Raw genomic sequence first — 101,579 nt, forward strand, 5'->3', positions numbered from 1 at the left:
CAACAGAAACTTGAACTGTGCATCTGGGTGGGTTTTGCTGGCAGGCTGATTTCACCTCAGGAGCCAGACTTTACACGGATCCCTCAACTTCCTGAATGCAAAGGGAGACACTGGGGAAGCCTAATGCCCACACTGGCTGCACGTGGTTTTCTTTTAGGCAAGAATCCTCCATATTGCGGCTAATGGTAAGATTGCCAGATTTAACAAAAACAAAAAATAGTTTGACCTGGATGGCTTAGCTGGGTAGTTGCGTGTTTCTCACTTGAATTCTCTTATGCAGTTGCAGTCGGATTGTATCTAGGGCTGCAGCTGGGGCTGGATGTCTGGTGGCTTGATGATTTTCCATGTGTCATCTGATCCCCATGGCCTACTCTCTTTAGCAGGGTATCCTAGACCTCTTACCTGAGGGCTCAGAGCTCCAAGAGGGAGGACGCAGAAGCTGCTGAGCCTTCCTAATGCCTGAGTTCAGAAGCCCCAGAACATCACTTCCTCTGCATTCTATTGATGAAAGCAGTCTAGGCCCAGCCAGATTCAAGGGGAGAGATCAGAAGCTTTATTTGTTTGTGGGATCACAAACAAATAAAATATCTCTCTTGTCTGTCCTTCCTTTTCTTTTTTCAAGGCCACCCTCATGTTCTTGCCTTTTTGACTTGGACCAGTGCCCTGGCCTTTTAACTAATCTCTGTGTCTTCCCTTCCCTCATTCAACTAATGCATCCATTCCTTGCCACTAGACTAATCTCCCAGAAGAATTTCTTTGATTTCTATCACCTCCCAATTCAAACCTTTACTGCCTTCCTTTTGCCTAGAACACCAAGTTAAAAATCCTTACTCTGATGTTCAAGCCTCTTAAAACTTACTTTTCTAGCTTTATATTCTAAATTCTCCTTCCTGGGACTTCTAGTCCAGTCACTATTCTGTGAACACATTGTTCCTGCTTCCGCACATTTGTCCACATTGTTTTCCCTGTCTCTGAGTATCCAATCCTTTACTTTCTCCAAATCCTTTAAGATTCAGCCAGAAGATTTTTTTATTCACTGATGTACTCAGTCAGCCTTTCAAAAACCATTTCTTTTTGGCCTTTTATTTACCAAGCATCATGGCAGCTAGTGGAGATGTGATGGTGAATGAAATAAAGTTTCTACCTTTAAGGACATTGTTGCCTAGTGGCAGAAAAAGAGAAGAAAAGGCAGTTTAAAAGCCTCCATACTATGAGAGTGATACCATAAGAGGAACATATAACCCAGTCTTAGGTCATCAGGCCAGGGTTCCTGGAGAAGGTGAATCTAAGCTAAGACCTCACCTACTCTAGTCTAGGTCACAGTGATCTTGCGGTCTCCTCCAAGTTTACTGTCCTTATCATTCATTTGACTTTTACTTATGTGGAGCTTTGTACTATTGTACTGAACACAAGGCCTTTTTAAACTTTTAATCATAGCTCCCTAAAATAAGGTCAATCTTCTTAATGACAGAAGGCTAATCTTATCATACCCTTCCTCCCAATTAAGAACAATGTCTTACCCATTGTCCAGTTAGCACCTGTGTGTTTAGAAGAACTACTTTTCAGCAGACTATTTATTTACCCTTGCCTGAAAGCTTTTCTTTCTCCAAGTCTTTTCTTCAAGAAATATTTACTGAACATTCATTATATATCCATAATCAGTGCAGATGCTCGGAATGTTGCAAATGCTGCGGTAAAATGTGAACAGGATACAACGGTGTAAATGAGGGAATGTTTTCTTCTTCGTATGCTTTCTTCTTGTTCCATTTATTTTTCATTTTTAAGGGATAGTTACGTGAATTAATTACAGGTAATTTAATTGCTATACACAGTAGCCATACCCATGGCTATACACATGGCTGTTTTCTTCATTTTAGTCACCTTTTTAACCTCGTCTTTCCTTATATGTAAAATATGAATAAACTGAAAGTCTATACAGTACCAGTTTGTAGTGGGGTGATGTTGACGCTGATGACGGTGATGACGATGCTAGCTAGGGTCAAGACCCAGTGTTACCGTAGGAAGCCATCGTTAACATACTTCTTGGTTCTATTTTGCCAAAGTCTGTTATTCCTCACAACCTCTCAGAGTTCTATTGATGCGTTTTTTGATTTTATGTTTTTCCTAGTCAACCTTCCTATTATGAAGCTTCAAGCCCCTTAAAACTTTAATAACTTCTGTTTCTCAGTGCTATGAATTTTAAGATTGGGCTCACAAGAGGCAAGAAGCAATATGAAATTCTGTTTTTTACCACTATTTATATAGTCAGTTCCTCAAAAAAATGTCAACATAAAATATTTGGTGGAGAAGGCAAAAGCCCATGTAAGTTGACCCAGGTCTCACTTCTTTAATAGAACAAAATGAGAGTTTAAATTTATGGGACCACAAGGCCAGTCCATAATTTATTAACTAGCGGGGTCTCTGACTTTTATAGTCAATTTTCATTCATTTACCTTGAAAAAAAGCAAAAGTTTTACTTAGAGTGACCAATGGTTCTGCTTTGCCTAATATCGAGGGAGTTCCTTGGACACAAGATTTTCACTGCTGGAACCAAGAAAGTCCCTGGCAAACTGGGATGAGTTGGTTATCATATTTATATAGATATAAATAAAGGGCGTTAGGTCTATGTGATAAACATTGTTTTCCATTAATTTTATATCCCATATAGGCATCTAAATATATATATACATTTATATGTATATGTATGTATATATGCACCCATCTATCTATCGCCTTTTAATTTTTCTTTAGTTGAATCAGCTTTGAAGTGAGGAGAATAATATGCAGTGTGCTCACAGGAGTGTTTGATTGTTTAAGTAATACCTGTAAATTGCTTTGGGATCCTTTGATGAAAGCACTAAGTAACTGTAAAGCTTTGTAACAACATTAATCTTATTTTATTCAGAGGGACTCAGCAGGATTCAAAGCACCTTACTGATTGAGCTTAGAGGGATTCTTTTACCATTATTTACATACTATAATTCCCATGGAGGTTCACTAACAATATTTACATAATATGGAACTAGTTCACAACAAATTGTTCTTTTAAAAACTATCAAAGAAGGAAGGTAAATGATACAGGGCCTTTGGACCTAAGGAACATAGGCAGGAAGGAGGTAGTTGCACCAATCTAAAATAAATAAAGCCACCTGGCTTTTGTAAAAAAAACTATAAGAAAGGGCCCTTTTAGAAAATAGGATCTATTCTTCTCATATGCATTCTAGGTAAATGTATTTCTGTGAGATGTAATTAGTCCTAGTTACTGAAAATGTCATGTTCTCCATTGACAGATACAGTAGTTTTTCCCAGGGCAAAATTGGGACTATTTGAGATAAAAATAAATGGTATTGTTCAAATGGAACATTTTACCATTTTATGCTTAAATATTCCTGTGTGTATTTCTTAGGAGAAAGAGATTCTATTATATAACCACAGAATGATTATCAAAATCAGAAATTTACATTGACTTTATCTAATTTACCGACCTTAATATATTTTCGTCAGCTGTCCCAATAATGGCCTTTACGGTAAATAATGCAATTCTGGTCAAGGATCTAATTGGGGATTAAATGTTGCATTTAGCCGTCTTATTTCTTTAGTTTTTAAAAATCTGGAACAATTTCTCAGTCCGCCTTTTTTTATGACATTTATATTTTGAAGAGCATAGGCCATTTATTTTGTATAATATCTCTGACTTTTTGTTTGATGTTCTTCATGATTAATTTGAGGGTAAGCAGGGTAAGACAGACGTGATGTGACCTCAGTAAATCATATCAGAAGGCAAAGTAGAACATTTTTAAAGAGCAGTATTTTACTGGTACATGCAATAAACAGGCCTAGGACCAAGGATCAAGGCCAGGACTCCAGGGGGGCTGGTAGTGGATGCTGTGGGGTACCATCAAACCCACAGCTGCTGGGAGCCCTGGCTTCTGACAGCCCAGAGACACGTCCCTCTTCAGTTATTCCCTCAGCCAAGAGGCTGCCTCTCCCACATTCAACAGCTGGCTGCAGTTGGGGTACAAAGGCCTGGCTACTTGTCTCAACTGGGACAACTCGGAAAAGTCATCACCACTCCAGAGCTCCCTGCAGGTTAGGCTGAGGCCTCCTTTTCACCTGCATCTGAGTTCAACTTCTTCCTCTGCCTCATCCTACTGTCTTCTCTCACTCACCTGAGTTGTTCCAGAGACCACTCCCCAGTAAATCTCTTGCATGTTAATCTGAGAGTTTTAGGGTCTTTTCCCCAGGAAACCTGACCTATGACTGGGCCATTTTACATATGTGAGTGAGTCTTTTCATAATCATTTCAAACATTAAAACAGGCTCATTTTAAACATATTAAAACCATTAAAATAGTCTGCATATTAATCCTCTTAACAAGAATTTTACTCCAGTGATATTCTACCATAGACTGTTGTAGTCAGAGAACATGCGTGCTAAGAAGTCAACGAGAGACTGTCTCTGTTGCTCAGGATAGAGCTTGATCCTTAGCTTTTTATGGCCAGAAATTTAACTTTGTCAGAGGTGATAAAACTCAGAGAAACTAATACGGAGTAATGGTAATCTAACTCAGAAAAGAACATGTAGCAGTTTATAATGAGAAATGTAATTGCCTAGCAAACCAAAAACTTCTATTGGTTAATTGGCACACCCTTAATTTATAAGAAAATCTAAATGAGAAGCCAAGTCAGAAATTTACATGATGACTAAGATGATTTCTCTGATGTTCATTTATCTGATTTATCATATCTGATCATATTTGCACTCTTCAGCCCTGGTAGGACACACCTACAAGTAGACCAGACATTTATTTCTGCTTACCGTGGCATTCTTGCCCCAAACTGTTTACAATATACAATTTAATATTGATACTTATGAGACCAGTTCTCTATACGAGCATCAGAGTACTTTTCAAATGCCTATTTGACACATCACCCCTCTGCCTAAAACCCTTTAATAGCTTCCAGTTGCTATTAAGTGAAGATAAATCTCCTTAACCTTGTCCACAAGGCCCCGTGTGGCCGAATGAGAAAAAAGATCAATTTTTTGAAAGTCCTATTTGGGTTACTTACTCCGGGAAACCAAGTCAGCATAAAATGCATGAGGCCAACCCTCTGAAAACAACCTGACTCACAGAAGGGTTGGAAAGCATAGCAGAAAGAGAGGCAGGTCCAGTAACTTCTCCCCTACAATCCCTGTCTTCAGATTTATAAAATTATCTGGCAAAGAGAAATTATCAACACAGCAACAACCAACACTACCCCAGACCGTACTTGAATCCTCTTTGTTTAAACAAGCCACAGGTTTTGTCACTTACTTCCTTACACTGTCTTGTTCCCAACCTTAGCTCCAGAGCTGAAAGGAAGAAGAGGTATTCTGATGGAGTTCCTATGCGGTGGTGGTCAGTTCATGTACCTTATCTAATTTAGTTCTCACAACTCTATTAGATGGAGGGAGGGGGTCCTCCTTATTCATTCTCTGAGTCTCCACTGTTATAAAATTGTTTGAGGGAATCATCAAAACATGAAAATAATTACTAACCAACTGACCAATTACAAAATGAGTCTCCATACAAATTCCCCTTCTGCTGAACATTAGGGTTTATCTCTAATATCATGCCAAGGTCTTACTCTCTCTCTTTTTTTTTTTAACCATTAAAAAAAATTGAAGTATAGTTAATTTACATGTGTTAGATTCAGGTGTACAGTGAAGTGATTCAGATATATATATATATATATATATATATATATATATAATATATTTGTATATATTCATATATATGTATATATTCTTTTTCAGATTATTTTCCATAATAGGTTATTACAAGATATTGAATATAGTTCCCTGTGCTATACAGTAGGTCCTTGTTGGTTATCTATTTTATGTATAGTAGTGTGTATCTGCTAATCCTAAACTCCTAATTTACCTCTCCCCTCCCCCCGCTATCCCCTTTGGTAGCCATAAGTTTATTTTCTATGACTGTAAGTCTCTCTTTCTCTGTTAACATTAAAAGTCTGGACAAAGCCTACTGTGAACAGCATGTGGGGAAATGGGGATTTTCTTGTACTGCTTGCTGGTAACAGCGGAAATTAGTGCAACCTCTGGATGGTAGTTTGGCAATCGGTGTGGGAAAAATAAAATGTGCATTCTCTTTGACCCACTTCTAGGAATTCACCCTAAAGTCGACACTCTCTAGTAGGAAGAGATAACTGAGAAGGAAGTTCAATTGTTTTAACTGTTTTCACAAAGTGGAAACTGTTACAAACAATGGTTTAAAATAGAAAAATGTGAACATCAAAAGATCTCAGAAAACATTTTTTTTAAGAGCAGTCCTCTATATGATTGTGATGTGATTCAGCCTTTGTTCAGTCTAAGTACTGCATGGCTACAACTGCAACCTGAAATTTCTTTCCAATTACTTTTATTTTGGTAAAATACATATAACATAAATCTTCTTCCATAGTTTCTATAAAATACTGGCCCTCGGACTTCCCTGGTGGCACAGTGGTTGGGAATCCGCCTGCCAATGCAGGGGACACCTGTTCGATCCCTGGTCCGGGAAGATCCCACATGCCATGGAGCAACTAAGCCTGTGTGCCACAACTACTGAGCCTGCGCTCTACAGCCCGCCAACCACAACTGCTGAGCCCGCGTGCCTAGAGCCCGTGCTCCACAACAAGACAAGCCACCACAGTGAGAAGCCTGCGCACCGCAACGAAGAGTAGCTCCCCACTCGACGCAACTAGAGAAAGCCTGCGTGCAGCAACGAAGACCCAATGCAACCAAAAAAAAAAAAAAATACTGGCCCTCCCTCTGATATTTACTTTTTTTTTTTTTTCCGGTAACAATTATCCTCTGATAATGAGAACATCCTACATTTTCCATATTATGGATGAGTAGATTGAGGTTTAGAGAGTTTAAATGCCCAAGGCCACAACACTAAGGACTCAGCCCTTAGTCCAAATGTGGACCTCAGATGTGGTCCTCCCTCCATTGCACAGTGTGACACATTTGGGACCCTCTGTCGTGCCTGACTGTTTGATTAGTCCTGTCCTCCATCTCTGAGCACAGGCCGTTTACTTCAAACCGTGGAAAAGAGATCTGATTGTTGCCCCTATGTCCGACTGTCCCTCCAGGCTCAGACTATAGAACTATAGAAACATCTACTAGCACTCGGGCAACTACAGGGGTATGAGTTACAGATATGCTCCATCTGGCCTGTTCCTCCATTCCCAGGAATTTCAACATCTAGAAAATAAAAATAAAAAATAAAGAAAGTAGATTGAAAGTAGAATGTAGTAGTTGAGGAGTAGCAGCTGTACTTAGAGTCACTGAATAACATGGCTGTAAGAAAAGGAAAGAGTCCCCACCCCAGCAGATGGGAGTTGTAAAAAAGAAACCCCCTCTAAACCCTCTTAGTTTATAGATTTTCTGAGACCTGACATCATCTCTAAAGAGTTCATTATAAAAACTTAAATAGATTTTGAAGCAGAGTCATAATCACTTATAAAGAGATCAACTTAAAAAAATATATTCTATATAAATGGGCTAATAAGTTATAGAAGAAGAACCAAATAAAGTATAGGACCTCTGGTGCAGATCCCAAAACCAAATAGGTTATTTATTTATTTATAATAAATAATGATAATTAAAATAAATAATAATAATTAAAATAAATAAATAATATTTAAAATAAATGAATAAAAAACTGGAGAGTAGCTGCATTTTAAAGGTATAATAATTTTAAGTACTAGAATCACAGAATATGAATAGACACTCTACAACAAAGTGACTATAATAACGTCCTAGAATGTATTCAAATTATTTTAGCTTTCTTCAGCTGCCTACATTAAACATGAATGGGTTTTTTAATAAGTTGAATTCTACTATTGTGATGAAAAACAGTCTTTGGGGCGGGGTATTCTTTTTCTTACTTGAGGAAATAAAATTTTTAGGACTCAATCCTAAAATTAGGAATGAGAAAGGCAGTGAGATTTAAAGGAAAAAAACCCCCACCTTTTAGTTTTAAAAAGAAGGCCTTTTAAAAACTTAATATTACGCAATGTTAGTGAATTTCTAATGTCAATGAACGTCACTTTTAGGAGACTAAAAACACCAAGAAGAAATTTACTTTCTTCTGTTTTAATTTGCTATTCTAAAATTTTAAACCATTCAAATATAGCATATATTATCACAAAATATTATATAGTGTCTTGCATTTTTCTTTTGTAAAGAGCTTAACTATCAGTTTTTCTTTAAGAAGTAGAGAAAGGGAATAATGTACCATCTAGCATTCGGACAGTGTTTTTCACATATACAATATGTGGTGGTCATTAGTACTATTGCCAAATATTCCTGGTTTTTGCTCCTTCCTGGAATATTAAAAGATTGTACCTCCTGGCTTTCTTTTATTTGTATGGGGCCATCCAACCACTTCTGGCCAATGAATGGGTTGTGAGCAAAAGTCTCTACTTGAGACTCTCTAATCTTTTTTTTTTTTGCGATACGTGGGCCTCTCACTGCTGTGGCCTCTCCCGTTGCGGGGCGCAGGCTCAGCGGCCATGGCTCACGGGTCCAGCCGCCCCGCGGCACGCGGGATCCTCCCAGACCGGGGCACGAACCTGCACCTGCGCCCCCCGCATCGGCAGGCGGACTCCCAACCACTGCGCCACCAGGGAAGCCCGAGACTCTCCAATCTTGTCTTTGCCTTCTGGCATGAAGATCAGCAATGTGCAAGATGATATCTGCTCCATTGGTCTGGAACCCTGAGTGACCCTGATGAGCAAGCACTATTGCTGACCTGCAAAGGACATAAAACACTAGCAATAAATAAGTCCTCAACATTTTAAGCCACTAAAATTCTGTGATTGTTATCACAGCATCACTTATCCTTATCTTACTTATGCACTGTATTTCCTATTTCACAGATAGAAAATCCACTGTATCTCTGTTAGTATCAGGAATCTGTAAAAATTTATAGAGTAGACAAGAATCAAAGCAAGAAAGGTCTGACAGGGACTTTCTCTCTTCATGGATGTAAACAGCACCAAAAATCTTCTGCAGATGCAGAGAATCCATTTAATTTGCAGCTGACAAAAGTAAAAGGGTTTCATTCTGAAACATGCGTTTTTGTTATATCACTAATTATTAGTATTAGTGATGATAATAATAATAATAGCTACCTTGAATTGAGTGTGAATATATTCTGAGTCCTATACTAGGTGTTTATTTATATTATCTCATTTAATTTCATTTAATCCTAAGAGGTAGCTATTTTTCAAACTGAGATCTTTCTATCTTCAGTGTTCTTTCCATTATGACAATGATGTTGTATGGTTCACAGAGTCCTTTCATCAAAAAAGATTTCATCTTTGCAGGACCTATCATGTTGATATTCTCCCATCTTACAAATGAGGAAATAAGACTTCACAGAACTTTTTTGATCTGTGCAAGGTCGTACAGTAGTAAAAGAACCAGGTCTTTGGAATACAAATCCTGTGTGGTTATTTGTTACACTTTGCAGAGCAATAAATATAATGCAAAGAGATAGTTAGACATAATATATTTTCACCTTTCCTTAATGCTTTTCTTCAGGTTTCTGGTTTACAAAGGTGCTTTTAACTTTGGAGGATTTATAGCCTAAACCTGGAATGCTTTACACCCTAGGTGATAAATAGTTTGCACTTTAGTCAAGCCAGTTAAAAATTAAAACATGAATCAATTAGAAGTCATTGTTTCCAGGTTTATAAAGTGTTCTGCAGAAGGCAGTCTGGTGAGAGTTCTGAATGGATTGTCATGTGTTTGATTAAATGGTCCAATGAAAGTCCCCTGAAGCTTGTAGAGAAGAACCTTTATTTTCAAACAAACAAACTCAGTTGCATTTAGCCTGTCTGGGCAAGAGCCCCTTTGAAAGTCTTGGCTATGAGAAAAGGAGCCAGGGGTCAAGCACTCTTCATGTCAAACTGGAAAGGTCCATTCAACTTTCTTTGTATCCCATCAACTTTCTATTTGTCCACAATAAAAAAATTAATGGTTTTCCATCGGACAGTCTTCCAAGAGAACTGAAAAGCACCTATTCTCTCTCTCCTCAAAAATTAATTGGCATAACATTATAGATCATTAACTTTTTTCCATAATCACAACATTGAACGTTTTTATTTTACTGTTTTTCTTTTTAGTCTTTAAATATAGATGTGGAATGTGTATATTATGAATACATAGATATATTATTTTTCAAATAATTTGTATACCAAAGCTATTACACTGTTGGTAACGTGCTTTAGAAGAACTCGCAAACCTAACAGTATATTCTGAACATCTTTCTATGTCATTAACCATTTATCTACATACGATTTTTAACACACATATGCTATTACACTGTATGGATCCACCATAATTTATTACACCAATCCCTATCTTTAGATATTTAGATTAGTTTCAACTTTTTACAGTTATGGATAAATAATGCTGAGATAAACATCTTTGTATGTGACTTTCTGTCCATATCTCTGCATGTTTGCAGTTGTAGTATTCTTAATCCCATTTAAAGGATGGGGATTATCATAATAATAGTACTCGAGGCTAACATTCATCGAGCATATTGTAAACAGGTAAGTACTTCAAACTAGTTTCCCTGTCTCCAAATTCCGTTTTGTACTTTTGCTCAGTAGTACTTCTTTTATCTACTGTTAGGAATCTGGGTTGCCGGCTTTGCCACTTGCTATTGGGTGATCTTAGGTAAGTCACTACAGCTCTTTGAGCCTCAGTTTCATCACCTATAAACTGGTGACAATAATACCTAACTCACTGGCTTATTGTAAAGATTAAATGAGACAGTACAAGCAAAGAGCACAATGCTTGGCACACAGAAAGAACTCAGTAAATATTAGCTACTCTTCTTGGTCTATCCATGGAGCTAATCAGGAATTAGCATTGCTCATACTCACACAGCTTGTCTTGATAGCCTCTCTCTTTTTAATTATAATTTTGTAATGCTTAAAAAAACTCCATATCTGCAGTTACATCTCTATTAACAGTCTTGCTAGTTGTGTCTCCCCCCACCCCCTTCCCCCCGGCCACTGCTCACCTCCAATTAGTCTTGCCAAAGTTTTTCCTATTTCTTTCAGTTTTCAAAGAATCATCTTATTTGTCAATTTCAGACTTGTTTATAACTCCCTGTTACATTAATTTCTGCCTTTATATTTCAGAACTGTATTTGAACTTGTTAATCATAACAGAATTTATGTCCATTTGAAAAATAGAGTTATATATGGGAGTGATTATGTATTTGATCTATAATGCTTGGTACACATAAGGGCCAGGACATCTGGAAGGGATCCTGCTCTAATCTTTATATCCTTCTATTTTCTTTGGATTTATTTTGTTTCCTTTTTCAGGTTTCCTGAATTGAGAGCTTGGTTCATTTGTTTTTACATTTTTGTGTTTTCTGTTAAATGCATTTAAAGCAGTAAGTTGTTCTCTAAAAGCTGCTTTGACCATATCCCACAGTTGCAAAGCTGCATATATACGAAAGCAACTTTTCTATGTTTCTGTGTTTTCTATATGGAAGAGTTTTATTGATAGTTTCCTTCTGTTATCGTTTATTACCATCATTTGGCATTCTTTGGTTATTTACTATGTGGTAGGCCTAGAGGAGTAAAAGTAATACTAAATTGCACACACTGAAAACAAAAATCAGATGAATTCTGGGTGCTGAAGAGATTTTCATCATGATTTTTCTCTCTCTCTGGCCTACAATTTTAGCTTGTCTACCTACACTTAGCATAGATTTGGAGAAGAGGGAACAAGGGAAAGGGGATAAAAATTCATATTCAACTGTAGGTTAATACAGTTTGCAATGGCCATGGTTACCTGGGTTTATTTAATTCCAATTGATAATAAGACAGTTGATAATAAGAGTTTTGGAAAGCCCTAGCAAAAAATCTATTATCTAGACTAAGTGTTCTTAATCTGGGTCTGTAATAATATATATGCATAAATGTATTTTTCACTAAGCCCTACCTAGTTGAAAATTAGCATTTCTTTCATTATGAAGGTAGTCAGCAAACCACAGTAATATTAGCAACCAGTGACTTTGCCCCTGATAGAACTCATACATATTTTCTACCACATTAAAGTTGGTGCAGATATCTCAAAATATTGTTTATGTGCATCATTACTGCAAAATTACTGTAGGTATTGATCTTGTAATTTAATGCATTAATAAAGAAGCAAGTATATAACTATTAGTTATCTATGGCTGTATAATAAATTAACTGTCACCCCAAATTCGTGGCTTAAAAAACAAATACATATTATTTCACAGTGTCTGTGGGCCAGGAATCTGGCAAGGCTTAGCTGGGTCTGTTGGCTCAGGGTCCTTCACCAGGCTCAGTCAAGGTGTCAGCTGGGGCTGCAGTCATCTCGAGGTTCCACTGGGACAGAGTCTGCTTCCAGGCTCACTCATGTGGTTGTGGGCAGGATTCAGTTCCTCATGGGTTGTTGGACTGGGTGCCTCAATTCCTCAGTGGCGGTTGACTGGAGACCTTGCTCTGTTCTGTAACACGTGGGCCTCTCCATAAGACAGGGCACAGCCTGACAGCAGGCTTTCATCAGAGTGAGTAAGAAGTGGAGCAAGAGAAGATGAACTAGATGGAAGCCAGAGTCTTTTGTAACCTAATCATGGAAGTAACACCCCATCACTTTTGCCAGATTCTCTTTTTCAAAACCAAGTCACAGGGACTTCCCTGGTGGTCCAGTGGTGAACACTTCGTCTTCCAATGCAGGGGATGCAGGTTAGATCCCTGGTCGGGCAGCTAAGATCCCACTTGCCTCGCAGCCAAAAAGCCAAAACATAAAACAGAAGCAATATTGTAACAAATTCAATAAAGACAAATGGTCCACGTCAGAAAAACTTAAAAACAAACAAAAAAACCCAAACCAAGTCACTAGGTTCAGCCCACACTCAAGAGGAGGGGATTGCGCAAGACAGAAATACCAGAAGGTGAGGATTATTGGGAATCATCTTAGAAGCTGCCTACTACAGAACTATATCAAAACCTCATTTTTTACTATTTTAATAATTGTGTATTAATATAATCAATTTCCTTTATAGCCCTAGGTAGTTTATTTTATGCCTTTAAAAACACTGTTCTGAAAAAGGGTCCATAGATTTCACCAAACTTCCAAAAGAGCAGTTGGATCTAATTTGATTCAGTTCAGGTACCTTCAACAACCAGGGGGAATTTATTTGGAATGGCCTCAATTAAGAAACTAAAAGTCGAAGCTTTAGCCTGCCTCATGTTATCCTAGTCTGACACCCTAGACAAGTCCCTATTACTCTAGCTCCATGAAAATAGCACGGCGCATTTGAAAACATAAATTTGCTATATAATACTCCATAAACTGTTCTTAATCCTACCCACTTGAAGTAGTATGTGCATGGTGGAGGGAGAGAGGTGTACAGGCCTCTGTCGAGCATGTTTGATCACAATTAAACCTCATGCTCGCATATGGCAATTGTCATTTGAGCCTCAAAATGACCATATGATATAGAATGAACTGATTTCCCCAAGAATACACTAATTACCAGACTACATAGTGCTTTTTCTGCTATCAAGCTATGCATGAAAAAGCACAGAGTGAAAAAAAAAAATAGAAGTGATGTTAAGATTCTTCCCTAAGTCTTTCATACATGTCACCTGCTCTTGGTGAAACTTAAAGATAATGATTGGCATCTCTGAATTATATTTTCTGCAAGCACAGTACTAGCTTTGTATACTGTCTTAACAGACTACAAGTAAATGGTATTTAATAAAATCTCCACTATTCAGATAGAAGATAATTTGTCAACAATAATTGGGAACTATTCTCTTGTTTGGCTTGCCCAATAAAAACTCAAACGCATCATTTTCCCAAAGCCATCCTTTCTGAGTCATGCTACAGGCAGGTGATTTTCCTCTTAGTTCTCTGATCCTAAATAAGCAGCCCAGTATTGTCAGTTATTTTAGATTTTCCAAGATAACCCAAGCAAGTTTTTCATGAATACCGCGGAGTTACTTTGGTAGCTCGTCCAAATGTGAATCCCTCTCTAGTCTCTACAGTTGAGTCATGATGAAAAGGAAAAGGATCAAGGAAGCTGGGTGGCTTCTAGACTCCACAGCTACTACCTAGGCAACTAGGTCAGTCAATCCATTTTTGTTGATCACATTTTCCTACTCTGCTCTACAGTTATGTTCCAAAAAAATAATTGAAATGATCTCTAAACCCCTTTCCTCCTCTAACATTCACATTGCATTGTGAAGCATCAAGAAAAACTCTGGCGACATTTAGGACACGTGACTAATGTGGCAACACACTGGGCCACTCTCAAGAGTGGCCTGAACTAGCTTTGAGCAGAGAAGAGGGAAGTGAGGTGAGGCTGATGAGGGAGGGAAACGGTGACTCTTCAAACAGCCCCTCCAGTGTCAGTCACGAATTCACTAGGTGCAGGTGGGAGGGGCGGTAGGGGTGCTGGCTGCGTTGACGACAGAAGGCTACTTCCGCCTATGGTGCGTATGACGTCAGGACCGAGCCAGACCGGCCCAGCCACCTAGAAGCGGAGCAGGGAGGCCTCGCGAGAGTTCAGGGAGGCCGCTCCGAGATTCCGGCGCGGCGGCGGGTCCCACCTCTCGGGGGCGGGACGAGGGCGGAGCGGGCAGAAGGGAGCGGACTGGCGGCGGGTCGGTTGCGGCCCGTGCGGAGGCTGAGCCGGCCGCTGGAGCGACCGGAGGCAGGTGAGTGCGCGGATGCGGCGCTCCGCGGCGGAGGGGGCTGGGGCGCTCGGCTCGCCGCGCCGGCCCCAACTCTGAGAGCGGGAGCGGTAGACGATCTTAGGTGTCTTTGGCTGTCCAGGGAAAGCCGGGCTAATTTCGGGGCTGGAAATGTCTCCGGTGAAGCTCCGGCGACGGCCTTGGCCCTCTTGTTTCCCGGGGTGGTACTGGCACCGGGTGCCCGGAGAGGTGGCCTCGAGCCCCGGGAGGCATCTTTGTCCTTCCCTGCTCCTTTCGCCTTCCACTCCTCGGCCCCCGAGCACCATGCTCCCGGTCCCTGCCTGGGCTTCATAAACAATAACAAATGTCGCGGATCCTGTCCTGTATCCCCCGCTCTCCCTTCCCTTGCCCTCAGCCGATGCCACCGAGGGGAAGGATTCTGGGCATGGCTCTTAGATTGTGGGGGCTGTTTGTGTACCATTCCTAAAAACTGATGCGTCAGATTGCTAAACATTTCTCAGATAGACACAGTAAAGCTGCCCAGCTCCCAGAAGACACGGAGTGTTCAAAACCGGTCTCAAAATCCGTCCCTACCACTGGAACCCTAGACCCTTCTTTTCAACATCATTTTCTCCCACTCCCTTTTTTCACATTTACTATCGGGGGCAAATGAGTGGTTGTTTGGTATGGGAATAGGGAAGGTTGTGCCCGATTGAGGAGGAGACGTTTCACCTTTAAAAAGTTGTCAGGTTGATAGCAAAAGAACAAACTTTATTTTCAAAACCAGTGGACTCCCGTTTACTGATACTTTTGTTTCGTGGGACCACTTTTCAGACTGTAAATTTGGAGGAAAGACATAAAAAAAAAAAAATGGGGAGGGGGGCTGGGAGAGCTGGTGGTGCTGGGAGTAGTGGCTTCTCCAAAAAGTGTGATGCTGTTGTTATTCACTTGATAAAATGCAAAACCAGCGCTCCTGTCTATTTCATGCAACTTGTGATAAGTTTTGATAGAAGCCGATTGCTCGGAGAAGGTGGCCTGAGTATTAGCTTTATTACTACTAAAGTCTGAGGAAACAACTTACAAGTGTTTTAATTATGCCTCCTAGCTATAAGAAGGGAGTGAGACTTAGTCTTTTGGGGGGTGTGAGTGGGTTGGGGGCTTAAACTTGTCAGGTCTCCCTACTTAAAGGCAGGGTTTATTGTGGTTTAAGCCCAGTTTTGCTTACTGAGGGCAGGTTTTTGAAAGTTCTTTGTCTCAATCATAAATGTATATAAGATACTGGAAACCTCTTTGTGTTTGTGTAGCCTTTCTTTGTATGCCTCAGGATATATAAAACAATTAAGTTTATTATACTCTCTACCCAGTAGCTGAGAGGTATTGTATGTGAATTGGCCATTCTTGTGACTATTTGAGGGGAGAGAAATTAGTCCAAAATAGGATGTTAAATTATGATGACATTTGTTCATTGCACAGGTACGTCAAAGTACCTTTATGTAAAAAAGTCCTAATCTCAAAGGAGGTACAATGGATAAAAATTTTTTTTTTTGGTTTGATCTTTGGTTTGGTTTTAGCTTTGTGGTGTTCTCCTTGTTAAGATGGCTGATAACATTCCCCATTTGGTTGGGTTATGTTTAGAATGAGAAACAAATTGGGTGTAGTTTGTGTAATCCTTTGAAAGGCCGTGCCACTGGGGAATGAAAAAATTAGACTTAGAAAACCCACATTAAATGAGTGCAATTCTTCTTTAGCCTTTTGTTTTTGAGTTTGTTTTAAAATAAATCAAAGAGTAGAGGCCAGGAATATTTGTGCAACTGAGAAGGTGTCCTCAGCAGTTTTTATGCCAGAAAAAAATTAATTTCAATAGGTAAGACGCTATAAAAACAAAGGAAGAATTGTACTTTGTAGAAAGCGGTAACAAAGCAAGAGACTCAATTCAGCCATTTGTTTTCAGAAAAGTTCTGTCCTCTCAAAGTAAGGGCAACATCATTATGTTAGCGAAGTAGGATAACACTTTAGAAAGTGTTTTCCCAGTGATCTGGGATAAGTTGGAAGCTTTTTTGTATGTGTGTGGCACTTTTTTGTGAGAGAAAAGAGGGCACAAATCAAAGCCAGAAAGATTGGCATCTCAAAGTAATGTTAAAATCAGCAGATGGTCAAGTTATGATTAAGTAGACTTGACATATGCAGAAATTATGCTACTGTATTTTTATATTAAAAGCACCATAGACTTTTTGAATGAAAAAATGAGAATAAGCTTTTAAAGCATAAGAAATTTTTAAAAATTAATTTAAAAACATAACCTTGGTCATTAGTTATAAAAATATTAAGTGAATCCTTCTTCCCCCCCACTCCAACCTCTCAAATGTTTGTTTAAGTCTTAAGAGAACATTTAGCAAGGTATGCCCAGTACTTAAGTGTGCTGATTATGTAAAGCTCCTTTCTCCACGTAAAGGTCTGCTAATTGACAGGATATTGTTGTTCAGAACGTTTAGAGAGAGGAAACTGAAGGGCAGCAATGAACAGTATTTGCTGTCCTGTACACTCAGATGAACTGTGGTCTCTGTCTCCAACCTCATGGGAGGGAAATATACCCAATAACTATAGTACACAATGCATTTTGTGGAGAAGCCAAGGAGGGAGGGGTTAAATTCTACTAGACCAATTAAGGAAGGCTTTCAGTAGAGAAAGGCATTTGTGTAGATGATTTGGATGAGCTCGTCATATAAGTCATCATAAGCAAACACTTCATATAGTGCTGCTTGCCTCTAAACCCTTACAGTACTAACCTACCTGGGTTTAATCCTTACAGCAACTATATGGAGTAGGTGTTTTTATTCCCATTTTGCAGACAGGGTAACTGAGGTACCTAGAAAATGGTAAAACAAGGATTCCAACCCAGGCATTCTGGCTTATACTTGCATCCCTGTGCTTAACCACTCTACTTATTTTATCTCCCGCTTTTGTTTTTTTTTGTTTGTTCGTTTTTTTGTTTTTTTTGCGGTACGCGGGCCTCTCACTGTTGTGGCCTCTCCCGTTGCGGAGCACAGGCTCCGGACGCGCAGGCTCAGCGGCCATGGCTCACGGGCCCAGCTGCTCCGCGGCACGTGGGATCCTCCTGGAGCGGGGCACGAACCCTTGTCCCCTGCATCGGCAGGCGGACTCCCAACCACTGCGCCACCAGGGAAGCCCTATCTCCCGCTTTTGATGGCTTTTCTCAGGTCTGTAGTTTCAAAGACTTGATTTGGAAAAATACATTATTCTGGCACCTAAATTTAGGGATCTGTTTTCTAGAAGGAGCTCCAAGATAGCAAAAACCCAGGTAAATAACTTATTTTTGGCATGTTAGATATTTAATCTCTTTTTGGAAGTTGCTCTTGGTGCAGATTGAATGTAATCATTGAGTGGGACTTTTGATAAATTTGACTTATTACCTAGAAGCAATACCCATAAGGATTTATAAGTGAGAAGTTATAACTATATTAGCTCCTTTGCCTAGTGGAATGTTTGAATCATTGTATATTTGGCTTGTGATTTTTTTAAACCACTTGGCACTGGGTATTTTTTGGATTGAATTGTGAAGTTGGAATTTAGTTAATGATTGACTGTCATTCTCAGCCCTTTCAGTTTTTATTTCCAGAAACAGCTAAATTTATAATGCCTGAATCGGTGTTTTGAATAGAGTGTTGTACATGCTTAAAATGAGAGAAGTTCAGTCACCGATACTTTATGTTAGGGCAACTTTGAAAGCTCTCTGGGATTGTGAAATAAAAGGTGCTATAGAATTGCACTGGGCCCAGTATAGGCCTACACAGTAAATGCTTCTTTTTTGAATGAATGGTCCAACTGATCTTATTTATGAAGTTTCAGGAATGGTTCGCATTTGTTATTGGTTATCTAGGTATTGAAATCACAGTAAACTCAATTGGATTTAAATGTTAGGGAAAAAAAGTATGTCTAGGCAGTGGTAGGGGTACTTGCCTGTCCTTACCCGTCTAGCAAGATGGAGACCTTTGTCAGTGCACTGATCGACCATACTCATAGTTTTAAGTAGAGCTCCAGAGGCACAGTCTCTGAATGAATATAAGTGTTCTCTCCTTATGTGAGTGTGGTAGATTCTAGAAAACCCTGATGACTGTAAAACCTAATGGGAAAAGTGGCAGAACAATAACCAGGATTTAAAGCCCATGTATTTATATTATTACAATAAGACAAAAATGGCAAAACAAATTTAAGAAATTTTTTCCACACAGCTTGAATTAGCAGTGCTGGCATATTATTTCCATTTACCACCCCCTGATTAATAAAATTTTCAGCATCTTCAGCCCATAATTTCAGGGAGATGCTTTTAAGTCCACTATGCTTTGTTGTAAAAAGTTCCACATTCCTTTAAGTACGGGTTTTGTTTTGAAAGGTTATTCTCAGTATAAAGGAGTGTGAGTTGGGCAAACTCAAAGAGAAATCAGACACATACTCTCACCTCCTTGCTGATAGAAATTTTGGGGGCATCTTTTCCCATCATAGGCTAGTTTTTTGGTTTTTTTGTTTGTTTGTTTGTTTTTCGTACGCGGACCTCTCACTGTTGTGGCCTCTCCCGTTGCGGAGCACAGGCTCCGGACGCGCAGGCTCAGTGGCCATGGCTCACGGGCCCAGCCGCTCCGCGGCATGTGGGATCTTCCCGGACCGGGGCACGAACCCGTGTCCCCTGCATCGGCAGGCGGACTCTCAACCACTGCGCCACCAGGGAAGCCCCATAGGCTAGTTTTGTCTCCATTGAAAGTCCACTGAGACAGGTAGCCTCCCTGAGACCTTAGCAGGTACAGGTCAGATAGTGAGCCGACCATTCAGGTTGATGTTGTGTAAATTCAGAAAGGCCTCGAACTTTGGCAATTTGTCTGTGGCTTACGATAGTAGTACTTGTACTGTGCTCAACTTTTAAATTCTTAAACAAGCTCCTTGTCTTCCCCTGAAGTAACACCAGACCAGCTGACAACCCAAATTGGTGCTGATTCTCTGGGCACACATATGGAAGATTTCCTGTCTTCCTTGTCTTTTGCTGATTCTTATTGATTCCACGGGTGTGTAAGTCACTGAGCCCATGTGCAAAAGCAGCATCCATTCCTCTTTCACCTTTTACAGTTATTTGCTACCTCTACATCAGCCTCAGGAGGGGATTCTATTCCTCTTCTTCCTAATTTTGGGGCACTTTTACTGCTTTTGCAATTACCAAATATGATGGAGTTAATAATGGTTAACACCTGAAAATCAACCGCAGATACAACCACTTCCCCAGAATAAAGAACAAGATGGCAGAAACTTAAATGACTCTGCATGATGCTAATACCATCTATTTTGGGCAAGCAGAGTTGCTGTGTCTTTGCTATGGAGCTTCGCTTTCATTCTGTCTATGAATATTTAGAAAGTCGAAAGTTCGGAATCAGAGACGCCTCTGTACACATCAATAAGCACCTTTGATTTTTCTTGGTCTTGTTCTTCTGTACAGTCAACGCTCTTCAGCTTTTATGACTCGGAGATTTTGGCTATGCTTCTCTAGATCCTTCTGCCGTCCTGGAGGCACAGGAAGTAATTTGTGCATTTAATATGAAAAACGCTCTGTGTAATCTGTATTTCTCACACACTGTCTCCTAACAGTGGTATGTAGACTTAGCTCTCTGTATATCATCTTCCCCACTGACATGTTCTTGGCTCCTTTTTCTTTCTGAATGTCACCAGTTAGGGTGCAGGTCTAGTAATAATTTTTTTTTTTTTCGGTATGCGGGCCTCTCACTGTTGTGGCCTCTCCCGTTGCAGAGCACAGGCTCCGGATGCGCAGGCTCAGCAGCCATGGCTCACGGGCCCAGCTGCTCCTCAGCATGTGGGATCTTCCTGGACCAGGGCACGAACCCGTGTCCCCTGCATTGGCAGGCGGACTCTCAACCACTGCGCCACCAGGGAAGCCCCTAGTAATAATTTTATCAACAACAGTAATCATTTACTTAACACTTACCATGCACCAGATATAGTGCTAAATACTCTATATAAATATTATCCCATTTAATCCCCACAGCAGCCCTCTGAGTTATTATCTCTACTACTTACAAACAAGGAAACTGAAGCCTAGTGGGGTGAAGGGACCAGGGCCTCATGAGTAGATAGTTAAGTGGCAGAGTTAGAAACTGATTCCTAAGAGCCAGGTTTGCTTTCTCTTATATTGCTTTATTTTATTACAAAAACTTCTCCTTTGCTATTTAATTTACCTCCTTCTTCTAGTCCCACCTGAATTTTCTTTCTTCCCTGTCCTCCCTCCTTTTTTAGGAGTTATTTACATTTTTGATGTAGAGCATAAATTCTCTTGCGAAAAGTATACAGAAATATTTCAGCTCTCTTCTGATTTCCTATAGAGGGGGATTTACTCTTGGAGAGAGCTTATTGTAAGAATAATACTAACACCTTACATTCGTATTGTTCTTTAGAGTTTTATAAAGCATTTTTACACATTTTCTCGCTTAATCCTCAAAGCAAACTTAAATTCGGGTCTTTAGATTAAAAGCTGCTACAGGTAGTTTGCTAAGGCTTCTATAAAGTTAGTTGATGAGACAGTTCTTGCCATAAGCAGTTTTAATGTTGAAATAAATGATATGATCAAATGTTCTGACTTCATTCAAGCCAAATGGGAGCAGATATATATCATTGTAGCCCAGCGTTTTCTTAAAAGGTCTTATAGTTTTGAGCTCTGAACTTCTTTTTTGGTCAAAATTGAGAAGTTGGAGCTTTAGTTCTGCATTTTAAATCATAAAATGTTTTAAATTCTCAATTCTTGTGATTCAGGTGAATGATAGTTAAATTGCTGTCTACCTCATCCTGCACACAACTGTTGGATTTAACTAGAACAATTATGATGAAGGAATGGGGTGGAGGGAGGACAGATATTTTTTCAAAAGTGAAATTAGGACTTCCCTGGTGGCACAGTGGTGGTTAAGAATCCGCCTGCCAATGCAGGGCGCAGGGGTTCGAGCCCTGGTCCAGGAAGATCCCACATGCTGTGGAGCAACTAAGCCCGTGTGCCACAACTACTGAGCCTGCGCTCTAGAGCCCGCAAACCACAGCTCCTGGAGCCCACAAGCTGCAGCTACTGAGGCCCGTGTGCCTAGAGCCTGTGCTCCGCAACAAGAGAAGCCACTGCAAAGAGAAGCCACCGCAATGAGGCCGCGCACCGCAACGAAGAGTAGACCCCGCTCACCGCAACTAGAGAAAGCCCACGTGCAGCAACGAAACCCAAGGCAGCCAAAAAATACAATACAATACAATACAATACAATACAGTACAATACAATACAATAAAATGTTAGCTTAAAAAGAAAAGTGAAATTAAAGAATTGGGGATCCTAACAAGGGCTTGATGGGGTATCTTACAGTAGCACTGTTGTAGGAAATTGGTTATAAATTTTAAAGAATGGATAAGCTGCAAGTATTCACCTCTGGAAAGTTGTGTTATTTGAGAGATCAGAGAGCTTATTTAATGAACCATTTTTGAAATATTATCTTGTGCCAGTATCTTATTTTATTAAATTTAGTTTTTATTCAGTTGTGGACATTTTTACTTAGCTGAGCATTTGTCCATTGACTTGCCCCCATTATGGAAATACCACACCATGTTTGTCCTTCTTAATTTTTCTGTATTTGCCAGCAGGGGCTAATTGTCTGGTTTTGAAGACTAGGGAGTTGCCTTTTGTTGTCTTTTTACAATAGAGATCCATTTCATTTGGACACATCTTTCAAATCTGGTTGAGAATATTCTCCATATGTCCACTATTACCTCGCCAAACAGAATAGACTCTCTATTTTTGTGGCTAGAGTGGAAAAATTTCAGTCTTGAATTGTATGTATTTGACCCACTGATAGTCTTAATACTGGCAAATCCTAAATTAATCACAGACTCAATATTTTAGTGAGGTTAATCATCACACTTCAACATTTATCAACTATTTTCTGGGCACTGTATTAGGTACCATGGCAAAATAGAGACAAGTAAAATGTATTGCCCTTCTATTTAGAAAGTTTCAATCCAGTAAGAGACAAAATGTATGGGTACAGATAACTGTAATTCAAGCAGAAAGTGATAAGCAAGTAACAGGGCCCTGTGGGAGCAGAGGAAGGAGAGATTGCTTCTGGCTGGAGAGATTAGGAAGGCTTCTTATATAAAGTGAAATAGGAATTGACCATTTATGAGTGAAGGACATGCTAGGCAGAGGGATTAGCATGAGTTGGTAACATCCGTACAACACCTGATAAATTATATGTTAATTATTTACTTCTCTGCCCTATTGGACTTGAGCCCATTCAGTTTAGGGAACAGGTGTTTTTTCAGCTTTTCATTCTCTGCATCATCAACTGCTCAACCTGGTATATTTAATTAAAGTATTATCAATACTTGAGTAATGTTACAGAGGCAAGAGTATACAGAACGGATTCAAGGGAAGAGGGGCCGGAAATGGGAAGACCAATGAAGAGACTAATTTAAATAATCTAGGAGATAGATAATGAAGTTCTAAACCATGTGGGATTGGAAAGGAGAGACTTGGATGGATGGGTGATGCCCCTTCATGTTGAGACCTAGGGAGTTCTTGGACTCTGTGAATTACCTATGAGGTACGTGTCGAGTACCAGGAAATGCAGTGATGAAAAGACATGGTGCGCACTCAGAAAGCAGGCAGGCACCTGCAGGGCTGCTTAGAGGTTTAGAAATAATTGCAGTGTCGTGTAGCTGCTGTAATGAAGGAGCACTCAGGGGAGCACCTAAGGAAAGGGAGCACCTATCTGGGAGAATCAAAGAAGGTTTCCAGGGAGGTGGTAGTGTTTGAGCTTAGACTTGAAGGGTGAGTAGGAGTTTTTCAGGCCAAAAAGCAGCAGGAAAACATTATAGCATAGAATGTAAGAGGCTGTTGAGGGATTATTTTAGTGTTGGGGCAAGAGGCTGGATAAGATAAACGAACTTGTCCTAATAAAATAACTTTATTTTTGCTGTGTTTTTCTATATTTATTTTATTCAGCTTTAGCACTCTGAGCTTTTGTAAGGAAGTGTTTCTGTTGCCTCTTACAGCCTCGTGGAAGCACCTCTGCTGTGTTTCGCACTCAGCCTGCTGCCAGGGATAAATGTCTCTTGCTTCCATTTTGTGAAATTAAATAGAAAAGGTAATGACACCATTAGCCAGAGAGATAGAGGAGAAGAAATCCACTAAAACCTTTTTCTTTGATGAGTGCCCGTGGCAAGTAGGGTTGACGTATAAGGAGAATGCAGCATCAGAGCATGGCTTCAGGAGCACGTGACTTGAGGGAGAGGGGATTGTGGTAGGAACATAATTATTTACCTTTCCCATCAAGTTTTATGGCGCCCTAAAAGTTTCCCAGAATTGTAATATCTAGTGCTAAAGTCCTTTTATTCTGGATATAGCCTTTTTTTTTTTTAATCTTCTCTATGCTAGCGCTTATTATATTGTAATTACTTAGCATGACTCTAAACTTCAAATGGTATCAGCCATTGTCTCTAGTTTGCCCTGCTTCCACCTTTTTTGGTCATTTAGAAACCTGCATCTGCAAGTCATGATTCTGAGTCTCGACGTTAGACTGCCAGAGCTAAAAAGCACTCAAGGTTTCTTTTCACAAAGGTTTACTTTCTGCAGCCATTTGTTTTTTCTGTCCTGTGAGTTGGGCCACTGACACAGAATATAGTTAAATTGTTTTCTAAGGACAACTGAAAAGTTCATTGTAGACCTCAGTTAGGTGTATATCAGTTGCATTTCTGGCGGGGGGGGGTGGCGGTGTTGACAGCTGTGTTAGCTTTAGTGCCATTAGTGGTAATAAAATCTATGGCCACTACCAGGAGGAAAGCGAAAGGCAGGACAGGGGAAGAAAACGAAGGCTTGCCAAGGGGCGGGAGAGGCATCTTCGGGGGGCGGGAGAAAAGGGGCATATGGTTGACGGAGGTCAAGCACCTCTAACACCCATTCCAGGTGCCACTTGGTGGGGCCAGTGCCATATTTTAAGGTTAAGTTGAGCCGCAAGTAGTGTTGTCTAAAAATACCCTGGGTGTATTGTGCCAAAAATGACAGTTTGTTTTCATCAAACATTTCTGGATTTAAGTTTAAAAACTTGTTTATGTACCTGTGTCTCTCTGTTTTTAGAATTGAGCAGAAATGGAAAGAGAAACCAACACACTTTAAATATTAGTGAAAGTTATAGCTACCTGTCTGAAATGTTAAGACTTAAAACCATAGATTATGTATAGTCCCAGTCAGGTACAAGGTGACAGAAAGGGAAAGGAAGAATAAGTAGGCACATGTGTTTGGATAAAACTGCATCCTGATACCAGCCATATAACTGGACGCATAGAGCGGAAAGTAGGATAAGAAATTAGCTCTAGAGCCTGTGTTTTCCTTTCTAGGTCAACACAGGTCCTCCTTCCCTTTATGAAAACATTATCAAATAAGAAACTTGTTCTTCAAAATGTTTTTTCATCATTGGACAAACAAAGCCAAAGAATAAAAATAGGTATGATTTTAGTTTTTCTGTTAACAGTGATAAAAAGTTTTCTCAGATTGTAAGAAATACTGGATTGAATTAAAGTCTTTGACTCAGAGTTGAAAGATGCTGTAGAGTTGAAAGATGCTGTAGAGGTCAAATAGTCCAGTTCTCTACTGTGAATTCCCTCTAATCCCTGGTAAGTGGGTGTTTAGTCTTTGCCTAAAGATTTCAGTTCCTCGCCTAAAGATAAGAAACTTAACAGATCACAGCATTGCTGACTTTCATTCTCTTCAGTGGTTGGTGTTCTCCAGCCTTCTGTCTCCAATCCTCTTCTCACTCCACACACTCTGGGGTCTGGATGATCTCATAAGCTCCGATATCTTCTTCATTGACAACCCTGTGATGATGACTTCCAAATCAGACCCTTTTCTGAGCTTGAGACTCCATGGTCCATCTCTTTCCTAGATATCACCACCTGGGTGTTTTCCGCAAGAGTCAATGTTATCTTCTCCTTTCCCAGAGTCTTTCTCATGCTTCTTACCTCCTCCAATGCATGATGTTATTCTCTCTTTGGTTGCCCCAGCCATAAACCTGGAAATCATCCTTGATTCCTCTTCTTGTTTATCCCTCACATCCAGTTATTTATTAAGTCCTCCTTACTACCTCTTGAATTCTATCCATCTCGGCCCTTTTTCAGTGTCAGTATCTTCACGTGGACTCCAAATTACTAAAATAGCCATCTCTCTGCTACCAGTCTTGCTGTCTTCCGTTTTCTATGTGGCTGCCAAAAGGATTCTCCTAAAATGTAAATCTGATTATGTAACTCCTACAGTTAAAATTTCCAATGATTCCCCATCGCCACCTCCAGATTCCTTAACATGGCATGCGAGCCTGAATCCCTTTAAGAAGTGGTGCCCTTTTGCTTTTCTAGCCTTATCTTTCATTACTCCCTCTACACACCTCTGCAGCTGTACTGAACCTCTAGCATTCTCTGACCTTGGGTCTTACATGCTACTTTCTGGAATGCCCTCTCCCATACTCTTCTGGGTAACTCCTGTGCTTTCTTTAGTACTCTGCTTAGGCATCTCCACTTTCAGGGATGCCTGCCTTGACCTCTCACCTCTTGTTCAGGGTTAGGTGCTCCTCCTTTGCTTTCCCACAGCATCTTGTGCATATCTCTCTCATGACACTTTTTATATCTTAAAACCCAATCATAGCTAACATTGTGAACATTTATCGTGTGCCAAAACTTACTGAGCTTTTTCTATGTGCCAGGCATGGAACAGTGTAAATTGCAAAGTTCTTCCTTATGCAGCTTTCAACTGGTTGTCATCACAGAATTAGAGATAATTTTGTATCACTGTAAGAGTGATGTTTGAGGACAGCTGTCTTATGCCTTCTCTGTTTCAGGCTAAGCGTGCTCATTTAATTTGTTCAAATATCATGGATTCCAGACTTCTTACCATCCTGGCCACTCTCCTCCATATGTGTTACATTTCATTAGTTTTCTCTCTTAAAATGTGTGGTTCAGTTTTAGATAAATTACAGTTGTCATAAAGAGAAGCAGAACTTCACAGGTGTGTAGTATCTGGATATATAGATTGTCATATTTAAGATATAGATCTCACTTTTCCACGTACATAGATGTGAATTTGTGTGTTTGTGTGTGTGTGTGTGTGTGTCCAGAAATACTCAGGATTCTAGAATTTACTTACATTTAGCAAGTGACCAGGAGACTGACATAGAAACAAAAATGTCAACTAATGAATTTGTTAATATCACCGTGAGTAGAACGGAAGCTTGCATCATTTGGCAGCGCACTGTCACCTCAGTAGAACAATCTACGTAGGAAGTGGTCATTCTAATCAAAATGGGTCATCCTCATGAGGAGTGTCACTAAGCCAGAATAGCTGATGGAGCCTCTCTTTTATAAGGATGCACCTGCCCAGCACTGCTCTGGATATGGTCAGCCATCTCCACCTCAGACAATGTTAGGGGAATGCAGGCAAAACCTTGCTTGTTAAACTCCTGCTTCCCCCCCACTAGATTAATGTAACTCTTAATGTAACTCTTAATTAATGTAACTCTTCTATTAACACAGTCTTTCCTTTAGCCAGAAGAAAAGCAATTGACAAGGTTTCAGCTTTCTTAATTCACATTCTAATCCTGCCTCCCAGAAAGTACACCCGGCTCACTTTTGATTGCATTGGGATATTCTCAAATATTTTCAATTACACATTTTCTTGGAATTACTATCTAATTGATTTGTTTCATGCTGTTATTACTCCCAGAGAGGACTTAATTTTCAAATTACGAGAACATTTTACTTTGTCCCTTCATACTGTCTATAGGGCATTGCCGACTATCGAAAACTTCTCCAGGTATGAGCCCAACATTACAGCAAAGAGTATGGTATTCACCTTGCTTCTTCCTAACCTATGTCTATTACTCAGCCTAAGATTAAGGTCATGTAAGTTTTGGGGGCAGTCATTCCACACTTTTAATTTATGGCAAGCTTTATTCAACAAAAACTTTAGTTGTTCTTTATGTATATAACAGTTTATCACAATTTATACTTAGCCTTTGATTGCTTTTGAATCCAAATATAATTTTTCCCTTCTCTCTATTCAATTTCACTTGTTAAAGTTAACCTTCTGTAAAAATTAGTTTGGATTCTGACTCTGCTGCTCCACTTTTGATTATTCTCTAGGATCTATTCATCCTCATGTTTTGATAAGGATGTCGTCAAAAGCTTTATCTGGTTCATTGGTAATATAACTGTCTAAGCCCAGTGAATCTTGCAGAACTTTCATATGAGCATTCTGGGTTTTGTTGCTTAATCAGTTATCAACACATCTATTACTCAGCCCATTTTTCTTCATCTTTCTCCCTTATCCCCCTAGAAAGAATTGGAGAGTGGAGCTTGTTAAGTACCTTTCAGAGAGTCACATAGATTGTTTGCCTTGTAGATTTGCCAAGAAAAGAAATAAAGTTACTGGGCAAGACTTGTTCCTCCTGAATCCTTGCTGATTTTTAGCGATCACCCACCTTTGTCTGTGCTGTGTGACCACCTAGAGGGGTGGGATAGGGCGAGTGGGAGGGAGGCTCCAGAGGGAGGGGATATATGTATACATATGGCTGATTCACTTTGTTATACAGCAGAAACTAACACAACATTGTAAAGAAATTATACTCCAATAAAGATGTTTAAAAAAATTAATCAAGGCTAGTTTAACTAGAGTTCTGTTCTTGAGAACTTGCTGAAACATATGACATATCTTACCTTTTATAGTCTCAAGCAGGATTTACTTTTCTCTGAACTTTTTGTAATTTTTGTTCCCTAGTTATGTCCCACATTCCCATCCCCAGCCATTGTAACCAACTTCAGAATTACTCTGAGGTTTCCCAATTAATCGTTGCCATTTAATCGGCTAATTCCTTCCTAGTGGTTACATTCATATCCAGAATGTTTCTTTCCCTATGTGAGAGATGGAAGGCTAAGCGAGGCATTTATCAGATGCCTTGATTTTTAGCTGTGGGAGAATTCTAGCAGATATCCCAAATGTCGAAGTCCCCATTACAGCTCAGTTTATCTCTATGTCAGCTTCAGTCTCTAACATATTCCAAACCAGCAGTTCTTTTTTTTTTTTTTAACATCTTTATTGGAGTATAATTGCTTTACAATGGTGTGTTAGTTTCTGCTTTATAACAAAGTGGATCAGCTATACATATACATATATTCCCATATCTCTTCCCTCCTGCATCTCCCTCCCTCCCACCCTCCCTATCCCACCCCTCTAGGTGGTCACAAAGCACTGAGCTGATCTCCCTGTGCGATGCGGCTGCTTCCCACTAGCTATCGATTTTACATTTGGTGGTGTATATATGTCCATGCCACTCTCTCACTTTGTCACAGCTTACCCTTCCCCCTCCCCGTGTCCTCAAGTCTTTTCTCTAGTAGGTCTGCATCTTTATTCCTGTCCTGCCCCTAGGTTCTTCAAAACCATTTTTTTTAAGATTTCATATATTATGTGTTAGCATATGGTATTTGTTTTTCCCTTTCTGACTTACTTCACTCTGTATGACAGACTCTGGGTCCATCCACCTCACTACAAATAACTCAATTTCGTTTCTTTTTATGGCTGAGTAGTATTCCATTGTATATATGTGCCACATCTTCTTTATCCATTCATCTGTCGATGGACACGTAGGTTGCTTCCATATCCCGGCTATTGTAAATAGAGCTGCAATGAACATTGTGGTACATGACTCTTTTTGAATTATGGTTTTCTCAGGGTATATGCCCAGTAGTGGGATTGCTGGGTCGTATGGTAATTCTATTTTTAGTTTTTTAAGGAACCTCCATACTGTTCTCCATAGTGGCTGTATCAGTTTACATTCCCACCAACAGTGCAAGAGCAAACCAGCAGTTCTTTATGCTTCTCCTTTTCCACCATCGCTCTATTCCAGTTCAGAGTCCCATACCATCAACTCTCAGCGACGCTTAGTGGTATTATATTAACTTGTTTTTAAAATGTCAGTTTTCTTTACTTAATACCATATTCTGGACATGGGTTTGCAGGGACCTAAGACCACATTGTTGCTCACACCCTTCCCATTTCTTTTTCTGCAGTAAATAATTTGTTAGACCCTACGCATTATTGTCATTTTTTTCTTTAAGAGCATCACCAGCTTCTTTCGTAGTTACGGTAATATCTGGACTCTTTCTACTGCTGCTTCCATTTTAAGCTTAAAGTCCACTTGATCAGTGAGTCAAAATTACATAGTAACTTCTGGGAATATATTCAAAGGAAACAAAAACACTAACTGGAAAAGATATCTGCACCTCCATGTTCAAGCAGCATTATATACACTAGCCAAGATGTGGATATGACCTAAGTGCCCGTCAGTGGATGAAAAGGTGAAGAACTTATACACACACACACACACACACACACACACACCACACACTAGACAAGTTCTGAAAAGTGAAATATAAATGAGGTTGGAGAAATCAAGAAAAGCTTTGTAGAAGAGGGAATATTCATTAGGTTCTTTAAATATAAGTAGAGGGGAAAGGAAGGGCCATTTTTATGTTTAGATATATCAGGGCTTGGTGGTAAGATTGATTATGGCATGTCTGTTGGTTGATGAGCGATGAGACTGGAAAATAATGGAAAATAAAGTTAAGTAGTAAGGGTGGAGCCAAATTATGGGGTTTAATAAAAGCCAGGCAAAGAAGTTTAGATTGGAATGGAAAAAAGGGGGTGGCTTTAAAAGTTTTTGAGCCTAGGAATGACATCATCCAAATTCTGTATAAGGTGCTGTGATTTAGCAAAGGGAGAGAATGGCATCAGGAAAACCCACTTGAATACTGGTACAGTCATGTTACTGACTGAGTGCAGTCAGGGCCTGGACTGCATGGTGATGGAAGTAAGAATGACGAGTAAGATGGGATGGGAGAGAGATTTCAACAGGTTTTATTAATGAACCTGAAATGGGAAAGGGAGCGATGAATTAAGGCTGCTTTCTAAGCTATCTGATTGGGAGAAAGGTTAGTGCCATGGCTAGAAATGGGGCTGTTAGAAGATGGGCTGTGGGGGAAGAGTTATGTATTTACTTTCAGACATAATTAAATATGAGTTACCTGTAAGGTGTTTAAGTTGAAATGATAGCAAGAAATATGAGACTGCCAGTAGGATGAAGAGATAAGAGGGTGTGTTACTCAGGTGTATTGCTTATCCTTGTAGAGTATGGCTTAAAGGCATAGGGAAGGGTGACTCCTCTCCCTGAGAGTTCAAAGACAAAGTCAAGGACTGGCATTCATGGATAACTTCTTACAGATAAATCTGAAGAGAGTCTAGTATTTGTATTGATTGAAATTACTTTAAAAGTAATTTTTTTTCCCTTGGTGATGAAAGGCATGTAGTGATATTTCAGGAAATTAGAAAATTTGAAAAGTTATAAAGGAAAAAAATATAATTATTAACAGTACTTTGGTGACTTTCTTTCTGGTCTTTTTCTTATGCATACAAAGAAATAGGAAATATATACATCTATGTATATATGCATGTGATACATATATGTACATATGATCATATACTACATATACTTTCTTTTTTTATTAAAAAAATTTTTTATACATTCTTTTTTTAATATTCTTTACCATTATGGATTATCATAGAATACTGAATATAGTTCCCTGTGCTATACAGTAGGACCTTGTGGTTTATCCATTCTATATACAAAAACTACATCTGCTAACCCCAACCTCCCACTCCATCCCTCCCCTAACCCCCTAGGCTCAGGTTTTTGTTTTTTTTTTAATACAGCAGGTTCTTATTAGTCATTAATTTTATACACATCAGTGCATACATGTCAACCCCAATCTCCCAATTCATCACACCATCACCACCCCCGCCCCCCCACGGCTTTCCCTCCCTGGTGTCCATGCGTTTGTTCTCTACATCCGTGTCTCAATTTCTGCCCTGAAAACTGGTTCATCTGTACCATTTTTCTAGATTCCCCATATATGCGTTAGTATACGTATTTGTTTAACTCTTCCTGACTTACTTCACTCTGAATGACAGTCTGTACATCCATCCACGTCTCAACAAATGACCCAGTTTAGTTCCTTTTTATGGCTGACTAATATTCCATTGTATATATGTACCACATCTTCTTTATCCATTCATCTGTCGATGGGCATTTAGGTTGCTTCCATGTCCTGCCTATTGTAAACAGTGCTGCAATGAATACTGGGGTGCATGTGTCTTTTTGAATTATGGTTTTCTCTGGGTATATGCCCAGTAGTGGGATTGCTGCATCATATGGTGATTCTACTTTTAGTTTTTTAACGAACCTCCATACTGCTCTCCATAGTGGCTGTATCAGTTTACATTCCCACCAACAGCACAAGAGGGTTCCCTTTCCTCCATACCCTCTCCAGCATTTGTTGTTCGTAGATTTTCTGATGAAGCCCATTCTAACTGGTGTGACGTGATACCTCATTGTAGTTTTGATTTGCATTTCTCTAATAATTAGTGATGTTGAGCAGCTTTTCATGTGCTTCTTGGCCATCAGTATGTCTTCTTTGGAGAAATGTCTATTTAGGTCTTCTGCCCATTTTTGGACTGGGTTGTTTGTTTTTTTAATATCGAGCTGTATGAGCTGTTTATATATTTTGGAGATTAATCCTTTGTCCATTGATTCGTTTACAAATATTTTCTCCCATTCTGAGGGTTGTCTTCTCGTCTTGTTTATGGTTTCCTTTGCTGTGCAAAAGCTTTTAAGGTTCATTAGGTCCCATTTGTTTATTTTTGTTTTTATTTCCATTACTCTAGGAGGTGGATCAAAAAAGATCTTGCTGTGATTTATGTCAAAGAGAGTTCTTCCTATGTTTTCCTCTAAGAGTTTTATAGTGTCCAGTCTTACATTTAGGTCTCTAATCCATTTTGAGTTTATTTTTGTGTATGGTGGTACGGAATGTTCTAATTTCATTCTTTTACGTGTAGCTGTCCAGTTTTCCCAGCACCACTTATTGAAGAGACTGTCTTTTCTCCATTGTATATCATTGCCTCCTTTGTCATAGATTAGTTGACCATAGGTGCGTGGGTTTATCTGTGGGCTTTCTACCTTGTTCCATTGATCTGTGTTTCTCTTTTTGTGCCAGTACCATATTGTCTCTACTACTGTAGCTTTGTAGTATAGTGTGAAGTCAGGGAGTCTGATTCCTCCAGCTCCGTTTTTTCCCTCAAGACTGCTTTGGCTATTCGGGGTCTTTTGTGTCTCCATACAAATTTTAAGATTTTTTGTTCTAGTTCCGTAAAAAATGCCATTGGTAATTTGATAGGTATTGCATTGAATCTGTAGATTGCTTTGGGTAGTATAATCATTTTCACAATATTGATTCTTCCAATCCAAGAACATGGTATATCTCTCCATCTCTTGGTATTATCTTTAATTTCTTTCATCAGTGTCTTATGGTTTTCTGCATACAGGTCTTTTGCCTGCCTAGGTAGGTTTATTCCTAGGTATTTTATTCTTTTTGTTGCAGTGGTAAATGGGAGTGTTTCCTTAATTTCTCTTTCAGATATTTCATCATCAGTATATAGGAATGCAAGAGATTTCTGTGCATTAATTTTGTATTCTGCAACTTTATCATATTCGTTGATTAGCTCTAGTAGTTTTCTGGTGGCATCTTTAGGATTCTCTATGTATAGTATCCTGTCATCTGCAAACAGTGACAGTTTTACCTCTTCTTTTCCAATTTGTATTCCTTTTATTTCTTTTTCTTCTTTGATTGCAAAGGCTAGGACTTCCAAAACTATGTTGAATAATAGTGGTGAGAGTGGACATCCTTGTCTTTTTCCTGATCTTACAGGAAATGCTTTCAGTTTTTCACCATTGAGAATGATGTTTGCTGTGGGTTTGTCATATATAGCCTTTATTATGTTGAGGTAGGTTCCCTCTATGCCCACTTTCTGGAGAGTTTTTATCATAAATGGGTGTTGAAGTTTGTCAAAAGCTTTTTCTGCATCTATTGAGATGATCATATGGTTTTTGTTCTTCAATTTGTTAATATGGTGTATCACATTGATTGATTTGCATATATTGAAGAATCCTTGCATCCGTGGGATAAATCCCACTTGATCATGGTGTATGATCCTTTTAATGTGTTGTTGGATTCTGCTTGCTAGTATTTTGTTGAGGATTTTTGCATCTATATTCATCAGTGGTATTGGTCTGTAATTTTCTTTTTTTGTAGTATCTTTGTCTGGTTTTGGTATCAGGGTGATGGTGGCCTCATAGAATGAATTTGGGAGTGTTCCTTCATCCGCAATTTTTTGGAAGAGTTTGAGAAGGATGGGTGTTAGCTGTTCTCTAAATGTTTCATAGAATTCACCTATGAAGGCATCTGGTCCTGGACTTATTTTTGTTGGAAGATTTTTAATGACAGTTGTAATTTCATTACTTGTGATTGGTCTCTTCATATTTTCTATTTCTTCCTGGTTCAGTCTTGGAAGGTTATACCTTTCTAAGAATTTGTCCATTTCTTCCAGTTTGTCCATTTTATTGCCATAGAGTTGCTTGTAGTAGTCTCTTAGGATGCTTTGTATTTCTGCGGTGTCTGTTGTAACTTCTCCTTTATCATTTCTAATTTTATTGATTTGAGTCCTCTCCCTCTTTTTCTTGATGAGTCTGGCTAATGTCTATCAATTTTGTTTATCTTCTCAAACAACCAGATTTTAGTTTTATTGTTTTGCTATTGTTTTGTTTGTTTCTGTTTCATTTATTTCTGCTCTGATCTTTATAATTTCTTTCCTTCTGATAACTTTGGGTTTTGTTTGCTCTTCTTTCTGTAATTCCTTTAGATGTAAGGTTAGATTATTTATTTTGAGATTTTTCTTGTTTCTTGAGGTAGGCTTGTATAGCTATAAACTTCCCTCTTAGAACTGCTTTTGCTGCATCCCATAGGTTTTGGATTGTCGTGTTTTCATTGTCATTTGTCTCTAGGTATTTTTTGATGTCCTCTTTCATTTCTTTAGTGATCTCTTGATTATTTGGTAACGTAGTGTTTAACCTCCATGTGTTTGTGTTTTTTACATTGTTTCCCCTGTAATTCACTTCTAATCTCATAGCGTTGTGGTCAGAAAAGATGCTTGTATGATTTCAGTTTTCTTAAATTTACTGAACCTTGATTTGTGACCCAAGATGCAATCTGTCCTGGAGAATGTTCCGTGCACACTTGAGAAGAAAGTGTAATGTGCTGTTTTTGGATGGAATGTCCTATAAATATCAATTAAATCTATCTGGTCTATTGTGTCATTTAAAGCTTCTGTTTCCTTATTTATTTTCATTTTGGGTGATTTGTCCATTGGTGTAAGTAAGGTGTTAAAGTCCCCCACTATTATTGTGTTACTGTCAATTTCCTCTTTTACAAATGTTAGCAGTTGCCTTATGTATTGAGGTGCTCCTATGTTGGGTGCATATATATTTATAATTGTTATATCTTCTTCTTGGATTAATCCCTTGATCATTATGTAGTGTCCTTCCTTGTCTCTTGTAACATTCTTTTTTTTAAAGTCTATTTTATCTGATAGGAGTATTGCTAATCCAGCTTTCTTTTGATTTCCATTTGCATGGAATATCTTTTTCCATCCCCTTGCTTTCAGTCTGTATGTGTCCCTAGGTCTGAAGTGGGTCTCTTGTAGACAGCATATATATGGGTCTTGTTTTTGTATCCATTCAGCAAGCATGTATCTTTTGGTTGGAGCATTTAATCCATTCACATTTGAGGTAATTAATGATATATATGTTCCTATGAGCATTTTCTTAATTGTTTTGAGTTTGTTTTTGTAGGTTCTTTTCCTCTCTTGTGTTTCCCACTTAGAGAAGTTCCTTTAGCATTTGTTGTAGTGCTGGTTTGGTGGTGCTGAATTCTCTTAGCTTTTGCTTGTCTGTAAAGCTTTTGATTTCTCCATCGAATCTGAATGAGATCCTTGCCGGCTAGAGTAATCTTGGTTGTAGGTTCTTCCCTTTCATCACTTTAAGTATATCATGCCACTCCCTTCTGCCTTGTAGAATTTCTGCTGAGAAATCAGCTGTTAACCTTATGGGATTTCCCTTGTATGTTATTTGTTGTTTTTCCCTTGCTGCTTTGAATAATTTTTCTTGGTCTTTAATTTTTGCCAGTTTGATTACTATGTGTCTTGGTGTGTTTCTTATCCTGCCTGGGACTCGCTGTGCTTCCTGGACTTGCTTGGCTATTTCCTTTCCCACGTTAGGGAAGTTTTCAACTATAATCTCTTCAGATATTTTCTCAGGTCCTTTTTCTCTCTCTTCTCCTTCTGGGACCCCTATAATGCAAATGTTGTTGCGTTTAATGTTGTACCAGAGGTCTCTTAGGCTGTCTTCATTTCTTTTCATTCTTTTTTCTTTATTCTGTTCCTCAGCAGTGAATTCCACCATTCTGTCTTCCAGGTCACTTATCCGTTCTTCTGCCTCAGTTATTCTGCTGTTGATTCCTTGTAGTGTAGTTTTCATTTCGGTTACTGTATTGTTCATCTCTGTTTCTTTGTTGTTTAATTCTTATACATCTTTATTAAACATTTGTTGCATCTTCTGGATCTTTGCCTCCATTGATTTTCCGAGGTCCTGGATCATCTTCACTATCATTATTCTGAATTCTTTTTCTGGAAGGTTGCCTATCTTCACTTCATTTAGTTGTTTTTCTGGGGTTTTATCTTGTTCCTTCATCTGGTACATAACCCTCTGCCTTTCATCTTGTCTCTCTTTCTGTAAATGTGGTTTTTGTTCCACAGGCTGCAGGATTGTAGTTCTTCTTGCTTCTGCTGTCTGTCCTCTGGTGGATGAGGGTATCTAAGAGGCTTGTGCAGGTTTCCTGTACATATACTTTCATAGCTTGCTTTTTTCATGTTATGTTGCACCATGATCATTTTTCCATGTCATGAATTACTGCTTAAAAGTACTTTTCTTTAAAAACTGCATTTTTTCATCATTTAGATTTATCATTATTTAATTGCAACTTTATTGTTGGACGTTTAGATTGCTTCCATTTTTTTTGCTCTTATTAATAATATTACAGCAAACGTCAGTGAAATATATACTCTTCAGCTGTTACTTAAATTTGAGCTCTCTGAAAGCAGAGACCTCTGTATCCCTAGGACCTGGAAGAATGCCTGGACATAGAAGTTGCTTAATTAAAAACAGAACAACCTCAACAATAAAAAACACAACAACAGTTATTGCCAGGGTGACAGAAGACCATTAAATACTCAATTCCTCTTATTTCCGTAATTCTGATTCCATGTGTACTCAGGAACCCTGTTATTGTGATTTGGCTGTCAGTATCAATCTGGCTGTAATGAAATAATTGGCCATGTACAGCCACAAACAGGCATTCTTCCTTCTGTCACAGTCATATTTGTCGTTCTATGTTAATAGGTTTGTATTCTGATTCCTGTTTAAGTTTGATTTATTTTTGTTTGCTCCTAAGAGAAGGAGATACCTGATGCTGGTAAAAACAAATTTCTGAATTTGTGAGGCTGTAGATTGGGCCTGGGTTGCAGTAAATCGTCAAGTAACAATGCCATCTGTCAAGAGCCCTCTGAAGAAGCCCGCCTGCCATCTTTACAGAAACCTGTGGCAGGACCACATTTTCCAGTTTGAATCCCTGTGCTACCCTGGAAAGACAGATGCTTGATTCTCTTCAAATAATATTTTAACACATTTGAGATACAAAGACATTGTGTCTGACAACTTTTTCCTTAAAAATACAGAAGTTAGTTTCCAAGGGAAATAAGTGTTTGCAAAAGTATATGTTAGTGGTCTAATCATAAAGAAGTTTTAAAAATAAATGTGCAGAGTTTATATTTTCTTTTGAAGAGCATTATCATCTTATTTTCCTATGGTAATAAAAGCACATTAGGAAGAATTGGCAGATCCAGTTCACAGATTCTTTGTACCTAGGGAAAACTTTAGTAGAAAACTAGAGAATTTCTAATTGTATTAGGAGAAGCCTAGTGGAAAAACCTTTCAACTGAGAGATATGATTTGAAACAGATTTTTGTGCTGGAGGCTTCTATTGAACTCTACCTAAGCCACATAAGACCCTCTGTCTGTTAGTCTACCATGACCCTAAAAGCCGTAGTAATGTTTCTTTATATACCACCCAGATCTTTTCTGTTGCACCTTCTGCTTATATCATGTTTTGCCCCCAAGGGAGGCACATAAAGCTGTCTCCATGTTCATGCAACACCTCAAATGACTGTTCCCTTAGTTACTAAAGTATTGTAATTGGTTATGGGTTTTGATCCCAACTGCCAGGGTTTGGCTTGGACTGATCAGCTACTGAAGACTTAGATATCTGAGTACCTTTTATCAGAGTATCTCCTGCTCTCTTTCTAGTATGGCCTCTGTGTCATAAAATGTTCCCCAATTTGTGTTATAGGAAACATGAATCCTAAAAGAATCACTATGTAATTCACCATGTTAAAAGATTCCAGAGTTAAGCAGTTTGGGAAATTCGGTTTCCTCCTTAGGAGATTTACTTGTTTAACCCATTAGTCCTCAAATTTATTTCACTCCTGGTACCCATTTTCCCTCAGACATCTAAGAAAAAAATATCTTGTAGAACATGCTTGGACAAATGATGCTTTGGGTCATTACTGCGTTGTTTTTCTGCTTGTGAATTAGTTTGGTTCAATTTTAAAGTTTTAGGATTTTGTTTCTATTGCAGATTTTAAGGTTTTCTTTATTTTAAAGTAGTTACTTTTCTACTCTGCAGTGTATACATTGTTTCAATGATGGATTTATTATTTAGACTTGCCTACAAAGGAATGAATACATGTTAAATTGTTTTTTAAGATTTTTGAAGTGTGTCACATATTAGCATATAAAATGTATCTGTACAGAGTAAGAAAAAATAATGAAACAGACAACAAAGAATCTTCCAGGGAGCTTAAGAAATATAACTTTACCAGTATCCCCAAAGCTCCTCATATGCCCTTCCTCCTCCTGGTGGTAACTGCTGTCTTTAATTTTATGGTAAGCACTTCCTTGCTTATACTTATAGTTTCATCACCTAGGAATACATCCCACTGAGTCAATATTATTTTTTAGGTTTGCTTCTTTTTGAACTTTATATAAATGGAAACATACAGTACATATTCTTCTATTACTCACTTCCTTTTTTTTAACTTCATGTGTCTGAGATTTGTCCATGTAGTGGTCCTTTGTTCATTTTAACTGCTGTGTAGTTTTCAGTTAGATGAATATACCAGACTGTTTTTTTTTAATTCCACTTCTGTTGATGGTCATTTGTTTCGTCCTTTTTTTTGTCTGTGGTAACAATGTCCAGTGAATGTTGTTAGGTACTGCCCATGTGCAGGAGTATCTTTACTGTGTATACCTAGGAATAGGATTGCTTGGTCATTGGCTGTTCGTTTTTACTGAGTAATATCCAACTCTTCTCCACAGCGGTTATACCAATTTAGACCTTTACCAGCAGTGGATAAGAGTTCTCATTGTTCTACTTCCTCAATAGGACTAGATGCTGACAGCCTTTTCAGTGTTTGCAAATCTAGGGTATGAACTGATACCTCATCAGGGCTTTTTCATTTCCCTGATTAGAATTGTAGTTGAGCATCTTTCATTATGTCTATGGGCCATTTGTGTTTTCTCTTCTGTGAAATTCCTATTTGGGATTTTTGATCATTTAAAAATTTTGTTGTTTGTGTTTTTCTTATTGATTCATAGGAATTCTTCATGTATTTAAGATACGTGTATATTGTTTAGAACAGTACCTGATACATAGTAAGAACTATATAAGAATAGCTATTAATACTGTATTACCATTGTATTTAGTTCTTTGTTTTTATGTGTTGCAAATATCTTATGCTAGTTTATGGCTTATTTTTCATTCTGTGATGCTAATGTGTTTTTTCTACCATAGTATTTTCATATGTATAAATTAAGTTTTATATAAAATCTTGAATTACATATTTATCACCATGGCAAATTCATGGTGCAAATGTTATAGTTCATAACCTATAACTTTTCAATCTGCAGTACCATTTTTTTTTTGCTGCTGCTGTTTTTTCCCTAACCCCAGGAAAATTTAACCTATTTAATTTCCTGTTCAAATTACTGTAGTTTAATTCTCTATATTGTACCCTACTTATAGGTACATCCTTCTCTCCAAATGTACTGTGATTGTTTTGAAGACGAAACATTTTTGGCTTCATGATTTCAAAAGTTGAATACTCATAACTTAGGGCCTTCCTGAAGTCTGTAACAGTTGCCCATAAGAGATTCAAATGAATCCTAAACTAGTATTATAGTTGAGTTGTTGAGTCCTTATGGTGTTAAATCACAGACTTAAGTTCTTTGGAATATGTAACTTGCTGACCAAGCTGTTAATGTATTATTTTCTTTAGCTTAGTGGTAATTCAGAGATCTAGTTATCTCTTGATAGATTCTTCCATATATTGGAAGGATGGTAAAAGGGACAAGTTAACAGATTGTCAAGTTAACAACAGTGATGATAGATAGCAATGATAATGGTAATGATAGTTTCTTCAGACAGACCACTTACCATGTGCTAGGTACTGTCCTAAAGGCATTACATGTAGTAACTGGCAAGAATTTCCTTGATCAGTGAGAAAACCAAGGCTCAGACAGGTGAATTAACTTCTGTAAAATCACAAAGCTAGCAAGAGTGGAATCAGGGATTCAAATCCAGGGAGTCTAGTTGCAGTCTTAGAAGTAGATTCCTAAGATAGTTATCAGCTTGGTATCTGAAGAAGTATTACTTCATTTAGTGTTTTTTTTTTTTTTTTTTTTTTTTTTTGGCGGTACGCAGGCCTTTCACTGTTGTTGCCTTTCCCGTTGTGGAGCACAGGCTTCGGACGCGCACGCTCAGCGGCCATGGCTCACGCACCTAGCCGCTCCGTGGCATGTGGGATCTTCCCGGACCAGGGCACGAACCCGTGTCCCCTGCATTGGCAGGTGGACTCTCAACCATTGCGCCACCAGGAAGCCCTTCATTTAGTTTTAAAAGAATTTGCCTAAAACTCTGTATTGTTTTTTTAATGTGATGGTGAAAGAGTGGAAAACACATTTTCAGCGTGGTAGATGGGATCAGGTACTTTTAAGGTAGGAGCAAAGCTTGGAGCTGGAGTTGCCTGATGTGTCAGGCTTCCATTATGAACACTTTGGATCTATGTGAGTGGACGATGGCCTGTGAAAGATGTCAGGAAATCCATAACCTTTAATTCAGTCCCCCGTATGCCATTTTCAACTATATGGAAAGGGAAAAGTGGGAAAATGGCTTTAGAAATACCACAGAGGTCTCCCACTGATTTTAGAGCTTGGTTGGAACCCTCCCAAAAGATTTAGTAGGGGAATCTTATACAACTATTTGGGAGTAAACATATTTGAAAAGGGTCCGCTCATTAACCTTAGGTAAAGAGAATTCCCCCCCTCATAGTCTTTGTTTTGGATTTAAAACATTCTCATTGGTTCATGAGGCAATTTTTTTTTTTTTTTTTTTTTTTTGCGGTACGCGGGCCTCTCACTGTTGTGGCCTCTCCCGTTGCGGAGCACAGGCTCCGGATGCTCAGGCCCAGCGGCCATGGCTTACGGGCCCAGCCGCTCCGCGGCATGTGGGATCCTCCCAGACCAGGGCATGAACCCGTGTCCCCTGCATCGGCAGGCGGACTCCCAACCACTGCGCCACCAGGGAAGCCCGAGGCAGTTTTTTTATGTTGCTGTTACTGCTTTGGCTATTGGCTATTTTCAGATATAATTTTCACTGAGTTGTGGTTTCTTTATTCATTTAGCTATAGATTAAGTACTTAAGTGGATTAAGGTCAGTGCATTTACTCTAAAAATTATAGGGTTAAATGACTAAGTGAAAAGAATGAAACAAGTTATAGCTTCTTACCCATTCTGTTTTGAGTCAGTTAGCAGAGTTGGAAGACCATGTATAGGAAAGGTAGTTAGTACTGAGGTGAGCCACTGTAGGGTATTATGCTGATGACTCAGCTAGGGTGTGTATCTTAATGGAAAACTTCTAAAACTTGGCTGTGGGATTTAAATATTATGCTTTTTCCTCTATTGCTTCCCCCTCAAGGAAGGACTAGGAAGGTAGCTCTTTTCCCTTCCTTGTATGGTCATAATGAAGGATTGCAAATTAATTAGCTGTGTTCAAAGCATCACACAGATTGAATTCCATATTTGTCTTGGAGGGAAGTCCAGACTTCTGTTTGGGGTGATTGAATCTGTGCTTTGTGAGACTGGGTGCAACTTCCTTGTATTCAAGGGCGGGATCATCTTGTCAACACCCAAATGCCTTATGAGATGTAAGTCACTTAAAAGAAATGAACCCCACCACGTGTGGTTTGTTTTCAGTGTTTCTCTCTGCCCTCTTTCACCCCTCCTGTCCTTCTGCTCCCCCTGCCCCACACCCGCCCAGTGCATTGGAGAAATATTGCACCTGCTTGTTACTTGGCAGTAGGTTCTATGAGCATTAATTGTATACATTGTTTTCTCTGTGGGTTGGGGACAGAAAATTGCTCTTTAACCTTTTCCCAAGTCCTTGATAAATACTGAAAACTTTGACAATTGAATGTGGACTGTAAAAGAAACACATAAATAAATATTGGGAAAGCAAAAATAAATGCACAGTTAGAAATCTGAAAAGCATTATTTTCGAAATTAGCTCCTTTTATGATCTGAGTTAAAAAGTGACTTTGATGCATCAAAAAGAAATCTTACTGGCTTTTTTTTTTTTTAAGAACCTCATGACCTTTATGCTATGTTGACAAAGCCATTTGTGTTTGATTTTATTTTTTTGAAACAGGGTGGGGTTTTATACTTTGCTGATTCCTGTGGGGTGGTTATGATTTTTTCATGGAACAGATCCAGTATTAGAGGTAGAGTGGTAGAGGCCCTGAACCAGGAGCCTAATGCTGGCTCTATTTCTAAATGTGTGACCTTCGACAAGTTTTGCCAACTTCCTGAGCCTCAGGTTTTTTATCCTTAAATAGGGATATTACCTGCCCCCCTACCTGACATGGTTTGGGAGAGACAGTACTGAAGAGTGATGAAGAGTTCTGGGCTACTGAGTCTGACAGGCTTGTTTTGGTTATTTAAAATCAGATATGATACACATCTCCGGGCCCCATTTTTTCCTACTTCAGAATGGCAGTAACTTTATATACTACTTCTTAGGGTTAATGTGAGGATCAAAATCAAATGAGACAGTGTATATAAAGTGTTAAGCTTTATTACCTGGCACATAATTAATATTCAGTTAATTATTATTAATTATATATTGTCATTATTGTCAATAACATGTCAATAACATTTGGGGTGATATTAACATTTTATAAAGTTATGAGTTTGGAATAGAGTGACCAGATTTCTACATTTCATTGTTTGGTACCACAGGCTTACTGCTGAGAAAATCTTAAAGTATAAGAAAGTAGTACTTAACAGATGGGCAGAATTTTCTAATTTCAGACTAATAGCCATTAACAGCAAGACATTGTCTAGATGACCTACCTTCCTGTGCTTTACTTTTTATCTTTATTCAAATAAAGATAATGGCTTTTGAGGGAAAAAGTATTGCTTTTGTTTTATAAAAGTTGAAACAGAAGTCCGTGTGGTTTGCAACACCTAGGACTGACTGAGCACTTCTGATTCTTCTCTCAGAGGTGCCCCTTTGGGGGCTCAGGTTAAAGGTACAATGTAATTTATAAGGAAAAAAATATCTTCTATAATGCTCTACATGTGGGGTGTAGTCTAACTCAAATAACAAGAACTTAGCTGTCCACTCCATTGTGTGAGGATTATTGCTGATATGGTCTAAAAATCTGAAGGGGATGAGGGGTTATGGGAAGGGTTTCAGAGGGGCGTAAAAATCACCTGAAAAAGAATTTTCATCTTTCCTTACTTGTGCTCTTGATCAAATCATTGCTAATATGGCTGGTGAGCAGGGAGTTAACCACCTGTACCACGTGGCACTGTTTCATTAGTTATTAAAACTCATCACGTTCAACACCTAACCCATATTTATTAAGCACCTAATATGTGTGGCACTGTGCTTGAAGCTGGTCCCCCACCGGTGGTGAAGAGATACTGTTGTCTCATGCCATAGTTTCTATGGTATCTTCAAAGACGGGGGTAGAAATAGAGTACCTAAAATGTGCATTTCTAAGATCTTTGTTTACCTTTACTTTGGAGAAGGAACTGATTACCTTTACTGTGCATTAACAACTCCTTATATAATTTAGTATGCTTTCTATTCCCTACTCCAAGCCTCAAGATGCTGCTAGAACAGTATCTCAGTAATCTCCAGTAATACTACCTCAATTCAAGGCCTCATCATATCCTGCTGGACCATTTTAGTTACCTCTTAAATACTAGGTTTAACTTCCTTCCTTTTTACTCTCCTCTGTTCCTCAGGCACCACCAGTCACCACCAAATCTATATTCCTGTTCCAGCAATTCATCTAAAATGTAAATTGGACCACATCATTTCTGGCTTAGAAATCTTTAAAATACCTTCTTTATCGCTTTTCAACATACTGTCCAAATTCTTTGGCATAACGTACAGGGCTCTTCTCAGTCTGGTCCCTACTTTCTTGTCCAGTCTCATCTTCTGCCACTTACTTTCTCTTTCCCTCTGCATATAAAATTATTTACAGTTCCTTGCTTTCTCACGCTAGGAAGGCCTTCTACTATTTTCACCTCCATCACCACTCTTATCATATACTTATATCGTATTGTTTATACATCTGTCTTCCACCATTAGGTTGGATCTTGAAGGCAGAGATTCTGCATCATTTAACTTTGTATTCTACCCACATGTGATACTGCCAGGCACATAGTGCACATTCCCTAAATGTTTGTCAAATAAATAAATAAGTGAGGGATTAAAGATGCTCCTATGTGACCATAGTATATTATTAATAACATGTGCAGTTCTCAACTGTATTATGCAGTAACTAAGTCAGTTTTATAAATCCAGTAATCATGTTATAGCTAAAAGAGAACTTAAGACATCATCTCATCCAGCCCTTTTCATTTTTTCAAATGGATCAACTCAAAACCAAAGAGACTGAGTACCTAAGGCCAGAGCACACAGCTGAGGAGTGATAGTGTCAGAATTAACTCTGGTCTGACTGCTGATCTCCTTGTCGTGAATAGGTCTAATAAGTGGGAATGGGGCAAGGCTTTTAATGTGATAATAGTTAAACAGTTTATTTTAGTTTGGGGATACTTTTTGAACACTTTATTGCGGGATAATTTTAATATACACAGAAGTACACAGGAGAGTGTAATATATTCCCATGTACCATCACCAGCTTCCACAGTTACCAAATCATGATAAGTCTTATTTCATCTATACCCACACCCATTCCTTCCATATTATTTTGCAGCAGATTCTTGATGATGTTACATTATTTCATCTGGGAATACTTTAGTATGTATGGGATACGTTTTTAATCTTTTAAATATAGATCTCTCTGGTGTTCTGGGAAGTCTTGATACTTCAGACAAAATAATGCAGCCTCACTGAAGACACGGTTCCAGAAATCTGCGGCCTTTCCCACTGGGCAGTGGTCTTTGTACCTGTGCTCTCCCCTTCCCCTCCCCAGCTGTTCCAGGACTATCACCTCCACTGAGCCCATCTCCCTGAGCTTCCTTTGTTCACATGCCCTAGAGAGAGTTGTGCTTTTTTTACGTAGACTCTGTTAGATGGAGGTGTAACGAAGAAAAGAAATGGTGACGATATTAATAAGGAAAATAGATAGTTGTTAGTAGGAAACAATCTACTCTATTTATATACAGTATAAGGTTAAATAGCTTTAAAAAGGTTTATCTGCAAGAAACCTTTTAAAAGTCCTTGGAATGTTTGTCATTTTTATTTTCTCAAGATTACATTAGAAACTTAGAGTTGACTTTTTATTATGAATTTTTATAAAGTTATAGAGAAAAATGTAAGGAACATTCGTGTACCTGCTGCACAAATCTTAACTTTTTGCTCTGTTTGTCTTGGATTTTACTGAAGTAGCAAAACATTACAGATAGAGTTTGAGATGCCTTTGCAGTCCTTCCCTTCCTTCTCTCCCCGAAAATAACCGTTATCCTGGATGTAGAAGTTTTATTGTCTAAACCATATAGAGTGTTTATTTCACTTCTAAAAACGTACAACCCACCAAATTAACCCAGTTTCACTTAATAAAAGCTACAGGATATGAGGAGATGTTTTATGATTTACAGTGTATCTCATTAGGAATTGAGTTCTGAGGCTTGTGTGTGAAAGCTCTTCACAGCCTGCTAGGTTCTCTGCTTAAAGTACTAATAATTACCTTTAAAAAGTATAAACAGTGTCATGGGATTGGGAAGGAACCGCAGAAGATTAAATAGTCTTAACTTCCTCATTTTAGTGAAACTGTCTTAAAACTAACTCACAGGTAAGTTTTCTACTCATTTTCAAAGCAAATACCCTCCCTAAGTAATGCTTTACTGACATGTCAGGTTGGTAAAGAAGTCACTGAGACGTCTTGCTTTGCATTATCTATTAATGTTTTAAAATTAATAACTCTAGAGGTTGCATATGATTTCAGGTTTTGAGAAGTTCCACCCCAATTCCTCCCAACCAGTTTTCCCAGCTATGTTTAGCACTATTTTTTTGCTCCTTGGAAGGAGATACAGTGCTCATCCTGTTTATTCAACTAAAAAAATTCTTTTTTCCTTTTTTTTTTGAACAAATCTAGTGCTGGTAAAAATTTCTGACTCAGTACTTTTGGAAAGAGCTACCTCTTTCCACGAATAGATGAGCCCACATACTAGGTCTTCTGAGTGAACTAGTGAATTTCCATGATGTCAGGAAACTGGGTGGAGTTTTTGTGGATACAAGTCCTCTGGAAAAGGGACTTTTCAGGTTGAGTATAGGGGAGTAGGGTCAGGTTCTGGTACTGAATAGCCCTCAGGCCACAGAGTATTTGGGGATTTCCCATTGTGTTAATCCGGTTCCGGCCACAGTTTCTGCATGACGTCTGGAGTAGCTGCTGCAGGAACAGAGAGAGATGCTTGCTTATAGGCTCTCTGCCCTTTTATCAGGCTGCTGGAAGTTTGGCTCAGTCATGATTTATAAACCAAGTTGAGCTCATCACTGTTTTTCTTCACATGGGCTTCTAAATAGCTGTCATTAAATTTTGGTTACCACATTCGGGTAAGCTAGAGTTGAGTGTACCCAATTTATTTGTGTTTATTGGGCACTGCAGCCCACACTGATCTTTCCCTGTTCTGAAGCCCTGCTTATATCAGAAAGGCCCACACAGGCATATTTGTCATATGCATTGATTGTTTTTGTGGGTTAGTCTTGCTTCTTTCAACAGATTATGGGATTTTAAGTGCTCGTGTCATCTCTCTTACTATTTGGGTCTCTTCCTGCTAGCAAAGTGTCTGTTCTATAATGGGTGCTTTTGATGCCAATTATTTGATCAGCTCCTTGCTTCTATTTCTCTATCTTTAGGCATCCTGAAGGCCTGCCTTGCAAACACCACCTGATAGGTTTATTGAATATTTAATTTTTTTCTGTAATCAGTAACAGACACTGTAAATTTGGATGCAGATTTTTAAAAGGGATTTTAAAACCTTAACCTTCAATTTGGATATTTGTCTCCCAGGTGGCAGAAATACCTTGGCAAAGGAACCAAAGTCAAATTGGTAATTTTAATCCTGGGGCTGAAGCTGGATTTGCTTGAACCATGCTTTTTCCCCTCTTTTAAAAAACTGATACCCAATCAATATTTTTAATTGAACTTTACAAGCAGAGTCTAATGTTTAGGTGAAAGAGTGTGTAAAAATCTGGGGGTGGGGGAAAGCAAAGCAAAAAGGGGAGAGGCTTACCCAACCAGATGTCAAAATGTATTTTACAGCTCTGGAAATAGCTTAGTTTAAGTATGAGAATAAATAAATAAGTAGGTGGATGGAACAGAGTAGAATTTCAAAGTGGACTGTTACCAGATGGTTATCTAGTGCAAAAGTTCTATGCTTGCTGAAACTCAGGCTCCTAAATCTTGGCACACGTATTTTTTTTCTTAGTTTTTTAAGATATTTGCTGCCTTCTTAAGTACGACTCTCTTTAGTTTTGTCAAACCTTGGGGTTGTTATATTGCACAAATTTTGTATTGGAAAGAGATGAGGAAAATAAAATTACTTATAAAGAACTTGGTGCTTTTAGGAACAAAATGCTCTATAAACAGAGGCTTTTACCCATTTAAAAATAAAGGTCAGATGAGAGACGATGCAGCCGAATGGGTTATAAGCTTAGCCTCTGGTATGAGGCAGACCCGGTTCCATTTACTAGTTGCATGTCTTTGGGATGGCGACTTAACTAAGCCTCAGTTTCCTTATTTTTAAACGTGGGAAACATCTACTTCATGGAATTATTGTGAAGATGAAAGAACGTCATACATGTTAAACGTTTAGCACTGTACTTGACACAGAAGCCTTTGATAAAAGTTACCTGTGGTTTGATTTTTGTTAGTAAAGACTGTAAAAGCACTGTGAAGGGCTTTTGTTTTTGAAATTCTCAGTTAGGTACTAGTCATGAAGATTTATAAATAAAGTAACTTTATTTTCAAACCAATTTCACAGTTTTTTTGAGAGAGACAAGCAATTCTTCCATTAGCAAAAAGGACTGAAAATTAAGAACTTTTGATTATGCAATGAAGAGAATCAAAGAAAATCAGTGCTGATTCCAGCTACCTTTTTTAAAGATCTGCTGTGAGAATTTGAGCAAGTTAATTGCTGCAGTAAAGTTCTTTCTTTTTATGGAGAATTTGAGAAAAAGAAATAGGTTTGAATTTCAGTGGGAGAGATTTAGGTTAGATGTAAGAACTCGCTGACTGTAAGGCTGCCAAGCAGATAAGAAGGACTCCTTTGTCACCATAGGAGACCTTTCTGTCCCCTGAGGTTATTTCAGGGCTCCTGCAAACCCATCTAGATACAGCTTAAACCTGGACTTCAACCCGAATGATGGTATCTTTGCCAAGATTCTGGCTACCTCTCAATGTTGATTAATCCTCCAGCTCATACAGCAAAGCATTCTGATACTTTTTCCCTATTTAGACAAGTAAATGAGGACGACAAAGATTATAAATCTCTTTTAAACAGCTTATAGAGCTGTTTGGGTGAGAAGGCAAGTTGAGTGGGAAGAAGGTTAGCACAGCCTTGTTTCTGGTAGAAGGATGGGCAAGTCCATCCTTTTAAGTTTCTTTAAAACTAGGAATTATACAGCAACTTAAGATTTGTCAAGAATAAGTAAGGTGATCATGTAAGAAAAGACCAGTCATTCTTTGGAGTTGCTTTTTGAAAGTCATAGTTTTTTTTTTGGCTTTGGCTTCAACTTCTTGAGTCTGGTCATAAAGGGTAGGCACCTCACTGGAACAATAGAACAGGGTCTGGAGTCATACAGGGTTGAAATCCCAGCTCTGCTACTTTCTAGTTAAGAGGCCTCTGGCAAGTGACTTAACCTCTCTGAACTTCAGTTTCGCATTTGGAAAATGCGAAAATAGTACCTCACGTGGCCATTGGGCAGATTAAACGAGATGAGGCACACAGTACTGTCTGGCCCATCACGATGGCTGTGACGATGGCAGTGATGATCATGATAACAGTAAAGACATTGATTAGTTGCTTTCCAGAGATTTGTGGTCTAAGCTGGGAAGTTTTCTGCTAAAGAATAAGTTGGCATTATTAAAAAAATTTATATATGCTAGTCCAAATAAATAGGGTCTAAGCAACAGGGTCTTAATGTCACATCTGTATCACAGAAAATTGTACTTGGTTTGGAAAGTCATATTCTACATATATTATCAACCTTTGCATTTTGTGACAGTAGTTTTGATTTGATCCTATTGATTTACAGGAAAGTACCCTGCTGCTAATGTAATAACTATAGTTCCCGCATGAACTAAAGCATGCTCTGATTTTTCTCTTAAATTGTATAAATTGAAATTATTTAAATATTGGCATTATGGTATGATTTAAGCTGGGCAAAGAACTTAAATCAGGCAGCTTATAAAAGAAGAAATAATTACTTAAAATATATGAAAATATGCTTATCTCATTACAATCAAAGAAATGCATAAACAAAACTAAGATGTCCTGTTTAACCTATTGGGCTGGCAAAGATTAAAACGATGGGCAGTGACCAGTGTTGGCTCTGTCATATAACTGTGATGGATCGATTGGTTCTGTATCTCTGGAAAGCAATCTTGCAGTGTGTATCAGAATTTTAAATGTGAATTTTTTTTGACTCAGCAATTGCACATATGGAAGAATATAGTAAGGAAATAGGAGAAAGAATGCACAACCTGTGACCTAATATGTTCACGGCAACATTGCTAAAAATCTCACACACACACCCGCACAATGGAAACCATCCAAACATCTGTTAGGGGACATTAGTTACAAAGTACAGCACTGTAGAAAATGGAGTGTGCACGGCCCCTCAGTTGCAGAGGAACCCAGGTTCACATCTTGGTTCCACCATGTTTAGCTGTATGATCTTGGGCAAATTACTTAATCCAGCGAAGTCTCACCTCCCTCTTCTCTAATAGGAATAATAATGGCACATGCATTTTAGGGGTCTTATGAGGATTAAGTGAGATGATACACAAAGTACAGGGTCTAACACAAAACAATTCATTATACGTTAGAAAATATTCTTACTGTGTGTTGCTTACAAAGGATAAAGTGGATCTGTTGGTATTAACATTGAAGGATGTCTGCAAGATAGTAAGGGAAAAAGCAAGATACAGAACAGTTTATATAAACCCATTTATGTTAAAACTGTATGTGTGTGTGTTTATATGGGCATTAAAGTTTTGGAAGGATATAACAACAGTTAGCACTTAATGAGCCCTCGACTAACTCTCAGGCACTATTCTAAGTGCCTTAACCATTTAGTGGATCAATCAACTACCTTATTAAAATTGGTTAATATGTTTTAAGTGCTTAGAACAATACCTACACTTTGTAAAGTACTTAATCAACGCTAGTTAATAATTCTCACATGCTGTCATTATCTCTGTTTTGTAGATAAGGACACTGACACCCTGAGACGTCTTACAGTTCATAAGTGGCAGGCCCAGAATTTAATCCAGGCAGTCTAACTCCAGTCTGTCACCCAACAGTTAAAACCGGATATTATGGGTGGTAGGATGGTGAAGTCACTTTCACTTGGCAGTTTATATACTTCTGGATATTTTCACATTTTTACATGACAGATATTTTACTTTCATAAATAGAAAAGAAGATATTTCCAGTTTGGAAAAAAAATGTACTTTTATGTTTTAGAAACCTTATTTCATCTGTTATAGAATACCTATGGCAAATTCCAGAGACCTGAATATTTGTACATTTAGGTTTGCCCTCGTGCCCATGTGTCTTAGACAAGGAGTACACAGGACCCTGTTACAGTATGTATGATTTTGAGAACCTCACTTTGGGGCATAATTTTATAAGGAAATAATTATAGATAGAGGTAGAGTCCCAAGCTAAATCTAGATCACTTAATGGTGACTAACTTCTGTAATCGTGGTACTAATAGCCTTTAAGAAGACTTTAGTCGCAATACTTTGGCTTCCAGGAAGTTTGGGGTAAAAATGTCATTCTTCGGTCATCTGAAAAGCAGGCAGAAACCAGTTATTTGATCCACACACCCGTAATCCTAAGATAGGAAGCAGTGTCAGTGTCAGACATGGACATCAATGACAGAGCTGGTAGGCACCATTGTGGTCCGGGACTGACCTAGCTGTCAGTGTTCTGAAGGGCAGCGTCTCTGCAGGGGCCACACAGTGTCCTAGAGCTGCCACTGCACTGTGGACTCTCCAGCTGGACTGGGGGCTTCCCCTAAAGGTTGAGTGGCCTGTTCTAGTCCAGCCTTTTGCCCCAGATAGCCAAGTGACTGTGGGCCTCACGTCTGTAAAATGAGGGAGATGGACTAGATAATAGAGTTTCTGTTTTCGAGTTCTGTGATTCTAACAGTCTTGCCTGGTGGCGAGCTAAATTTGTGACCCGAGACCTTTAGTGGAGTCTAGAAAAATGCTGAACAGAATTGAGCTCATAAAGTGATTTATGGAAGGGTTTGCCAGAATGTTTACTTGAATTGCAGGCTATCCCTGATGACAAAAAACTGTATTGGTTACTTTTTATTCCATTTTAGGCATTTTTTTCCTCTCTTTGTTTTCCAAATAAACCAGAATTGTGTTCAATAAAGTGGTATGGCCCTGTTTGATACTTAGATAATAAGCTGTTCGAGTATTAATTATAAAGGTCACTAGCACTAAAAATATTTTTTTCTGCCTTAAAGTTTTCTGTTCTCTGGTGTCTTACTGAGGTGGATACCTCCTGGATTTTCTCATGATTGCAGAAGTCAAGTATTCTGTGTGTTAAACACAATATCTGAGTCTCATGAGTCATATGGTATGTCTGCTTTTAGCTGGGAGCAGTTTTCATTGGTCAGTTGTAATGGTCAAAAGTCTCTTGGGAGAGTTTAAATCACTCAAAATAACTAAAGGTAACTCATGATATCATGTTTTAATTTTAGTCTAATCCAATCTTTGCCCTCAAAAAGGACTTCTGCTTCTGGCTCTTATGTTGTTAAATTAGTCTGATCTCTTTCAGCGAGTGGTTTTCATTTAAAAAGAAACAACAAACAAAAAGCAACCCAGTAATTTTAAAACTAAGAAATATAAAAGAAATTGATATAATGGAGGAATCTACCTAAGTCTCTCCTGAAGCTATTTAGTGATGTAGAAGCTTTGAATATTTTGAATGAATGGGGAAATTAAAATAGGAGTTCATATATATATATATATATATATATGTATATATATATATATATTTTTTTGTGGTACGCAGGCCTCTCACTGTTGTGGCCTCTCCCGTTGCGGGGCACAGGCTCCAGACGCGCAGGCCCAGCGGCCATGGCTCACGGGCCCAGCCGCTCCGCGGCATGTGGGATCTTCCTGGACTGGGGCACGAACCCGCGTCCCCTGCATCGGCAGGCGGACTCTCAACCACTGCCCCACCAGGGGAGCCCCTGTATTTTTAATTAAAGTCATTTAATGAAATTTATATTTTACAGCCTCAATTAAACTCAGGTCTGTTTTCAAGTTTGATTGTGTGTGTGAAGGTTGGTCTGTTTCTCTCTTTTTCTCTCTCTGTCTCTCCTCTTAGAAGCTTACTTTTAGGAAAGTGAAACGTAATAGTGCAGAGATGACCAGACTTTTTATAACTGGGCTGCTGAGGGATTTGTGTGTTCAGGCTGCTTCCCAAAACTCCTCCCCGTTCCTTTACCAGCAAGTCACACCACCTCTCACAACTCACCATTTTCCTGCCTTGCCCATTCATTGGTTGTTCTATGTGACACCAAACCTTCACCTTTTAGCACAAAATAGGCAATTTTGGTTTTACTGGTGCTTTGAATCATGCATTATTATCTCCTTTAAAACAGGCAAAGAAGGAGTAAAGGGGAGTGGGGATCTTCTTTAAAGCTAGAGCAATCATTTTGTCTCTTATGATTTTGGAGAAGTAGTTCCCTTACCTTAAGTAAGACTTGAAGTTCATTTAGCTGAGATTTGTGCTGCCTTGCTTTTTGATTTCGGTATGGGCCTTTTGAGTCACCAGTAGAAAAGCTATATGAGAAGAGAGTGACAGTTTGAGCCCTTGTAAATATGCACAGGTATAAGCCACTAAAACAATGTTTCCCTAAAAAGAAGTGTATGACTGAAAAACTTTGCAGAATTCCCATTAGTCTTCTGGTTGCCTTTAGTTTTATGCTGGGACCTCAGACTCTTTTTGGTATTCTTCACAATCCTCCACTAAACCAAAACTAAGAATTTGGTTCATAGAGAAAAAATTCAAGTACCGTGGTACCTGGAAAACCACCTCTGTGGGCTGAAAAGTGCAAGTTGATTCCTTTTTACTGTTCCTACCTGCACCCTCACACACTCTTAAATATTTTTTTTCTTATAAAAATGGTTGTTTTCCCATTATGGAAAAATTAAAAAATTCAAAAAATGATAAAGGACAAAATTTAAATCATCCATAATTTCACATCATATTTCACCCTAATTTACCCCCCTTTCCCCCCATATAGTTGAGTTTATATTTTACCTGAAGATAGAACATTGTATCCTGTTTACTTAACATTATTTTTCATGTTGTTAAATTTTGGGGGGAAAATTTTCTTCAGTATTATTTCCATGATATTTCATGCTATCACCATTCCATCAGTCATTTCACTTACTTTTAAACATTTGTTTTTTTTTGCTGTTTTAAATAATGCTTTGATTTAAAAAAAAAAACAACTTCGAATCGTTGCTGCAATTTTGACTCTTTTCTTAGCATAGATTCCTGAAGGTGAAATTATTTATGTCAAAAGATAAAAAAACAACTTTAAGGTTCTTGATATAAATTGCCACGTTCCCTGTCAGAAATGATTAATCCCGACCAGTTAACATAAGCACAGGGAAAGTTATCATCAAGATGGTGACATAAGTCATTGCCAGCTTCAGTCCCCCTCACAAGAGGACCAATTATTGATTATCTATGGACCAGACACCATTGTAAAAATCCCAGAACCCAGGGGTGAGGTTGACGCACCCCTCGGGACTGCAGAGACTGAGAACGACCACATTAAAAGGGGGAAAGGAGCAGCCACCCTCTGAATGCATTGCTGCTCCCCCGGGCCAGCACAGTGCCACACCAAGAGGGTCCCCCTGAGTCTGTGGTTTTTCTAGTGGGAAAAAGAGCCCAAGTTGGACATCCGGCTCCCCCAGTGATGCGGGACACTTCCTGGGAAGCCCACTTGGGTTTCACCTCACAGGAATCACTGGGGAAATCTGTAGGACTCAACCACTGGGAGACACTAGAGACAGAGAAGGTAGGTGGGGTTCACAGCAACCAGTGCTCAGATCTTGGTGGACCACATTCCTGCTTACAGTGGTGCCTGAGCAGAGATCCCAGTCAGTGGCTCTGTCCATCTGCAGAGGCAGGCTGGTGGCCCTGTCTGGCCAGGGAGCTCAGTTAGCAACTTGGCCTGATTTAGGTCTCCAGCCAATGAGCAAACTGGGCGTGGAGCCTATTCCACAGGCCTACCCAGGCAGAGAAGCACGTTCACAGTCCTGCCTAACTGCTGAGCATAGCCTGTAGTCCCGTCTGACCAGGAAACCGTGGTGACAGCTGTGGAGCCACCCTACTGCTCTGGTCCGCAGCAGAGCCCAGCCTAGGGCCCTGCCCAACTGTTGAACACAACCTGTGGCCTTGCCTAGGCAGGGAGTCCAGCAACTGACCCTGCCCAATTGCAGAGCATAGCCTGCAGCCCCACCTGTTGAGGGAGCCTGGATAGTGACCCTGGCCATCTGAAAAGCACAGTCTGTAGCTCATCCAACTGCAGGATACAGCCTCTCCCAACCAGTGAACCTGGCCGGTGACCTTGTCCAACAGTAGGGCACAGCCAATAACCTGCCCAATTGCGAAGCCCAGCCTGGGCCCCCCCCCTTAACATGGAGTCCAGCCAGGAGCACCATCTGGTTAGGAGGCACAACCTGAGACCCCACCCAACCAGGAGCAACCGCAGAGCCCAGGCCACAGACCTTCCCATTCATGGAGTCCAACCTGCAGAACCTGTGTTCCCTGCCAGGGAACACAGCCTGCCACCTCACCCCGCCAGAGGTGGTTGCGGAATCCAGCTGACCATGGGTACAGCCAGCAGTCCCACCGTGTGAGGGGGCCTTCCCAGCAGCTCTGCTTGGATGTAGAGTCCAGCCAGCAGTCTCACCCAACCACAGAGCCCAGCCAGCAGCACCGCCACATACCGCAGAATATGGGCAGTAGCCTCAGCTAGCATGTGTAAGCCTGCATACAAGGGAGCTCTCATACGACTGTAAGTCGATTTCTTAATAGAAACTTTGCAGTTCAGGAGAGAGTGGGAGGATGATTTTCAAAATATTGAATGAAAAAAGTTGTCAACCAAGAATACTATACCCAGTAAAGCTGTTTTTCACAAATGAAGGAAAGAAAAAGATTTCCTGAACAAACAAAAGCTGAGGGATTTCATCATCCCTAGACCTAACTTACAAGAAATGCTAAAGGGTGTTTTTCAAGCAGAAATTGAAGGATGCTAATTAACATCATAAAAACATCTGAATGTGTAAAACTTACTGGTAATGGTAAATATATGGTCAAAATCTGGTTCTTTGAAATTGCGACCCTAGTTTAAAAGTTAAAAACTTAGTTTAAAAGTTAAAAAACAGGGCTTCCCTGGTGGCGCATTGGTTGAGTCCACCTGCCGATGCAGGGGACACGGGTTCGTGTCCCAGTCCGGGAAGATCCCACATGCCGCGGAGCGGCTGGGCCCGTGAGCCATGGCCGCTGAGCCTGCGCGTCCGGAGCCTGTGCTCCGCAACGGGAGAGGCCACAACAGTGAGAGGCCCGCGTACCACAAAAAAAAAAAAAAAAAAAGAGTTAAAAACCAAACGTATTAAATATAGCCATAACTACAGTAATTTGTTATTGGATACACAATATTGAAAAGATGTAAATTGTAACAGCAATAATCTAAAATGTGAGGGACAGAGGATTAAATGTATAAATTTCCTATATGCTATTGAAGTTAAGTTGTTATCAGCTTAAAATAGGATGTTTTATGTAAGCCTTATGGTAACCACGAAGGAAAAACTTTCTGTGGTAGGTTCACAAAAGACTAGAGTAAAGGAGTCAAAGCACACTGCCACAAAAAGTCATCATTCACAAAATAAGGTAGCAAGAGAGGAAGCAAAGAACAAAGGATCTACAAAGCAGTCAGAAAACAATAAAAAGGCAATAGTAAGTCTTAACCTATCAATAATTACTTTAAGCGTCATTGGATTAAATTCTTAATCAGAAGGCATAGAAAGGCTGAATGGATAAAAAAAGAAGATCCAATAATGTGCTGCCTACAAGACACTCACTTTAAGAAAACACATAGACTGGGAGTGAAGGGATGGAAAAAGTTATTTCAAGCAAATGGTAATGAAAAGAAAGCAGGGGGAGCTATAGTTATATCAGACAAAATAAACTTTAAGCTTAAAATAGTCAAGAGAGACAAGAAGGTCATTATATAATGATAAAGGGGTCAATTCATCAAGAAGATAGAACAATTGTAAATAGTTGTGCATCCAACATCAGAGCACCAAAATATATAAAGCAAATACTAACAGTGAAAAGGGGAAATAAACAGCCATACAATAATAACTGAGGACTTGAATACCCCCCTCACTAATGGATAGATCATTCAGACAGAGAATCAATAAGGAAACAGCAGATTTGAATTAGACCAGATAGATCTAACAGGCAAAATCGGAACATTCCATCCCATTGAGGCAGAATGCGTATATTATTCTTAAGTGAACATGGAACATTTTCTAGGAGAGATCATGTGTTAGGCTACAAGACAAGTCTCAACAAATTCAAGAAGATAAGGATTATATCAAGTATCTTTTCTGACCACAACAGTATGAAACCAGAAATAATAACAGGAGGAAAGCTGGAAAATTTACAAATACATGAAATTAAATAACACAGTCATGAACAACTAATGAATCAAAGAAGAAATCAAAAGAGAAAATTTAAAAATGTGAAACAATTGAATATGAAAACACAGCAAACCAAAACTTGCAGGATGTAGCAAAAGCTTCTAAGAGGGAAGTTTATAGTGATAAATGTAAAGCATACATTAAGAAAAAGGAAAGCTCTCAAATAAGCAACATAACTTTACACCTCAAGGAACTAGAAAAAGAACAAGCTAAGCCCGGAGTTAGTAGAAGGAAGCAAATAATAAAGATCAAAGCAGAAATGAGTGAAATGGAGAATAGAAAACAGTAGAAAAGATGAACAACACTAAGAATTGATTCTTTGAAAAAACAAAATTGAGAAAGCTTTAGCCAAACTAACCAAGAAAAAAAGAGGACCCAAATAAATAAAATTATAAATGAAAGAGGAGATATTACCCTGATACCACAGAAATACAAAGGATCATAAGAGACTACTATGAACAATTACATGCCAACAAATTAGGCAACCTAGAAGAAATCAATTCCTAGAAACATACAACCTACCAAGAATGAATCCTGAAGAAACAGAAAATCTGAACAAACCAGTAATGAGCAAGGAGATTGAATCAGTAATCAAAAATCTCCCCAATTAATATCCAAAATACACAAGGGACTCATACAGCTCAGTAGCAAATTAACAATCCAATAAAAAAATGGGCAAAGGATCTGAAAAAACATTTTTCCAAAGAAGATATTCAGATGGCCAACAGTTACATGAAAAGGTGCTCAGCATCACAAATCATCAGAGAAATGCAAATCAAAACGAGATATCACTCTATACTGGTTATAAAGGGTATTATCAAAAAGACAAGAGATAAGTGTTATTGAGGATGTGGACAAATGGGAACTCTTGTACACTACTGGTGGGAATGTAAATTGGTACAGCCACTATGGAAAACAGTATGGAGGTTCCTCAGAAAATTAAAAATACAACTACCATATTGTCTGGCAATTCTACTTCTGGTATCTATCCAAAGGAAATAAAGTTACTTTCAGAGACACTGCTGCACCCTCGTGTTATAATAGCCAAGACATGGAAACAATCTAACTGCCCATTAATGTATGAATGGATAAAGAAAATGGTACACACACACACACACACACACACACACACACACACACACACACCTCACTGGAATATTATTCAACCATGAAAAAGGAAATTTTGCCATTTGTGACAACACTCATGGACCTTGGGGGCATTATGCTAAGTGAAATAAGTCAAACAGAGAAAGACAAATACTGTATGATCTCACTTAGATGTGGAATATAAAAAAACTGAAACTCATGGAAACAGAGCAGCTTGGTGGTTGCAGTGTGCCAGAGGTGAGGATGGAGTGGAGAGGGGGAGTAGGTGAAGGTGGTCAAAGTGTACAAACTTCCAGTTTCGTTTTGTTTTATTTTCATGGAAAGGCATTTTATTTTAATTATAGCAGTGTGTACATGTCAATCCCAAACTCCCAATCTATCCCTCCCCCTCCCCCCTTCCCCCCGGTAACCATAAGTACTTCTCTAAGTCTGTGAGTCTGTTTCTGTTTTGTAAGTTCATTTGTATCATTTTTTTTTAAGATTCCACATTAAGATTCCGCATATAAGCGATTTCATATGATATTTGTCTTTCTCTGTCTGACTTCACTTACAAACTTCCAGTTTTAAGATGAATAAGTTCTGGGGATATAATGTACAACGTGGTGGCTATAGTTAACAATTTTATACTGTTACTTGAAAGTTGAAAGTATTTGTAAGTATTGTATGTTTGAAAGTTGCTAGGAGAGTGGATTTTAAAAGTTCTCGCTAGACACAAAAAAATTGTAACTATATGAGGTGATGGATGTGTTAACTAACATTATGATAATTGCTTCTGAATATATACATATATGAAATCATGACATTGTACATCTCAAAGTTACACAACCTTATATATAAATTATATCTCAATAAAGCTAGAAAAACATACACATGAACACAGATGATGTGTAGAAAGATGTCTGATGATAGACTGGACCCCACCAAGAAGGTTTTCCCCAAAACTGTGGCTACTTTCAGGTAGGGAATATATTGATTATTTTAAAGTTTCCATGTCTGTGATTTATTGGTAAAATTGAATATTTTTCATATGTTTGTTAGCTGCTTTTACTTATATATATTTGTCAATCAGTATTAGCCACTTACTAGTAAGGTTTTTATTGTCTCTTTACAACTTTAATGTTATAAAAGCTGTTACGAACTTTATATATGTTTTAAGAAATATAGTTTGTTATTTTAACATGGGTATGAGGTATTTTTAACATAAGCGGTTAATATATAATGTTACTTTGCAATTTCGCTTAAAATGCTATCCTTTAATCTTGTTTGACATACATATATGTATATTCCAAATTTTTCTGTAATGATTCCTAGCAGTATTTTCATTGTGGTGATTTCCTTTTAAGACAGTCCTTTTCCTTTAAAAGATCAGTTATTCATCTTATTTTCTTGAAGTTTAATTTTTCCTTTTACTTTTATTTGCCGTTCTTTTCCATCCTTTTCTTTCCCTTCCCTTTCTTTTTCCTTCCTTTCTGTTTTTTCCTTTAGTTTTTATGTTCACCCTTTTGAACCACTTGAAATTTATTTTGATCTTTGGAGTGAAATGAACATCTCTGACTTGCTTTTTTTCCCAAATAGATAACCAGTTGTCTCCGCACATTAATTGAATAATTCTTCCCTTCCTTCCACGATCTATGATGAGATTTCTTCATTAAAAGGCCAACAGTTTTTTTTGTTTGTTTGTTTTGTTTTGTTTTGTTTTGGATCAAGGTTATTCCAGGGATTTTATGAATGTTGTTCTCTGTCTCCTCCTCCTTGCTACTTTTGTGAACAGGATTATTTTTCCATTTCTAAATGTCTATCTTTAAAACTAACTTTTTAAAGCATAAATTTTAACCTTCAAATTGAACACTTTATTTAGAAAATCATTGTCTTTCTTTCAGTGACCCATATTCTTTATAACAGAGGCGAAAAACAGAAAACTCATGTGGTTGGGTATTGGAAGTAGATGGGGGTGTGACCATCTGACAAGGCGCAGGGAGGGGTAGTTCTCTTGGCGCCTTCAATGTCTTTGTTCATCTTACTCCTCCACCTCCCAATTCAGAGCCACAGCTTAAGGCTGGGAGCCCAGAAGGCTCCAGATCACTCGTAACCCCTCACTCCCTCTCACGTTCTCTCGCTCTCCAAGAACTTCTCTAGGCTACTAACTTCATGTTTGTAAATTCTATAATTTCTACATATATGAATTCTATATGTAAATAAAATATTAATAAATAAGGATATATTTTTATAATCTATTAATCCTTGTTTTTTTCCCATGTTATTTTTGTTGTTTTGTTTCTGCATAATTCTCCATTACAAATAGCTTTGAAGTCCTCACTCTGGTCCTCCCTTACTCTCCCCCTCCCCCCTTCACCCCATGCCCCCCACTTCTTGCCTTGCAAATTGTGATTTTTATTTTTCCTCTTTTAGTCTAATAAAGGCAAGTATGTTCCTGTGTGTGTTTATGAGGGTACCAATTAATAGAACTTGATCTAAAATTCTTTTAGGGATGCCTCTACTATCTAAATGTTTGTTTTACCATTCTGGTGCTAAATTATCAGTATCTAAGTTGTTCGGCATTTCAGCTGAAGTAGTTTAGTTTTTATTTATTTATTTTTAAAAGTTTTTAAAATTAAATTTATTTATTTATTTATTTTTGGCTGTGTTGGGTCTTCATTGCTGCGTGCGGGTTTTCTCTAGTTGTGGCGAGCGGGGGCTACTCTTCGTTGCAGTATGAGGGCTTCTCATTGCGGTGGCTTCTCTTGTTGCGGAGCATGGGCTCTAGGCGCGCGGGCTTCAGTAGTTGTGGCTCCCGGGCTCTAGAGCACAGGCTCAGTAGTTGTGGTGCACGGGCTTAGTTGCTCCGCGGCATGTGGATCTTCCTGGACCAGGGCTCGAACCCATGTCCCCTGCATTGGCAGGTGGATTCTCAACCACTGCGCCACCAGGGAAGCCCCAGTTTATTTTTTTAAGTTCACTATGACTTGGTAGATTGAACTGAGCATCTTTTGCAGGCAAGATCTAATGCATTACTAGACAGCTATAACGATAGAAAATTTAATTTTGTAAATACATTTAAGAATAGATGGCTTCTTTCTGAATATTTTTGAGAAAAATGGGGTACTACCTTACCTAAACATTAAGATCTGTAAACAGGCCAGTTTTTAGATAAAATTACTACTACTTGGTTTGGCAAATTTAATTCAGTTTAATTTAGCTTAATTGTTTACATTTACTTCATAAACACTTTCCCTTCTCAAGTTAAAAAAAACAATGTGCAGAGGGATTTTTAATAATTATTCGGATCAACATACTTAAATAGTCTGCTATTAACAGTATTACTATAGCTAAATAAGCTTTTGGGAGCTCAACCTTTGAACTATATTTTGGTTCAGCAGGGAAAAATGCCTCTTTGTAAAACAGGTTTGAAAATAAAAATGATAATGTTGATTTCAGCACCACTGTGCCATCACCACCAGGCTTATGACACATAGAAAGCAAGGACAACCGTCTGTATGAATTCGCTCCTCTGGACTAGTGAACAGGACACACACCAAATGGAGAGAGTCACATTAACTAATGAAAAACAAAAGCTCTTGGCACTAAACACAGTAAATAGATTATAAGTAGAGTGGATGTCTGTTGTCTCAGGAGAATTACTCCATCTTGTAAGAGGAGTGATTAGTTTTTCTCTGGAACACCTTCTCCTGTCCTAGTCATAGCCGCAAATCACCACTAACTTCTAGTAAGACTTCTACCGAAAGCTTTTGTTGTTTTTTTTGTTTTTTTCTACTTCAAGTCTTTCTATTTAGAAAACTGGTAAGTACTTTTTGATACATTTCTTTCTCCACTAAAAGCACTCTAAATTTTCAAATCAAGTAGGTTTGAAGACTAGAAGAGATAGAGAATATCCACTAGAGAATAAATTTACAAACTAACTTACTAGGATAGCAGCTCAAGGAAGGAAGAATGAGCAGGAGGATTGGGTAAGGAAGGGAAGAAAATTCATCATTTTTGTGCATTTAATATGAGCCAGATGTGTTTAAAATATTTTCTCATTTACATATTGATTTATCAAACACATGACATTGCTCTGTGCTAGGCACCATTCTAAGTCCTTTATAAATATTTAACTTCCATAATTCTTGTAAGTCTTGCATTAACATAATAAGCATGTACACAAGTTGGCCATCATTATCTTTATTTTAGTCAACAGGAAACTGAAGCACAGAAAGTTTAAGTAATTTGCCTAAACTCACACAGCCAGTGAGTGTCTGAGCCAAGATTCAGACCTAGCGTTGGGGCCTTCATCACTGCGCTCTGCCATCATTGGAGCATCACATCCACTCTGTAAGGCTGGCATGGCTTATATCCATTTTAGAGACATGGATCCTGTGTCTGGTGAAATAACACAGGGTCAGCCTTGAACTTATTTTCTTTCCCCGCCGTTAGCTCTTCTTATACTTCCTGTTCTTACTAATGATATCAACATTTACCCAGTCATCCAAATCTGAAATTGAATTATAGGTTTCAGTGTTTTCAGTTGAGTATCTCAGCCCTTCTTTTAATCTCTTCTACTACTATGTGAAACTGGGCCCTTATTATTCTGCACTAAACCAGGATTGGAATCTCAAATGCTAACGGAAGCAGGCAGGTAATGCAAGGAGTGAAGGAGGCTGGGCCTGAGGGAAGAAAGTTGGCAGACTCTGGCGGGATGCGGTCTTGCAAGGGGCCTGCTTCTTCTATCCTTGCTGCCTATTTGCAGGCAGGAATATGGGTTCAAATTTGACAGACTTGATTTTTGGAGAGGAACCAGAAATCTGGATTTTTACGTGAAATCTTCTAATGTCTGAATCATGGTGCAAGTCACACAAAACATGGCTGCAGGCCACCAGTTTGTAACCCCTGAGTGTTTATTACTGAGTCCCCTAACCTGATTTACACTCCTCTAGTCTAGTCTACTCCCAGCCTTCTTGCCATCTTCCCTTTGCTAGCATAATCTATCTGAAGTGCCAATCAGATAGAATTTTAGGGGTGGTTAGGCAGATTAAAAGTATTAAAACATGCAACATTTTTAGAAAAGTTCTTGTACTGGGTTATGCACTCAATTAATGTTCTTTATTGGCTATTCTTCACTTAATTAAAAGCCTTAAGTGACTCCCATTTATACTCAGGATAATTTTTTAACATGGCATAAAAGGTATTTTATCATGATTCCTAACTGACTTTCCACCTTCATCTTTGGCTGTTTCACCAAATGTATACTCAAGCCCTTCTCTACACTCAAGTGTGTCAGTTGATTTCATGCCCTTTCACCTCTTCCTCTTCTGCCCTGGCTGTCTGACTTGTGAACTCTTATCCTTCCCAACCCACCACCAAGATTCAATTCAGGCATCTCCTCCTCTCTTAAACCTCTGACTACACTTTTCCTTGAGTTTCCCTTGTGTCCGCATAGGATTGTGAACTCCCTAAGGGCAGGGACTGTATTTTATCATTCTTAGTACTTTGTGCAGTGCTGGAAGGTAGTGTATATCTGCAGTAAATGTTGGTTGGAAATAATACAACTAGTAAAAGTTAGTGCTGGGACTTGAACTCTCACCTGACCGTGAATTTCTTGCTCTTCGGATTGTACCTCATAGAGGAAAGAAGCTGTGGCTGCTCTGTTATCATTAGGGACCCAGCGGACACAGTGTCCAACCCGAGGACCTGTTGCAGCCTAGGACACTATGGTGGCAACTAATGATGAATCTAGGAAAATTTTTATACACCAAGGCATTAATGATACTCTGAAATATAATATGAGGAAGCTAAGGTGAAATCATCGATTAAATAGTGTTTCACCAGTCAGGTGAAGCAGCTCTGTTTTCCTATTTTAGAAGCGTGATGGCAAATGCTGGAGGCACTACATGTATTTATAGATGGCCTGAGTGCCAGATTTGTTATCTCCTTTCCCCAGGCTTGATAAACACGAAAGAATGCTGGACTCAACGATTGGTAGAGTCTCCATTAATGAACAGGGGAGTCTGGAGAAAACACATGAACAGGAAATCCAAGGGCACCTAGTGTTGTTTTTATCAGTCCAGGAATTCTAGACTTGCAAATTGTATCCTGTTCTTTTTCTGGCTAAAGAAAGGGCTTTAGTAAAAGACAAAGAACAGTGTGAAATCCATTAGAGGAATAAGTCTGCAGTATAATAAGTGCCAGTCATCCAGACCATTCTTTTTAATAACTTGGTCACTTCTGTTCTTAGTTATGTTTAATTTGAATTTTATAAAGCCTCCCTGTGTCTGGTTGGAGAGTAATAATTTTTTCTTGTTTTTTTAAGCTAATCTCTAAAAGATGTTATTCAGTCAAGACTAAGGGTGGGATTTTTGGCTTTTACTGTAGTGGTTTCTCTCAAGTAGGATTTGTTTCTCTGAAGCTTAACATAACAGTAAGTAATTCTTTAGTTTTTAATCCAAAGGAAATTATTAGATATGGGACATATATAATTTAAAATCCATTAAACTTGAGTTCAGTTACTCACCGTCATTTACAGAATGCCGACTGTGTGCTCAGCACTTTGCCAGGTGCTGTAATACTTTCGTTACAAAGATGAATAGACATAGGTTTTGCTCTGATTTGGTTTTTAAACAGGGCTTGCACTCTTGCATGTATGTATAACTAGAATGGAAAGACCATAGTGATGATGGTTAAATTATACAGCGTTTGGAAGTTGTTTTTCATTACTCGATATCCACTTCTGAATCTTGGAGTTATAAACTCATTACGTCTTTATAATGGAGAAACCTGATCTTCTCTTTACCCCTCTTTTATAAAGGCCTCAGGTTCAAAAATCTTTATCTAAAACAATTTCATATTTATTTCTGTACTGTTAATGCAAACAATTTCTGTAGTTTGGAATTGTTTTCAATTCCCTAACTTCTTTATGTTTCACAAAAATTTCCCCCAAAGTTTTTCTCAGTAATATTTCTGCCCACTGCTAGCCCCCCCAATTTTGCATCATCTGGGAAAGCCCAGTCAGTAGCAGGGCTTAATATTGGCCATCTCTTCTAGCCACTTTGAAGTGGGCAGAGGTGTCCTGGGCAGGATAGCAATCGATCTTTTTTTTTTTTTAAGATTCCACCTTATCCTTATGCCATTAAACAGTTAAATTGCATAACAGTTCTCTGTTTTGATGCCATGCTTACCAAGCAGTCTTCTTCAGTCTGTACATTCAGCTTGTCTACAAGGACGGAGCACATTTGCCCAGAGATACAAGTATCTGTTTCGTGTTCCTCAGTTTCTTATTGTGTGAATCAGCAAATTGCCATTATGTCTTGTGTATCAGTCTCTTGTGAACTTGGCGAGGATAAAGGAGCCTCCAGAATTCCCTTGTCCTGCGACGCTGGCAGCTGAAGGCCAGACCTTGCTTCTTGCCAGACAGAGCAGAGCAGCGTGTCAGCTGCCTTCCAAGGCCACACCCTGAGTTCATCATACATCTTTCTTTCCAACTTCTACAAATATTACTGATGTGTTATTTCTTTGTGCTTTTTTTCGAGGGGCATGGTTTTGTTTGTTAGTCTTTTCATCATTCACTTTTTGAAAGGAAACTATAGATAACTATAGTTGGGTCTTGACCTTTTTTCCTACTGCAAATTGGCAAACCAATCTGAAAATTCTCTATCAGCTACAGATACTCTGGACAAATCAGAAAGCACTCTAAAATTTCTAGGTATTAATTACTCTTTGTTGGAGTCTCTAAGTCCCCCTCCCCCAGATATTGAAAAAGAGTAGCAGGCACTTTTTTACCAGTGTTTAAAGATAACTATCTATAAATTTTAATTTTATATGCCTAAGAGGCTCCCTAGAATACTACTGCAAATGTTTACCTAACCCTCTTTTGAGGATTCAGGACACATATTAACATATTAATGATGCCAGGAAGTCTTGCAGTAAGAAACTTTGTGTAATCTGGATTTCCTAAATTTACTTGAATTCCTCCACCTCTAGTCCATCCTCCCAGCTGCCCTCTCCTCACCAAATCCCCAAATCCCAATTAGCAAACACGATTTGGGATGTTTGCTATATACAATCCCATTCCCTCTTTTCCTTTCTTTGACTTTTCTGCATGTGATCCTGAAACATAAAACACGAACCCAGGTGAGATTTCCAGAGACGGTATGGCAGCATTGCCTTAGGTAGCATTCCAAGCTTAGTGCTTGAAAATCACTTGGCCGGAATAATTCTTGAGCTTATTTTTATTACCGTTTAAAAAATAATGCTCACTATCATTAAAGCACATTAAAAAATTAAACTAGATGCCTAAAATAATGTCTTACATTTGTATAATTTCTACGTTATATTATCTCAGATGGCCTTAGAGTAGGCCTGTGAACGAGGCAGAGCAAGTACTGTAATTCCTGTCTGGGCCGGAAAGTGACTTGAGTTCAGAGCGTTCTGGTGATTTGAATAAGACCATGTGATCAGTTAGCAGCAGGACCTGGATTAGATCTCTAAATATCTGACTCCAAGGTTCAGTAAGTTTCGTTTTCCACAGTTGCCAACCTTTATAGGCAGTTTTTGCTAATTTTTTCAATGCTCCTCCCACACCGCCCCCTCCCCCCGCCATTTGATAGGTGGACTCCTTCACTCATTAATGCCTACTGTGTGTCCAATACGGTGCTATCAAGGTGAATGCTCAAAAATGATTCAGAAAAAGTTCTTGCCCAGAAGTGTTCCTAGTTTAGGGGGATAGGCAGGTGAAGTGATCAGCACCAGTCCTGGGAGTATTTGTTACAAATGGTAGAGAGCACGCTCGAAAGAATGCCGTTTGGCCCCTTCTGCTCCATCGATGTCTCTTCTGGCAGGGAACCTTAGAGAAGTCACCGCAGTAAGGCTTCAGACAAACTGGGCTGTAAAGGATCAGCAGGATGCCTGCAAATAGAGTGTAGGACGTAACTGGTTCAGGAATAGGTCCTGTGAGGGCTTGGAGGCATGAAAGGGCCAAGTATGTTGGGAGAAGAGTGAGTGGTGAGGAAGGGCAGCAGATAAGGCCAGAAAGGCAAGTTGGAGTTAGCACTTGGGTGGAGTTGGACTCTGCAGCTCACCAGCTGTGTGACTTGTCCAAGCTTCACTTCCTTTCTTTACCAGGCTCCTGTGAGGAAGAAATGCAGTCATGCCTAGGAGTGCCACTGCCTTAAATCCTCAGGCAAGAAAAGGGGAAAATTAATGAATAAACTCTCATCAAGTTTCTTTTAGATACCAGCACTCCGCGTTTGTGGGTTGTCTTTGTTTATCTTGCTAAGCTAATTTGACTTGCTGTACGTGCCATGAACAATTTAAACAAGTAATGTCATCAGCTTCTTGTTATAAAAAGATTTATAGGGGCTTCCCTGGTGGCGCAGTGGTTGGGAGTCCGCCTGCCGATGCAGGGGACGCGGGTTCATGCCCTGGTCCGGGAAGATCCCACATGCCGCGGAGCGGCTGGGCCCATGAGCCGTGGCCGCTGAGCCTGCGCGTCCGGAGCCTGTGCTCCGCAGCGGGAGAGGCTGCAACAGTGAGAGGCCCGCGTACCGCAAAAAAAAAAAAAAAAGATTTATAGTAGTCAGCAGAGGAACAAGTTTATGATGTTAAAATAATCGACATAATGAGGCTGAAGCAGTAAATGGAGGTATAAACCCACTAAGACAACAGTGGAACTGGGAGTTTGCCATAGTTAAACTGTTTACTTTCAACCTGTATTTGACTTGTTTCACATGAAGAACAAGAAAGGTCTTTGGTTCATTCCACTATCCCTGGAGTATAGCCCAGTTGAGGTCGATATCCAGGGCTCTGTGTCTTTATGTAGTTAAGGAGAGGTAGGTGTTGGGAAATAGGTGGCAGATTTGGAAGAATACTTTTCAGCTAAGAATGCAACATTGGATGGTCACCCTGGCAATCTGGATCTCCTCTAGGATAGTCTGTTATGATTCCCGTCCAGATAAGCAAAAACCTCTTTAATGTATGGAACCATTCTAGGTTTTTTGTTTGTTTGTTTTTTGTGGGGTGTTTTTGGGGGTCTAGATGTGGACTATGGTAGGCAAGTCTCTTAGGGTCAGTGCCCACCTATAGCAGCCACCAGAGATCAGTCTTACATTCCTTATCTTGTCTAATTATCCACATTATCTTTTTTTTTTCTTTTTTTGGCCACACCACGTGGCATGTGGGATCTTAGTTCCCCGACCAGGGATCGAACCCGTGCCCCCTACAGTGGAAGTGCGGACTCTTAACCACTGGACCGCCAGGGAAGTCCCCACATTATCTTCTTTAAACCAGCACTTTGTTTGGCTGGCTCAGTGGTTTTTAAAAGTTGGCTTTAAGTAGACAGACATTGTTCAGGAAAAGCCATAAAACTTCCATGTTGTCACCTGGCTTGAATCACACATTTTTGTTTCCTGCCTGGTTCCTACAGGGATTTGAGTTTCATTTGAATGTCTTAACTGTTAGGGTAAAATGTTGTTGACTAGTAGAAATTAAACCATTTCTAGAGTTTGTTAAAAGGGATAGAACATTTTCTTTCTATTGAGTAATTTGTGTCTCTGTGTTGTTCTAGTTTCTGTTACTATGGCAATGACGGCAGGGACCACAACCACCTTTCCTATGAGCAACCATACCCGGGAAAGAGTGACTGTGGCCAAGCTCACGCTGGAGAATTTTTACAGCAACCTCATTTTACAGCATGAAGAGAGAGAAACCAGGTATAGTAAAGGCTGGTCAGAATTTTCTGTGTAGTTAAGTAAGCTGTTATACTGCAAGTGGGATGTAAGCATGTTGTCCATGAATAATATAAATATTGTGGGTCCCTGTATGCTGACAGTATACCTGGTTCCTTGTTTTATTTTCACAGAATAGTGTCCTGTCCTGGGCACCTATACACTTATATCACATGTCAATTGATGTTTTAAACAAAACGTTTCTAACCATGAAATTATGGTATATCTTTATACTTTCTTTTTTTTTTATACTTTCTTTTAGAGGGCTACTTAATGACTGCCTTTAATCCAGAAACATTTGGTGTTGTGTGTATATCAGTGGAAATGGGAGAATTATAAAAAGAATGAATGACGTTATTTTGCCTTCAGGAAACATATAGTAAGGGAGATAATGCACATGAATATTACATGAAAGGGTGAAAAGTATGCCCTTTGAGAAGGGCAAAGAAGGGGGAGATTGTTTTTGACTAAGGCCACTGGGAAGGGTTCATAAATGGTGGTGGCATTTAAACAGAGCTCGTAAGGAAGAGTACTATTTATATATACATAAAAGGGAGAAGAAAGAGGTTAAGGAGCAGGAGGAAGGATATCAGAGACAGAAGAAAGCACCTTTACTGCCAGGTCAAGGCACTGTCCAGTTTAACTCAAGCTGGATTTTTACCGTTTCCTGAGAGCCTTGGATGCTTTGTAATGGAGCTATTTTCATGGTAGTAAAGAGCCTTGAAAACTTTTGAACAGAAGATTTAAATGATCACAGGTGTTTCTCTGGAAGATTACTTTAGTTGTGATGTACAGAGTGGATTGTGGGAGGAGGGATCAGAAACAGGAAAGGCTAGCGCTGTAGTCCAGGCCAGTGGAAGGGAGGCTTGCTTTAGGATTATGACAACAACAGGGAAGAACTGAGTGAGAAAGACAGAAAAAACATGGCAGCTACCCAAATATGGTATGTGAGAGAAAGTAGTCAACGCTGGCTCTGAAATTTCACACCTGGGCAACCAGAAAGTGGTACAACTTAGTGAAACAGAACTCGAGGGGAAGAATCTGGTATTGAACATAATTTTGGGCAGGTCCAACTACAGATTAGACGTGGCTGGGGAGAGAATTAAAACTAGAAAATGAAACTTAAGTAACTATTCGGAAGTCAACTTAGAGTAAGGAAATATAAAAGAGAGCTAAGAAACGTGGAGAATAGTGAGGAGAACAAACGTATCTTTGATCAAATTTCCTAAAGGAAGAGAGGAAAGAGAACTAAGAGATTGCCATCAGCAGAAATTCCAAAAGATTCGACTTAGGCAGAAGGAAAGTGATCGCATTCAGAAGATCTAAATGTAAATATGTGGCTAAATCTCAGCCAAAATTGACTGTGTAAGAAAAATCAACAATAATGATAATGTCACATGTATTAAAAAAAAAAGTATTTTCCTGCAGTAGACTGTCAGTCAAGAGGGAAGTAAGTGGAATTAAATTGTTCTTAGAGATCAGTGTGTCTCTAAGGATAGGGATACAACACAGAAAGGGGTAAAGATTGGTTAATTTAGGGCTTTGACAAATTAAGTGTACATGTAATTTCTAGGGTAGCCACTAAAAGAATAAAAATAGAGTTTGTAACTTTCAAACTAATAGAAGGAAAGAAAATGGATGGGGGAAAAATAAGTTCAGAAGAAGCCAAGGGAAAAAGGAAAACTGAAATACCAAAAGGCAGGCACAAGTAGAAACCACACCATAAGTTAGAAATAAATCCAAACATGTAAGAAATTATACTAATTGTAAATGTAATGGAAGTCTCTGGAAGTGAGCAGATCATCAAGGGAGACTGAATAAAGTAAAAGAGAACCAAGGAAGGAAAGACCTGTATTTTTCGACAGTCACTCAAGTTATTCATCAGAATTTTAAAGGTTCATTGTCTTTTATTGCTGAAACCTTAAAATAATTCAGTTTTGCTCTCTGTTCCCAAACAAAGGAAAATAGGAATAAAAGTATCTACTGTTATTAAAAAAAAAAGCATGGTGGTGCCATGGAAGTCAAATTAAATAGTCAGCTATTTTCTAGAAGCTAATACTTTAAGAAACATGTGATGAATTTTTAAGGCTTAATTAACTGGATAAATGCATAAGTCAAATAAAGTACCAATCAGAACAAAGCATAAGGTCATTTTAGAAGGAAAGCTATTTTTTAGAAAGGTACAAGAGAAGTCCTTGGGTCTTCTCATTTAGGTATGGAAATGGATAGAAGTTATTGCATGTCTCCCTAGAAGGAGGGATAATTTACTGAAATATTAGCTTTAGCAAGGATTGAGGAAAGGGGACAGTAGGGATTTGCCAGAAGAATAAAGTTGTTCGTATATTGATAGTCCTCCTGGGTTAATGGTCCTCTTACTCTTTGGATTCTTCCTGCAGAGAAGAAAACTCAAATCATTCAACAAGCAGCTCTGTGGCGCCCGGAGGTGCCTGATGGCAGGCACAGAATCCAGCATTAGGAACTTAGTCCATTGGAAGGGTTGGGCTTGGGTGAATAATGTGTAAAAAAAGATAAAAATCAGTGTGATTAGCATCAGGGTAGGTGCTTATTACTAGAATTGAGAAAGTCAGTGGAGGATATACTTTTAGGTGCTGATTTATGAACAGGCTCTAGGTATTTTTGTTGTGAATTTTCCATAAGAAATAAAAAGGATCTTAACAGTGGTTTAGAAAAGAGCTTATCTTTGGACATATTGTCATAAACAACAAATGCCAAAAGATTTGTATGATGGTTTCAATCCTCAGCCCTTATACCCATTTGGATAAATCCCTGAAAGTTAGTCTTTATCTGAGACGCTCCAAAACTAATTAGGACGAGCTCTCCCAGGTTTATCTTTAGGAAAAAGAGCAATACCATGGAAATAAAATACTAATAGTCACTTGGAAATGAGTTGCAAAATGTGTACCACAGCTATCTCTCTGGTTACTAGTTATTTCATCCATCACCCCCCTCACCCGTAGCTTAAGTAACTTTAAGGGTGCATTTTAAAATATTGAAGAACTGAACTTGGCTATACCTAGAAAAGCAAATGTTCTGGTAGTTAATGGGTTATTTTTTCATGTACGTATATGACTTTCCAATTTTCCAAGAATTAGAATAAAATATACTTAATTGCACTGAACATCTTTCTGTGATTAATTAGGAAAATCAAGTTTAGTGTTTAAGTGAAGCACTTAGACAAGCTCCTTTAGCTAATAAGCGTTAAAACCAAGGTTTGAGCACAGGGATGTCCACCTTAAAAAATTTTACTTTTAGTCACTGTAGTTACCTTTTTATACATCTAGTATAAACTCTGATAAATGTTAATGATTTTGGAGATTTGAACACTAGATAACAGAGTTTTCTGTATCAGAACATGAGTCACCTTTGCTAACGATTCATTTAGGCAGCTTTAGAAGTAAATTATTCATTTGGCTAGTATGAGGCAGCTAATTCTGGACTGTATTTATATTTTGAGAAAGAAATATTTATATGTGCATATATGTTTATAAATATTAGTCACTATTCTTAGTGATTATTTTGATTCAACTTGAAAGATTTTTTTAGCATGGCAAACTGAGTGTAAACTTGAAAAAATAAATGTACATTTCTTAAATGGGAATACTTAGGTACATATTAAAATTTAAATAATTTTTTTTGAAAAGGCAGAAGAAATTAGAAGTGGCTATGGAAGAAGAAGGATTAGCAGATGAAGAGGTATGTAAGCTATAATTACTATGACTCTAGTTAACAGTACTCTCTTATATAATTGAAAGTTGCTAAATCTTAAATGCTCTCACTACAAAAAAAAATAGTTATGTGAGGTAATGGATGTGTTAACTAACTTTATTGTGGTCATCATTTCACACTGTACATTGTGAAATCATCACATTGTAGGGACTTCCCTGGTGGTCCAGTGGTTAGGACACCACACTTCCACTGCAGGGGGTCCGGGTTCGATCCCTGGTCAGGGGAACTAAGATCCCGCAAGCCCAAGCCGAGCGGCATGGCCAAAAAAGAAAAAAACAAAATCATCACATTGTATACCTTGAACTTACACAATGTTACATATCAATTATATCTCAATAAAAGGGGGAAAAACTACTGTATGAAAGCAACCCCAGTGACTTTTTCTTGTAATGGTATCAGATGATTTTATAACTTAGATAATGTGGGTTTCCTATTTGAACGTGGGGTTCTTACTTTGTTGCTGTGATGGAAATCTTTGAAAGGGGGCAGCTTTTTTTTTAATTCCAAGAACATATATATATTCAGTGAATAGTATCTAGTGCGAGGAATAAGAAAAGAGGGCTTCAAGAATAATTGATCAGTTGCCAAATTTCCTTACGTTTTTCCTAAATATTTCTTAAAACCACCCAGTTCACTAGTCTGGTGCCATGAACCCAGTGGTTTAAACTACCGTGTATTTCCCCTGAAGAATCACTGCCCCCAACTGGTCTCTCTTCCTCCATTCTCAGCCACATTCCCACTCCCAGTTTTTCTACACACTTCAACTAGGGTTATCTGTCAAAAACCAGATTTGACCATGTCACTCTTTTGCTTAATACCCTTCACTGGCTCCCAAGTACTCTTGGGATAAGGCTAACTCTTTAACATGGGTGTACAAGGCCCTTTATGATTTGGCCTCTGCTTCCCTGTCTCTAGCCTCATCTTTTGTCACCCTACCGCCAGGCTGACCAACAATGTCAAATTACTTTCATTTCCACCCTCTTGCCTGTGGACCTTTTCCCGTGCTTTATTTTGCTGCTTGGAACTCTTCCTTCCTCCTGCCTGAGTCTCATTATTCTTCAAGACTCTTTCCATCTCACTTTAGGCATCATGTCCACTGGGACAGAACTCTGTTCCTGTCCCTGTGGCAGCCTTAAAATACCATCTTCCCAGAGTAGAAACTCCTTACATCTCCAGGGCTGTCAGAGGGCGAGAATAAATATTTGGTGAATAAATGAACAAATGGACAATGGATCTCTTCCTAAAGAGTTTACAGATTGGAAGGAAAGATTACGTGTGTGTGTAAAAATATATACACATGATAGAATGTGGCAAACTTTGAAAATATGGAGATTTTTTCCCCCTGATTCAGGGGATCAGAAAACGTTTCATGGAAGAAGTAACAATTGATTTGAATCTTAAAGAAATAGGTAGAATTTACATGATCGTTAAGAGGTATGTACAAAATAATGAATATATGAAGACTATTGAACTTTAATAATGAACAACTGTATGAAAGCAGGTGTCCAAGGGCCAAGCAGGTAAACATAAATGAGAAAAGCTGGCCACGCTTGTTTCATAGTGACGTCTTAGGTTATATTCTTTTGATCTAACATACTTTGCATATTCAACTCTTATTTTTTTTTCATTTCCACGAAGAAATAGATTCTTTTTTTGCCTTGTTGTAAAAGATTCCCTCCTCACAGTTTATCTTTTGATAAAGACATACCACTTTTCACTTTACTGAAAGAGAACAAGAGCACCAGCCCGATTATACCTGTCGCCTGGTGACTGGCACCTTGATAGGGACTGACCGGTCCCAGAGCTGCTTGCTGCCCACCCAAGGGGGCTGCACCGTTGGCCCAGTGAGGCCAAGTTCCTATTTTTCAAGAGAAGCTGGAAATCTGGACTTTTGTGAGAACACTCGCTTTTTTAAATATTGGCAAGTCATTAGAGTGATTTAAAGACAACTTGGGGTGGGCTTCCCTGGTGGCGCAGTGGTTGGGAGTCCGCCTGCCGATGTAGGGGACGCGGGTTCGTGCCCCGGGCCGGGAGGATCCCGCATGCCGCGTAGCGGCTGGGCCCGTGAGCCATGGCCGCTGAGCCTGTGCGTCCGGAGCCTGTGCTCCGCAACGGGAGAGGCCACAACAGTGAGAGGCCCGCGTACCACAAAAAACAAACAAACAAACAAAAAACAACTTGGGGGCCCAAATCAAATGCATCTGTGAGTTGAGTACAGCTTGTAGCTTCCGGCTTGTAATCTCTGGTTCACACCAGGAAGTACTAAGTACATCTAGAGCTGTTTTCTTTGTTTCTCCTTAAATAACTTGTAGAAAATGTGAGGTGATTTTACCCCTAAAAATGCTCATTGGCCCATTATAACCATTTATAAAACATCTAAAATTTTTGGTAAAGGTATTTGAATTCCACAAATGCTTCTTGTTAGGCCCCATACTGGGTCCCAGGCTGTCACATTCTGTAAAATAGACATGGTCTCTCAATCTAATGTACAGTATTTTGGAACTATCTTTATGTGGGGTGGGTCTTTTCAAAGTAAAATTGTTTTATAAAAATAAATTCATCCTTAATCCATTCTGTAATAGAAAGTTATTTGTGAAATAATTTGTGAAAACTCAACCATATATATAACGTGGCCTTAAAAAGCATTTATACTGAGATGAAGTTCTTAGCTGACCCCTTTCTTATCTTAAAACTTCTGTGTACACTGTCTTCTACAAAAACTGAGCACCCTACAGATTGAGAGTTTGAAGAACGCCAATTTGAAAAGGAATGGAGAAAAAAAAGAAAATGGCGTACTTCTAGTTTCATCTCACTTAAAATCCCATCGAACATGGAATATTATTTACTCTAATGGAAAACCAAACTGGGCAAGTTTAAGCTGCAAGAGAGCCATGAGATGTTAAGTTTGTCCACAGATTTTTGTTGTTGTCTTTGGAGAGGAAAGAATGTGATTACCTCAAAAATGTTATTTGTTTTTCAAGGTGACTTAATCTACACAGGTTGTGAGCAGATGTATCAGTGATTTTTCATCGATTTTTTTTTTTTTTTTGTAGTTTAATGTGAACTTGTTTCAGCTCTCTCTGGACTACAACACTGACTCTAATATCATGGATAGATTTTTTTTTTTAAAGTACTATAACAATGTTGTAGGTGATTTCCCTTTTTTGTAGGATTATATATTCCATACACTGTGATCTCCCTTTTTGCCATTTAATAGCTGTCCCCCAAACTACATAAACATCATTTACTTACTGCACTACACAACCTATCAAATACTAATAAGCATTATTTTCTTCGGCTGTCTCTCTTGTCTGTCAATTTTGAGCATAATTTATGAAACTGTGTGATGAGGTCATCTTTTCCATTCAGATTAGACAAGTTTCTGAACTACATCCAACTGCACACTGTTTTATAATCCATAAAGTCATAAATTCAGAATGCCTTTCAAAATTCTTATATTTGTTCATTTATGTAATTTTAAAAAGGTCTTGCGCTGTTTTGAAAGATGGTGGTATAGTGCCACCATGTGGCCTTTTTTTATTAGCTATATAGTTGAAAAGCTACTTTTGAGCTCTCCTTTTGTTTTAATAATAATTCATTTTTCAACATTATTATTCAAAAGGCATTTTTAAACAAAGGTGGTCTTCACTGTTTTCACCATTGATGTGACTTTATTTAGCTGTTTAGATATTTAGATTGAAGACATATATCCTAATTTTATCCTCTTAGATTAACTTTGTTAGAGGTATCAGAATTCTGTTGCATTAATGATACATACTTGCATCTTTCTTTCTTTTTTTAAAAAATAAATTAATTTATTTTTGGCTGCGTTGGGTCTTCGTTGCTGTGCGCGGGCTTTCTCTAGTTGCGGCGAGCGAGAGCTACTCTTTGTTGCGGTGCGCAGGCTTCTCATTGCAGTGGCTTCTCTTATTGCGGAGCATGGGCTCTAGGCGTGCGGGCTTCAGTAGTTGTGGCACGTGGGCTCAGTAGTTGTGCCTCAGCGGACTCTAGAGCTTAGGCTCAGTAGTTGTGGCGCACGGGCTTAGCTGCTCCGCGGCATGTGGGATCTTCCTGGACCAGGGCTCGAACCCGTGTTCCTGCATTGTAAGGCGGATTCTTAACCACTGCGCCACCAGGGAAGCCCATGCTTGCATATTTCTAATTAATAGTTCACCTTACCCTTTTGGAAACAGATGTACACAGGGGTAGGAAGGGACTACTCAGTGGTTATATCTTGTACTGCATTTAGGAGCAATGTTTCTGAACAGTTTCAGTCATTTTGACTTATTTTCTCCTCAGACCTGAACCACTGAAAGCTTGCTAGGGTTCAGTTGAAGATGAACCGGGGTTTAATTTTTTCCCTGATTTTGTTCGTTACCCATCTATGTGACCTCTACTAGGAGAGGTAGTTTGACATAATTCTATGTCAAAAAAAGAAAATTTTGTTTGGTGAGGGGAAAAATGAGGTTTAGAACAGTTAAATAAATGCCCATTCCAAGTGTAACCTTCAGGTATTTCATAATGTTTCTTACTAATAGTATTTTTTGTAATCTTTGGAGAATGAATTATGAAATTCTTGACTTGGATATTTTAAAGGATACTTTGTGTAACTATTTTTTTGTTGCAATTTCATATTTTCAAGAAGTTGTGTGACAAGTCTCAAGCACTTTATTAAAAAATCTGCCCAAGAATAAATTCTACCATAAATAAATCTGTATGGAAATACTGCTGTTGTGTTATTTCGGTGTCAGAAGTCTCAGTAGTTGTGACAGAGCAACCTTGGAAATTAGGGAATTGAAGCAAAGTAGATTTCCTGACAGTAAAAAATCAATATCAGAATACTATTAGCATTTCCTAAAGTTTAATTTTTGTTTTTGAATTAATTTAGCATAAAAATGAAAGAATATGTGAACTAGTTAAGATGAAATATTTAATGGAGTCTGCCTCAAGAATAAAGATTTATCAATTGTTAACAATTTTAAAATGTTTTCTTCAGATTATTTTATTTTCAACTTATTCAATTTTATTTTTAATATTCAACTTTGGCAAATAAGTTATAGCACCAGTATATAATATTTAGATACATTACCCTCATTATAATGTATCTCATCTTTTAATACTATAGGCTTCCTTTGAAATAGTCCGATTTTAAAATCATCCTTATTAACTGTCCTTTTTTAATAGAAAAAGTTACGCCGATCACAACATGCTCGCAAGGAAACAGAGTTCTTACGGCTCAAGCGGACCAGACTTGGCTTAGATGACTTTGAGTCTCTGAAAGTTATAGGAAGAGGAGCATTCGGAGAGGTGTGCTTCTTTTTTAAGTCACTGCTGTTGAACATGTGCATCTTAAGATAGTTCAGAATATGTATTAAAATAGCTTAATATGTATTAAAGTAGTATAATATATTAAAATGTGTATTAAAATAGCTTAATTTTAATAGAATTTCTAAAATACCAGCAACAGCAAACTACAACACTGCTTTCTTTAAAGGAGCCTACCTTTCACTCCGAAACAAATAGTAGTGATTGTTTGATGCCATTTGTGATATGAATTTTTACATTCTAGGTTCGGCTGGTCCAGAAGAAAGATACAGGCCATATCTATGCAATGAAGATATTGAGAAAAGCTGATATGCTTGAAAAAGAGCAGGTATGAGCTCTTTAACACACGTAGCCAAAGGGGTGTCCACTGACTAGGTGTTAGAGCAAGTGCTAAAACTGGGACTTTTAGAAAGAAACCTACACATCTTTCTATATAATCTGTAGACTTTTGGTAGCCTGCTTCGTTGTTTCTCAATTCTTATAGTTCAGATTTCTTCCAAATTCATAATCTGATTTACATGTCTAACAAAATACCACAGACTGGATGGCTTAAACAGCAGAAGTTTCTTTTCTCACAGTTCTGGAGGCTGGAAGTCCAAGAGCAAGCAGGGTTTGGTTGCTGGTAAGAGCACTCTTCCTGGCTTGCAGACGGCCGCCTTCTCACCAGGTCCCTACATAGCCTCTCCTTGGTGTGTGCACAGAGAGGAGAGTGACTCTCTGGGGTCTCTTCATACAAGAACACTAGCCCTGCCCCTTACGACCTCACTAACCTTCAGTACCTTCTTAGAGGCCCGTCTCCAAACCCAGTCACACTGGGAGTTAGCACATCACCGTAGGAATTTTCAGGAGGGACAAAACATTCAGTCTGTAACAGAATACCTTCTTCTCTGAATTCAGTGAAAATAAAGGACAGTTCTCAGCTCTCTCAGTCCCTGTCACCTATCAAATAAGCAAACCAGTTTCTTGAGAATTTGCTGATTTTACATATTTCCAAAATCTGTAACCACTCCAATTTTGTACTCCTGGGCTCTCTCCATGTTTCCTGTGACTTGATGCAGTTTATGGGGTGGCCATAAATCTGAAAACATCAATAGTATTATTTCATGCATTCACCTGTATCTCCAGTCTGGGTAGAACTCTAAGTGAATATATGTGCTAGTGAAGGACTCAACAAGGGTACAGAAAGAGATGGCACCTCTCTGTACCTAATGCTTGATTTCAGTCTTTAGTCCCACCTACAGCTTACTTTGTTATTATAGCAGTATGATGTTGATTTTTATTTAAATATGGCCCACTTTAATTTTCACTGCACTGTTTCACTTTATTTCTGTTCCATTTATTCAAGAATTTATTACGTGCCTATGATGTGTCAAATACTATTCTCCGTTCTGGGAGTACAGTGATTAACAGGAGAGACCTGATTCTTGTTCGCTGACAGCCGTGGGGACAGCTATTGGAAATAGTCATTTCTGATGAGGAAGTAGTATGAAGACGGATTTTACAAAAGGATAAAGTGATGCAGATGACCTGGCTCTAGGAGGAAGAATGAGATGAGGGAAGGTTCTCTGAGAAGGGAATATTGATGAAAGACTGAATAATTAGAAAGTATGAGATCTAAGGATCTGGTAGAACAAAGATCCAGGGTGCAAATGCAGAGGCCTTGTGGCAAGAATAATCTTGGCCTGCAGAGACGGCAAGAAGCCACTGTGGCTGAATTCAGTGAGGGGAAGAGTGGTTGGAGATGAAGGGGAAGAGGGAGGCAGGGACCAGATCACACAAAGCTTTGCAGGCCATGTGGGTCTTACTCCAAATGCAGTGGGAAGACATGTTCTGCTTAAACAGAGAAGCGTCATGTCTGATGGATATTTTACGAAGATGAATCAGTCCCCTTGCTTGCTGGAAGGACAAACAAGAGTTGAAGCAGGGAGAACCCTTGAGAGACTGTGTAGCGATTCCAGCCGACTGTGGCTTATACAACAGCAAAGAGGAAAAAAGTCAAATAGATTAAGTATATGTTTCCATGGAAGAGCCAGCAGGATTTTCTGTGACATACTCTATGTTGGGGGGGTGAGAGGAGAAGTAAGGGTAGTGAAAAGGGAGGGAGGAATCAAGGATAATACCTAGAGTTTTACTTGGGAATGGGATGCCTGATGGTGTCAGTTTCTAATGTAGGAAAGACTGAGGAAGGAACAGGTTTGGTGACACTGGGAATCAAGTGTTCTCTTTGTGGCATATTAAGTTTGAGCTCCCTGTTGGATATCCAAGTAGAGATAATTATGTTGACAGTTGGCTAGAATATGGGGAGAAGTTTGACTAGAAATATAATTTAGGGACTTCCCCAGTGGCACAGTGGTTAAGAATCCGCCTGCCAATGCAGGGGACATGGGTTCGAGCCCTGGTCCAGGAAGATGCCACATGCCACGAAGCAGCTAAGCCCAAGCGCCACAACTACTGAGCCTGCGCTCTAGAGCCCACGAGCCACAACTACTGAAGCCCGTGAGCCTAGAGTCCGTGCTCCGCAACAAGAGAAGCCGCCTCAGTGAGAAGCCCGCGCACTGCAATGAAGAGTAGCCCCTGCTCACCGCAACTAGAGGAAGCCTGCGCACAGCAACGAAGACCCAACGCAGCCAAAAATAAATAGATGAATAAATTTTTAAAAAAGAAATATAATTTAGAAGCAATCAATAGATTGATAGTATTTAAAGTAATGGGACAGATGACATTGCCTAGGGAACAAATATAGCGAAGACAAGAGGGCCTGGATCCAAGCCCTTAGGGAACACTAGGCAGAGGAGAATCCAGGAAAGGAGACTAAGAGGGGACATCTGCTCAGTTAAGGGAGACCCTAGGAGAACATGGTGTTACGGGAGCCAGCAGAAGAAGGCGTTCAAAGGAGAAGGTGAATGGTCAAATAGGTTGAAGGCTGCTAAGAGAGGGGGCAAGAGGAAGACAGGCCACTGGGTGTCACTGTTGGAGATTCTGAATAACTTGGGAAGGACAGCTCCAGTGGATTGGAGTGCCTAAGTGGAATAGTGGGAAAGAAAATGGGAAGCAAGAAGTGGAGAACGCGAGTGTAGATAAGTCTTTCACGTAGAGCAGAACAAAGAACAGTTTGGTAAAGAATGTTGGGGTTTTTTTTGTTGTTGTTAAGGCACTGCTGATTGGAAGAATCCATTAGGGAGAGAAAAATTGAAGATGCAGGAGAGAGAAGGCAGATAATTACGGGAGTACACAGGATGACAGAGAAGTAGATCTTTGATAGGAGCTGGGACATTACGACAGGGAGGAAAAGCAGAGAAAGTAGGAACAAACGCAGGGTGGTTGATCTGGCGTGTAAAGTGCCAGGTTCCTCCTGAGTGCAAATAAGGGAGGTCATCAGCAGGAGGAAAGGAGGGGTAGGTAGCTTGCTGGAGGTGTAAGCGGAGAGAAGTTGTGAAACAGTCACAGCTATTGACTTGGAGTGTGGGAAAGCAGACTTGCAGTTGAATGTCCCTTGAGATTTTCAACCATGAACGTAAAGTGAAACTTGGTATCGTTGGGTGACTTTTCTCTGGTAATACTTAGTTGCTCTGGGGCAGGTACAGAATAGGCAAAAATTTGGGCCTAACTAGGGTTGGTATTTTGCCAGGCAAATACAACAGAGGGAGAGGAGGACAAGGGAGTTGAAGCTGTTTGCAAAAGAGTAATGGAACCAAGGCCGGGTAGAGAAAGAAATGAGGTTCTGAGGAGAGTAACAGAGAAAAAGTGGTGTAGGGTCCATGGAATGGAGATTGAAGTACAAGAATAAGACACCTGGGAGGATAAAAGGTGGGGATCAGAAACAGAGTTCCTTAAAGTGGAGATTTTAGAGGGAGGGCAGTTATTGGTTATGAAAAGGACAAGAAGATTACCATGGGTGGCTGAGGCGCAGCGGAGGAAAAGATCACTGGAGGTGAGGGAGAATGCAGGAGCTGTGCAGATGGGGTATTTGGTGGTTCGTCCTTATGGATCTTGAAATTCACCCATGACTAGAAAGGATGGAAAGGAAGCTGGTGAGCCATGAGCTGAAGTCATGAATGACTGAGGGGGTTGACCAGGAGGAAGGAAGACAGCCACGGCGCCTGACAGCATGCCCGCAGAGGAGCTGGGCATGAGGAAAGTGTCACAGTGGTTCAGAAGCAGCTAGGATGAGCAGGAAACCAAGAAACACGAGAGAGAAAGCAGGTCATTCCTGACAACTCACTCTGCAGGAAGACGGGACTCTCCGTGGACAGCCTGATTTCAGTTAGGATGAGAAGGTGACAGGAACAGAGATGAGGTGACAGGGGTTCTGTTGAACACAGGCTGATTCCAGGGGGAAGCGGTTCGGAAGACAAGGAAGGTCGAGATACTGAGCTGTGTTAGAGAATTGCAGACAATGATGGGAATAAGTGTCTGTGTCAAGATGTTGGTCCTCAGAGATGAGGACATAAACAGGAATCTTCTAACTAAGCCATATGGGATTAGTCCTGGGCCGGGTTTTAGAGGAAGAACAAAAGGCAGCAGTTAGTCCCAGCTGTCTTTAGTTACTGGCCACGCGTGGCTACTGGGCACTTCAGTGTAGCTAGTCTGAATTGAGATGTGCTGTGAATGGAAAATGCTCAGCAAATTTTGAAGATTTGGTGCAAAAAAAAAAAAAGGAGTGTAAAATATCTCAATTTTTATATTGATTATATACTGAAATTACAACATTTTAGATATATGGGTGTTACAGAAACTATATTGTTAAAAATAATTTCACCCATTTCTTTTTGTGTGGCTACTAGAAAACTTAAAATGATGTACGTGGCTTACATTTATTTCTGTTGGACAGCCCTGGTCTAGAATATTTTGCAGGAGAATCTCGCTGGAGTCCAACATCAAGTCTGTTTTGCACTTTGGGGTTGTTTTTTCCCCTATATAAATTAATCTGCTTTTGTCACCATTGAATTTCATTTTAGAAAACCTTTTCCCCACTCAATTCTAATATGTCATTATTTTAAGTTTTTATCACATTTACTTGAATGCTAACCACTCTGCAAAATTAAGTAGCAACTTTTCTCCCCACTATTGTGGTACTGGATTACTGTGCATGATACTTCCTATACTTTAGAAACATAGGCTCATTTTTGAAAACATATCCTGTAATCTGGCTTTAAGATACTTAAAAATAATCAAGCCAAGTTTATCCTGACAACCACAGAGGCAACACCAAAAGTTTGTTTTTCCTTTACCGTCTTAAAATGCTTTGTAAAGGGCAATAGGTAAGAATTTTGGTATCATTTTTCACTTTATGAAACAGGTCCAGAGAGATTTTAAGGTTTTTGATGCCAGAAAACAAGTTTTTAGATTTTTTTTTTTTTTTTTTGCGTTACGTGGGCCTCTCACTGCTGTGGCCTCTCCCGTTGCGGAGCACTGGCTCCGGACGCGCAGGCTCAGCGGCCATGGCTCACGGGCCCAGCCGCTCCACGGCATGTGGGATCTTCCTGGACCGGGGCACGAACCCGTGTCCCCTGCATTGGCAGGCGGACTCTCAACCACTGCGCCACCAGGGAAGCCCACGTTTTTAGTTTTTAACGTTTATTCTTGTGCTTTGATTTTGATCTCAGAGCATTTACTGTATCAGATCATAATACAATAATCCCAGATAATTTAAGCAGATCATGTTTTGTTGTCATGAAAAGGTTTACAAAATCTGTGTTCTTGTGTGCTTTAGGTCAGAGTTCATAATGATGCACAATGAAAATAGCAAACGCATAAGATCAAATCCTATCGTTAATTAATCTTTGAAGAAAGAATGTATAACTATATCAGTGGAAAAGCATCTGAAAGTTGATTATACCAACCCCACAAATCACTCATTTATAAAATTTTTCAGTCTATTGTTCATATAATAGTAGCTCTAGTAATTATGTGTCTGACAAAAGTAAGTAGCAAAATCCCAAAAAGTTATATAATAATTTGCTGTAGATGTTTATAAATATTATAAAAGTCCATTATAACAAAATGATATAAAATTATTATAAATGTTTCTCCTTCTTAAAAAAACAACCTAATGGTTAAAGACCAAGTCAGTCCCTTTTTTGGACTAGTAAGAGTTAAAAATAGTTTGCTAAGGACCCACACTTTGTCATATCCATCTATAGGGCATTGCTTACTACTTTTAACTTCTAAGTCAGACCCTAAATTTACATGACAAAGCCAAGATCCTTGGCTAGGTGGAGATTCTGGTTAGAAAAATTTTAGACTAATCATTTTTCTACTTCAAAGGCCTCAGCTTCCCCTTGTGATCCCACGTTTTCAGGCCTAAAGATATCAGCTAAAATAAACTATTTCCTGAGCTTCTCCAAATTTACTGAGAATATGATAATTGTTAAGAAGTAAGCTTGGAAAATATGTAATGTGTTACAATTATTTTTTCAAAATACATTCTTCCAGGTGGCCCATATCCGAGCAGAAAGAGATATTTTAGTAGAAGCAGATGGTGCCTGGGTGGTGAAGATGTTTTACAGTTTTCAAGATAAGAGGAACCTTTATCTAATCATGGAATTTCTCCCTGGAGGTAAAAGCAAACAATAGCAATGACAGACTGACACAAGCACATTGTTATATGTAATTACAATTTTTTTATTAGATTTACTTTTTTATCCCTAGCTCTGAGGTTTTACACAGTCAGTCATGATTTTCTAATAGCTCCTCCCACAATAATGCTAATTTGGACCACAAATCAGATTATTTTGAAGAAATGATAAAGTTGGCACATTTTGAATATTATCATTCTGTGTTTACTGTATATAATTATTTAGATCTTTACAAGTCTGGAGTTAAGAACAAGTCACTAAACAAGAAGACAAACAACCCAGTGGGCAAATGGTAGGCAGTGTACACAAGAAAACTCTGGTTAGTCCACAAATAGATAGGAAAATGTTCAACTTCACCCATATTCAGGGAAATGCAAATTAAAACAAGAATGAGATTCCATTTCACACTCATCTGATTAGTAAAAACACTGAAAGTCTGATGGGGCTGTGGGAAATGGGCCTCTCACCTGTGCGAAGGAATCTCTGACCCTTACAGAGAGCAGTTCAGAGATACCAGTAAAGTTGAAAATGCACGTGCGCAAGAGGCCTGTAAAAGGATGCTCATTGCAGCAGTGTCATAATAGTGAAAAACTAGACACAAGGTTAATGTCCATCAGTAGAAGAATCGATAAATAAAATGTGGCATAATTGTGTGATGAAATGTTTTACAGTAGTGAAAAGTCAGGAGCTCTATTTCAACAGTAGGATCTCAGAAACAAAGCAGAATAATAAGGCAAGCTGTGGAATTATGTACAGTTGATATTACTTATGTAATTTTTAAAAACATACAAAAGACGGTAAATTCATAGATTAATATATATGTATATGAAAACATACTTCAAAAATAAGCTGGAAGAATGCACACCAAACCAAATCCATGATAATGGCTACTCAGCAAAAAGGGAAAGGGGACTAGAATGGGAATGGAGGACAAAGAGCCTGCATGGTATTTTTTTTTTTTAAGACTTGAAGCATCATGAAAAAATATCAACAATTGTCAATTCTGAGTTGTAAATTCACCAGTGTTTATTCTTTGCCCCTTGTAAAAGAGCAAGATTTCTTGAAAACAAAAAAATGTCTAGAAGTGACCCTCTTGGTGGGATGATGACCTATTTTTGTTGGCCCAGAGAGTACTGAGTGTTTTTGAAACCTGAATTTGAAAGAATATATCCCACTTCCAGGTGTGCTTACACTGATTCATTCTCACATTTTGACATATTTTCCTCAGCCACTTATTCTGGATGTTGAGTGGTAGATATTACTTCTTTATCACCTCTGCTCTGATTTGATTTCACATACTTTCTACCTTAAAACCATTAAATGTCATGAAACTTTTCCTTATGCAGTGACACTTTTTTTATTGGGCCCTAGAGATGGTAGGAGGTACACTGGGTAGATCATAAAGTGCAAAAATTAGGCATATGCTGTATATTACAAAGAAATCTTTTATAAGGCATTCCCCTTTTTGAGGCATTTCTAACACATGGTACTTATTCTCATTTAATTAGGTGACATGATGACATTGCTAATGAAGAAAGATACTTTGACGGAAGAGGAAACACAGTTCTACATTTCAGAGACTGTTCTGGCAATAGATGCGATCCACCAGTTGGGTTTCATCCATCGGGACATTAAACCAGACAACCTCTTATTGGATGCCAAGGCATGTGAATAAAGTGAATTATTAGGTTGCTGGTTATTTTATGAAGTAATAGAGGTGATTTTGTGATTGGAAATGGGCAACTGCAATTTATATTATTGCTAACCTACATTATTTCATAGACTGATATGGTAGGAGAGAGCTGTGAAGTGAAATGACATCAAGGGGAAACTGGCTGTCTTTTGATCATCTTCCATTTTCCACTCCTTAAAATAATCATCATCAAATATTGATAATTTTACGTTTCACCTGTATGAATTCTAAGCTAAGAATTTTTATGATTGCATTTAGAAGAGTTTGTGGGGTTTTTTGGGTTTTTTTTTTTGCGGTACGCGGGCCTCTCACTGTTGTGGCCTCTCCTGTTGCGGAGCACAGGCTCCGGACGCGCAGGCTCAGCGACCATGGCTCACGGGCCCAGCCCCTCCGTGGCATGTGGGATCTTCCCGGACCGGGGCACGAACCCGTGCCCCCTGCATCGGCAGGTGGACTCTCAACCACTGCGCCACCAGGGAAGCCCATTTAGAAGAGTTTTTAATGAGGCTTTTGTCTCTAAGTTAATAAAACCTATTGATTTTACTAGGTTTTGTCTTTCTTCTTTTTTTCCTTAGGGTCACGTAAAATTATCTGATTTTGGTTTGTGCACGGGATTAAAGAAGGCTCATAGGACTGAATTCTACAGAAATCTTACACACAACCCACCAAGTGACTTCTGTAAGTTTGATTTTGGGGGGTTAAAGTAGTACAGCTGGTTTAATGCAGGACTGTTGAGAACTGAAGCTTCTCTCCTTCTCCTCACCCCTTAAACCAACGTATTTTCAATGGATATGTGTGAATTTGTTTTCTGGTAAGAGTTTTTCCCTCGTAATTACAATTCTGTCTTGTTGAAATTAGCATTCCAGAACATGAACTCAAAGAGGAAAGCAGAAACATGGAAGAAGAACAGGAGACAACTGGTGAGTTGAAGGCAGAAGTTTGTGCCCTGGTCCTAAAATCTCACTTGGTATTTGCTTGGTAATTTGGAGCTTCACAATGATTAGTTCTTACTTCATAGCAATGATAGAGCTTGTTCCGGGATCATAGAGTTTTCTTAGTTTCTCTGTAACATTTCCCTGCCTGTAAAGGAAAATGCTGATTTTTACTTTATGATTTCACTTCAGAATATTTTACCAAGCATATCTATAATTAGTTAATCTGTCTGTTTACGAGTACTGGCATTCTCTATAAAACTCACCGAGATGAGTGTAAATTGTAGTAAATGCCGTATGATTTTCATGTTTCCATTTTCCCTACCTGTCCTGATGCAACAGATGTCAGTCAGCATAAGTAAGGTTATTGTGTGCTTCTAAGAACTTCATAGAGAAAGTAAACAGAAAGTTTGGCATGTTAACAGTGTTACAATAAAATAGATAAAATAAAATTGGAAAGCAGACTTTACTGCAGATAAACTTAGTGACTGCTTTAATGTGGAACGACACTGTCTATTTTTAACCCCACAGGATTCCTCCTCCATTACTCAGCAAGTATTAGAATCATTTGCCCCTTTTCCTCTTTCCCTTTATCCTCTTAACTAGGTCCATGAACATTGTCAAGGTTAGGAATGTGCCTTTTGACTTTAATTTCCTAACTTCTTGTACAACGGCCTGGTACATATCGACACTCTGTAAATATTTGTTTAATTCAACCAAGTGATGAAGAGAAACTCATTCAGCAGTCCCTCAGGAAGGTAAATAGACTGAAAGGCAAGAGTCTGATACCCTCTCAAAGCAAATAAAATGACCTCACTCTCTCATTAGCCCAAGTAAACTTTTTGTGCTTGTAAAACATTTTGGTGTTTTTATAAGTTTTTAAAAATGTTTTGAGCTATGCATTAATGACAGAATCTTCCTTCTACTTTTAAATGTGTCACTTTTAGATCAGATTTTACAATTGAGAAAAGAATTGTAGTATTTCCTACTTTTAAAGGGAAAAATGAATACTGCCTAAGGCTATGGTGGGAATTCTGTACCCCCTGATTACAGAATATTCACACTGATTACTCATGTGTAGGTTTTATTATTCTTGTGACCATCATGACTTACATCAGTGTTTCCCAGTGAAGAAACAGAGGGGACTCTTGGTATTTGGGGCAGGAAATTCTTTTAGAACCTGTATCCCCTGCCCACTCTATGCCAATCATAAACTGCATTGCTTTCTAATGGATAAGCAGTGCCCTGGAAATGAGTTTATAATGAACATACGTGACGTTTTTATAGTAGGCTGTAATTTACAAACACATTCCTTTGCTTGTTTCATCCTCGTATCCACTCTGTTAGGGCAGGTATTATTACTCCAATTTTATGTGAGCAGAAGCTGAGGCTCAGAAAGGTTGAATAACTTGCCTGAGAGCACATTACTAGTGAGTGGGGAAGCCAGGCTTACTGGGCACAAGCTTTTTATTCTTTTTGGAATGGATTTAGGGCTAAATACATAAATAACGTTGTTGAGCTCTTTGGGGGACAGAAGTCATGTCTTAAATAACAAATTATCTGACTCAGTGCCTATCACCAAGCCTTATACATGATAAACACGCAAAACAAGTATTAAATGAAAAATTAACTTCTGTATATATTGGTTTTTCCAGTAGTGAGCCATACTTGGATCTTTAAAAAAATATATATTGAGAACACTGATTTGACAAGCTGTTCCTTTGCAGGCATATTCCACAGTGGGGACACCAGATTACATTGCTCCAGAAGTGTTCATGCAGACTGGGTACAACAAATTGTGTGACTGGTGGTCTTTGGGAGTAATTATGTATGAAATGCTAATAGGTATGTTTTATCATTCATTTATGTACATACCATATAAATTTCCTTGAGTGCCACTGATGAACATATTGTAGATATTATGGGCTGAAACATCTGAACTCTTTAAACTGATTTCTGACATCCGCCAATTTTAAATACACACTGATAAATATCAGTGAGCTCTCCAGGGATCTTCTGTCAGGAAGGGGGCATTTAACTGGAACGCCCGTGTATCAAAATTGTGTCTGCATGGCCTTTTAGGTAAAAGAGGGGCAATGCTTTAAATCCTTTATTTTATTGACTTTATTAGCAATTTTATTATAAATGGCTGAATGGTGGTATTTTTTATCGTTAAGCAGAGCACCCAGGGCTATTTTGTTTTCTGTGACACGCATATAATAGGTGTAGCATATTTGATCACAAAAGCTCATGAAACTTGTTTTCTCTGATACGTAGGATATCCACCTTTCTGCTCTGAAACACCTCAAGAAACATATAGGAAGGTGATGAACTGGAAAGAAACTCTGGTATTTCCTCCAGAGGTGCCTATATCTGAAAAAGCCAAGGACTTAATTCTTAGGTTAGTAGTTAAATCCCTAGAAGAGTTTGTGGTATCTTAAAACTTCACAGGGACCTAAAAGACTAAATTGCCTGTTTCAGCTTTGTGGGAGGAAAAAGACTATCACTGATCTATACAGTCAAAGGCATCAGTAAAGAAAAGGTGTTTTTTAAAAATGAAGACTCTTAAAAGGAATTATGCAGGAAAAAAAGTCAGAGTTAAGAAGAGGGAAGAGGCCTTGTATTATTTCAAAGGTCACTCCTGTTAAAATACAATGACCTGGGCTTCCCTGGTGGCGCAGTGGTTGAGAGTCCGCCTGCCGATGCAGGGGACACGGGTTCGTGCCCCGGTGTGGGAAGATCCCACATGCCACGGAGCGGCTGGGCCCGTGAGCCATGGCCGCTGAACCTGAGCATCCGGAGCCTGTGCTCCGCAACGGGAGAGGCCACAACAGTGAGAGGCCCGCGTACCGCAAAAAAAAAAAAAAAAAAAAAAAAATACAATGACCTTATCCCTATTCCCTAAAGAGAAAGGGAAAATAAATTCTTAGTAGCAGTTTATATCACAAAAGTCTCTATATGAAACCTTTTCTAAGCACAAGATTCCATTCTGTTTCTCAACTAAGATGAAGTGTTTAGGCTCTGTTGTAAATGGCTGGAAGGAATATAAATTGGGCAACCCATGGGAACAGCCAGTTGGCAGCATATTATACAAAATCTTCAACTGTCTATGACCTTTGACCCAGCAATGCTACTTCTAGGAATTTCGCATATGCAGATAATGAGATGTGTGTAAAGATTTAGGTACAGTATGTTATCTTGATATTGTTTTTAGTAATGAAAAATTGAAAACCTTCTAAATGTTCAACAATAGTGAACTGGCTAAATAAATTGTAGTGTTTCCATGTGTAAATTTTAGAAAATGAAGTTATAGAAAAATATTTAATGACTTTGAGAAATGTTCTAAGTGAAAAAACAGTCCTAAAATGGTAACTACTTATTAACACAATATTTTTTAAATTATATTAAAAGACTAGAAGGAAATGGCTTCAGTGTTTATAGTAGTTATGTCTGAGTAGTGCAATTATAGATGATTTCTATTTTTTTCCCACATCTCCCACAATAGAGTTAACTTCAGTAAACAGAAAAAAAGATGAAATGTTTGAAATCATGCAAATAGACTACTTTAGATGTAATCTGCATATGATAATTTCTCTATCTCCGTTTTCCAGGTTTTGTATTGATTCTGAAAATAGAATTGGGAATAGTGGAGTAGAAGAAATAAAAAGTCATCCTTTTTTTGAAGGTGTAGATTGGGGGCACATCAGGTATGTTTATAGGCTTTGAGTGGGAGAGGTCTGAGTAAAAACTTTTCTACTAGATTTGGTGATTAATTTTTCTTTGATTCTGCTAGATTAAATACAAGAAGTAGCACTGTGATAATGTGATAAATCAGTGTTCTCTGGATTATCTAAATGAGTGAGACTATAGTGGCTATAGCTAAATGACTCATTTTATCTAATGTCCACTTTAAGGAAAAAGCACATATTGTGCCCCTGTTTAGATTTTGATATTCAGAGTTACGTGACGGAGACTGTTCGCACAACAAAGATATAATTACATTTGACTCTATAACCCATCATTTTTGTCCTCTAATTAATATACCATACTGTGTCTCCTTCATTAATTTGTAAGAATATACAGTCCCTCTTTTGAACATTGTGGGGAAAGTTAAATAATGCAAGTAACTTTTAAGAATTTGCTTACGGTTGTTCATTGTGAGCATTGGCCTTTATTCAGTCTGTGGCCAAACCACCTTCAGTGGCTCTGGTCTATTCCTCGGACAGCAACAGTTTAGAAACAAGTCTGATCGTGCCGTTTTCTTCCTTCTCTTTGCACTTAGAATAAAACTAAGGATCCTTAACTGCTTTTCAGGATCGTAGGATGTGGCTCTTGCTTCATCTGTACAAACTGCATCTTGTATGGTCTTTCCCACTTCTCCCACCCCCAGGGTTTTGTCATTTGCTCTTCACTCTGACGAAAATGCTCTTCACCTCCCTGCCCCTCCCTGCCCTTGCCCTGCCTAGCCAGCCCCTTTTCACCTTCAAGACAGTCTATGTGTCCCTTCACTGGAGATCTTCACTGGAGCTTCTATGATATGCTAGGCACTCTACCTGATTATAGCCAATTTGGGGGGATCATTTATTGTATGTCCAGCACTGTTCTAAGTGCTTTAGATGCATTTCTCATCTTATCCTCATAATAAACCTGTCACAGAGAAGTAATTTGCCTGCAGTGCCTCAGCTAGTGAATGATCTAGCTAGAACTGCTAACTAGAACTAGACCCAGGCAGTTTGATTCTAGAGTCCTGACTCTTACTTGCTACACTGTATTATACTGTCTATACAACACCTCATTGAGCAGAACTATGATTCCCCCCTGTTACAGTTGGAAGGATGCTTAGAGACTTACCAGTCCGGTCTCCTGGTTTTATATTAGGGAACAGTCACAGTACCTAAGGTCATCCTGCTAAGTAATGACAAGAGATTAGATCTCAGGGCACCAGGGTCTATGCTTCTTTACACTAAACTAATGTAAATTTATTAAGTTAGTACATTAAGTATAAATAGGTTAGAATAATTCTGGGGAAAATATATACATGCTCTTACATAATTCTGTAAACTTATCACCTAATAGATCCAATAAGTACTTGTAAAAAAATAGAAGCAATAAAAATTGATAAATTCTTTTAACTATTTTTAGCATGATAAGAAGGCATTTTCATGACTTAGTATTTTTTTGAACCTAATGTCCCTGATTCCCTTAACATTTATATGACTGAGAAGTGTTTGGATTCAGATTTCATCACAAATGTGTAGTCCCTTCACTCTTTGAGCCCCTTATTTTCCTAAATGACTTGATTTACGGATCCTCTACTAGAAGAATTCTATTCCTGAATTAATTAGGTAGGATCCAGTCCCCACAATATCTAGGGTACTTTATATAATGATAAAGTTCTTTAAATAAAATCTTTTCTGCTTTCCCTTTCATTAACTCTTATTTTTCCTCTTTAAAAAGACAGCATGAGAAAGTCTTGGTACAAAGAAATAAAAATTCCAAGTAAATGATAATATTTTAATAAAAAAATTATACTCATATATGAAATCCACTTAACTACAGATATTTTCAAATCCATAATAAATTTCCTTGGTTCTTCTAATATCTATAGAACAGCATGCAGAATTTGCAGGCAGGATTATGTTTTGGAAAACTGAGTTCAAGAAAACTTACCATGGTTACTCAATACCTTTTTATAGGGAAAGGCCAGCAGCGATCCCTATAGAAATCAAAAGCATTGATGATACATCAAATTTTGATGACTTTCCTGAATCCGATATTTTACAACCAGGTAGGACAATCTACAACACAATTAACACTATTAAAAGTCTCTGAAGATGATGACGTTTTCATTAATGCAATTCCTTTGCTCTTCGTTAACTTTTCTATCTTCCTAGTGCCAAACACCACAGAACCGGACTACAAATCCAAAGACTGGGTTTTTCTCAATTATACCTATAAAAGGTTTGAAGGGTTGACTCAGCGTGGCTCTATCCCCACCTACATGAAAGCTGGGAAATTATGAATGAAGATCACATTCGCTCACAACCCAGAGAACTCAGGTAGCTGCATCACCAGGCTTGCTTGGCGTAGATAACAGTACACTGAAATACTCCCGAAGATGGTGGTGCTTCTGACTACAAGAGGAAATTCTACAGGATTAGGATTTCTAAGACTACTACAGGAATTGGTTGGCAGTGCCAGCTGGCTTTTTTTTTTTTAATATTTTATTATTTTTGTTAACTTTATTATATGAAGGTACTGGAATAAAAGAAATGTACATCCCTTTCTAACTGCACTGCCTACATGCGTATTAAGGTCCATTCTGCCTGTGTGTGCTGTGGCTTTGTACTGTAACACCTCTAATCAATTCAGGAGCAACATATGTCATTTAAAGCAACATAGGCTCACCTGTAGGTAACACTGCAGTATTGCTGTTTTACTGCAAACCTTATGGGTCTAGATAATCAATAAAAGCCATTAGAACACTTGCCCTATTGGTTTGGACATGTATAGAATATATATGAAGACAAATTCCCTAATGGTTTTAAGACATTTTAAAAAGGAAATACACTGGTTATTTAAAAAATAGAATTTATCATCATGTTATTGCACAAACTCCACAGTAGGGAGTGACAAGTTTATAATAAGGAGGAAGTTTTAACACCTTCACTCAAGCACTCCACTAATATATTTACTTTGCATTCAGAAATACTGATGACCTTTATATATGTAGTCTGTATACTCATAGGGAGATGTACTGTATTATATAAAATGTAAAGTTGCTTTTCTTGTGACAAGAGGACTTCTTTTTTAACAAGAGGACATGGCATTATTTTAATTTGATTATGGTGAGTTGAATTTAAGAAATGACCATGAGGGCTGCTTGTAGAGAACTAGTGTATTTTTATTAAACTATTTTTTTAAACGTCAGACTTCTGATCATGTAAATGGACTTGTAGAGAACAAAGAGCTATTTACTTTGGTTTTCTAGAAAGTTGTTACATATCATGGCTGGTTAACTTTTCTTTCTTTTGATGAAAATTTTTCCTTTGATAGTACTTGTATTATTGTGCCATTATTTTCTTATACTCCAAATGTACCAAAGATCCTGAACAGAGTGGATGTTCACAACTGAGGAGAATTTTACTGTCCTGTGGGAATGCTGTCTTCAGATCTTTGATAGAGGCCAGCTCATTCAAGGGCAATATTGTTCATGTTTAGCTACATCACTGTGGCTAATGTAAATGGAATTAAGGAAGTAAATGAAGGCCGGTGGGTTGTGATTAGAGAATAGGCGTGATGATGTCAGCAGCAAATTCTTTGGGTATTTCCCTAAGAATGGAATAGTCTTTTCTAGCTCAACATTTTAATTTTAAAATGACTCTCTGAGGTTTTGGTTTCATCAGTAGTAGTGGAGAAGTAATACTTTATCAAAGAATGGCCTAATGTTTGTCTTAACTGTTAACTGGTGGAATTTTTTTAGATACAACAGTTATCACTATTACAAATGATCTGTGATCAGAATCTAAAATGATAATTTATTTGTACGGATGTTCTTCTTAGTGGGGAAGAATTGCATAGGATCATTATGCAAATCTACAAAAGACTTTATAAATGTTGCTGCTTGCTGGGGAACTCCACAGTGTTTTAATAAGGTCATTCTAGTTTTTTTTCCTGCCCTGTTCTCCCCTTCCCTTCCTCCCCACTCCTTCCCTTCCCTTCCTTTCCTTCCTTTCCCTTTCCCTCACCCCACTCTTTCCTAGTATTTGTTTGATACTTGTTATGTGTTCATCTAATAGTTCACCTCCATTTTTCTTATTTGGATCATCTCTCATCTAGGAGAGAGAACTATTAAAATCCTGGGGTTATCTCAATTTGACTAACTCTGGTTTTTCTAATTATAACTGCCTCTAATTGTAAAAAATCTTTAACTTATGTTTAGTTTTATGAGATTTTTCTCAAACACCCCCCCCATTTTAAAAAAGGATGTTTTGCTAGTGTGATAGTGAATGGGTAAGATATGGGAAAATTGCAATGTTCTCTGGCTCTAATATGGTAACTCTTCTAGTATAAAAAAATTCATTAATTCAAGTTGGAGAGAGAGATTGATATAAAGGAGCTGAGTTTACCTTTTAATTGAATAAGAATAGAGCATTTTAGTTTCCATCTCCTTCATTCTTAATAATAGGAAGAACTTGGGAATAGTTATGGTTTCTTGGCAGTGGAAGGGCAGTTAGGGAAAATTTACTTTGTTTGGAGTCTCATTTTTCCCTGGAGTTAATAGAGTGATTCATAATCTTTGGGGTTTCCTCCTCATCAAAAGCATTTCTTAAGTGCCTATCTAGAAGCAATTGAAGACTGTATCTGCCCTTTGGAAGCTAAGAATTTGACTCATGATGCAAATTAGCTAGATGATTTGCGAAGTACCCTTGAGATTGAATTTTCTCTATTATATACTTCCCATATTTCAGGTGAACCATTTAATTTAAATGACAAAACCCTATCTAATCAACTGAGCATAATGACATTTTCTTTAAATTAGACTCTATTTTGAATTAAAGAGTTTTGTTATAAACTGTGTGTTCTTGGTTTTTCTAAGTATATAGAAAGCTTGTATAATTCAGATTTATTGATTTCCTGATTTAATGTAGACTTTGACTTTTTTTATTAAAAAAACCTTTGTATTAAAGCAAGTTATGTTATTTTTCTTTTATGCTTTTCTTATTAACATAGCTTTAAATCTTTAAATTTATTGAAGCATAGTGCAATCTGAGAATAGGGAATTTCTTATAAGTCAACCTCTTCTGAATGGAATATATATATGATTTAATAAGCTATTAGTTGAATGGAAAATAACAAGTGTGGAATATTCAAAACTTTCTTTGGTTGCTAAGGCTCAAGATAGGATTTCATTTATTTCTATAATAACATACTTTTTCTGTTTTTTTAAACGCCCGTTATCGTTGTGTAAATCTGTAAATCTCAAAACATTTTTAAGTACATTTATTTTTGGTGCTTTATTGTAGAAAACCTTTAGACAATCAACCCATCAGTATCTACTGGTAGGAGAAACAGCTATCCATCTATCAATGATCTACAAATAAACGAATTGAGCTTTTAATCGGTAGAGAGGTCCCTGCCCACCAAACACACTCTCTCTTTGAATTGCTAAGACTGAGAACATTCAAAATAACCGTTTTGGTACAACCATGATTATTTCCTCTTGTCTTTATTTAAATTTTATTTTCTCTATAGAAGTGCACTTATTTCTGGAATCTTTTAATGAAACAAACACTTGGAACAAATATAAGTACAAGACACTTAGGACTACTAGAGATATTTTAGATTTTTATGAAAAAAATGAGGGAGATATTGCTGTTTTAAAAAGGTCTGAAATAATAAAAATAGATCTTAGTTATTTTTTTTAAAGCAATATAAATTATTCAGTTGTCTGGAAAAATAATCACCAGGCTATCGAGTTCTGTCTTCAGTTACTGGGTTTCAAAGAAATGTTTTGGTGGCATGAGGCCTTTTTCCTTGAAGGTAAGAAAAAAATAAAAACTATGTTTATAATATTTCTGCCGGTGAGGTTTTTTGGTTATATTTTCAAGTTTTGAGATAGGTGTTATCCAAAACTCAAGAAAGACTATTTTGTAAATGTATCCAACTTTTATACTTAAAGATTACATCAAGAACAAAATAAATATTTTAAGTTTCAATTGTGTTTAAACAATTAAGATAGTTGTACAGGTTTATATACAGCTACCCCACCCACTAGGCCAAAACCAATTGGCAGGCAGAAGTGAAATCTAAAATGCCTCAAAATTAAATTGAAAATGCCTCAAAATAGTATGGAAACGAGTGATGTAAGTGCCCCAGGTACCCAGGTACCACCACATCTGTCCCATGGGAGACACTGATCATTGATCATGATACTCTTTCTGCTGAGCTCAGAGGGAGCCAATCAGAATCCTGTTCATCCTAGTTGTGCTCCCAACTGTTCCCTGACTGACATTATTTCAGTAATGCTGTTGTTAAGACAAAACGGTGAAAACATTGAGTGTCAAAATTTGGACGCTGGAGCAAACTTGGACTCCTCTCTACATTTACCTTCTTTCAAAAGCATCTTCTGATTAAAAGAACTTACACTGGTGTACAAAATGCTCTCACCTTATTCTATTGATCTGTGAAATAAAATAATTGCTATCATTTTACAGGTGATGAACATGAAGCTGAGCGTGACTTACCCAAACAGGTAATAAATTGCTCTTGAATCAAGTCCAGTCTGCTCCCAAATCACAGAGCATGCTTCATTGCAAATTACCTCGTATGCTTCTAGACCTCAGAAAAACACATGGGAAGCAAGTGACAGAGTTGTCACTTTGGGTGCTTTTGACTGCAAGTGTCAGAAGATGAAAGTAAAAGTGGTTTCAACAATAAGGAAAATGAGTATCGTGTAAAACTGAGACACAATATAGGGACCTTCCAGAGTAAATTTAGGATCTCAAATATATCATCAAGAATTTAAGTTCTGGGCTTCCCTGGTGGCGCAGTGGTTGAGAGTCCGCCTGCCGATGCAGGGGACGCGGGTTCGTGCCCTGGTCCGGGAAGATCCCACATGCCGCGGAGCGGCTGGGCCCATGAGCCGTGGCCGCTGAGCCTGCGCGTCCGGAGCCTGTGCTCCACAACGGGAGAGGCCACAACAGTAACAGGCCCGCGGACCGCAACAAAAAAAAAAAAAAAAGAATATAAGTTCTTTGCATTTTTCTACTTTGTCATCCTCATTGTGTTGGATGTCCTTGGTCTTGTTTTCTTAGAGGGGCTAGATGGCCACAGGGAGCCTAAGCATCAAATCCTCACACAACAAGTCTTTAAAAAGAGAAACTACTGCTTGTTCATCCTCTTTTTAAGAGCAAAGAAAATCTTTTCCAGAAGCATTCTAAGCAAAGTACCCCCCCGCCACACACACACACATTTTGTTGGCCATGATCATGTCATCCATCCCCTCCTACAACAGTACCTGGCCTGGTGACTGATTTAAAACTAATCAGGATTCACATCCCTGGTGCCAGAGTGAGGCTACCCTAAAGCACAGGGCTACGGGATACCAGACCCAAATTGGAGTTAACCTCCAAGATACTCAAAAGGGTGCCACACAGGTTTATAGCAATGGTTCTTACCTGAAGCCACTGCATCTGGATTTTGTTGCTGGTTCTGCCACTGCCTATGTATAAACCGAAGGCTGGTCCATTAACGTCTTTCTTGACCCATCTAAAATAGGAATACTGAATACCACTGTGCTAGACCATGGCTCAGGTACTGGGACCCCAGGTTTCTTGTCCTTCAGAGAACCAGGAGTACGGGTGGGTCTCTGGACATCATTCAAACAATGGATGTTTGGCCCAGTGATCAGGGCTTGGTCTTTTTGGTGCTATTGCCATCCCTGCCAGCTGCTATTCATCTCATTGGTCCATCTCCCCCAAAGCTGTTGTATCAGTATTAGGGATCCTCACCAACTTACTTCCCTTCAAGATCCAGCCAAGGGTGGGCCTAATCACTGTTGGTTCAACTGCTTTGTCTAACTTGAGAATCTGGGCTTTGATGAATAGAAATCAAGGCATTTCTCAGGGGCTTCCCTGGTGGCGCAGTGGTTGAGAGTCTGCCTGCTGATGCAGGGGACACGGGTTCATGCCCCGGTCCGGGAAGATCCCACGTGCCGCGGAGCGGCTGGGCCCGTGAGCCATGGCCGCTGAGCCCGCGCGTCCGGAGCCTGTGGTCCGCAACGGGAGAGGCCACAACAGTGAGAGACCCGTGTACCGCAAAAAAAAAAAAAGACATTTCTCAGGAGACTGCTAACCATTACAAAGTTATCTCTGAACTTACATTCCTTATCAAACCCTTAAACATAGGCTGACTTTTAAGTCTGTCAAAGGGAGAAATCCATAACAGGAAAGGGAAATTGTCCTTTGCCTTTCCTGTCCTCTTGGGTAAGACAGTCATGAGCAGAACTTGAAGAACCCTCCTGTACAGTTCTGTACAATATGGGGAGGATTGAGGGGGACCTGGGGCACCATACTTACTGTAAGAGTGTCCAAAACCTGCAGAAGTAAAAATTAGTTTAGCTTTTGACACGTACATACACAAATACATAATCTCTAAGGGGGAAATCCATATATAAAGAGATGTACGCACAACTATTCCCTCTTGTCCTAAGTTTTGTTCTCCCTGTATTTTTCTAGAAAGTTTAGTTTATTACTACTTCTGTCCTCTGGCTTTTGTAGAAATACACACACAATTTATCCCTTGCGACAACCTAGCCTTAAGAAAATTCATTTTTGACAAGTTGAAGCAATATTTCCTGAAGTAAAGTGCTCAGAGCAACTATTTCAAAATCAACTAGGGTGCGAATTCGAAATAAGGATTGAGTGTGTCTCACCCCAGACCTATTGAATCTGAGTTTCTGGGGTGGTTTTGAACTTCTGTACTGTCTCAATCCAACTTGGGGAACTACTGAGCTAAAGGAAAAAGGGCACCGGTTGGACTTTTCTAAAATGAAATAATACCTGCCTCATCGATTGTTGTGAGAACATCTATATGAAGTAACGGATGCCCAGTAGGTGACGTTCAGCAGTCAGCCCTTAGATTCATGCCTGGCACGGTGTAGGTGCTCTATAAGCATCTGCGGACAAATGAATTAATAAATAACTGCATTTTGTGGGCGGCCCTTCTTTCCCTCTAAGGCCAACCTCAAAATGTTTTCACTTTTAATAAAAACATAAATCAACTCCAAAAGCATTGAAAAGGAATGTATCTCTTGCTAAAGTTGTTATTTTACAGGGAAATAATGTAAGAAAGTTTGCATTACACAGTGAAGCTCCCTAAATACCCTTTTAAAAAATCTTTCTCAGATTTCCCTCCCTGTGGCAGCTGCCACCACCTCTTTTCCTCTCTCTCATGAGCATACCCTCCTGCAATTACCTTCTCTGCTTCTCCCCTCCACAGGCCAAGCCCAAGCCAATCTTTCCCATTCCAGAAGCCCACTAGAGGCCCATCTATCCCTCTAAGCACATTTGGCACCCCTGTTTCTCCTAACTGCACTCCCTCTCATCAACCTGCTCGGCAAATCCAAGAATCTTCCCCAGTATTCACCCTCCATAAAATGCCAGGGGTGGCAGAGTGATGGGGAAGAAAGGGTAGTTTTAAATATTAATAATTTATTTCCTCAGTCACTTGGGAGCTCATTAATGGGTAGTTCTTTTATGCATCACTGGAGACGGTGTCTTCAATTTAACTACGCTCTGAAGCAGGTGGATTTGTTTTCTGTCCTGGACCAACAGAAATATCTAAGTGAACTTAAAGGGTACCCCAAGCTAAGTTACATTGTTACAATCCCAGCAGGAGGCTGACAAGAATAGGAATCTATAGTGTGTGAGACAGTGGTTCCTAATGCCAGTCCTGTTCTTGCCTGAGTACTTGGCAGTGAAGCAAATTACTGAACAAACTTAAGTTCCTCCTAGGATTAGCAATAATTCCTAAAGAGCAAACCTATTCCTGGGCTTTTGTCAAGGAAACCACATTGACCAGAAGAAACTATACCATGCACTGTACAAGTTATGTTCCAAATCACTTTTCTTACATTTCGCCCGAGGAGAAAATGTAAGAAGACCAATAGTTGGAAATGAAAGATGAATTTCCCATCCATCTGTCAAGATATTGTGTGACTGTCTATTTCTGCCTTATCCTAGGAGGTATGACCACTCTTGAAAAAAAAAAAAAATCATGCCTTAGAATGTAAAGCTCCAGAGCATAAGGAAAAACTAGAAAGTAGAATTTAAACTTCAACAGTTGGGGGAACACACGTTAAACTAAGAATGATTTGCCCCAAGGAATCCGGTGGGTCTGTTCCCCTTGTGTGTTATACTTCCTGCTATCATGTTTAGGTTCTAGATTCTTTTCTCTTGCTCTCAGGCTTTTGGTGGAAGTGAATCAACATTTCTAAGAAATGAGGACTGCAGTGATTCACCGGCAAGCT

At 38.8% G+C, this 101,579-nt stretch overlaps 1 protein-coding gene across 4 annotated transcripts; it reads left to right on the forward strand.

Annotated features, from left to right (window-relative positions):
- Positions 1-14,665: 14,665 nt before the first annotated feature.
- Positions 14,666-94,477, forward strand: STK38L (serine/threonine kinase 38 like). Of its 4 annotated transcripts, XM_089920403.1 has the most exons (15): positions 14,690-14,771; positions 59,415-59,517; positions 69,113-69,257; positions 72,935-72,986; positions 78,204-78,326; positions 78,589-78,672; positions 84,780-84,903; positions 86,431-86,585; positions 87,191-87,293; positions 87,474-87,535; positions 89,275-89,392; positions 89,825-89,948; positions 91,159-91,254; positions 93,244-93,335; positions 93,442-94,477. In XM_089920403.1, the coding sequence occupies exons 2-15, from the start codon at positions 59,463-59,465 to the stop codon at positions 93,567-93,569; spliced, it is 1,461 nt and encodes a 486-aa protein (XP_089776529.1). In that variant the 5' UTR covers positions 14,690-14,771; positions 59,415-59,462; the 3' UTR covers positions 93,570-94,477. The 4 variants fall into 4 exon arrangements, with proteins under 4 accessions (XP_022433535.1, XP_089776529.1, XP_089776530.1 ...); XM_022577827.3 differs by lacking the exon at positions 59,415-59,517 and having other exon boundaries at positions 14,666-14,771; XM_089920402.1 differs by lacking the exon at positions 14,690-14,771 and having other exon boundaries at positions 53,079-59,517.
- Positions 94,478-101,579: the final 7,102 nt, after the last annotated feature.

Source organism: Delphinapterus leucas, chromosome 11 (genome assembly GCF_059928025.1).
Source record: "Delphinapterus leucas isolate spDelLeu-1000000601 "Yukka" chromosome 11, BTC_Dleu_Yukka2, whole genome shotgun sequence".
Classification (NCBI taxonomy): domain Eukaryota; kingdom Metazoa; phylum Chordata; class Mammalia; order Artiodactyla; family Monodontidae; genus Delphinapterus; species Delphinapterus leucas.

Excerpts from the sequence above, each read along its gene's own strand:
- STK38L (XM_089920403.1), top strand. The coding sequence starts at position 59,463 with ATGATAGACTGGACCCCACCAAGAAGGTTTTCCCCAAAACTGTGGCTA. Across the intron at positions 78,327-78,588 it reads GAAGAGGAGCATTCGGAGAG|GTTCGGCTGGTCCAGAAGAA; the intron begins GTGTGCTTCTTT and ends TTTACATTCTAG. Across the intron at positions 86,586-87,190 it reads ACCTCTTATTGGATGCCAAG|GGTCACGTAAAATTATCTGA; the intron begins GCATGTGAATAA and ends TTTTTTCCTTAG.